This window comes from Suncus etruscus, chromosome 13 (assembly GCF_024139225.1).
Source record: "Suncus etruscus isolate mSunEtr1 chromosome 13, mSunEtr1.pri.cur, whole genome shotgun sequence".
NCBI classification, from domain to species: Eukaryota; Metazoa; Chordata; class Mammalia; order Eulipotyphla; family Soricidae; genus Suncus; species Suncus etruscus.
This window is the reverse complement of record NC_064860.1, coordinates 15335171-15442630: the sequence shown is the minus strand read 5'-3', so window position 1 is coordinate 15442630 and position 107460 is coordinate 15335171. Positions and strand designations below refer to the sequence as shown.

The 107460-nt window shown below is 47.0% G+C and overlaps 1 protein-coding gene, 1 non-coding gene and 1 pseudogene across 2 annotated transcripts; 1 reads left to right on the top strand and 2 right to left on the bottom strand.

The window, feature by feature from the left end:
* Nucleotides 1-26893: 26893 nt before the first annotated feature.
* On the bottom strand, nt 26894-90265 carry SPSB4 (splA/ryanodine receptor domain and SOCS box containing 4). Its single transcript, XM_049785361.1, has 3 exons — nt 89853-90265; nt 75465-76319; nt 26894-27044 (listed from the first exon to the last, which is right to left on the bottom strand). Exons 2-3 carry the CDS (start codon nt 76156-76158, stop codon nt 26917-26919), a joined length of 822 nt encoding a protein of 273 aa, XP_049641318.1. The 5' UTR covers nt 76159-76319; nt 89853-90265; the 3' UTR covers nt 26894-26916.
* LOC126026903 (U6 spliceosomal RNA) lies at nt 27318-27427 on the top strand. Its single transcript, XR_007502095.1, has one exon. It is a non-coding gene; the product is annotated as a U6 spliceosomal RNA (small nuclear RNA).
* A 412-nt stretch (nt 90266-90677) lies between the features above and the next one.
* LOC126026306 (tubulin alpha-1C chain-like) lies at nt 90678-104846 on the bottom strand (annotated as a pseudogene).
* Nucleotides 104847-107460: the final 2614 nt, after the last annotated feature.

The following is a 107460-nucleotide window of genomic DNA, read 5'->3' as shown; positions in this document are numbered from 1 at the left end:
GTCTGTAAAACAAAACAAAACAAAACCACACCACCTCCTTTTGTAAAATCTCTGCAAAGAAACTCCTTTGGTAAAATCAGCTTTATTTGAGCTAAAGTAAAGTAGCCCAAGGATCTCTGGATGACATGTTTCTGTTAACTGTGTAATGAAACTTATAAGGGAAGGAGAAATTTTGTGCATTATTCATCTCTGATAGCTTAACCTTTTGGGAAAGTCAATCAGCTTCACCCTTGTTCTGACTGTAGGTATTTCTTAGCTTGGTAGTGACAGAATTGCATCTCTAATTTCCAAATGGGAAGGCATGGAAGAGACTTATTTTACCCCATAGGGGGAAAAACCACAACTCAACAAGCTGGATATCACTGCAGAGAATTCTGAACTTGTACAAGTACAGAAAAGAGAAGAGATGAGCTAGTAAATTAGATCTGGTGGTGGCAGTAGGACTAGGGGCAGCATTATTGACAGTAACATTGGTGGCAGGGTTGTGTTGTGTAAGGGCCAGAGTTGACTGTGGCAGCAATGCTAGTGAAGGTGGCATCTAAGAGAGGCAAAAGAGATAATAAAGTGGTGAGGGACTTGCTCTGTACATGACCAACACGGGTTCTGTTCTTGGCAGCCCAAATGGTTCCCCAAGCACTGACTGGAGTAATTCCTGAGTGCAGAGCTAGGAGTAACCTCTGAGCATTGCTGGGTATGGCCCAATAGCACAGTGGTAGGGCATTTGCCTTGCATGTGGCCAACCTAGGTGGGACCCAGTTTGATTCCTGGCATCCCATATAGTCCTCCGAGCTTGCCAGAGGTAATTTCTGAGCACAGATCGAGGAGTAAACTTTGAGCACCACTAGTGTGGCCCAAAAACTCAATCAATCAATCAATCAATAGTAGCATCTGAGTGGTGTGCTGGAATTAAGGGTTGCAAATCATAATGAGCAAATATTATAATGACTTGTACTCAGCTGCCTCCTCCCCTCTCAATGCCAAGAAGCCCAATGAGCAAGGTTTTCTCCAACAACTCATCTTATGTGAATTTAGCCGAAAGCAAGCAAGTCTCCAGTTTTCCTCTTCCCAGCAACAGGTAATAGAGTGAGGACTACTAAGGAGAAAAATTTTTCTCTGAGTCACCCCACAGAATACAGCATATGCTCAGAACCTCTAGAAAAAGGAGAAAGACTTATTATTTCCCTCCAGGGATAGAGATTGGATGAAGAAGTTGACATTTGATCCTTTTAAATAGAAACACCCAAAAGAAAAGTGGAAATCTATAAGACTATCTTTTCTCATTTCTTTGCAGTGTGTGTTTTTAATCGCACGTATCCGAGCCTGTTTTTAGAACTCAAAACATCAGATACCTGAGCTGGTGAGAATACTATGATTGAATGTGTCTGGAGCTGAGGGGTGTGATTTTGATTTTTCTCACACATTTCCTGCAAGCTACAGACCATCTGGAGTGGGTGTTTATGTTCTCCCAGAATTCCCATCTTGGGGTTCTAATTCCTCATATGCCAGTAGGAGAAGATGTTTGGAGGAGGGTAAGTTATGAGGGTGATGACTTCATGAATAAAACTGATACCTGGGCCCGGAGAGATAGCACAGCGGCGTTTGCCTTGCAAGCAGCCGATCCAGGACCAAAGGTGGTTGGTTCGAATCCCGGTGTCCCATATGGTCCCCCGTGCCTGCCAGGAGCTATTTCTGAGCAGACAGCCAGGAGTAACCCCTGAGCACCGCCGGGTGTGGCCCAAAAGCAAAAAAAAAAAAAAAAAAAAAAAACTGATACCTGGGGTCAGGGACTTGGGGCCACAACCTGCAGTGCTAGGAAACTATTTCTGGCTCTGTGATCAGGAGGGGACTATATGTATGTGTCCGCAATCAAACCAGAGACAACTGTGGCCCAAGAAAGCACCTTAACCCCTGTGCTCTCTCCAGATTAGGATGGAAACTCTCCCAGCTGAAAACTGACACGGATTCAGACAACGCAAAGAATATTTCTGTCCCTAGGAACCCACTCCCCTACATGAGCACCATGATTGAGATGTGTAACCCCAGAAAGCACACAACTCAAAGAAAGGTGAGCCCTGCTGCCAGGAAGTGTAGTATCCCCAACTCCCCACCTCAGTGCCCTAAACAGTGAGTGAGACTCCTGGCTAGCATAACCACTGAAGGAGTGTGGGCCCATCTGCGCCCACAACCGAGTTTGTGTGCGATCCTGCTCATGAGTTACACACAGTAACAAATGCTGCAAAAAAGAGTGGCAAAGGAGTTGCAGAAACCGCCTAAAAGTATGAGAATAGTTAGGTCTTTCGGGATTCCTCATTCATCATCAAGAGGAGCCTTTCCAAATTTAAGTAAAAATTTTAAAGGAATGATTTTTCCAAATGATGCAAGTGGCATTAACTTTGGTTCAAAGACTCATACCGTTTCTCAAATCCTTTGCTGTCAACAAGAGGCACTTCTTTTCTCTTGAAGAACAACTGTAATTTTTCTGGCAACGCTATTTACTGTCTTTGGTTAAGATCAGATTTGGGGGCCGGGAAGGTGGCGCTAGAGGTAAGGTGTCTGCCTTACAAGCGCTAGCCAAGGAACGGACCGCGGTTCGATCCCCCGGCGTCCCATATGGTCCCCCCAAGCCAGGGGCGATTTCTGAGCACATAGCCAGGAGTAACCCCTGAGTATCAAACGGGTGTGGCCCAAAAACCAAAAAAAAAAAAAAAAGAAAAAAAGATCAGATTTGGGGGGGGCCGGAGAGATAGCACAGCGATAGCACATTTGTCTTGCAAGCGCTGACCCAGGACCAATGATGGTTCAAATCCCGCCATCCCATGTGGTCCCCGGTGCCTGCCAGGAGTGATTTCCGAGCAGAGAGCCAGGAGTAAACCCTGAGCATCGCCGGGTGTGGCGAAAAAACAAAAACAAAAAAATCAGATTTGGACAAAGGTGTCTGAAAACATACGGTCTGCCACCCACCTTGCTCCTAATATTTTCTGAATCCCTGGAAGATGGAATTCAGTTTTCTCACACTTTGCCTGTGTTCTCTCACAGGTGGGGTGGGCCTTTCCAATGATAGTTGGAAATGATCCCTTTGAACAGAACTGGATGCTGACAGGAGGTAAAGTGATATGCATGATACCAATATTGCAAACCATGGGGTCTAAAAGGAAAAGAGAAAGAGGAAAGAGAGAAGAAAAAGTCTGCCATACATTGCTTTTCTTTTGCATAGGCACATTAAAATGGGAAAATGATACATATGCAAACAAGTTCTTATCTAATAGAGATGGGAACACAAATTTGGTAATGTAATTAGGCCTTTTACCCTGAACATTGGCATAATGATTTGGCTTAGGCCTCAGAAGAATGGGCATCGCCCACACACACCTGAACAATCGATACCATCTATGAAAACATCCACAATGGTCTATAACATTACCAGGATCCAAGCCTCTACCTCTACCAATGCTTTGGCATTGACTTACTCCAAAGAGTAACACCCAGACAACTCAGCAACAGTCTGCATGCAGGGCAGATCACTCCGCATTTAATGGTATGCTGAAACTAGAGGATGCTCCACATCAGCCTGACATCGATGAAAGAAATGCACAGAATTCAGAGTCTTTAAATATAACAATCTGATACCAACAATAGCTAAAGTGCGAAAAAGTTTCACTAGGACCACGAAGAATGACTCGGGTTGGACAGACTGGTATGCCTGGATCCCAGAGTCGGTCTTATGCCAATAAACTTCTGGGGTGAGGCCTTTTTGTAATTTGGTCAAGAATTTTTCTTTCCATTTTCCCCATTTTTCTGGACCTATGCAAACAATGGTGATTGCCACTATCACACCTTTACTATATTTTTTTTACTCTTATCCTTTAAGGAAAAAAAATACAACCTACTGAACTTAAAAAAAATAACTGTAGTAGAATGCCTGTCTCGAATACAGGCAGGGGATGGTAAGGGGGGAGAGGATTATGTTACACTGGTGAAGGGGGGGGTTTCTATTTATGACTGTAACCCAACTATAAACATGTTACTTAAATAAAAAATATATTTAAAAAAAATGTCTGCCATAGAAGCAGACTGAGAGTGGGGAGAGAGTAGGAAGGAAACTAAGGACATTGGTGTCAGGAATTGTGCACTGGTGAAGGGATGGGTTTTGAACATTGTATACTGAAACCCAATCATGAACAACTTTGTAACTGTATAACTGATTCACAGTGTATCAATTAAAAATGTATTAATTTGGGGGACCTGAGTGAAAGCACAGTGGGTAGGACATCTGCCTTGCATGCGGCCAACCCAGGTTTATTCCCAGCATCCCACATGGTCCCTCTAGCCTGCCAGGAGTAATTTCTGAGTGCAGAGCAAGGAGTAATTCCTGAGCATTGCCAGGCATGACCCCAAAACCAAATAATAATAATAATAAATATAAATATAACTAAATAAAAATAAAATGTATTAATTTTTAAAGGGTGGGGTGAGAAAAGAATGCAAGAAGGTTCCATTCCAAGACCTCTCAGTCATGATGAGAGCTGGATAGAGGTGGCAGGGATTGTCACACAGCTCAGGGCTGATGTGGTTCCAGGCTTGGGGTGTGATGTATGTATGAACCTAACTTCTTTTCACAGCTTGGCAGATGGCACCTGACTTAGCAAAGTAGGGTTGAGGATGTTCAATGGGAAAGAGAACGATCCAAGCTCCCCCATGCCAGCATTCTCTGAGGCAATCTACAGCTCAATTCAATGATTTTAGAGAGTGACTCAGCCTGGCAGTGGATACAGTGACTCACACGTATGAGGCCCTGAATTCGATAGCCTGCATGGCAAAGGGAGACTTCCTAGGAGTTCAAGGGCCAGGAAGAATGTTAGTTGTCCACTCTGACTCGTGCAGGGTAGGACAAATTCCATAATCTAGTAACCAAAGAGGTTTAAAATGCTGCAGCATCTGGGGGGAAAAACACATGAAAGGCAATTTATTTTATTTAATTTTTATTTTGGAGGGCCAGGAGGACATACTTGACTGTGCTCAAGTCTCACTCCTGGCTCTATGCTCAGGGAACACTCTTGGTGGTGTCCAGAAAATATTATGTGGCAAAAGAGTTTGAAGCCAGGTGCAGTCACACGCCAAGGTAAGTGCTTTCTCTGTTGTAACTATCTTTCAGGCTGGAGAGTTATTTATTTTATTTATTTATCTAAATGTTGTTTGTTCATTTGTCTTGGACCACACTTAGTGATGCTTAGGCATTTACTCCTGGCTTTGAGTTTCAGGAATCACTCTTGATGGTTCTCAGGGGATGCTGGGAATTGAATCCAGGTCATCTGCGTGCACAGCAAGATAGGGCAGGGCACTATCTCTCTGGCTCAAGAGAGTTGCTTGTTTTACTACTTCTCTCCATTTGAGAAGCTTGTGATTGTGCATTGAGAATATCCTGTGAGTGAAACATGGTGTGCATTGTGTCAGGCCTTCATCATTTCGTGTGGTCGGGAATCTCAGCAGCAGACAGTTCTCAGCAGGACGCTTCGCGGACTTTGCAGAAATCACGAGCCTGATGTCTCCCTGGCGTCCAGGATCCTTTTGAATGTATGATTAGATGTCAGTTAATTTGCACCAAATTATTAATAAACTCCATCTTGCCAACAGGCCTGCGGCATGTCTTCCTGCCCTGAGATGGGGAAAGGGGCCAAGTCCCTGAGGGCATTGCCAAAACAAACTGGAGGACAATGGTGATCTCATACCAACGGGAGAGATACAGGACACCCCCAGATGGAAGGTGCCTCGAGCTGTTCTTTGCTTCGAAGTTGCAAAGTCTGGAAAGGAAGAATAGTAGAAATGTGGTTTGCTGAGATCTGTGTACAAACCTGCTCTCTGAATTCAGACAGTCCCAATAAACCTTGGCAAAAATAAATAAATAAATAAATGTTTGAGCTGGTAACTCAGAGGATAAACAGGCAATATTGTTTCTTCTGATTTAAATCTCATTGGAGAGATAATTGAGTCTAAACAAATACAAAAGTTGGCAATGCTTGGTAGGGCTTATAAAATATGTATAAGTAAAATGCATGGTAATCAAGCACGAAGCCTAGGATGGATGAAATTGTTTGTTCTACAATATAAATTGTGGCAAATATCTCTTGAAGATAGGGAGGAAGATGTATAAACCCTGAAGCAACCAACAAACAGGAAGGGCTTCTGAGCCAGGAAAAAAGAGAATAAAACCACAAATAATATTCAATTCATTCGAAAGAAGGAAGGGAAAAGATAGAAGACGGGACAAAAAAAACAGGAAATAATAAGGGCTGTTGCATAATGGGAATTAATCCTAAACACCAAGATATTTATAACATATTCCTAGGCTTAAAATAGATGGGGAAGGGAGATAGAAAGATAAAAAAAATAGAGAAACAAAAATCCCTCAAAATTATTATGAGCAGGGGCCTGAGCGGTGGCGCAAGGGCTAAGGTGTCTGCCTTGCCCATGCTAGCCTAGGACGGACCTAGGTTAGATCCTTCTGAGTCCCATATGATCCTCCCAGCCAGGATCGATTTCTGAGCGCATAGGCAGGAGTAACCCCTGAACGTCACTGGGTGTGACCCAAAAACCAAAAAAAAAATAAATTTATTATGAACAACTCTCTGTGATACATTTCACAAATTAGATGAGTTGGACAAATATGCTTAGAGACTCAAAATGTCAGAACTCACTGGAAAAAAAAAAAGAGGACGAACTACGTAATTCTTCATTCATTAAAGAAATGACCAATGTGGGGGCCAGAGTGATAGCACAGCGGTAAGGTATTTGCCTTGCATGCAGCCGACCTGGGATGGACCCGGGTTTGATCTCTGGCATCCCCACCCTCACACCCACCCCCACCCCAGGGCCTGCCAGGAGTGATTTCTGAGTGCCACTGGGTGTGATCCAAAAATAAACAGTGAGAGAGAGAGAGAGAGAGAGAGAGAGAGAGAGAGAGAGAGAGAGAGAGAGAGAGAAATAACCAATGTGATTAACAACCTTCCATGAAGAAAAATGTAGGCACAAATAACTTTACCAATGAATTCTATAAAACATTTAATGAAGATATTACATAAATAATTTCCCTTTCTTGTAGAAAATTGAAAAAGAACGAATTCTCCCAACTCATTCTGTGAGGCCAGACACCAAAACCAGACAAAAAATATTATGAGAAGAAAAATTGAGGGACTAATATCCATCAAAAGAGGGTACAAAAATTCCAAACCAAAATATTATCAAGCCAAATCTCACAATGTGGAGAAAAGAAATAATAAATTATGACCAAGGAAACTTTATACCATGGGAGTCAACTTTAAAAAAAAGGTAAACCTATTTTTCTGTCTCCATGAATAAATTAATGCCTACACTTAAATGTTTATCTACTTACAATTTCTGGGGAAAGAAAATCCAATGTCAGTTCTAGCAGATGTTGCATATAATTTGTTTGCAGGTAATGATCACAACTCAGATGATTAAGAATTTGTAAGAGAAAGCTCTGCTTTGTTTTAATTTTGATATATAATTATGATAATTAGCACACCACAAGACTATACCTTTGCTTTTAATAGTTTATTTTTACTATGTCTTTATCACGGTTTATCATATCATCATTGGTTTCATAATGTAAATACTATATATTGAACAAATTAAATGTCAATTTTTTTTATTACATAGTTCATGTTAATAGTGGGACTTTCAGGTGTTTGAAGATTTCTTTGGTTAGTTTATGTTGCAAAATACTAGATAGTGTATAACTCTAAAGTTGAATTTTAAGGGATTCCCTAATATGTATACTGTAGCAGGACAGCCCCTGAAGAGGTTGACTGATGGTGGGATGGAGAATGAGGCCCTTTTCTTCCAGCTCGGAGCACGCGTCTGCCACCCTGTCTAGCCCACGGTTCTGAGGTGAAACGGCGGGTAAACAGCTCGCAGACAATCAGGCTCGTGGAAATATTTGCTTTATTCGGATGGACAAAACTGAAGTCCAAAGACTCAGATTCAGTTCCAGCCAGCAAAAGGCCCCCGCCTTCCACAGACCCTTGTTCTTATACTCCAGAGTCAGGTCCCACCCCATGGTGGGATCAGATACCAACCAATGGTGGAAGCAGAATCAGGTCCTACCCTAGGGTGGGGGCAGAATGCCAGGTCACACCCTAGGGTAGGGCACAATCACCTAATCAGATTAGGGTGAGCAACATAGTAATCCCCCAAAATATTTACATACACAACAGTATACTATCTTTTTATCTGAAGTAATAAAATAAACTATGATCTTGATAGTGCTTGAAAAAAAAAAAGGTAAACTACATCACTATGTTTAAAACATCTTTAAGTATAGTGAAGATTTACTTAACAAGATACCAAAGTCATAAACTCTAAAGGAATAAATAAATAATTGAGATTTTTGTTATTTGTTTTGTTTTGAGGTACTATTTAGTTCTTACTCCTGGCTTTGTGCCAGAAATTACTCTGATGCTCAGGGGACCATAAGTGGTGCTGGGGATTGAACCAAGGTCTGTTATGTGATAGTTTGGAACTTTATTGAGGTTATCAACCACTACTCTCTAGAGAGACTGATAATAAAATGCTAGAGAATGGTCAAAAGATAGTACAACAGGGAGGGCATTTGTCTTGCAGGTGGCTGACCCATGTTTCATCTCTGGCACCCCAAAGTACAGCAGGAGTCATTTCTGAGTGCAAAGTTAGCAGTAACCCCTAGGCACCATTAGGCTTGGCCCAAAAAATAAAAAAGAGAAAGATAATACATGGGTGAATTATGCTTATATCTGATAAAGTTCTGCATACAAGGGCACAAAGCATAGAGCAGGGGTCTTCAAACTACGGCCTGCGGGCCACATATTGTATTTATTCCCATTATGTTTCTTCACTTCTAAATAAGATATATGCAGTGTGCATAGAAATTTGTTCATGGGCCTGGAGAGATAGCACAGCGGCGTTTGCCTTGCAAGCAGCCGACCCAGGACCAAAGGTGGTTGGTTCGAATCCTGGTGTCCCATATGGTCCCTCGTGCCTGCCAGGAGCTATTTCTGAGCAGACAGCCAGGAGTAACCCCTGAGCAATGCCGGGTATGGCCCCAAAACAAACAAACAAACAAAAAAAAGTAAAAAAAATTGTTCATAATTTTTGTTTTTACTATAATCTGGACCTCCAACAGTCTGAAGGACAGTGAACTGGCCCCCTGTTTAAAAAAATTTGAGGACCCCTGGCCCATAGAGCATATTCTGGGTGCCAGGGAAAAACTGTGAGGGTGAATCTCACAACCATTTTACTGAGCAAAAAAAAAAAAGACAGATATTGTTTGTTTGTTTTACTTGTTTTGGGGCTATACATGGTGGCATTCTGGGGTTACTCTTGGCTTTGTTTTGTTGTTGTTGTTGTTTTTGTTTTTTGTTTTTTGGGTCACACCCGGCAGTGCTCAGGGGTTACTCCTGGCTCTATGCTCAGAAATAGCTCCTGGCAGGCACGGGGGACCATACGGGACACCGGGATTCGAACCAACCACCTTTGGTCCTGGATCGGCTGCTTGCAAGGCAAGTGCCGCTGTGCTATCTCTCCGGGCCCTACTCTTGGCTTTGTTCTCAGGAATCACTCCTGGTGGTGCTCAGGAGACCATATGTGGTGCTGGGTCAATTGGGTCAATTGGTACTGTGGTCAAATCTGGGTCAATTGTATGCAAGGCAAGAGACCTACCTGCTGTATTATCCCTCCAGCCCAGAACTCAGGTTTTTAAAAGAGCAGGAAATAAAAAGTCCACTCATTGGCAATCCAAAACAAAAATATGTAGTTCAGTGGTAGAACACATGCCTTGCATGCCTGTGACTCTGAGTTTTCCCAGCACTGATACTACAATCGCTGAGCGACAAGGATAAAACTCATGGCACAGGATTTCTGGGTCTTTGACTGGTATGTTGGGGGCTCTGGGCAGGACAGCTAGCCATAGGCCCCCTGGGCTGACCACCTAGTCCAGGGGACCAAGATCTCCCCACACCTGGTGGGTCTTCAAGGCCACGCCTGGTTAATCGGGCCCTGGGGGGAGGGGGGGAGAAATTCCTCCCTATGCATCCAAAAACTACATATACTTCATGTATTAAGAGTATTCCTTATTCTTTTTTTTTTTTTTTTTTTTTTTTGTGGTTTTTGGGTCACACCCGGCAGTGCTCAGGGGTTACTCCTGGCTCCATGCTCAGAAATTGCTCCTGGCAGGCACGGGGGACCATATGGGACGCTGGGATTCGAACCGATGACCTCTTGCATAGAAAGGCAAACGCCTTACCTCCATGCTATCTCTCCAGCCCCAAGAGTATTCCTTATTCTTATGTTATGTTTTACGTATCCAGAATGTTCATTTTGTATTCTGCCCTTTCCCACATTCCTACAAAGCTCTTTTTTATTCCTTTACTCTCTAACCACCCCAAACATCTCTAATCTGCATTACTCTTTTTACCTTCAGTAGTGTACAATCCTAATCACAGACCAAAGCCGTGTATTGTGTGTAACAACCCCAAATTGTTTTAAGATACATAAAATGGACATGTATTTCTTTAGAATATTTTGTGTTTTTTCTCTGACAGCTATAATTCTTACTAAATGTTGTCTTATACAGTGACGATTCTAACCACTTTTTATCTTCTCTTTTTGAGCTGTTTAAGAAGGAATCTTAGAGAAAGAGTTCCCCAGATTAATGCTTATGATTGAACCATATCATGGGAATCGTTGGAATTGTTCTTATCACCCCCATATGCACCAATAACACCATGTGGCATTGCTCCTTTTTTGCATAGGCACATTAAAATGGGAAAATACTATACATACAAATAAGATCCTATCTAATAGAGATTGGAAGAGACAAATCTTATAGTGCAAAGGGACCTTACACCCTGAACATTGACATAACGACCTGGCACAGACCTCAGAAGAAAGGGCATTTCCCTGAACCAGGGAAGCCATCCACGAAACATCCAGGCTGGTCTATAGCATCACTGGAAGCAATCCTCTACCAAGGAAGACCCTACACTGCTCAGACATTGACCTGCTCAAAAGAGACTTCCATTAACACTGAGAAGACTTAACAACAACAACGACCTGCTTACAAGACAGGGCTCCCTGCATTGCCCTTTGATTATGAGGTGAAACCAGAGGACGCTCCACATCCTGACTTCAATGTAGGATATACAGATTCCAGGATCTTTAATACATAAGCATGATACCAACAACAGAGACTGTGTGAAAAATAAAAGTGTGTTGGCACTACAGACAATGTCTTGGATTGGACGATCTAGCTAGCCTGGAGACTAGAGTTGGTCTTGTGCCAGGAACCTGCAGGGGTCGGGTCTTTTTGTATTTAGGCCAAGGTTATTTCTTTCCATGTCCCTAATATTTTGGTGGGCCTATGCAAACAACAATTGCCACTCTAACACCATTTTTACTGTGCTCCTTTGACTCTAATCCTTAAAAAGAACCCACTTAAAATTTGAGGTTAACTTAAGCTAATATGCATGTATATGGAAATGTAAAAAAATACTATGCCTGTAATGTTTAAGGAGTTATGTAAGTTTTATGGCTTTAGATTGCCTTGTGTGCCGTTAAGAAATATTATAATGCGTTACAATCTGGGGACTTGAGGGACAAAGTAATTGTACATGGATTCTGTTTTATTTATCTTAATGTTCTTCGGATGAAATTGCAAAGTTAAGATATCAGCAAGGGGACTTCTGAGAATTATGTTGTGGATTGTCCTTCCACTGTAACTTTACCTTGTCCTCTTTCTTTGCATCCTTGTTCTCATAATTCAAAAAAAACCAAAAACTCATGGCACACTGTAACCAAGTGGCGGACACCACATGAACTGCGTACTCTGGACAATGCAACCATCCAACGGGAAGAGAAGGAGGAAAACATTATGGGCACCTTGCAAATGAGCAAATTAAGCAAACATCAGATTAGCATTTAAAAATGTAGGAAGAAAAGAAGGAAACATTTCAATTCCAAAATTAGACATCACTGAAGAACATGTTGTTGGCAGCATCTTATCCATAAACTGGAAATCAAATCAAATAATTTTCATATCCAAAGATTGATGAGTAATGGAGAGCTAATTTCAATAGTCAGAATATTCCTTACAAATATAGAAACATAGGGCCGGAGAGATAGCATGGAAGTAAGGCATTTGCCTTGCATGCAGAAGGTCAGTGGTTTGAATCCCGGCATCCCATATGGTCCCCTGAGCCTGCCATGAGAGATTTCTGACCATAGATGCGACCCCAGGGGACCCCGGCCTGCAGGGTGGATGAGGGTCACGAAGTTATTCGTGAGTCACGAAGAGAATTCCGACCTGGAAAATAAAAGAGGGGCTGGGAGGTAAAGAGACTCAAGGCAAAAGGTTCCGATCAAGAGTCCCAAGTTTATTGAAAAGGGGGCTAGTTTTTATAGAGCATGAGAAAGTTTTCAGACAAAAGAGGGGAAGGGATGGTTTAGTACTTTTCAATCATAACATTCCCATACATCACATATTTTCAGGGGGGTTATTAGTGAGTTATACATTTACTAGTAGTGATCCTACTTTTACTATACCTCTACTATAAGTGATCCTGTTATACATTAACTATAAGTGATCCTGGGATGCTCTGTTCTGTTAACAATGCTGCAGATCTAATCTCAACTTGTAGCCTTTACATAGCATGTTTGTTCTTTATCCAATTACCTCTGGTAAAAGCTTTCTCTATGGTCAGCTTTTTCTTTTTAGGTTCATGGGGGAAGCGCCACCAGTAACCTGTCATGTACACAGACTTTTTGTCTTCTCAGGCATCAGAGACTCCATATTGCTCTCTAGTTAAAGGGCTTCCAACACATAGAGCCAGGTATGACCCCTCCAAAAAAACCCCAAAAATATATTTAGAAACAGCTGGGCCAGAGGGTTGGCACAATGGTAGGGCATTTGCTTAGCATGTGGCTGACCTAGGACGGACTGAAGTCCGATCCCTGGTGTCCCATATGGTCCCCCAAGCCAGGAGCAATTTCTGAACGCGGAGCCAGGAGTAATCCTGAACATCACCAGATGTGCCCCCATTCAAATATATAGAAACAGGGCCAGAGAGATAGCACAGCAGGTAGGGTTTTGCCTCACACACAACCAACCTGGGTTTAATTTCTGGCGTTCCATAGTCTGCCAGGAGTAATTTCTGAGCACAGAACCAGGAGTAACCCCTGTTCACCATCCAGTGTACCCTCCCAAAACAACGAACCTCCCTGGTTATTATTTTATGTAATCATAAACCTTGCCCAGAATGAAATCCCCATACCTCTTCCCGCATTTTTTTTCTGTTGGGGGGCCACATCCAGCAATGTTCAGGGGTTGCTCCTGGCTCTACACTCAGAAATCACTCTTGGTGCTCAGGAAACCATAAAGGATGCCGGAGATCAAACCTGGATTGTCCACATCCAAGGCAAGAGCCTTACCAATTGTACTATCACTCCAGACATCATCATCATTTTTTTTTTTTTTGGTTTTTTGGGCCAAAAAACTTCATCAATCCCTTTTCTTTCTTCATCTTTCCTTCAGTGGAACTGCCTCACTTCTCAGATACAGGAGTGTGTCGCAACTGCCAAAAGAAAAACTGCCAGAATCCAAAGTATCGTATTTTCCGGCGTATAAGACGACACCCTAATTTTGCAGTTAAAACATAGGTGTAGGCCTATATTCGCTGTATCAGACAGAACGTTCCTGTGCTGCAACTGTATGTACCACAGTGAGCCAATCACAACAAACAAAGGTTCAAAGGTAATAGACTTCTTCTCTGACACTGGCGAATCTGAGCAGACTTTTGACAGTGTAGATTCAGGTCCAGAACATTGTCTAATTTGCATGCATCAAAAGCCTGCTTGGATTGGCTGTGTTAGAGAGGCGGTCCGAGCAGCCTGGCAGTGATTGGTGCAGAACATTGTCTCATTTGCATGCATCAAAAGCCTGCTTGGATTGGCTTAGTCAGAGAGGCGGTCCAAGCAGCCTTGCAGTGATTGGTGCAGAACATTGTCTCATGCATTGAACATTGTTGCATGCATCAAAAGCCTGCTTGGATTGGCTGAGTCAGAGAGGCGGTCCGAGCAGCCTGGCAGTGATTGGCCCCTTATCATAGTCACCTTTTCTGGCAATTCCCTGGTGGCATCAGTTAATCTCCCCCACTACATGAACCAAACATCACCCCATCCTCGGACCCTAGCACTGAACCACCAACACGGTTAGCTGGGTTTTGCCAGAAGTGGCCCCCAGATCTCCTGAGTACTGTTTGGGAGCCCCCAAGAAAGAGATTTGGAAACTCTGCAGCCTGATTTTTTTTGTTTCGTTTAGCGGCATATTGAAACATTTTTCGGGATATGCTCGGCGTATAAGACGACCCCTGCTTTTCAGTTGACTTTTTTTGGTTTCAAAAGTCGTCTTATACGCCAGAAAATATGGTATTTCTAGCAGAAAAGAAGCAGTTTTCTAGAAATAGCAATCTGGATGTCCTGCTCTGAAAGGAAGGAAGGAAGGAAGGAAGAAAGGAAGGAAGGAAGGAAGGAAGGAAGGAAGGAAGGAAGGAAGGAAGGAAGGAAGGAAGGAAGGAAGGAAAGGAGGGAGGGAGGGAGAAAAAAAGGATCAAAAAAGAGAGGAAGGAAAGAAAAAAGAAGAAAGGAAAGAAAGAAAGGAAAGAGAAAGAAAATAGAAAGAAAGGAAGGAAGGAAGGAAGGAAGGAAGGAAAGAAAGAAAGAAAGAAAGAAAGAAAGAAAGAAAGAAAGAAAGAAAGAAAGAAAGAAAGAAAGAAAGAAAGAAAGAAAGAAAGAAAGAAAGAAAGAAAGAAAATTTAGGTTTATTATATGTGAAAAAGTATACAAAGTCTGGGGCCGGAGCGGTGGCACTAGAGGTAAGGCGTCTGCCTTGCAAGCGCTAGCCTACGACGGGCTGCAGTTCAATCCTCCGGTGTTCCATATTGTCCTCCAAGCCAGTAGCGATTTCGGAGCGCATAGCCAGGAGTAACCCCTGAGTGTCAACAAGTGTGGCGCAAAACATAAACAAAAAAACAAAACAAAAGTATACAAAGTCTGAGTGTAAAGCTAGAATATTTTATATATTGTATATTCACCTCATTATTGCCTAGATAAAATGTGCATTTTTTCTCTTTTTATGTGTGTTTGTTTTTGCTTTAGGGCCACACCTGGCAGTGCTCAGGGTTTACTTGTGGCTCTGAGCTCAAGGATTACTCCTTTCAAGGTTTGGGAGACCTTGCAGGAAACTGAAGCCTGGTCTGTAGCATGCAAAGCAAGTACCCTACTCACCATACTATTGACTTGGCCCCCAACGTGCACTTTTTGTAAGGTACAAGCATGCTCTCCAAATCATTTAGCCCATGTCTCCTTTTCTTCAAAGTAACACTAGTCTGATTTCCACCAACACTCTTGGATTTTGCTTCTTCTTGGACTCATTCTAAATGGAATCATGTGGGTCTATGGCAATGGCTCGGTGAACTGAAGCACTTACTTTGCATGCAGGAGCCTGAATGGCTCTGAATGGACAACCCCTCTCTCTTAACTCCAGCAGCACCAGGAGATATCCCTTAGCCTCTCAAGTGCCATAAATCCAAAATAAATACATTAAGAAATTCATCAACTTCTTTTATGTCAATTTTTTAATTCTACATTATCAAGAGATTCATCCATATTTTATGTAGCAGCAGACTGTTTCTTTGAAATAATTGTCTATAGGGGCCAGAGGGTACAGCAGGTATGCTGCTTGCCTTGCAAGAATATCTGACCAGGATGACATGACTATGAAATGAGATTGGAAATAATGCAAATACACTTCAACAATAAAAGAAAAAAACTCTCTTGAGGTATCTACATGCAATGGAGTGCTACTTTTCAGATTAACTGGGTCCCATCCTGTTCAGTATATGCTTGTTACTCATTGGTCAGAAATACCTTTGGATGAAGCACCTTTTGGATTGATGCCTTCTTAGACCATTAATCTCTACCCCAGGTGTGGTCTGACGCTTCCTAGTAAAGAGTCCAGGTCTCAGGAAAAAGCTCTCTTGCATTTCTGGCTTTCTGAGATATCTGCTTCTTAGGAGCAGTAAGTAGGCTTGGGGCCAGAGAGATAGCATGGATGTAAGGCATTTGCCTTTCATGCAGGAGGTCATCGGTTCGAATCCCGGTGTCCCATATGGTCCCCCGTGCCTGCCAGGAGCAATTTCTGAGCCTGGAGCCAGGAATAACCCCTGAGCACTGCCGGGTGTGACCCAAAAACCACACACACACCAAAAAAGGTAGGCTTGCATGTTGAAGTTTCTGAACCTATTTTATCCCCTTAACCAAGTGTGGATTATTTCCTGAGTTGGCATTTGCTTCCAGACCTGTGTCTCCCCAATGTCTTGGACTTGGGGGATGAAGCTTCTGCTTCACCACTGACTTTATTAATTTTTTTTTGTTTTGGGGTTTGGCCCTCAGCATCCCATATCGTGTGCCCCAAGCATCTTTAGGAGTGATTCCTTTGTACAGAACCAGGACTAACCCCTCAGTTTTGCTGGATGTGACCAAAAAAAACCCCCCAAAAAACAAAACAACAACAACAACAACAAAAAGAAACCATCAAGAATAATTGAGAGGGGCCCGGAGAGATAGCACAGCGGCGTTTGCCTTGCAAGCAGCCGATCCAGGACCAAAGGTGGTTGGTTCGAATCCCAGTGTCCCATATGGTCCCCCGTGCCTGCCAGGAGCTATTTCTGAGCAGACAGCCAGGAGTAACCCCTGAGCATCGCCGGGTGTGGCCCAAAAAACAAACAAACAAACAAACAAACAAAAAAAGAATAATTGAGAGGGGGGCGGAGAGATAGCACGGAGGTAAGGTGTTTACCTTGCATGCAAAAGGATGGTGGTTAGAATCTCGGCATCCCATATTGTCCCCCGAGCCTGCCAGGAGCGATTTCTGAGCGTAGAGCCAGGAGTAATCCCTGAGTGCTGCCAGGTGTGACCCAAAAACCAAAGACAAAAAAAAAAAAAAAAATAATTGAAAGCACTCATTGATGCCTCAATTGAGTTTTCTATTTTATTGTCATAATATATTTGGATTGTTTTCAATCCTATTTTATAGTCATTCCATCCCCAGCCAATTTTGTGTATTGCAACTTTCCTCTTTACTCTCTTAATGTAACCTCCGAGGAAGGATTATTATTTTTGTTTTTGGCCATACCCGGCAGTGTTCAGGGATTATTCTTAGCTATGCACTCAGCAGACAGGGGAACCTTATGGAATACTGAAGATCAAACCTGGGTCAGCAGTATTCAAGGCAAATACCCTATCCATTTTACTATCTTTCTGGTCTTGGCTTATTCATTTTAGTAAGGTGCAATATGTGTGTCTTTTTCTTTATAGCTATTGCTTTTTGTGTCGTTTAAGAAAAACTTTCTTATCTGTATTTTCCCTCTGATGTCACTTAGCACAATGCTCTCTAGCTCCATCCATGTAGCAGCAAATTACATGATTTCTTCTTTTCTTACACCTTCATAGTATTCCATTGTGTATCTATACCACGATTTCATGAATCCTTCATTCTTTTTTTATTCTTTTTTAAAAAATATATTTATTTAAACACCCTGATTACAAATATGATTGTAGTTGGGTTTCAGTCATGTAAAGAACACCCCCCCCCCCCTTCACCAGTGCAACATTCCCATCACCAATGTTCCAAATCTTCCTCCTCCCCACCCACACCTGTACTCGAGACAGGCTTTCTACTTTCCTCGTTCATTCACATTGTTATGATAGTTCTCAGTGTAGTTATTTCTCTGTGTTCACCACTCTTTGTGGTGAGCTTCATATCGTGAGCTGGACCTTCCAGATCCCTTCATTCTTGTTGAACATATTTTTACATCCTAGCTACTGAACTAAGAGCTGTAATGGACATTTCATATTAACTATTTTGTGTTTTGAGGGTAGAAACCAAGTACTGGTATCTTGGATCTTCTGGAAATTAATTTTTGTTTTGTTTTGTTTTGGGGTCACACCCAGCTGTGCTCAGGGGCTACTCCTGGCTCTGCACTCAGAAATCACTCCTGGCAGGCTCAGGGGGGGGGGGGGGATATGGGATGCCGGGATTCGAACCAATGTCCATCCTGGATCGGCTGCTTGCAAGGCAAATATCCTACTGCTGTGCTATCTCTCCGGCCCTGGAAACTAATTTTTTTATAAAGGAGTTAACATATGTGTGCCAGCACTTATTTGGTTCCACTTTGCTGTAACAATACATTTGTCTTTGTCCTCTTTCATTTTGGCAATGACAAATCACATGATTTTTTTCATTGCTAAACTACTTCAAATTCATGAAACAGATTCATGTAGGTCTTGATCACCTCGTTGTATTTGGTTTGCATTTGCCTTTTTTTTTTTTTTGAAGACTGGGGTGGGATGTCGGGGAGTGGTGCTGAGAATGAGCCCAAGGTTCATCTTTCGCATTTCTTTCTTGCATCTCTGGTTTGTGAGGTGCAATGTCTCTGAAAATGTTGTGAGCATCACAGTGTCCAGAAATAGTCAGACTCTGTGGTCACTCATGAGACTGTCTTCCAACTGTGCTGTTCTCACTCCCATCTGCTCTCAGACAGCTGCCCTGTCTGGCTCTGCAAGGCCCATAGCTACAGAGGGAGCACCTTTGTTCAGGCTCAGCAAAGTGGACCCTGCCCACTGACATGCCCACGAAAGATGAGAACCGAACCAAGCGTGGTCCAATACAGAGGCGCTCTGCTATCCTGGAACTGTTCTGATAGATTGGGAATAGTAAATGATGAAAAATTCAGAATTTGGTGCTGGAAACATAGTTTGGGGGGGTTAAGACATTTGTCTTGCATACATCTGAGCTCAGTTTGGTCCCTGGCAGTGCAAACAGTCCCCTGAGTACCTCCAGGAATGACCCTGGAGCACAAAGCCAAGAGTAAGCAGTGAACACCACAGGGTATGGCCCCAACTCCACTTCTTCCCAAATTTTCAGAAATTGTGAAAGTTTCCTCTTTACTTTAGTAAAGAGTAATTAAAAAAATTAGACTGTGTTGGACTATAGTAACAGTACAGTAGTAGGGCATTTGCCTTGCATGCAGTTGAACAGTCCTGGCATCCCGTATGGTTCCCCCAAGCCAGGAGTGATTCCTGAGTAAAGAGCCAAGAGTAAGCCCTGAGCACCACTGTGTATGCCCCCCCCCCAAACATAATAAATAAGACCAAATGAACTGAAAATCATATTAAAAAGTAAGGTTATAAATACTCAAACCAGGGCCCAGAGAGATAGCACAGCGGTGTTTGCCTTGCAAGCAGCCGATCCAGGAACTAAGGTGGTTGGTTTGAATCCTGGTGTCCCATATGGTCCCCCGTGCCTGCCAGGAGCTATTTCTGAGCAGACAGCCAGGAGTAACCCCTGAGCACCGCCGGGTGTGGCCCAAAAACCAATAAATAAATAAATAAATAAATAAATAAATAAATAAATAAATAAATAAATACTCAAACCAATCACTCTTTTACTACTCCCCCTGTCATCTGTGCCCTTTAAGTAACTTACATTTATTCCACTTATTGGGGAGAAAGACTTCATCCAGATTGATTATTTTGTTTGTTTGTCTTTGTTTTGGGGTTATGCCCAGTGGCACTCAGGGGCTACTCTTGGCTCTGTGCTCAGAAATCACTCTTGGCAGCCTCGGGGGACCATATGGAATGCCGGGGATTGAACTCATGTCCTTCCTGGGTCAGCCACATGCAAGGTAAACGTCTTACTGCTGTGTTATCACTCTGGTCCCCAAGGTTGATTCTTTGTTTGTTTGTTTTGGGGCCACACTCTGTGGCACCCAGGTGTTACTCCTGGTTCTGCGCACAGAAATCGCTCCTTGTAGGCTCAGGGGACCATATGGGATGCCAGGAATTGAACCTGGGTCTGTCCCAGGTCGGTGGTATGCAAGATAAATGCCCTACCACTGAGCTATTGCTCTGGTCCCCCAGGTTGACTCTTACTCATCTTTTTCCAGCTGTGCATTTAGTGGCATCTTTTTTTTTTTAAAGTGATAAATTTTTAATTGTTTTTACTTTCCAGTATTTGATACATAGAGTCTTGCCTGAAATTATAAACTTTAGGATTAATGAGAAATGGATTTTTCTCTTGAGTTTTTAGAAATAATTTAGAACTTCGTAAGAAATTATGTTTCCTCCTTTATTATATCTTAAGATTTCAAGTCTGAGAAACCTACCACAAGAATTTTAAAAAGTGCATGAGTCAAACAAAGTACAGTTTAAATATGAATAAACACATGTTCCATAACCCCAAAAACATCTAACACAAATAATATTTCTTCCCTACAATACAGCCTTTAGAGAACAATGGTTCTCACCTGAGAGGCACTGGTGACAATGTAACTATGATGAAGAGGTACTACTAGTAGCCAGTGAGCAGAACCAGGGATCTGTTAAACATCCTATAATCTACAGGCTGAGTCCCACAACAAAGCATCCAGTCTGAATGTCAACAGTGCCAGCTTAAGATCCCATGTTTCAGAGTTAACTCAGATTTAGTGGCATCTTGCTGGCGCTGGAAATTAGATTTGGTGAAAGTATTTAAGCTACAGAAAGCAGCAAGTGCTGCAAACCAGGGATTTTCCTTTCTTCTTGAGAGCTAGTTGTTTACACACAGCACAGGGGGAACCCTGCCCCAACCTCCAGTGTCTGCTCCTTGCCTAGTGCCTTTCTAAAGGTCCCCTCCTGGTATACAAGTTTCACCATGGCAGAGACCTCTGCTTGCTCCTCTAAGTCTGCTTAGCAGCTCTCCAAAGTATAGCAGGAACACTGTTGAATGAATGAATGAGCCACTTTACACACTCTCCCTCTCTCGTCTGACTTTAGGACTTTCCTTTGACTTCTCCATCTCTACTCTTGTCTACTTGCTGATAAGCCTCTCCAAGAAGATGTCCCCCCAAATACAAACTGGACCTCACTCACATACCTTGACAACAGCATAATCATCGAGCTTCAGACTTGCCCTTCCGGTCACACAGGCTCACAGGCTGGGAAAAATGTAATTAATGGGTGCAGTTTCATCAGATTTGTAGGTGGCTCAGCATCTGATACTCATGTGGGGGAGGTAAGAGAATAGGGTTCATAGCATTCCTTGAGTGCTCACATTGGAACAAGTTCATTTTTGTTTGGGAGTCACACCAGGCGGTGCTCAGGGATCATTCCTGGCAGGTCTTGGGGGATCATATGGGATGCTGGGGACCAAATTTAGGTTGGTCAAGTGCAAAATAATTGCCCTACCCACTGTTCTATTTCTCTTGTCCCAAACAAGCTAGACTATATCTCTTTATATGGCTTCATAGAAAAAAAATGACCCTTTCTGTTGTTACTGTTGTCTTGTTTTGGGATCACACCTGGTTGTACTCAGGATTTACTCCAGGCTCTTGTGTTTAGGGGTCACCTGGTGGTACTTAGGGGACCATGTAGGGTACTGAGGATGGAAACTGGGTCAGCTGCATGCAAGAGTCTCCCCACTGTACTACTGCTGTACACCCCCCCCCCCCCAGTCTCACAGCCCAGTCATAGTTCCAGTTCTTCTGTTCAGTAAAATTCAGACTCTGAGCTCTGCACTTGCCTGTTTTTCTGTGTTAATAATGATCTCTGGAAAGTTCCCGCTCACAGAGGCCCCTGCACAGTAGGGGAAGGGTCAAGGTTTGTGTGGCAGCAAGGGAAGGGCATTCCTTCCTCCCAAGAGTGGAGCACCACCAGCTCAGCATGCCCCCAAGGAAGAAGGGGTAGGAGAACTCCAGAACTTTGGACATGCTTCTGTTTTTCCAAGACCCTGTCCTTCAGCATCGATCTAGGGATATGTGGGCACTGGCAGGGTCAGGCTTTCTCACAGAGGCCAACCACATATAGGCCAAGAGGCCCTAATGTAGCGCCAGTCCCGTGGGGCTCAGGCCTGGCTGCATGTTCGAGTCACTCACCTGGGAAGCCTTAAAAACTACCAGCCCAGACCGACACTCAGAGCCCCTGACTTAATAGATCTGGGCAAGAGTCTGGCACAGCGCTCCCGTGGGCTTTTGCATGCAGCCGTTGTCTCATTCATCATCCTGTTCTCTCAACAGGCCCCAGGAGTTCTGACTAGCCAGGACCCTCAATCTCTGGTGTCCTAGGAGAGCCCAGATCAGGACCTGCAGAGGCAACATAGGGAGAGGAAGCACTTGCCTGCATGCATTGAACCTGGGTTCGATATTTGGCACTGTGATGAGTGGCATTTGAGCACAGCACCAGGAGGAAGCCCTGATACAGCCTGTGTGACCCAAACTGACCCTCAGTTGGTGTGTTTGTGTGTGTGTGTGTGTGTGTGTGTGTGTTTGAAGGGATATTTGTATGAATGTGAGTATGCATATGTTTGCCATGAAATGTGTCTGCGTGAGTATATTCATGGGATTGTGTGGTATGTCTGTGAGTATATTCATGTGTCTATGTGAACATGACATGTGTATGTTACATGTATATTGTTGCCCCACTTGTTGGGTCCCGTTTACTCTTTTGTTGGTTGTTTGTGTATCTGCAAAGAGCCCCCAGAATGAGAAATTGTTTTTTTTGTTTTTGTTTTTTGGGCCACACCCAGCAGTGCTCAGGGGTTACTCCTGGCTGTCTGCTCAGAAATAGCTCCTGGCAGGCACAGGGGACCATATGGGACACCGGGATTTGAACCAACCACCTTAGGTCCTGGATTGGCTGCTTGCAAGGCAAACACCGCTGTGCTATCTCTCCAGGCCCCAGAATGAGAAATTGATTCCCATCCCCTTGTCCCCTTTTGGGGGGAAGATCTTGGTAATATTTATCCGCAGCAAATAATCCACACAGACAAAAGGGTTAAAGGGTAAAAGGTTGAGCGAAGAGAGTCCTTTGTCAGCCTGCTGCAAGCTCCAAAACAACAACAACAACAACAACAACAACAAAAAACAAACAAACAAAAAAAAAACACCTGGAGCTAGCCAGCAAACTCTCCAAAAGACCTTGAATAACTAGCTCCCAAATTATTTATTCAGCTCTCAACAGCGCCCCCACCTGGAAGGTCAAAGTATGACAACAGGCAAAGAATAATCTTATGGAAATATTTTCATATACAACATATATCTGTGTGCGAGGAGCATAATGTATCTGTGCATGTGTGAATGTGTGTAAGATATCAGTAGTGCATAGGGGCTGGTTTAGAAGCCCTGTCCAGGCAGTTCATTGAGTTGTTGGAATGGTGGTCCTTGGATGGGTTGCCCAGTACAGTGTTCTCTGCTGTCACAACTTGCTGTCTGTTGCCATGAAAGCCTGTATGTGGGTCTGTCCTCAAGAGAAGCCATTGCCTGGACTTTCTCTTCAATGACTTGATATCTCTGAATCACCCCACTCAATGCATCCATAGATACATCTGCAGGCTGGTGGGAACCAGTCTCAAGACTAGCAGATGGGGCCGGAGAGATAGCATAGTAGTGCGTTTGCCTTGCATGCAGAAGATTGGTGTTCAAATCCCGACATCCCAAGGTCCCCCAAGCCTGCCAGGAGTGATTTCTGAGCATAGAGCCAGGAGTAACCCCTGAGCGCTGCCAGGTATGACCTCAAAACCAAAAAAAAAAAAAAAAAAAAAAAGAGTAGCAGAACAGTTTGGGTTGGGACTCCATGTGCTCCGATTTCCCTGCTGAAGAGGCACCAGGAAGGGCTGCATAGGGGGAAGGGGTTGTCCACTCTCCGGGTGCAAATGTGCTGCTCTTAGGGGCACTGTGGGGGGAGCAAGCTTGGGTAGCAAGCAAGCACCCTGGCACAGAGGGAGCACTGAGCCACAAATGCTTGCTGTAACATCGTGAGCTGGCACAATGGTGCTTCTGCATGAAAGAGCTCCTGAAGGTCTGCTGCTGGCTGGAGAACAGTACAGGAAGGAAGGAAGAATAAGATATGTTTTTAATTCTAGGGGTCTCCCAACATGCCAGTTAAGTGTCCTGTGACTCAACCACCAGGCCAGCCCCCAAGGAGGTGGTGTGTATCCAGGCAGATGGATCTATTTGCTGAGGTAAAGCAGAAGCCAGTTCAGTGGAACTGGGATCTACAGGGAGCAATGGCCACCACATGCATTCTCTTTCTGTAGACAAGGAGAAAGCAAGCAGAGGACGGACACAGCACATGCTTCCATTGGAAATGGATCATAGAGCGAAAGTAGAAGGCATGAGGTGGGGGCTAAAATGTGAGGGGACCCAGAAGTCTGCCAGGGAAAGGCTTTCAAGGGCACATGCAAGGACATGAGCAGGTAGAGTGTGCATGCCTGGATAAAAGTTTCTGCATATGGATGTGACTATCCCTCATTCCCCTGACATTGTTGAGTTGCTCTGCTCCGCCTTAGGACGAGTTGCCCTATGTAGGCTAGAGGACCTCCGTGATCCCAGGCAGCAGTGGGCATGTACAGAGCCTAACAAACAGTGTAAGGAAAGGCATTTGCCTTGCATGCAGAAGGTCGGTAGTTTGAATCCCAGCATGCCATATGGTCTCCTTAGCCTGCCAGGGGCGATTTCTGAGTGTAGAGCCAGGAGGAATCCCTGAGCACTGCCAGGTGTGACCCAAAAATAAAAATTAAAAAAAAAAATGAAAAGAATAAGTTCATACCCTGAGAGTATGAACTGTGTAGGAACTCTGGGGTAAAAAGCATTGCATTAGGAAGACCAAGAAGCCAAGACAAGGGGCTGGAGAGATAGCATGGAGGTAAGGCGTTTGCCTTTCATGCAGAAGGTCATCAGTTCAAATCCTAGTGTCCCATATGGTCCCCCATGCCTGCCAGGAGCAATTCCTGAGCCTGGAGCCAGGAATAACCCCTGAGCACTGCCGGGTGTGACCCAAAAACCACCAAAAAAAAAAAAAAAGAAGCCAAGACAAGCTGGATGTATGGAAGCAGGAAAGCTGTCACATAGCACTCCTGTGAGTTAAGAGAGATGATTCTGAGTTGTTGGAAGATAGACCCAGCTCCACGATGCAGAGCACGAAGTCCCTGAACCAGGATCCCAGCTTGGAAGTGATCAAGGAGACCTGCCCTGCGAGCTCAAAAGACAGACCCTGCTGGGATATGCTGCAGTGTTTTTGTTTTTGTTTTTGGGTCACACCCGGCAGCGTTCAGGGGTTCCTCCTGGCTCTATGCTCAGAAATCGCTCCTGGCAGGCTCAGGGGACCATATGGGATGCCGGGATTCGAACCACTGACCTTCTGCATGTAAGCCAAATGCCTTACCTCCATGCTATCTCGATATGCTGCAGTTTTTCCACTCTGTCCTTCTTGTCTGCCCCCAACAGGAGTCGGAGAAGAGGCTGGGGAGCCTCCTCTTCTAGGAAACTTTCCCTGAGGCCATCCCCACCCCCACCCCTTTGTGTACAGCCTCCTCTAGTTTTGCCAGAACCTGCCAGGCAGAGCACTGCAGGGATCCAGGTGGTCCTGATAATCTCCAGGATGTAATAAGAACAAGCTCCCCCATCACCCTGCAGCAGCACTCACAATTCTGTAGAAGCTCATCCAGGGCCCCTTATGGCCTACATTGGTTCCATGTGTCCCATTTGCGAACAGTCAGGGTCTGAGTTCCTAGCAAAGCAGAGAGCCTTGAAGTGCCTCTTTGCTCCCCTTTCCCACCTTCTGAAGGTCTGGGAAACCCTTCTGGCCCTGCTCCAGAGAGACAATCAATAGCAGCAAGACTGAAGGGCAAACTTTATTAGAAACGATCCATTCATCAGTCCAGTTCACATTGACGTGGGGAAGGCTGCGGGGCCAGGGCCCCACTGACCACCAGGCGGGACAGAGCTGGAAAACATGAGGCACTGGGCCTGGTTCTCTGCAGCTGGCAGGTTCTTGCATGCCTAGTACGGGGATGCTGCCCTGCTATGACCGGCTGACACACAAGTGCACACGCACGCAAACACACACACACACACACACACACACACACACACACACACACACACACACACACACACCAGACTTCTCCATGGCTCTGCAAGTGAGAAAATAATTTGCTCCAGTAAAGCTTTGCAGGCTTTACCCTCAGGTGTCCAGACATCTAGGGGGATGTCCCTCCCCAAGGACAGCATCCCCCAAAAGTGCCACCTTGCCTCCAACTCCCTCATTAGCACCTTTGGATTCCATTCTGCCCGGACCACACTCCTCTTTGAAAATGCAATGCTATTGAAAACAAGAATCATAGAAGGGGGAACTCTGTTCTGGGGGTGGGGGAGAGTCAGACAGACTCGGGCTCTGAATTGAGGTGCCTAAGTTGCACCCAGCCAACACCGATCAGCTGTGGGGAAGGGCAGGAGGAAGGAAGGGCGCCAAAGGGCAGTGGACAGTTCTGCATCCTGGTCACAGTTTTTTAAGGGTGCACAAAGCCACGGCAGACTTGGGTGAGGGGTGGGTGCTGGGGAGGGGCACCTCATCAGCTGCTTTCACCATTCATTATTCAGAGGGCAATTTTCTCCCTGAGCTGGCCGGCAGGCGAACCGGCGCTGCCCTGGCTGTCTACACCGGGGCCACGCCAGCAAGTGTCCATGTTTTATTCATGTTTTGAGGAGACAGAAGCAGGCGCTCGGATCAAGACCAGGGTCCTCCGGGGCCTGGTCTGCGGGGCAGGGGCTGCACTGAGCTGGCTGCACCATGCAAAGGTTTCGGGCTCTTCTAGTGTCAGGGAACGAGGCAGAGCACAAGGCAGCAGAGCGTCCTAGGCCTAGGGGCTTCATGGGGAGACCAAGAGGCCGCTGGCCGATCCACCGTCCTGAAGCGCTTTCTGCTGGACACCCTGGGGTGGCTGCGAAGGACTTCCTCCTGGCTCCTGCGGGGCACCCGCCAGCAACCCTGGGCCAGTCACTGGTACTGCAGGTAGTTCTTGAGCGACTGTGGTAGAGGTAGGGCACTGATGTCGTGCAGGCGCTGGCGGCCCAGGGCCAGGCGAATGGATCTCCGGCACAGGTCCATGAGCGGGAGGGGTTCAGCTGCAAGAAGAGGTCAGCAGGTTAGAGCAGCAAGGACCTTCCCCCACTGGCACCTGCAAATGGGCCAGGTGAGTGGCCCTCAGGACCCCTCACCCTTCTGCTCTATGAAGGCACGTTGGCACCGTGTGATACAAACATGCGGTGTGACCTGGTAGACAATTTTAGGGTGCGGGTAAGGCCAACCAGGTTCCATCTCCAGCATCCCATATGGTCCCATATCATCAGGTATGGCCTCCCTCCAGACAGCAAAGCAAACAAAAATCTAAGACACTTGTGCTTGCTTTGGTAGCACATGTACTAAAATTGGAACGATACAGAGAAGAATAGGATGGCCCCTGCGCAAAAAGCTAAGACACTTTCAGGGACTGGTGACCAATAATTTAAAAAAAAAAAGGAGTGACCGAAAAGATGGGTACAGCTTTTAAGGCACTTGTTTTGCACAGAGCTGAGCCCATTTAATCCTGGCCACCATTTACAATTCCCAGAGCACTGCCAGGAGAAGGCCTTGAACACAGCCAGATGTGCTTCCAACTCCCTCCCAAATTAAAAAAAAAAAAAAAGAGAAAACAAAAAGAGTAAAAGGTCAGAGAGATATGAGGGTATGTTTTGTATGTAGGAGGCCCAAACTATCACTCTGACCTGGTATTTGTTGTATCTTGATGACAAAAAATACTTCTTGCTGTAGGTCTTGATCTGAATGCAGTCAACCAGGCCCAGTGAGTGCTTCCCTTAGACACAGATGACTTGGGGGAAGCCATTTCAGAAATCTTTAAGGCCTGTCATTTCCCTTCCCTCTCCAATCTCCTTAGTCTAGGATCAGCCAGGATGCACGCTCTTTCAATACTTAGCTCTGAAACATTCATAGCTTAAAATCCACAAGCCATAGCACTTCTGGAGGTGGGACAGAGTCTGTGGAGACTGTTGCAAACACAGTTCTCACACCTTTATTCTCCCAGTCTCTGATGGAACCAGACCATATAGGATCATTACATCAAGGCCAGAAGCAGCCTTTGAGAGCCCACAGAGGAAAGCTCATGCTCTAGGAGTTTAGACAAGTAATTGCCGCAGAGTATAATATATGCTATAATTGCTAAATGCACAGGTGCAAGAAACAGGCAGCTTCTCTTAGGAAAAGCTATTTGTAAGCTTTAAATGGAGGATATTGAAAGCAGGGTTGAAGGTGAATTGGAGTTTTCGTGACGTGAAGTTGAGGAAGGTATTCTAGGCAGAGAGAACTATCCAAGTCACAGAGGCATAAAACAGGGCAGGTTTGGGCCTCTGGAGAGAGAGGAATGATCAGGAATGAAATGGAGCTAAGAGACTGTCTCCTGCTGCCAGTACAGATCTAGTCCCTCCATGCCTGCAGTAACATGAACATGCTGCCTCTTAACCCTTTCCTGGGAACTGAATTACAATATTTCAAAGTTGTGTTGTGTGTGGGGCTGGAGTGATAGCACTGTGGTAGGACATTTGCCTTACACGCTGCTGGTCCGGGGCAGAACCAGGTTCAATCCCTGGCATCCCACATGGTCTCCTGAGCCTGCCAGGAGCAATTTCTCTTTTTGTTTTTAGGTCATATCTGGTGGTGCTCAGGGGTTACTCTGTGCTCAGAAATCACTTCTGGCATGCCAGGATTCGAACCACTGTCCGTCCTGAATCAGCTGCGTGCACAGCAAATGCCCTACCACTATGCTATCTCTCTAGCCCCAGCCAGGAGCGATTTCTGAGCGCAGAGCCAGGAGTTACCTGAGCGCCAGGTGTAGCCCCAAAACAAAACAAAAAGTTGTGTGTATATACACATAGATATAATGATATAATGTGCAATAAAACTTTAAGTGTCAAGTCCTAAGAGAGTTGTGTGATGGGAGTAACATGTCACAGAAAGACATGGTATTTTAATGTATTCTCATTGTATAGAGTTACAGCATGTGGGAAACCTTGAAAAGCAAAGCAGGCCTTGGCAGAGCTTTTAGCTCTGCTTCTCTGTGGGGTGTTGTCTCTGCACAGAGTGTTTAGACACTGACTTCCAGAAATTCTTTTGAGCCTTATACTTTTACAGGAGACTAACCAGGGGGGCTGACACTGTCTCTATTCCAGGTCCAGGGGGAGATCACAAATGGCAGTCAATGGCACAGTACCCATTCTTGTCACCCTTCAAGGCCTACCCATAGCCTCCCTAACTACACAGCTGCCTCTACCTCTCCTGCTTCTGGTTCTGTCAAAGCTCAGAACCGCCTCCCAAGTCTTGCCACGGGGAACTTCTTGCCCAGCAGCAAATCCTGAATCCTCCTCCCATTCTCTAAGTCTTGCTGAAAACTGATCATTGCAAGGCTGCATGTGCATGTTCTGCTTACAGCTCATGCAGCACTAAAACTCGCAGGACTCTAGGGAAAAAGAAAACCAACTGCTACTTCCTCCCCAAGGTGAGGGATATGATGTGACTGAGGCTGCTCTTTATAAAAGGAGTCAAATATCAGGCCATGCTCTGTAATTATACCACTAAGTTATGGATACATCATTTTCATATATATCACAACCTCTTGGGGGTAGAAACTACAGCTAATCTCCAGACTGGAAGATATCTGTTCTTTTTCCGCCTACCTGGAAGTGCTCTTTGAGGCTGCCCCCACTGGAAGTGTCTTCTTCCAGAAATAAAAAGCACCCTCTTCCACTCATTCGAAGGGACAAAGATTTTCAGTTTCATTGAGTTAATAATAAATCAATTACAAAGAGCTTAAATGTCCTAAAAGACATGTCCCCAGTCAGGGCCGGTCCTGGGGGATAATCTGGAAAGTCAAGTTAAATGAAAGAATTGACATGCTTCTGCCGTCATCTCACGACTGCTATTTTAAGTTATTGAAAACCATTGCTCTGACCTTGCAACTTCACTAACCTAGCTCCCTACTCTCTCAACAGCCCTCTGAGAACCAGCCTTAATTGACAGGTCTGGTGGTGAGGACTAAGTGAGTTAGCAATCAATGTCTTTGCTCAGGCAGGAGAGATGTCCAAGGCATTTTTGTGAGCCCAGTCCCACTCACTAGTCCCAACCTCTCTCCCTCCCCTGCAGAGGCAGAGTGATGCTGGGGTGAACATTAGCAGGAAAGATTTAGAGTAGTAGCACAACAATTCTTCCTCCTAGAAAGGGGAGATGGACTTACTTTGGGCCACATCATAATTTTGAGCTATAGAAGCTCGATGAATTGCAGAATCTAAGAGCTTTATCACTTTTTTTTTTTTTTTTTTTTTTTTTGGTTTTTGGGCCACACCCGGTAACACTCAGGGGTTACTCCTGGCTATGTGCTCAGAAGTTGCTCCTGGCTTGGGGGACCATATGGGACACCGGGGGATCGAACCGCGGTCCGTCCAAGGCTAGCGCAGGCAAGGCAGGCACCTTACCTTTAGCACCACCGCCCGGTCCCAGAGCTTTATCACTTTAATGCTTCAGGCACACACTAGGTTCTTGGTGTCGAAAATGTTGAGCATTGTCAGCAAACCCAACTCCCCAAGTGCTCCCTGCCTCCTCGGGAGCTGGAGTGAAGGAAAGAACTGCTTTTGTCTTCATTTCTCCGCACTCAATAAAGACATTCCAGAGCCCAGAATCCAAAAGAAGAACGAGAGGGAGTTGGAGTGAAATGGAGTGAGTGGATTTATATTTCATGCATGAGTGGAGCTCACAGCATAAAATACAAATCCTCTCCTAATTTCTGACAACTGCACAGCAATCCCAGAGTGCCTAGAGGGTACCCAGAAGTCTCTGCATGGGACTTTCAAAGCTCCCAAGATGCTGGTATGTGTGTGTTTGGGGGGCAAGGAGAGATGGTATTCCCCAACCACTCCTCCTCAACCCACTTTGCTCTGGAATTCTTTGCAGAAAACTCAAATATTGTGACCTCAGAGTGATCATCTAAAAAGTAGGGGGAAAAAAGCACTTTTCTATCAGAATTATTTCCCACAACAGATAACATTTAAAGGAATCACTGTTTGTAAACTAAGTGGTCAACAAATCACTGGGGGGAAAAAATCACTCAACTTTTTTTTGGGGGGTGGGGTGATGTTTGGCCACACCCGGTGGTGCTTAGGGTTACTCCTGGCTCTGCGCTCAAAAATCACTCCTGGCAGGCTCTGGGGACCATTTGGGAATAGAAAATCAAACCCAGGGCCCGGAGAGATAGCACAGTGGCCTTTGCCTTGCAAGCAGCCGATCCAGGACCAAAGGTGGTTGGTTCGAATCCCGATGTCCCATATGGTCCCTCGTGCCTGCCAGGAGCTATTTCTGAGCAGACAGCCAGGAGTAACCCCTGAGCATCGCCAGGTGTGGTCCAAAAACAAAAAACAAACAAACAAACAAACAAAACAGAAAATCAAACCCAGGTCTGTCCTGAATCGGCTGTGTGCAAGGCAAACACCCTACCGCTGTGCTATCTCTCCGGCTCCAAAATCACTCAATTTCATGAACAATTAGGGAAATGCAAATATATACCATAATGTGACTCCCTAGATGCCAGTCGAGCAGCTACAATGTAAAGAGACAATAGGCTCTGGAGAGGATTCCAAGCTGTCTGGCGGGTGCTAACACGGGCACTGCCATTTTGGAAGTTAGGTCATCTCATCTATTGCTGTTCTAAGTTACTGAAAATAACTTAGTTATGGGAGGGGAACCTAAGGTCTGATGGACACGTATTTGCCTAACAATGCACTCCAGGAGGGCTAAGTGAACCAGGATCAAGAATAGCACCAAAACTAGGCGGCTTCACAGTTGTTCTCTGCCAAGAGTGGAATGTTTAAATAAACCACGCTCTCCATGAGCTGATGATGAAGCAGTCACGAGAAGAAAGGAACCATAATTATAAGCCCTAAAAGGAAAGAATCATCCAAACCTAACAGTGTGATTTCATAGAACTCAAGAACACGGTGAAGAAGGTAGAGCAAGGGTAACATTGAGGAAACAGGGAATGGAGGGAGGCAAGGGGTTGAAATCAGCTATATTTCTTCTGCTCCTTGACTAATTATACCAGAATCCACCAGGCATTCGTTCAGCTTGCAAAAACCACCATGCAATGCACTAAAGATGAGGTGGTTTTCTACATAGATACTATTCTACAGTGGCCATTTTGCATTAACAAAATTTTTTTGTTTGCTTTGGTTTGGGGGCTACCCCTGGCAGCGCTCAGAGTTTCCTCCTGGCTCTGCACTCAGAAATTGCTCTTGGCAGGCTCGGGGGACCATATGGGATGCCAGGGATTGAACCTGGGTCCATCCCAGGTTGGCAGTGTGCAAAGCAAATGCCCTAGTGCTGTGCTATCACTCCGGCCCCTACATTCACAAATTATTAATAAAGCAAAGTGACCCCTTGGTAGGTGATTATACATCTGACAAAGGGCCAATCAGATGGCCAAAGGTCCATGAGAAAGTGCTCTCATCATATATCATCATTAACATGAACAATCACCTCCACCAGTGAGAAGGACCCATTTCCAAAGGGCCAGACACAACCAGTGCTGTTGGGGTATGGAGGAAAAGATCCCCAGTTTTCTGTTAGGGGGGAAGGAGAAGCGAACTGGTTCAGCCTTAGAAGTAGATGCCACAATTTCCTTTCTAAGAATCTGTGTGAAAAACAAACAAAAAAAGATGACTTCAAACTGTTCAATGCAGACTTGTGTTCTTAGCACTATTCACAATGGCCAAGAGCTGGGACAACCCACTCGGAGCATGAGTGGGTTAAAGGAACAATATCCTACAGGCGCAATGCTCAACTACAAGAAATTTTGTTCTGCTACAACATGGATGGCACTGTAGGGGGCTATGCTGAGTTAAATAAGTCAGAGGGAAGATGACAAATGCCAGATGAGCTCACTCATCTGTGGCATTTAAAGAAACAAAGAGGAAAGACCAGGGCCAATAAAAGCAAGCACTTAAACACTCTCAGCTAGAACCAAGATGAGCAAGGAAAAGGGTGTGAATTGAAAGGAGTTTTAAGCTGTGCGGACACACACACACACACACACACACATACACACACACACACACACACTCGGATGAACACACACACACTCTCATACTTTGAAGGTATTTGAACTTTAGTGGAGGGCGTGTTGTGGTTGCATTGCACCTCTAAATGTAAAACATGTTGTAAAACAACATGACTTCATTCAAAGGAAAAAATAGAAAAATGATGTGGCAAATAGCCATAAAATGTGGCTATATGGAATACTACTCAGTCAGGAAAAAGAAAAAGAAAAAGCTGTTGGTTGTGAGACATGAAAATAGTCTCAGGGGTCATTTGAAGAGAACTAAGTCAGAAAGAAAACAAATGAACAGTGAGTGAATAATTTACCTTTGTGTGCAATATACAAAAATAAGACTGATGATCAGAAAAATGAAATAAAGGATCAGAGCAACAGTACAGTGGAAGGGCATTTGTCTTGAACACGGCTAATCCCAGACATCCCACGTGATCAACCAAATACTTCCAGGACTAAATCCTGAGTACAGAGCCAGGAATAACCCATGAGCATCACTGGGTGTGGCCCAAACAAACAACAACAAAATACAAACAAAAAAAGCAGTATAACAAAGACAAAATAGGTGAAGGCGGAGAGATAGCCCAGCGCAGTGGCTAAGTAAGGCTCTACTATCCTCGTGCCCTTGTACGCGATCTGTTTTCAGTTCCCAACACTGCATATGATTCTTGGCACACCACGATCCCCAAGCATCAAATCACAAACAAACAACCCCCCCCCAAATAAAGAATAGGTAGAATGAAAAAAAGGTAAAGGTGAGAGTGAGGTTAATAAAAAATTAAAATATGAAATGAGTCCATGATCTGTGTGACTGTGGCTACAATTGTGCCCACTTGTATTTGTGGGGGGAAGGCCAGGGGCTCATGGGAGCTAATGGGGACCAAGGGAGAGCCAATGTGGAGATGCAGCTCTGGTTCCTACTGTAGCTGGTGTCCCTTCTTATAGCCTATAAATCTGCAGAGCCAATGGGGGAACACTCCATACCAACGTGGGGAGGATAGCTGGACACCAGAGCCTCTGACTTAAAGTCCTGCTTGCAAAAGTCTTCCTGAGAGCTTCCTTTAAAAATAGTCATAATTTACTTACCGTGGTTCTAAAAATGCCTCAGTCCATCATCCTAATTGACAACAATGCTCCGTTCTTGATGAAGATTTATCAGAGCCTGGCTGGATGTCTGGTTTTATGCTAAAAATACCACAAGGCAATGGCTTCCAAGGTTCTAGTGTGACCTGGATTTTCCATGATTCTCCTTCACCCACCTCCAGTACTCCCCGAGGAAGCCACAGGATTGCTCGGAGACTCTGTTTTGCTGTCAATAGAATGGGGGTATGATGGTGCTTGTCTTGGCCATGTGAGATTTGGCTTTCTTTTACGGTTTGGGAAAGTATTACATGCTTTAAGAGGTTCCCCTGACATTTGCTTGTTTATTTTTTGAGAGCAAAGCATGCCCCTTTATTATACTTTGTATTACTTATACTATTTATACTGACATCCTATATCATCCCTTAAGTACCACCAGGGGTAATTCCTGTTTGCAGAGTCAGGAGTAACCCTGAGCATCGATCGCCAGGGGTGGCCCAAAAGCCACAGAGAAATATAGTAAATAAGAGATTTGCTTTGCATGTGGCCACTGGATTCAATTCCAAGCACCACATATAGCCCCCGGTACTGAGTAAGACCTGAGTGACACCCCATGCCACGCCAAAACCAAAATCAACGAACTAAAATGCCTCGCAGGTAAGTTTATAGAAATACCACTGGAAAACCCCTCCTAGTGAACACTACGGCCTGGAGTATGAACCCAGAAAGCACAACATTAGCACAAGAAAAGCTTCAGCCAGAATGTGTGTAGCAGTACACACATGCTCACATATACACACACGCACACACATACGCTCACACATAGTACACACATATATTATACAAAGCAAAAACACACAGGCTTCTAGTTGAGGATTCACTTTGTTCCATTCGGCCTAGGATCCAAACCAGATCAGGTCATGCCAGCAGAAAGAACTGAGACCCAGCTAGTCTCAGCGGATCCTACTGCGCCACCTCACACTGAGTGACAGTTAAGGACTAGTGAGGGATGAAGGATGAGGGAATCCCCTTTTGGACTGAGGATCAGATGCTAGGGAAGTTGCCCCATGAAGGAGAGGCAGCGGCACCAGAGTGAGGTGGTGTCTTGGCTTTATGGCACCCGATGTCTACTGGGGACCTTTGCCAGGGAAGGGCGGGGACAGGCACCAGGCTTAGATGACAAGGCATGACAGCAACTCCTGCTCCACACTCAGCTGCCCATGTGGATGGTGCAAAATCCTCATGATTCGGCAGATATGACCCAACCCCGTGTATGTGTGTCTTCCATGCCCTACTTTATCATGGGGAATTAGCTAGTTTCTCCCAGTGAGCACCCTACAGAGCCCACCCAGAGTACCCAGGCCATGTCTTTCGTCCTTGTGGAAGGAGCCTAGGTGACATTTAGGGGTGGCTGAGACATTCCACTACATTGCAGATTGTTGGTTGATCTAATAAATGGAAAGTGGAAGAGGAGTCCATGCCAAGAGTATGTGGGTGCAATACTGGGGTACCCTTGGTTCCCTGTAGAAGCAGCCCCATTGCCAGCCAGTAGGATACATGGGAAAGTTGATCCCTGTTTGCGAGCTCGTTGCTGAGTCAGACAACTTCTTCCTCTAAGGAAATGTCATCACTTTAGCCCCTGGCTGGGCAGCTCCAGCACAGGGAGTCAATCCTTTCCAAATGTGAGCTCATTAGAGTGAGGTTTACAGAAGTTTGCTTTCCTTTTTCTTTTGGGACACACGAGGCTGAACTCAGGGCTTACTCCTGGCTCTATGCTCAGAAATCATTTCTGACAGTGGCCAGAGGACTGTCATAGGAGGTGTTTAGATTTGAACCTGGGTCAGCCCTGTGCAAGGCTAGGGCCTTACAAACTGTACTATCTCTCTGACTCCTGTTGATATTCTTGAAAATGAATTTTACCTCTTGATCCCTGGACTATCTGTCTGGACCCCAAGGCTCAGATTTCATTCAATTTATTTTCCTAGGCCACACCCAGCATTGCTCAGGGCTTACTACTGCCTCTGTGCTCAGGAATCACTCCTGGCAGTGCTTGGAAAACTAAAGGTGGTGCCAAGTATAAGGAAGTAAGTTCACTGCAACCTGCCACCACAAGAAGTGCTGCCTTAATAACACCAGTTTAGTGACCCTAAAAATTGAAATCTGGAATAAAGGTACCAATACCACCAAGCACTGTATGCTTACTCAGGAAGAAGCAGCTTAACTATTAAAGGAATTAGTGTGCATATGGGAATAACAGATTCCAATTACATGGGAGAGATAATAACTGTTACCACAGTTCCAACAGTATGGACATTTAAAAAAGGAGAGTGCATTGCCCAACTCTTGCTTCTTCCATTTCTTATTCCTGGCCACTTCGATCGCCCAAGGATTAGAAGATTTGGTAGCACCTCCTCCCCCCAGCAGCCTCTGCAGATCTTCTAATGGCTGTTACCTCTAATCTTACAAAAAGCATGTGCCCACTAATAATTCTAAAGATACATGGAGAAGAATTAAAAGAAATGATTGATACAGGTGCTGGTGTTTTTATCATCTCTTCCCAATTCTGGCCCCACAGTTGAGCCCTGAAGGAGATACCTATGGCTTTCAAAAAGTAGGTACTTTGCCTTCTTCCTGTTTGACAGAGTGCTAGACAGTTGAAAAGCATTCATTGGCTCTGAAGAGAATATAGCCACATTTTAGCCTCATGCAGCTCCCTGAATTTATGGGGTCAAGATCTACACAAACAATGGCGTGCTAAGTTCACAATTCCTCCTCTTGCCATTTCTCTACCCCATATGGGGATATTATCCCCATAATCCAGAAGACACGCATTTTTTAAATAGGGGCCAATGTGGCACAGCACCTGCCACCACTCCAAATTCAGTGGAGGTCTAACCATCCTGTGTGGACACCATAGCAGCCCCTTAATGAAATACAGCTAATGGCACTTAAAGACTTACAGGGGAACAACTTAAATTGGGGCATACTGAAACATCATTTTCAAAATGGAATTTTCCTGTCTTTGTATTACCAAAAAACCCCTGACAAATGGTGACTAATGACTTGCGAAATATAAATGACTTGCTATTAAGATTACAATAGGAACTCTCCAACCTGGCTTTCCTCTCCTGCAGCGATTCCTAAAGACTGGCCACTAGTTGTAATAGATTTTAAAGATAGTTTTTATAATATTCCTATTCATTCAGACAACTACAAATGCATTGCATTTTCCATTCCTTCTCTTTAATTAGAGACACCTATATTCAGGTTTCAGTGGACTGTTTTACCCCAGGGAATGACCAACTCACCTACTATGTGTCAATATTTTTTCAATATAGCTCTATGCCCTCCTTTTGCAAGATTTCCTCATTCTTACATTAGCCACTATATGAACAGTATCAAGATAGTATGTTCTAACCAGAGGGAGCTTCAAAGACTATATAAAATGTAATGGCATATTTATTGGCAGCTGGATTTCAAGTTGCAACAGAAGAAATTTAGATGCTGCCCTATATGAATATGTTATGTTCTCAAGTGCATTATAGTATGTTATTAGAAATTTTCTACTTGGGACTGGAGAGATAGCATGGAGGTAAGGCATTTGCCTTTCAAGCAGAAGTATAGTGGTTTGAATCCTGGCATCCCATATGGTCCCCTGTGCCTGCCAGGGGTGATTTTTTAGCATAGAGCCAGGAGTAACCCCTGAGCACTGCCTAGTGTGATCGCCCCCCCCCAAAATTTTTTTTTCTACCTACTGGAAAGACCTCAAAACACTCAATAATTTTCAGAAACTGCTGGGAGACATTAATTGGGTCCACCCCTCACTTGGTATTCCTAACTCAGAGCTTAGTAACTTGTCCTAGAAGGAACTCTAGGAGACTCTGCCTTGTATAGTCCAAGAAAATTAACTCCAGAGACTCAGAAGAAATTGGAGCTTTTTATGGAGTGCTTCCTGAAGTCCTATCTTTCTTGGTTTACTCCTGAAGAAAAAGTAGAGTTATTACTTTCTGTGACATCCCAGTTATCAACTGCTGTAATATCCAATTATCAGGTCTGTTAAAATAGATTCATTTATAACCTTGACTATTGCACCATCTTTGAAATTAATAGCTACTCTAGACTGTGAGTTCATGCTTCCCTGGGATATTATCCCCATAATATTGTGCTACCCACCCCTAAAAAGGAAATTGATTTGGGGCCAGAGAGATAGGAGGCAAGGCATTTGCCTTACAGGTAGAAGGATGGTGATTGGAATGCCAGCATCCCATATGGTCCCCCGAGCCTGCCAGGAGCGATTTCTGAGCATAGAACCAGGAGCAACCCCTAAGCACTGTCAGGTGTGACCCCAAAACAAACAAACAAACAAAAAAAGGAAATTGACTCAATATTACCTCTCAGTGATGTTCTTCAAAGAGCTTTGGCTGACTTCTCAGAATTTTCCTCCGACTACCTAGCAGGAAAAACTTGGAACTTTTCCAGAAGGACTCCCTTTATAATTTCTTTCATCATTTGCTCCTCTCCTATTCCCAATGTGCTAGTATTTTATATTGACGGCTCATCCTCAGGGAAAGGTGGGATTGTTGGCCCATCCCTGACAACAACAGTGTGTACTAATTATAATTCAGCCCAATAAGTGGGACTTGCAACTTTGATTTTACTCTCCCATATGTCAAGTCCATGTAAGCGACTAAATATATAGTCTGTCTGTCTGTCTGTCTGTCTAATACATATATATATATAGTAAGTGACTAAAACTATTTAGTTGTCCTTTTTTCCTGGAACTGTCACTTCCATAGACGCTCACAACCCTGTGGTTTGGAGCCGGAGAGATAGCATGGAGAAGGATGGTGGTTCGAATACCAGCATCCTATATGGTCCCCCCGAGCCTGCCAGGAGTGATTTCTGAGTGTAGAGTCAGGAGTAACCCCTGAGCGCTGCTGGGTGTGACCTCAAAACCATAAAATAAAGAATCAACTGTCACGTAGCAATGCCAGTATTTAAGTCACCTGTAGAAAAGCATAGTACTTTACACACAAATGCCCATCACCTTCATGTACACTATAGCATCCCCCTAAGACAAGTCAGACAGGTTGCCCATACTTGCTGTTTGTGCTTCTTTACATTGTACTCAAATAGCTGAAGCTAATCTCTGAGGCCTGCAGACAAATGAATTGTCCAATGGATACCACTCATGTTAACTTCTTCCCAAATAAACCATTTCTACATGTAGTTATTGATACTTATTCTCATTTTATATGGGCTGTCCCCGTGACTTCAGAAAAACTTAAAGCCACTTGTTCTTTTTTATTGCAAAGCTTTTCTGTTATGGATGTTCCCAATGTTAGCCGACATTAAGTGATGGTTGTATAAGTAATCCATGGTAAAACCCTTTAAGAAAGAGCAGCTCCAATTGCTATTGGCCACAGAGAACATAAAAAGCCCCTCCCCAAGGGGGCTGAGAGGTCTTGGAATAGTAGTTAGTTCCGGCAGTTGAAGGAGCTGTTTGATGGCGCAGGAGAGACAGACTGTTTCTGCTTCCGGCTGCTTCCGGCCACAGCTCTTCTCCCTGATTTCAGCTGTATCTATTGAACTGGTTACACTTTCTTTTGAACACTTTCCCACTTTATCTGGCCCTCAAATTGACCTTAGCTTGGTCCCAAACCCAGCGCTCTCTCTCTCTCCCTTTTTCTCTCTTTCCTGGCCTAGGGGTTTGTCATAGGTCCCTAGGCTTCTCTATTAAAAAGGCTTGAAGTATCTTGGGGCTGGAGTGGTGGTGCAAGTGGTAGGGCACCTGCTTTGCATGCAGCTGACCCAGGATGAACTGCGGTTCTATCCCCCTGCATCCCATATGGTCCCCCAAGCCAGGAGCGACTTCTGAGCGCAGAGCCAGCAGTAACTCCTGAGCGCCACCAGGTGTGATCCAAAATAAAAAATAAATAAAATAAATAAAAAAAAGAAAGAAAAAAGGAAACATATGAAGAATCCTCTTGTTTTCCAGCAGTTCAGCTGCATTTATACTTTAATACAGAAATTAGAATGTAGTTATTATCTTTTAGAACCAGTAAGAATCCAAATGATTTTGTTGCTTCACTTCCTAAAAGATCAGTTTTCACTTCTTGAAGGAAGAGAATTCTAAGTTTAGCTTTTTTTTTTTGGGGGGGGGGATATTTTGGGCCATACCTGGTGGCACTCAGGGGTTATTCCTGGGTATATGCTCATAAGTCGCTCTTGGCTTGGGGGACCATATGGGACGCCAGGGGATTGAACCATGGTCCATCCTGAGTCAGCCATATGCAAGGCAAACTCTCTACCATGGCGTCATCACTCCGGTCCCTAAGTTTAGCTTTTTTGTAAAAGTTTTAACAACCACTTGCAGTTGGGTAACCTTTAAAATAACAGTTTTTGTTCTAAGTAGTTCCTTGACAGTTCTAATTTTCTCTCTTTTAGGCTTTTTTTTTTTTTTTTTTTTTTAGGAACTCATTTATTTTCCATCAATTTGATTTCCGTTCCTGTTTCAGTCTAGAAAGAACAGCTTAAGACCACTCAGTGGTGGTTCCTACCCATTCAGTGGCCTGAGCAGTGGGTGCTGCACACTAGTCTTCTGTGGCAGACTGAGCTCATATCCCAGTCTTCGATAGGGAACTAACTGCTGAATTGGCAGGGATCTGCGCCTCTTCAGTCTGCAACCTCTGGTGGAGTAGCAGTGAGTTCAGGAGCTGGAGCAGTCCATTCGCCCTGAAATTCCGCCTTGATCACAGCCTTGTTAGTAGCAGCCTGCTCTCTTTTCTATTGCCTGAGGATCTCTGTAAAAGTAGAGATCAGACATGACCTCCCACAGGTGTGCATGGGAGATGGTGCCTCAAATTCGCAGAACTTCCCAGGCTAGTACAGGAGACCGACGGAGTGAGCTCCCTTGTTGGTGTGCAAAGGATGGAAATATCAACATAGGGCAGAGGAGAGTCTGTATGACACAGAGCAATGGTAGGCAAGTTAACATAAAATGCCCCTGTGAGGGGCTGGTGGTCGACCCTGGGATCAGCTTCCAGAAAGCTGCCTGGATTTGGGTAGCGAATGAAGTTCCAGGTGTGAAGTGGTCAGCGATCCGAGTGGCTCCGGTGGCAGCAGCAGACTTCAGCTCAGCTCTCTGGGCAGTATTCCTGGGTGAGATTACACTGACATCAGCTGGGTTTTCGACGGCAACAATGGCATGAGCTGCTACCAGAAGCTCCTCCTAGGTTCTCTTCAAATTTATGATGCAGATGCCATCACTTTTCCTCTTGTAGATGGATTGTTCCCTCTGGAAGTCCAGGTTAGCGCCATCTAAGTGGGTGCCTGCAGCAAGGAATCTGAGAACATCCTCCTCCCTCATTTGCAGGACATCGAGGGTTCTGGACACTGTGAAATTTCCCTTTAGATTACGACGGGAATTGAGAACAGCAGTGTAGATCCCTCGCTGGGTAGCAGGAAAAGGTAGGTTATTATCTTATTTTCTTTTTTTTTTTTTTTTGGTTTTTGGGCCACACCTGTTTGACGCTCAGGGGTTACTCCTGGCTATGCGCTCAGAAATCGCCCCTGGCTTGGGGGGACCATATGGGACGCTGGGGGATTGAACCGAGGTCCCTCCTACGCTAGCGCTTGCAAGGCAGACACCTTACCTCTAGCACCACCTTCCCGGCCCCTATCTTATTTTCTGATCCTATTTGTTTTGGTTGCCTCAATAGCTATTAAGTGGGGTGGTTTTTTTCCTGTTCTATGCCTCCTACAACATGTTGCTATTTTTACTGCTCCTAAACAAAGTTTCCTTTTCTTTTCAGGTCCTTTGGTAATGGAGCGCCAGCCCCCTTAGCCCCCCAATTAGTAGTAAAAATAACGGCTGCTTGCAACCAATCTGGGTGAATCGGCTGGGATCCTGGCTGGAGGACTGGCTCTTTGGACCTGCAGAGGACCACTGACTTCCTGACTGCCCTGCGCTAGATAGCTTCATCAGCTGCAATCCTCAGTATCTGACTGACCTACCTTGCAACTTGATAGGGAGTGCAAAACAATATTTGGATGCTGCTATTATTCCTACTCTCCCCCCAATGTTTTTTCCTACTGGAAAGAGAGGAGATACAAGAAAACAAAGACTCTAATGGCCCCTGGTAGCCATAAGTGGGTTCTGACCCTTTAAGACTGAAGAAGTAGAGTGTAGCCCCTTGTAACTGTTATTAAGGGTTGAAGTGCTAGGGAATCTTGGGGAATCTACCCCAGCCATCTTGCCTGCCGGATTTCTCCTACTGGGTGTGTTGCTGAATTGCTGGAGAAACTTGTTTACCAGATCCCTGGCTCCTGCTGCCTTTTTCTGTGACTCTCTTACTGGTCTGGATTGGGTTTGGAGCCACGCTTGGTGCTTTTCGGGGTCAGCTCCTGACGAGACAACTCCTGACCACTGTCACTTAGGGACCACACCTGGTGGTGCTGGGGATGGTACCTGGATTTAAACTTGGTCATAGCAAGGCAAGAACCTTACACTGCAAACTCCTTCTCCAGATTGCTGCCAGAGATCCAACTGGGGTCGGCCACATGTAAGAAGGCAAAGGCCTTTGAACATACCCTACAGCTGCCCCAGATAACCAATGTTCTCTTCCCAAGCCTTATCCTGGTCTGCTTATTTGTCCCAATAGACATGAGCCTAGGGTCTCATCTGGGGCATGACCCAATCCTGAGACAGGGCTGCTCTGGACCCTGTCCACACTGCTGACAGATCAGACACAGGTAATGCAAGGAATGTCCCTTCCAGACGTTTCCTTTGTCCTTTCACCTTCAGAAGAAACCAAGCCCCTGCTCTCACCCACCCTACTCTTCCCTCCACCTCCACCTCAGTGGAACTTAAAAGGTACCTGAGCAAAAAGACAATTAGGACATGACCTGCAGCAAGAATGAACAGTGGGGGCCAAAGAGATAGCATGGAGGTAAGGCATTTATTTGCCTTGCATGCAGAAGGACAGTGGTTCAAATCCCGGCATCCCATATGGTCCCCCGAGCCTGCCAGGAGCTATTTCTGAGCATAGGGCCAGGAGTAACCACTGAGCGCAGCTGGGTGTGACCCAAAAACCAAAAAAAAAAAAAAAAAAAAAAAAAAAAAAGCCCTTGGGGGCTGGAGAGATAGCATAGCAATAGGGCATTTGCCTTGCACGCAGCTGACCAGGACTGACGTGACGGTGGTTCGAATCCGACATCCTAATACGGTCCCCAGAGCCTGCCAGGGATGATTGCTGAGCGCAGAGCCAGGAGTTACCTCTGAGTGCCACCGAGTGTAACCCCAAACCTAAAATAGATAAACAAGAAAAACTCTTGCCCAGCAACACTTTGCCCACCAGTCCTAAATCCATTCACCCTCAAGTTCACACCACAGCAGAGGGACAAGAAAAAAGGAACTTGAGGAATCCCAGCACACGCAGGAGTTGCACATAGACTAGACAGCAAAAAAGAAAGAAAAAGAAAGAAAGAAAGAAAAGAAAAAAAGCAAAGAAAGAAAGAAGAAAGAAAGAAAGAAAGAAAGAAAGAAAGAAAGAAAGAAAGAAAGAAAAGAAAAAGAGAAGAAAAGAAAGAAAAAAGAGAAAGAGAAAGAAAGAAAGAAAGAAAGAAAGAGAAAGAAAGAAAGAAGAAAGAAAGAAAGAAAGAAAGAAAAAAGAAAGAAGAAAGAAAGAAAGAGAAAAAAAAAGAAAGAAAGAAAGAAAGAAAGAAAAAGAAAGAAAGAAGAAAGAAAGAAAGAAAGAAAGAAAGAAAGAAAGAAAGAAAGATCTCATTTCCAAGATTTCCTCGGGGGACCCCCAGATCCACACATAGAAAATGGGTTAAAGTTCTTTTAAACTCTCCGCCTGCTATGCAATATTTCTACCACCAGGTGGCGATGTGGAGTCACTGTCTGCAGCGTGGACTCCAGGTAGGTGGCCTGCAGGATTTGCTTTTAGGAAGATGAATCTTGGGGCCTGAGCAATATGGCAGCAGGTAGATGTTTGCCTTTCAATGGCCTGGGTTCAATCCCCGGCATCCCATATGATCCTGAGTCCACCATAAGTGATTCATGAATACAGAGCCAGAAGTAACCCCTGAGCACAACTGGGTGTGGCCAAAAACAAACAAAAATAAGATAATGAATCCTTATTCATCTCCAAAGAAAATGAGCACCTGAATTGATTTAAGTATAAATTAGAAGACAGGGGCTCCAGTGGTGCTAAGCAGTAGGGTGTTTGCCTTGTATGAGCTAACCTAGGACGGACCATGATTCGATCTCCCTGCGTCCCATATGGTCCCCCAAGCCAGTAGTGATTTCTGAGCGCATAGCAAGGAGTAACCCCTGATGATCACCGGGTGTGGTCCAAAAACAAACAAACAAACAAACAAAATAAATAAAAAGAAGACAAACCAAAGGATTCCAAGTAGGGTTACATACATCATCTCCTTTTTACTAATTACTCGCCTCTTCCTAACCCTGGTCGAGGAGTAAATGGAGGGAAGCCAGGTTTTGAAGCTGTGCCAAGCATTAGTTGAGGTCTTGGGCCGCCACTTCTGACAAGCTCAATTTCTCCATCTGTTATGGTTGGTTGGCTGCTGTGCTGTAGAGAGCTGCTGGGAAGGAGAATATCATCGCAGTGCCTCAAAGAAAGTCGCTCTGTACATCTCAGGTGAAGCAAAGAATGGGATCCTTGGGGAAGGGCTTGGCATTAAACACACGACACTTAATTCTAGGAGAAAAGGAGGGTCTTCCCATGGAACCAAAGGCCAGTATTGTAAGCAAGGAGCTTTGAAGGGCTGTGAGAATTCTCGGGAAGGCCAGAAATCACAGGGCATTGCTGAAAATGCAAAGGCTTTGTCCCCTCTCCAAAAGACACTCTCTTCCCACCACCCCGCTTGACTTGGAAATCCTTCTAGAACCCTCTTTGCCTTTCCAGGCTCAGACCTCATTTGCTCTACTGCAGCTGGCTGGGGTGGTGCCCATGCCCCTTCCAGAAGTGAGGTCCTAAGGGCAGACACCCCACCCTGGCAGGCAAGCTGGTCTTGGATTGGGGAGGGGGGAGAGCATAGAACTCTCTTCCTTTCAAACCACCTTGCTGCTGCTGGGCAAATTAAGTGACGCTTTTTTCCCCCCAGCTTGAATGGGGCAGGGTTAGCACCTCATAAAGTGACAGGGAAAATACTTGGCTGGTTTCATAAACCGGGACCACAAAGGCTCTCTTGTGAGGGCAGCCCTGCCCCATTCACAGACACCCCCACCCGCCTGACTTTGGCCACCTGTGCGCTGGCCATGAGGCCAGCAGCCTCTGGGTCCACCCCGCCCACAGGCTGCCAAGAACAACGAACAGCAGGCTTTCCAGGGGGACCTTCTGGGGCAGCATGGGAGGCCCCCGAAGAAGCGTCTAGGAGCTGGTCAGCAGCAGTCGTCTAGGAGACATCTGCAGTGTCCTTGGAGGTCAGTCTAATCCCACAGCCCCCCTTTAGGCATCTACCCACCTCCTTCCCTGAGGAAGATACAAGAGCATCTCTGAGTCCCCCTGCCAGCTGCAATACCACCAGCCCCCCTACCCCCCATCAGCTTCTGTGGCCCATCTCTAAAATTCGGCACCCCAGGCACCAGTGCCTTCCCAGGAGCTGACAGCTTGCATGCCTGCTCCCTTCCTAAGATCATTTATCACACCCTTCTGGGGTGCCTTTATTATTTAATGCAGGGATCCTCTTTTTCACTGACACCTCATTTACTTAAAATGGAGGAAATGTGCTTTTCAACATCACTGGATTTTCCTGGTAACTTCTCTTTCTGAGCCCTCAGCTACTTTGTTTGATCTCCGGGTGGGGCTGGTTGTTTTTATTTTTATTTTTATTTTGGGTTTTGGGCCACACCTGGCAGCACTCAGGGGGTTACTCCTGGCTCCATACTCAGAAATCACTCCTGGCAAGCTCAGGGGACCATATGGGATGCTGGGATTCAACCACATGAAAGGCAAACGTCCTACCTCCGTGCTACGGTTGTTATTTTTAAAATCAGGGTGTCCTTCTCTCATCTCTCATCGTTTCATTTGACTCACCCAGGGGACCGTAACATCAAGCACCAGGATTTAAGGTGCAGGGCACAGTGGTGTGAGTAAACCCGGACTCCAGAGCCTTAGGAAGGTGAGGAAGGACGCTAATTCCAAAGCTCCAACCTTGCTGAGTGGCCTCCAGGTCCTCCACGCCACGTAGATCTTCCACATGGGTCACTGGTGCTGAAGTGCTTCCCTCTGGTCTCACCCCTGCAGCTTCCCCTCCTTTGTTGTTTCTACTCTGCAGATGGCCACATCAGTGGGGTGTAAATAGGAGCAGGAGGCTGTGAATATGAGTGTTGGGAGATTCTTTGCTCCAGGCTTTCCCAGGCCTGAAAGAATTCCTCCACTCCTCAGCAGTGGGACACTGGGTACTTTAGCTTGGGGTGGATTGGGGCCGGAGAGATAGCATGGAGGTAGGGCGTGTTTGCCTTGCATGCAGAAGGTCAGTGGTTCGAATCCCTGTAACCCCAATTGTCCCCTGAGCCTGCCAGGAGCGATTTCTGAGCATAGAGCCAGGAGTGGCCCCTGAGCGTTGCCGGGTATGACCCAAAAACCAAAAAAAAAAAAAAAAAAAAGCTTGGGGTGGATGGTGGATGAGTGTGGCCCCACAGATGTGTGGCCCCATATGGCTCAGAAACAACCTAGAGGGTTTGCTGAAGGTATGATGTGAATGGCCTGGGGCCTACCTGGAACTCGGCCCATGTAGCTCTGTAATGTATTGTCCCATGGGGGACTGAAGCTGTGGCCCTCTGGAGCTACTGCTCCGAGCAGCTATACTGGGGAACAGATGGGAATTTCTCCAGCTCTGCTATAACATCAGCCCTGGATGTCTGGCTCCAGAAACAGAAAGAGGTGTCACCCATCTAGACCTGCGATGGGTGTCCTCTGTCTTATAATTTAGAGTAGGAGATGCAGCTACGGTAAATCTAAAGTACATCTGGGAACATGGCAAGGTGAAAGGGCCATTGAACTTCAGGGGCCCTGTGTCCTGGCATCACCTGGCCCTGCTGTATCTCAGAAGGACTGTTGACTTGACCTTGCTTGGAAGCCTGACCCCAACCCAGATGTCAGTGTAAGCACTGGGATGGAACCGGGGCTCAGCCATATCTTCACTTCTTTTTTATCTTTTGGGCTACACCCAGTAGTGCTCAGGATTCACTCCTGGCAAGGCTCGGGACACTATATGAGATGCTGGGGATGGAACCCAAGTCAGCTGCATGCAAGCCAAGCACCCTACTTATCCAGTCCTGGGTACATTTTTTTTTTTTAGTCTTAAAATGGGTTTATATCTTTCTTTTCAAGCTTTATATAATGACTACATCTCACTTTTTTGACAAAAAAAATTGGCATAAGATGTGTATGAAATGTGTGGTGGAATGTAGTATGCCACAGAAAGCACTAGTCAACAGGACAGACGGGGCCAGTAAGACAGACAAACCAGCAGCTGATGAGAACAGGATGTGAGGCCAAGAGAGGGTCTGTGCAGCTGTCTGGGCAGAACCTCATGGGGCATCAGGAAAGAGCCACAGGACACAGTAAGGCATGTGGGTGGTGGCAACTGGAAAGCCGAAGCCAGAGGTCATGCAGATGCTGGGTGGCTGACGTGGCCACTGCCACATCAGGAGCCTCTGAGGCTGGGCAAGACTTAACCCAAACTATCTATGCCGGTGATTGTGTCCTCAAAGAACCCTCCCACTGTCTTAGGAGAAGACAACCAGGATGGAAAAGAGAGACAAGTCCCAGCCCAGCCCAATGACACATCCAATGCTGCCTGAGTTCACAATAATATACCTAGAGGCAAGGCTAACTTCCAAACTGCTGCTAATCTTCCAAGAAAATAACCCCCGTCCTGACATTCTGGCAGCCACTAAAATCAAGAAAGGATGTTAACACACACCTGATAGAACCACAATACGCCAGTAGGGAGGGTGCTTGCCTTGCATATGGCCTACTGGAGTTTGATTCTCGACATACCATATGGTTCCCTGAGCCCACCAGGAGTGATTCCTGAGTATAGAGACACAAGACCCTTTACTTACTCTTTTTTTTTTTTTTTTTTTTTTTGGTTTTTGGGCCACACCCGGTAACGCTCAGGGGTTACTCCTGGCTATGCGCTCAGAAGTTGCTCCTGGCTTGGGGGACCATATGGGACACCGGGGGATCGAACCGCGGTCCGTCCAAGGCTAGTGCAGGCAAGGCAGGCACCTTACCTTTAGCACCACCGCCCGGCCCCCCTTTACTTACTCTTAACTCTTGCCCCGATGGCATAAATTTAAAGAATAGTCAGGCAAAAGCGTCTGTTGTTGTGATGTACCTTAAAGGGAAAAAATTAGAAACAGACTAAAGATCCAGAAGAGAGGATGGTTGATAAGAAAACAGGACAGTTCAGACAGTGGCCTCCTATATGGTCACTCAAACCTATATTCCAGGAGCCAGAGAGTTAACACAGCAGGTAGGACACTGGCTTATATATGGCAAATCCCAAGTTCCATCCCCAGCATCCTATATGCCAGGAGTGATTCCTGAGTGCAGAGTCAGGAGTAAGCCCTAAGCACTACCAGGTATGAATGAACCCATAACACACACACACACACACACACACACACACACACACACACACACACACACACACACACCCCAAATCTATCTTGGCACCACATATGATCCCCTGAGCCCCACCAGGAATGACCCCTGAGCACAGAGCCAGGAGTAAGTCCTGAGCATACCCAACCGTGGCCCATAATACAACCCACCCCCCAAAATAAAACAAACTCAACAACAACAAATTTGTATTCAATCATGACTTCCGTACCAGCCAAATGACAAGGCATAAGAAAAAAAGGCAAAATGAGCCTGGTCTGAAGACTACATGATTGTATTTGTGAAACAGCCAAAAGAATCCAAAGAAAATCTTCTAGAGAATGAAGAACTCAATGAGGCAGAGCATCACTGATAATGCAGAACCAATCACTTTCTCCTACACATGTAAGTTAGAAAATTTAAGCAGGAATAAAGATCCTTGCACAGTAACAGAAGATGAACTAAGGAGGCAGCCACTGCAGGAAATGTCAGATTTCTAAAACAAAGAAAGGCTCTGCGAGAGAGGAGAGAGATTTTCTGCATGGACTTGTGTCCACAGAACCCATACAAGCCACGGATTCCCTCAAAGTCCATAAAGGGAACATCATTCCTCAGCTACCAACTGGATTTGAGACCACCTTCCCCATACGAGAAACTGGAAGAGAAAACACACTCAAAGAGAGACAGGCAGAGAGGCTAAAAATAAAGATCCTGCGGGCAATGATCTCCGATCCCAGCATTACAGTAATTAAAACCACTTGCTACTGGGGACAGTCTAGACAGCCCCAGCCGTGGAATGCCGCTTTCCTCCAAGAATCAGCAAAGACCTGCTGGTGGGTGAGGAAATGGGCTGGTGGAGGAAGTGCAGGGATGGAGAAACAGACAGGCCTGGGCTCCCAGCCTGGGTGGCCTTGGACACTGCTGAGCTGGGCCCTGAGCTAGTTATTTCCCATAAAATTATGTTAGTGTCTATAATGTGTTCCGGAAAGAATCTGAAATGCAATGGCTGCTTGTGGAAAGGTCCCTGATTATCAACACGTTGAATTTAAAAATGACCTGATTGGGGCCATAGAAATAGCACAGCGGTGTTTGCCTTGCAAGAGGCCGACAAGAGTTCGATCCCCAGCATCCCATATAATCTCTTGAGCCCGACAGGAATAATTTCTGAGCACAAAGCCAGGAGTAACCCCTGAGTACCACTGGATGTGGTCCCTAAACAAAAACAAAACAAAATGAAAAAACAACAACAACCAAAAAAAACAAAGACTCGATTGTGGGACCAGGTAGATGCTCAGAGAACTAAAATGCATGTGCTACATAGGGAACCCTGGCTTCATCCCCAAAACTGCATGGGGGACCATATAGGGTGGGCTCCAAACAAATGTAAAGACCAAATCCAAGGAAAGAGGCCTGGATCAGACTAGGAAGAGCTGGGATGAATGGTAGCTGGTGGGAGCTGAAACATCCGAATCCTTCCTCTTCTTCCTTCCGAGCTCTTCTCTGTCTTCCTAGCTAATATCCTTTGTGCTCAATCAATATATAGAGTAAATGAGTTTCCTGAGCTCGATGAGCCACTGAGCAAATTAATTGCACCCGAGGATGTGCCTGGGGCCCCTCTGATTTGCGGCAGGACTAGTGGCTTGGAGCTGCAGTGAAGGTCAAGGCCATGGCATTAGCTGCTTTCTAGAATGCCTGCTGCTTCTGGTTGTGTGGGTGTCTGTGCACACAGCCAGGACTCGGCAGAGTCCCTGTGTCGCCCATCACTGCCCCCTCCTGAGAACATGCCCAAGAAAGGAGCAGAAGAGGGAAGAGCATCAGAAACAGTCTGGAACTTGAACCTGTTGTCCAGGAGCTGGATAAATAACACAGAAATTAAGACGAATGACTTGTCTATGGTCAATCCTGACCCCTTTAAATTCAGCACTGCGGAGACCCCTGAGAACCACCAAGAAAATTGCTAAGTACTGAACCCGGAGCAACCCTGATTACCATTGGGGGCATGTCAAATACCTGCCCTCACATACATAATTGAGGGGGCTAGCAATATAGTACCGCAAGTAAAGCACTTGCCTCGTACTTGGCAGACCCCAGGTCTGAACCCTAGCACCCCATATGCTGAGCACCACTAGAAATAATCTTTGAAAAACAGAGCCAAGAGTAAGCCCGGGGCACCACTGGGTTTAGACCAAAAAGAGCAAAATAAACATGCAAAGCCTTTGTCCAGGTCACCTCTTCTAAACTGGAGAATGCATGATTACATGTGGAGCTGGATTGGGGGCTCAGTGGGATGGGTACAGGAGACAATGAAGACCCCATTCCCCATACTGACCTCAAGGATTCAGGCAGAGGGATATGGAGACACTGGAAGCTGGTGATGAAACCTGTCATTCATACCAAGTTCCTTGGCCCAGTTCTGGTCACCAACACAATCAAAAAGAGATGGCAAACTTGACTGCACAACTTAAGAAACTGGAAAATTGTCAACAAAGGAGCATAAAGCAGGCCAGAGGAAGGAAATAATAAACCTAGAAACAGAGATTAATGAACTGGAATTCCAAAAAATGACCTAAAAGATCAATGAAACCAAGAGCTGGTTCTTTGAAAACATCAACAAGATCAATAAACCGCTAGAGACTAGAAGAGAAAAAAAACCTAATAAACTGATTCAGAAATGAAGGGGTGGGGGACATCACAACAGACAGCACAGAAATTCAAAGGCTCATCAGAGATTACTTTGAGAAACTTTATGTCATGCAATGAGAGAACTTAGTAGAAAATGGATATATTTTTGGACTCCTATGACATCTCAAGGCTGAACCAAGAAAATATAGAACAGCTGAATAGACTTATCACATTCTAAGAAATCATCATGGTAATCAAAAGCCTACCCCACGGGCTGGAGCAGTGGTATGAAGCAGTAAGGCATCTGCCTTGCTGGCGATAGCCTAGGACAGACCTCGGTTCGATCCCCTGGCATCCCATATGGTCCCCCAAGCCTGGAGCGATTTCTGAACTCATAGCCAGTAATAACCCCTGAGCATCACCCCCCAAAAAATAAAAAATAAAAAAATTCAAAAAAAAAAAAAAGCCTACCCCAAAACAAAAGCCAAGGTCACTAGTAAACTCATTTTCAACCTTTTAATCTTTCAAACCTTTAAAGATTTACTGCCAATTCTTTTCAAGCTCTTCCAGGAAATTGAAGAAACAGAAATACTCCCAAACATACCAAAGGCAGACAAAGAGCATGTGTGTGTGTGTGTGTGTGTGTGTGTGTGTGTGTGTGTGTGAGAGAGAGAGAGAGAGAGAGAGAGAGAATTACAGACCAATATCCTTGATGAACACAGATGCAAAACTCAAAAAAGTACTAGCAAATAGAATCCAACAATTCATCCAAAAGATCATACACCATAACTAAGTAGGATTCATCTTGAGTATGCAAGGATGGTTTAACATATACAAGTCAAGGGCCCGGAGAGATAGCACAGCGGCGTTTGCCTTGCAAGCAGCCGATCCAGGACCAAAGGTGGTTGGTTCAAATCCCGGTGTCCCATATGGTCTCCCGTGCCTGCCAGGAGCTATTTCTGAGCAAACAGCCAGGCGTAACCCCTGAGCACTGCCGGGTGTGACCCAAAAACAAAAAAAAAAAAACCAAACATATACAAGTCAATCACCATAATACACCATAGCAATAAGAGAAAATTAAAATCATATGATATTAATAGATGCAGAGAAAGAATTTGACAAAATTCAGCACCCATTCATGCAAAAAAAAAAAAAAAAAAAAAAGAAAAACTCAACAAAATGGAATTGAAGCAACTTTCTTCAAAATTGTCAAAGCTATTTACAAGTCCACAGCACATATTATACTCAATGGGGAAAACTGAAAGTCTTCCCTCTAAGATCAGGCACAAGAAAAGGTTACCTACTCTCACCACTTCGGAACAATATAATACTGGAAGTAATTGCCATAGCAATTAGACAAGAAAATTATATCAAGGACATCCAGACATAAAGAACTCAGATCTTCTAATGCCGTGCACAAGAGCCAAATCAAAGTTGATCAAAGGCCTTGACATCAGACTTGAAACTATAGGTTCATGGAGGAAAACACAGGAACAACTCTTTGTAACACTGAAACTAAAATATTTGTAAGGATGAAATACCACTGACCAAGAAGTGGAAGCAAATATAAACATAGAGACTGCAATTAAATTAAGAAGCTTCTGAAGACAGGAGCAATAGCAAGCAGGTAGGGTCTCTGCCTTGTAAGTGAACAACCCAAGTTTTTTCCTGAGCATCCCATTTGGTTCCCTGAGACTGCCAGGAGTAATTTCTGAGCACAGAGTTAGAAGTAACCTGAGCCAGGTGTGACCCAAAACCCAAAAAATATAATCAAGAAGCTTCTGCACCTCAAAGGAAATGATGGCCAGGACTGCTAACAGAATGAAAGAAATTATTTACCTACTACCTATCTGATAAGAGGTTTTATCTAAGATATATAAGGAACTGGTAGAGCTTAACAAGAAAAAAAGATCTGGGCTGATGAGATAGCACAGCGGTAGGGCATTTGCTTTGCATGCAGCTGACCCGGGAGGGACTCAGTTTGATTCCATAGCCTGCTAGGGGCGATTTCTGAGTGCAGAGCCAGGAGGGCCCTTGAGCACTGCTGGGTGTGGCCCAAAGACCAATTAATCAATAAAGTTAAAAAGTAATTTATATAAAAAAAAAAAAGAAAGAAAAAGATGGGGCCGGAGAGATAGCATGGAGGTAAGGCGTTTGCCTTGCATGCAGAAGGTCGGTGGTTCCAATCCTGGCATCCCATATGGTCCCCTGTGCCTGCCAGGAGTAACCCCTGAGCTGTCGGGTGTGATCCAAAAACAAACAAACAGAAAAAGATTGCTCTTTACAGGTTCCTAAAGTCCTACAAAATGTACCAACAACAACAACAACAACAACAAAAATGTACCAACAGTGGGCCAGAGATACAGCATAGGTATAGAACAGTGTTGCATGCTCTGACCCAACCTGGTTTGGATGCCCAGCATCCCATGGTTCCCTGAGCCTGCCAGGAGTGATTTCTGACCCAAAAACAAAAACAAACAAACACACAAAAAATCCAACTCCATCCAAAAATGGAGAGAAGAAATCAACAGTAACATCCTCAAAGAAAAACAGATGGGAGGTTGGAGAGATAGCATAGAGGTAGGGCATTAGTCTTTTATACAGAAGGATGGTGGTTTGAATCCCAGCATCCCATTTGGTCCTAGAGCCTGCCAAGAGTGATTTCTGAGTGTAGACCTGGGTGTGACCCCCCCAAAAAAAACCCAAAAAACAAACAAAAAAAGAATTTTACTGGCCTATAGAATGTTTTGGGCAGTATCTGAACATTTTGAAAATCTTTTTCCAGGTTTATATATATATATATTTTTTTTTTTTGGCCACACCCAGTAACGCTCAGGGGTTACTCCTGGCTATGTGCTCAGAAGTTGCTCCTGGCTTGGGGGACCATATGGGACACCGGAGGATCGAACCGCGGTCCGTCCAAGGCTAGCGCAGGCAAGAACCAGGTTTATATTTTTGTTGTTTTCATTTGTGAATGTCTTCTTCAGTTAACTAAAGGTTGGATTTGACTATATGATATTTTCCAATTTTCATTTGATCTAGAGAAATATTAAAGAAAATATTAAAAATTTAATATTAAAAAGAAGGGGCCAGAGTGGTGGCACTAGCAGTAAGGCTGCTGCCTTGCCCATGCTAGCCTAGGACGAACCGTGGTTCGATATCCCGGTGTCCCATATGGTCTCCCAAGCCAGAAGCTGATTTTTGAGCGCATAGCCAGGAGTAACTCCTGAGTGTCACCGGGTGTGGCCCAACTCCTCCCCTCCAAATAAATAAATAAAAATAGGCCGGAGAGATAGCACAGCAATAAGGTGTTTGCCTTGCATGCAGATGACCAGGGAGAGACCCGATTCGATTCCAGGTATCCCATATGATTCCCCAGCCTGACAGGGGTGATTTCAGAGTGCAGAGCCAGGAGTAACCCCTGGGAACCACTAGGTGTGGCCAAACACCAATAAATCAATCAATAAATAAAGTTTTAAAAAATGGGGCCGGGAAGGTGGCGCTAGAGGTAAGGTGTCTGCCTTGCAACTGCTAGTGTAGGACGGACTGCGGTTCAATCCCCCAGCGTCCCATAAGGTCCCCCCAAGCCAGGGGCCATTTTTTTTTGGTTTTTGGGCCACACCCGGCAACGCTCAGGGGTTACTCCTGGCTATGCGCTCAGAAGTTGCTCCTGGCTTGGGGGACCATATGGGACACCGGGGGATCGAACCGCGGTCCATCCAAGGCTAGCGCAGGCAAGGCAGGCACCTTACCTCTAGCACCACCGCCCGGCCTGAGTATTTTCTTTTTTTTTTTTTTTTGGGGGGGGGGGCCAGGGGCCATTTCTGAGTGCATAGCCAGGAGTAAGCCCTGAGCGTCAAACGGGTGTGGCCCAAAAACCAATATATATATATATAGGTTGGGGTCTCAGGAAGGGAAGTTAGGCAGGGACAGAGAGGTTCAGGTCACTGACATACCTTCTCAGCCATAGGACTCTAGGTCTAGGTCTGTAGGAGTCCAGGTGGTTTGGGCACAACTTGGCTTCTAACACCTCACTAATTCCTACATACATTTTTGAAACAAAGGTGAATTTTGTTCATAATGTTGGAATATTTCTTCGAAAACGTCTTGAGGGAGACAGAGAGATAGCACAGTGGAAAGGGCGCTAGCTTGCATGAGCCCATCCTGGGTTTAATTGTCAGTACCCTGAACACTACCAGTGATCCAGATGCAGAGTCAGAAGTAAGCTCTGAGCAAAGCTTTGGAGAGACCCAAAAGAAAGGGGGGAAAATGTACTTGAAAGAAAGGTTGAAGAGGAATGGAATGGATACCACTCAAATCTAAGAAAGAACAAAATAAGGATAAGAGAGAGAAATAGGGCCAAAACCTGTACAGTGGGCAGGGTGCTTGCCTTGCATGTGTTCAAACTGGGCTTGGTTTCTGGCATCCCATAAGATCCCTTAAACACTGCAGTGACTGAACCCTGAATGAAAAACCAGGAGTAACCACTAAAAACTACCAGGTATGCCCCTTCCCTCTTCCCCCCAAACCCAGAGAGATAGTATAACAATTAAAATACTTGCCTTGCATGCGACCAACCTGATTTATAACTCTGCCACCCTGAGTTACCGCCCAAGAAAACAAAACCAGTTGTAACATCCGAGCACTGATGGGTATGGCCCAAGAACCAAAAAAAGGAAGAAGAAGAAGAAGAAGAAGAAGAAGAAGAAGAAGAAGAAGAAGAAGAAGAAGAAGAAGAAGAAGAAGAAGAAGAAGAAGGAGGAGGAGGAGGAGGAGGAGGAGGAGGAGGAGGAGGAGGAGGAGGAGGAGGAGGAGGAGGAGGAGGAGGAGGAGGAGAGAAGGAAGGAAGGAAAGAAGGAAGGAAAGAAGGAAGGAAGGAAAAAGGAAAGAAAAAGAAAGAAGGAAGGACGAAGAAAGAAAGAAAAAGAACGAGAAAGAAAGAAAAAGATGAAATCCTACAACTTGTTACTACATCGTGAATATGAGTGAATGACTTATTGTATATATATGTATATATGTATGTATATATATGTATGTATATATGTATATGTATATATGTGTATATATGTATATGTATATATGTGTATATATGTGTATATATATGTATGTGTATGTATATATGTGTGTATGTGTATATATATGTATGTATATGCATGTATATATGTATATATATACACACATACACACATATTTATATATCAGACATAAAGAAACGTTGTAGGGATAGACAAATACCCAAAACCACAGGACCTGAGAATTGGTGGTGGTGGGGAAACGAGGGTGGCGTCTATGGGACACTGATGACGGGAAGCAGACACTGATAGAGGATGTGGTGCTAGAATGGTCATGCCTGAAACCTGACATTAACTATTTTGTTAACCACTGATACCTAAAATAAAATTTTAAGGGCCGGGCAGTGGTGCTAGAGGTAAGGTGCCTGCCTTGCCTTCGCTAGCCTTGGATGGACCGCGGTTCGATTCCCCGGTGTCCCATATGGTCCCCCAAGCCAGGAGCGACTTCTGAGTGCAATAGCCAGGAGTAACCCCTGAGCGTCACCGGGTGTGGCCCAAAAACCAAAAAAAAAAATAAATAAATAAATAAATAAATAAATAAAATAAAATAAAATAAAATTTTAAGAAACAAAGAAGAAGAAATAAAGTTTCTAGAAAAGAGAGATAGCACAGGAGTGCTTTGCACCACACCAGCCCCAGTTCAACCCCTAACACCACATATGGTCCCCCTAAGCACAACCAAGGATCACACCTGAGCACATAGGAATGTTTGCCTGAGCACTACTAAGTATGGTCCAACCTATGTGCCCCTGCAAAAATGAAAGGTACAAAAATTGAAATCGATTCCTGTTTCATTCAATATGGATCCTCCTTGCAAAGAGCTTCTGTCTAAATGCCAGCTACAACCCAACTCCTCTGAAATTATAAGCTCCTTCATGCTTAGAGTCAGATGTGTGTGTGTGCGCATGCGCATGTAAAACATATCAGTTACTATGTTACGAATCATGTAAGCAGTGCAAGCTGGAAAAGATAGATAATGCAGAGAAATGCAATTAGAAATCCAAAGGGTCTCCATGCTCGAGGAAATTTGGCAGAGCGTAATCTGATGGAACCTGCCAGGGCTCCTATAAAGTCCTGCTTTTCAGCCAGGGGACTCCATCCAGCTGGCAGGTTGGCCAGGGGAAGCAGGCCTAGCAGTGATGTGCTGGGAAAGAGCCGTGGTGTGTGAGCGGGCAGCTGAGTTAGCTGAAGCAATAGATGCATGGAGAGAAGTGTCAGGTCCAGGGGAGAGGGCCATGCTGAAGAGGCCCAACACGCTTCCATCTCTGGCTGTGTCACCTCTGATTTTGGAACCGGACTGTCTGGTCAACGTGATTTCACGGGGCCGGAGAGATAGCATGGAGGTAAGGCGTTTGCCTTGCATACAGAAGGACGGTTGTTCGAATTCCAGCATCCCATATGGTCCCCGGAGCCTGCCAGAAGCTATTTCTGAGCATAGAGCCAGGAGTAAGCCCTGAGTGGCACGTGGTGTGACCCAAAAAAACAAACAAAAACAACCTGATTTCACTGGCCAACCCAGGACTCTTATAGAAAGAAGAAGCTGGGGCCGGGAAGGTGGCGCTAGAGGTAAGGTGTCTACCTTGCAAGCGCTAGCGTAGGTCGGACCGTGGTTCGATCCCCCGGCGTCCCATATGGTCCCCCCAAGCCAGGGGCGATTTCTGAGCACATAGCCAGGAGTAACCCCTGAGCGTCAAACGGGTGTGGCCCAAAAACCAAAAAAAAAAAAAAAAAAAAAAAAAAAAGATAAATATTAAAACCTAAAAATATTGGGCCCGGAGAGATAGCACAGCGGCGTTTGCCTTGCAAGCAGCCGATCCAGGACCAAAGGTGGTTGGTTCGAATCCCGGTGTCCCATATGGTCCCCCGTGCCTGCCAGGAGCTATTTCTGAGCAGACAGCCAGGAGTAACCTCTGAGCACCACCGGGTGTGGCCCAAAAACAAAAAACAAACAAAAAAAAAAAAGAAAGAAGAAGCTAACTAAGAAGGATCCCAGCTGAAGCAAAGAGTGCTTCTTGTATCCTGGATCCTCATTTATTTATTTATTTATTTATTTATTTATTTATTTATTTATTTTTGCCAAACTGGCAATATTCTGGGCTTCTTCATGGCTCTGAAATCAGGGATCACGCCTGGCGTCCTCAGGGCACATACGGGAAAATGGGGATCGAACCCAAGATCAACCGCATGCAGGACAAACGCCCTCCCCACAGTATTATCGCTCCATTCTCCCCCGTTTTTTGGTCTTGAATATTTCTGTCTCCTCACATCTGCTCTGGTTCCTGAAATCCAGGCTTGGCCCCCACCCTGCCCAGCCCAAATTGCTCATGGGGCCCCTGGCTGCAGCCTGTTAGGTATCAGATGTCTGAGAATATGCTCTCCACTTCCCCTCATTTGGAAACTCAGCAGTATGATGATCCCTTTCAGTGTGCCAGGGAAATGGGGTGTGATCCCATTCAGTGGGCCCTAGCTCTGGGCTCATCCCCGAGCTCCAGGGCCCCAGCTGTTTCCCAGGATGCTTCCCACACACCCAGTCCTGGGGCTGGCATTGAAAACTGAACCTTCTTCTCTCCTCCCTCCTGCTGTCTGGGCCCTGGCGGACAACATGGCCACATGACACCGGGTTTATAGCGTTTTCTGACACGGAGTCCAGCCCGGAATCGGGGGAGCTGGGAGGAAGCAAGGAATGCAGCCAGGAACCGTTTGTGTTCCCGTAGCCATGGCGCTGCCGACCAGGACACAGCTGTGCAGGGCTCTCACATTTTCCGCCTCGGAAATCCTTCCTAAACCGTCCCTCGGGGACTAGGCAGGGGACAACTGCAGCCTCATTTCACCCCCAGGAACCTGCTTTTGCACCTCATAGAGGGCAGAACTGGGGAAGCTTCCTGCCTAGGGTCGGACAGGGTCGCCCTTGGCTAGCCAGGTCTTGACATGGGGATGGGGGTAGGGGAAAGTGGGGGTGACAGGGGACGAGAGATAACACAGGGCTTGAGAAGCTGTTTTGCATGTAGCTGACCCAGCTTGACCCTCAGCACTGTTGAGGGTCTTCCTGAACCCCACCAGGAGTGATTCCTGAGAGTCAGGATCAGACCTGGGCATGGTTGGTGTGACAAACAGTCCCCCAGCAAATGGTCCTACAAGCACCATGAGAAATGGGGATTGTGGCTCCAACATGGTCAAAGACATAGGCACCTTTCTCCTAAAATACTTGCCCGGAGATGCAGGGAACCCCCTTTTGAGATGGAAATGGGGAAAATGGGAGGGGCTCAGGATAAGGCGGAGGGAGGGAAGGAAGTAACCCTAAAAAGAATTTTGATGCTTCATGGACCAAAGAGGAATAGGACAGTGGAGAGGGCGCTTGTCTTGCAATGCAGCTAAACTGGATTCGATTACTGGCATCTCATATGGTTTCTGAGCACTGCCAGGAGTGAATCCAGAGTGCAGAACCAGGAGCTCTGCCAGGTGTGGCGGCCCAAAAATCAAAATAAGCAAATAAACATGAAGGAACGTTTGCCCTGGCTTAACCCAACACACCTTCCCAGTGCCACCCATCACCAATCCAGCTGGCAGCCTCCACTCTCCAGGAGAGCAAGTGGAGGCTCAGAAACTGGTGCCCGACTGGCCCTAACTGTGAGGAGTTGTGCAGCTGGGATTTGGAGGGTGGGGGGGTATAGGATTGCCATGGAGAAGGGGGGTGGGTGAGAAGGGAGAAGCAGGGCACAATGGGCCCTTGGCGGCTGGCACCCAGTCCAACTCTGGCAGGACACAGTGGTCAGTGGTGCCCAGATCCTAAAGCTTACACTGAGGTGGACTGGCCCCATAGGATTCAGGCCCAGCTTCACTTTGGTGGCCCCCCACTTGATCCCTAAACTAGGGTGTGCTAATGGCTTCAATGACACCCAGTCATTGTAGCAGTGAGACAAAGCCAAAGGGGAGCTTGGCTGGGCTACACATTTACTGAGTGACCTCAAACAGGTTAAGTGACCTCTCTGAGCCTCATTCATGGAGGAAAGGGCAGAACAGACCTCTGCTTGGAAGATTTGTTAGTTCTGACAGGCCTAGTGACTCCGACTAGCGACTGCGCTTTTTATGAGGTAAACTCACCTGGTGACTCGTCTCACCAGGAGGCCTCACCTTCCTGAGGGACTCTGCGCAGGCCAGCTTGGAAGGAGGGAAGGAGGGAAGGAGGGAGGGAGGGAAGGAGGGAGGGAGGGAAGGAGGGAAGGAGGGAAGGAGGGAGGGAGGGAGGGAGGGAAGGAAGGACGGAATGAAGGAGGAAGGGAGGAAAAGAGAAGGAAAGGAGAAAAGGGAGAAAAGAAAGAGGATGGAAAGAAGAGAAGAAAGGGAGGGAAGGAAGAGAAGGAAGGGAGGGAAGGAAGAGATGAGAAGGAAGGGAGGGAAGGAAGAGAAGAAAAGGAAGGGAGGGAGGGAAGGAAGAGAAGAAAAGGAAGGAAGGGAGGGAAGGGAGGAAAGGAAGGAAGAGAGGGAAGGAAGAGAAGAAAGGGAGGGAAGGAAGGAAAGGAAGGAAGAGAGGGAAGAAAGAGAAGGAAGGAAGGAAGGAAGGGAAGGAAGGAAGAAAGAAAGGGAGGAGGAAAGGAAGGAAGGAAGGGAGGGAGGAAAAGAGAAGGAAAGGAGAAAAGAAAGGGAAAAAAGGAAGAGGATGGAAGGAAGAGAAGAAAGGGAGGGAAGGAAGAGAAGAAAGGAAGGAAGAGAAGAAAGGGAGGGAAGGAAGAGAAGGAAGAGAAGAAAAGGAAGGGAGGGAAGGGAGGGAAGGGAGGAAAGGAAGGAAGGGAAGGGAGGGAAGGAGGGGAAGGGAGGAAAGGAAGAAAGAGAGGGAAGGAGGAAAGGAAGGAAGGGAGAAAAGGAAGGAAAAGAAGGAAGGGAAGGAAAAGAGAGGGAAGGGAGGAAAGAAAGTAAGGAAGAGAGGGAAAGAAGAGAAGGAAGTTAGGGAGGGAAGGAAGAGAAGGATGGGAAGGAAAGAAGGAAGGGAAGGAAGAGAGGTAAGGAAGGAAAGAAGGAAGGAAAGGGGAGAAACAGGGAGGGAGGGAAGGAAGGAAAGAGGCATAAATCACTGTGAGGTTGATTAACATACACAAGAGTCACACAGTCACCTGCAACACAGCATCATGGGAAGCCATGAGGCTGTACAAAAGTGCTGCACAGTGTCTATCTACTACTTTGGCCCTGCTTGATGTGACCCTACCAGGCAAGTCTTCTGAACCCCATTTCCATCCTAAAAAAAAAAAATGCAGAGGCAGGAAGTTCCGCCCAGAAACAAGGCATTTATTTTTCAGGTTGCAAAAATGTCTCCGCTCAAATATTCATTTAGCTCAAATGCCCTTACCTTTGTTTTATTGGTTTGTTTTGTGGGCTTTTGGGGACAAGCTTAGCTGTGCTCAGAGGCTGCTCCTGGCTCTGTGTTCAACAGTGGATTCTTAGCAAAACTCAGGGGACCATATAGGGGACTTGAACCCTAGTCACAGCTGACTCAGTTTCATACACAGCAAACGCCTTACCTCCAGCACTATTTCTCAGGCCCCACTTACTGCATTTTTAAGCTCTGAAAAGTCTCTCGGGCAGGATAGGGAGTGAATCTGCAGCAACCTAGGAGATCTCTTGCTTCCTTCAAGGCTCTACCACAAGACACAGAGACAAGGGGGCCTTGAGAAAGTCCGAAATGAAAGTAGAGGAGGCTAGACAGTCTCACCTAGAATTCAGCTCCCTGATAGTCTGGAGGAGGGCTGGCTGCCACTGCTCTGTTAGCAGAAACTGCAGCAAATACAGTGAGTGGGTAATCCCGCGGAGGGCTTGGCAAGTGGCCCAAAGGACAAGCAGGGGAGTGATCGATAGGACCTAGCCCAAAGCCAACTTCAGAATCACGAAAGAAGGCTGGAGAGATACTACAGTGGGGAAAGTTCTTGCCCTACACACATTGAACCTGGGTTTGATCCCTGGCATCCCATTGGGTCCCCTGAGAACCGCCAGGAGTGATTCCTGAGTGCAGAGGCAAGAGCAACTCCTAAACATCACTGGGTGTAAACAATTTCCTCCCCCCTTCTTCCCAAAATTAAGCCACTCAAATTAAGCCATGGGAGCTGGTTGTTCTCCCTCTGAGCCGAGATGAGACCAGGGTTCCTCACATCTATCGATCTTTCTCAGAGTCCCTCCAGCCAAGAGGCGCCAGCTAAAGATGCTTTGGCTGTAAAAAAGGATGCAGAGTTACACTTGTTTTGGGGTGCAGGGAGAGCACAGTATAAGGGCAATTGCCTTACACTTAGCAAAATAGGGTTTGATCGGGGCACTGCAGATGGTCTCCAGAGAAGGCGGCAGTAGTTGGGGGGGGGGGGGAGGAAGAAGAAGGAAGGAAGAAGAGAGATGAAGGAAGAAAAATGAGGAAGGAGGAGCTGGAGGACAAAAGGAGGCAGAAGGGAAGGGGGAACAAGGGGGAGAGAAGGAGGGAGGAAGTGGAGAAAGCAAAGGCAGTGGCAGGTACTAGTCCTGCCTCCCAGACCAGAATGCAGTCTGCAGCCTAGAGAACTCCAACAAACCCTTCAGAGACTTTCTAGGGCTAGGCGGAATGTCTCCAAGACAGTCTCTAAGTGAGAGGTCAGGTCCCCCTGATCCCAGCAAAGCAGCAGATTGGGCCTGACTGACAGGACAGCTGCCTACAAGCCAGCAGGGGGCCGGGTAGGGGGTTGGGACGGGAAACTCAGGGCACTGCAGGCTGCCATCTGGTTTGGGTCAGAGGTCTCCAGGGACAGGTTTGATTTATAGGCTGGGGCAGCTGCCCGGGTGGCATGGGGGGAGGACACAGAGAGGCCAGGAGGGAGTTTAGGGGGCAGGGAAGGGCTACATCACCAGTCTCCCCTGAACCTGCATAAACACCACTTGGTGAAAACAGGCAGAGACAGTTGGAAAAGTGCATGATCCTCACTCTGTACCCCCCCCCCAATCTCATAGCCCCTCTATCACCACAGGAATGGCCCTGTATAGACAGTGACACTGATGCAGAAGTGCAGGATGGGTTCCCCACCAGCCAGCACTGAATATAAGAGCCACTTTCAAGCCCAAGCTCTTGGCAAGGAGCTGAGAGGGCACCTCGGGAAAGGGAGACTAGGGGTATGACCTCCTCTGTTGGGATCTACAGCCCTGTTTGCCCTGCAGGCCTGCCCAGAGAAAGGGCTGCAGCCAGAACTCACCCAACCCCCATCCCAGGGTCCTCTTGATGGGGGCTGAGAACATGCACCCAAGACCCATGCTAGATAGAAAGGCACTCCAGGCTCTGCCTAGAAGAGGGTGAGATATGAGAGAAGCCAGCACCATCCTTACCTACCTGGGAAGTTACAGAGCGCAGGTCCCATAGTCCCCTCAAAACCAGTGAGGGTATGTCCCTGAACTTCCATCTCTCCAGATCCTGGCATAGGTGAGGGACCTCACTGTGAAGGCTAAAGGAAGTCCATGGCTGCCCAGGTCCTGCTGTCAAACAAAACCTGCCCATGATGGCTGGAACCGTAAGACAGGGATAAGGCACTTGCTTGCACGAAGCCAACCTAGGATTAATCTCCAACACCCCATATGGTCTTTGGAGTGTGCCTCCCCAGGAGTGATCCTTGAGGTCACTCAGATGGGGGTACAAAGCTAGGAGTAAGCCCTGAACACGGCAGGCTGTGGTCCCAAAACCCAAACCAAAAACCAAAAACACCGAAACCCTAGCCACAAGTGCCCACCCATAGCTGAAACAGGTCACGGTGAGACTGAACAAGGGACAGAGGGGCCTAAGAGCATAATGAGCACATGAGCACATGAGCAGAAGGCAGAAGCAGAGCATGAATCTCATGGGAGTAAGGCTCTGGGTTCGATCCCAGCACTGCCAAAGAGAAAATAAAATGGCGGCGGGGATGAGAGCAGCCCACTGAAGAGCCTGCAGACCCCCAGGAGATAGAGTGGCAGCAAGCATGCTCTCACTTTCCTACTCCCCAAACAAGCTCAACATTGGACCCTCACAGTACAGTAGAAGCTGGAGGGTAATTGTGCAGTCATTGTGCAGCAGGAGCCAGCAGGGTTCGAACTCTGCTCTCCTGGTCCTCACAGAGGCACAGTGAGGGTGACAGGAAGCACCAGAGCCCACCAGGGGAGCACTGACCCTCGGTTTGTGGACAAAAAGCCTTTGGAGGAGTGAGGGTGGATGAAGGGGCATTTGGGGCGAAACTGGACACCAGGCGTTTCCTGCCTGGGAGATGGGGGCACAGCCCAGCTCTGGCCTTTGACTTCTGCTCTGAATTTGTTTGCATACGTGGAGGAGGGGCTGGGGCCAGGGTCCCAAATGGGCCTGGGGAGTGGAGGGGATCAGCAGTCCCACAGGGTGCAGATGCCAGAGTTTGGGGGTTGGGTAGCTAGAAGAGTGCAGGGCAGGATGATTCAAGCAAGTCAGAAATCTAAGGTACTTAGGACTGAGAGGTGCAGAAAAACCTATCCCTAACCCCTTCTGCAAAGATCCTAAAACCCAAATAGACACAGAACAGGCACCCCAGAAATGTAAAAACCAACTTCTCTGATGGCAAGTCAAAGTGCCAAGTCAAAGGTGAGAAAGCACAAATGTTTCATCATTATGATCTAGTCTGCCCTTTCCAGGAGGGAAGAGGAATCCAGGCAAAGGCACAGCTCCCCAACACTGCCCCTCCCCCAGGCAGCCTTCAGCAGTGTCCCGGAACCCCTCAACCACACATTCCTGACATACCTCTAGTCCCCACCCTGCCCTGGACCTTTGCTGCTGGCTTAGGACCCTCTTCTGCAGGAAACCTTCTTTCTGCTCCCTGGTCCCAAGCTGACTGGGGCAGGGGGAATGGGGAACCAGGGGTTTTGGAGGGAAGAGAGGGTCCTTCTGGAAGAAGGTGGCCAAGTCCCCCTGACAGGCCAGGGATCCCTGGAAGTTTGCCCAATGGCGGAATGTGAGAAAGCTCTGGAATGTGGCTAGTGCCCCCACAGAGGGAGGTGAATTTGGGGTCACACTCAGCACTACTCAGGGGGTGCTTTGGGCTCTATGCTCTAGGATCACTCCTGGTTGTGCTTAGAAGACCATATGGGGGGTCGGAGAGATAGCACAGTGGCGTTTGCCTTGCAAGCAGCCGATCCAGGACCTAAGGTGGTTCGAACCCCGGCATCCCATATGGTCCCCTGTGCCTGTCAGGAGCTATTTCTGAGCAGATAGCCAGGAGTAACCCCTGAGCACTGCTGGGTGTGGCCCCAAAACCAAAAAAAAAAAAAAAAGAGAGAGAGAAAAGACCATATGGTACTCAGAACTCAGGTTTGAATCCCACCTCCTACATGCTCCCCAGCCTGTGTCCAGCTGTTCCTCTGGCCCTGACTTTGGGCTTCAAATTTGATTGTGGTAAATTTTAACTGAAGTGGGCCCGGAGAGATAGCACAGCGGCGTTTGCCTTGCAAGCAAACCGATCCAGGACCAAAGGTGGTTGGTTCGAATCCCGGTGTCCCATATGGTCTCCGTGCCTGCCAGGAGCTATTTCTGGGCAGACAGCCAGGAGTAACCCCTGAGCACCGCCGGGTGTGACCCAAAAACCAAAAAAAAAAAAAATTTTAACTGAAGTGGAAGTGAGGAGGTGTCCTGAGTAGGCAGAGTATAATATAGCAGGTAAGCTACTTGCCTGGCACACAACTGACATGGGCTCGAACCCTGGAATCCCATAGGTCTCTTGCAGCACCAGGAATGATCCCTGAGTGTAGAGTCAGGAGTAACCCCCTAAGCATCAAAACAACAACAAAGCAAACAAAAAGAGTGCAGTCTGTGGTGAAGCAGAACTGACAGATGTTGTGGAGGGGCCTGTCCTAGGTCCACTGATGGGGAAGAGAGTGGGCTCCAGGCCTGCTCATCAGTACTGGAAGAAAGACTGAGTCCCTGTTTGCAGTTGGCTGTATAACTCCCCTATGCCGGGCAGCCTAAGAGACAAAAGAGCAGGAGGGTCAAGCTGAGCTGGTGGCCCCAATGCCTTCATGGTCCTCCAAATGAAATTGAATCCACAATCCAAACTGGGATTGTGTTGCAGCCGGCAACAGACTGAGCACAAGCTTTGCTGCAGGAGGTTGAGCTCCATCCACAGCACCCCCATGGTGCTAGCCAGCACGCTGGACACCAGAGCAGCCCATCCTCACCTGGGCAACCTCAAGAAAGATCCGGAGGGCCCGGAGAGATAGCACAGCGGCGTTTGCCTTGCAAGCAGCCGATCCAGGACCAAAGGTGGTTGGTTCGAATCCCGGTGTCCCATATGGTCCCCTGTGCCTGCCAGGAGCTATTTCTGAGCAGACAGCCAGGAGTAACCCCTGAGCACCGCCGGGTGTGGCCCAAAATCCAAAAAAAAAAAAAAAAAAAATAGAAAGATCCGGAAATAGTCATCATTCAAAACACCCTCTTCCATGAGGCTAGGGGTTGGGAATGGGGAAGTAACTGAGAGCTACAAATGCCACCTGACAAGCCTGCAGTCGCAATTACGCAGCCCACATGCATTGGAGCTGGGGTCTTGATTTTTTGGTGTTTGGGTCACACCCGGCAGCGCTCAGGAGTTATTCCTGGCTCTACACTCAGAAATCGCTCCTGGCAGGCTTGGGGGATCCGGGATTCGAACCACGTCCTTCTGCATTAAAGGCAAACACCTTATCTCCATGCTATCTCTCCGGCCCCTGGAGCCTCAATTCTACTGCTCAAGACCCCCTCACCAAACCCAAGTGAACTCCTTCTGGAGTGGATGACAAAACCTTTCCCCAACACCAGCTGAGCATGTGCAGAAGGGGCCAATAAATAAAGAAAAGTCCCAAAGCAGAGAGAGACAAGGACCCTTTATTTTTTGGCTTTTGGTTTACAGGCCACACCCAGGGCTTACTTTGGCTCTAAGCTCAGACAGAACTCCTAGCAGGGCTCAAGGGGCCATATGGAATGTTGGAATCAAACCTGGGTTGGCTGCATTGAAGGCAACTGCCCTACCCACTGTACTAGCTTTCCGGCCCCATAATAGAAGGATGCTTTTGCTTTTCGGCCCCTTACTGACCCCACAGGGAAGAGGTGATGGGTACCTGGTATCCCACCAAGTGAGGCTTTGGGTAGGGTGGGGGGTGCGCTGAGCTCCCAGCAGATGAGTCATCAGGCAGGAGGAGCTTGCAGCACTATTTATAAAGGCCAACCCCAAAGTAGTTTCCAAGCTCCCTGCTGCCAGGGTTTCATTTCATCCCAAGCAAATAAATCATGAGTCCTGAAGATCTGATGGGGAGGCCATTAAGCGCACCGCCTGCGCCTGAGTTATGGAGGCCTCAGACTGGAGCCTTATTAGTGTCTGGGTTGGGCTGTAACTCATGCTAACTGCCCCAGGTCTGCAGTAGGGCCCGGAGGATAGGGGGTGGGTGGGATGCTTGCTCTCCATCTGCAGCCGCACCCCCTCATCCTGCCACACCCAATGCAGACTTTGGGGGTCACCAGGTGCTCCTGTCTGGTTTATGGAGGGTTTTTGGAGACAGTGGTCACAGGAGCTGCTAAGAACAGACATGTCATCCCTTCTCCTGAGCATAGAAAGCCTCATGGGGCTAGAAACTCATGGAGACCCCATGTGGGGTGTGTGTGTGTGTGTGTGTGTGTGTGTGTGTGTGTGTGTGTGAGAGAGAGAGAGAGAGAGAGAGAGACAGAGAGAGACAGAGAGAGACAGAGAGAGAGACAGAGACAGAGACACAGAGAGAGACACAGAGAGAGAGAGAATAAAGGGATGCATGACCTTGGGGTCAAATCTGAAGATTCAATTCCTCCCTCTCCTGCATCCTGCATCGTTCACATCTCAGATGCCAACTGCACACAATCTCTCCTCCCCTATGTGTCTGGCACAGCTACAATGCCCACAGGAGGTTTTCATTCTGCTTCTGCTGAGGAGCAATGACCTTGGGAAATCCTCCCAGCTCTCGGAGGGAGATTCCCCACCCGCATGATCTCCGGAGCCTACCTATACCCTTCCGCCAGCCCTGGAGATCTGGAAATGCATGCCAGGAGCCTCTTAACTTGCTCTCCCATGCAGCTCATCCCTGCAGGAGACACACGCTGGCAGAGCTAGTGAGGATGCCAAGTCCTTGGGGCAGTCTTGCAGAGCAAACTCTGCCCATGCCACATTGCCCAAACCCTCCCAGGAAGCCTTGAACAGCCATGTTCACTTGTGCCAAATTCAGACCTTGGAAACTCAGAGGCCTCATATCTAAAAACGTCTGTCTCGACCAGCCTATGTGGACCAATATTTCTTTTTTCTTTTTCCTTCGGCCACACTCGGCAGTGCTCAGGGGTTACTCCTGGCTATCTGCTCAGAAATAGCTTCTGGCAGGCACGGGGGACCAAATGGGACACGGGGATTCAAACCAACCACCTTAGGTTCTGGGTCGGCTGCTTGCAAGGCAAGCACCGCTGTGCTATCTCTCCAGCCCCAATATTTCTTAATAATTATTCTGCACTAAACAACAGCAAGTGACCATGGCTGTCCACTGGAGTTCTAATTCTCCTGCTTTCTGTAGTGTCAGGCTCTAGCCCCATTCTGCATTTCATTTGCCATCTTTTGTGTGTGTGTGTGTGTGTGTGTGTGTGTGTGTGTGTGTGTGTGTGTGTGGTTTTTGGGTCACACCTGGCAGTGCTCAGAGGTTATTCCTGGCTCCAGGCTCAGAAATTGCTCCTGGCAGGCACTGGGGACCATATGGGACGCCAGGATTCGAACAGATGATCTCTTGCACGAGAGGCAAACGCCTTACCTCCATGCTATCTCTCATTTGCCATCTTGAGGCAAAGGAAATGTGTTTATGTAGAGGGAGGAGTTGGGTGACAAGCAGTGGTGTTCAGGTGTTATCCTACTCTGTGTGCTCAGGAAATCACTCTGGGCAGTGCTTATGGTACCTGGGATCAAAGTGGGGTTGGATATGTGCAAGGCAATCACCTTAATTCCTGTTTTACCTCTTCAACCCAAAAGAAATTTCTATTGCTCTTACAGGTGAGGAAACTGAGGCTTAGGGTCACAGCTCAAAGACAGTCAGGTTTGGCACTTCCTCTCTTGAAGATCTGACCAGTCTGCATTTCAAAGTCCCCATCCTGAAGGAGGACTTCTTGGATTAAACCTCTTAAGCAGTGTTCTGGGGAGAGACCCTCAATGCAGGCAGTAATGGCAAGCAAAAGTCTTTCCTCAGCTCAAACTTGGTTCCTTTGGATGGAGATAAAGTGGGAGAGGCCACTTTCTGAATGTAAAAAGTCCCTGAACTGGGCACTCATGAATTGCAGGGAAAGGCATTGATGGTCACTCAGAACCAGGAGTGGTGGTGGGGTAAGGAAGGTAGGTTGCAGCTCAGAGCCAGCAGAATCCAGGGGCAGCAGGGAAAAGAGAGTGAGGCAGGTATAGAGAAGCTAGATATTCATGCGCATTTATTCTAGAAGGATCAGGAGATAAGTAAGGTGTTTACATTACATGTAGCACTCCCTGATTCAATTCCTGATATCCCATTAATCCCCTGAGCAACACCATGAATGATCTCTGAGATCCCTGAGAATGATCTCTGAGAGAACAGAGCCAGGAGTAAGCCCTGAGCACCACACCATGTGCCCCAAACTCACCCTCAATAAAGGGGAAAATAAGCAAATAGTTAAAGGTAATGCCACATAAGGCTAAAGAGTAGTACAGCCGGTGAGGAACTTGCATCACAAGCAGACAACCTAGATTCAATTCCAGGCATCATATATGTTTATCATCTTTTTTTTTTTTTTTTTTTTTTATTTTTATTTTTTTTTTTTTTATGTTTATCATCTTTAACATCACCAGGTTTGTTACAGAAAACAAAAAACTAGTTATAGAAGGGAAAGGAGCTTGGGAGAGTGTAGGGTCTGGGGGGATATCCCCAATTCCCTTTCCTTGAATCGCTACATACACAGTCCATTTTTTAAAAGCTAACATGGATCTACATTTAGGTAAATATCCTGCCTTCCTAGGTTCCCAATTTGACTTGGGTAGCCATAGGCTAAAAATGAGTATGAGGACTGACAGAGAGGTGTGTGTATGGTGAGTGTCTGTCTGTCTGATGAGAAGCATAGTCTAAACTATGAGTACTGGTACAGAGCCCTGGGCTGGAGACCATGCAGGGAGGAGAGCTAAGAGTTGGTCAGGTAGGACCAGGACCAAGGAGATAAGAGACCCTGAATCCAGCTGTCTGGCAGGGAAGGAGAGCTAAGAGTTGGTCAGGTAGGACCAGGACCAAGGAGATAAGAGACCCTGAATCCAGCTGTCTGGCAGGGAAGGAGAGCTAAGAGTTGGTCAGGTAGGACCAGGACCAAGGAGATAAGAGACCCTGAATCCAGCTGTCTGGCAGGGTAGGAGGATCGCTGACCCCTGAAAGACATAGGGGAGGTTTGCACTAAGGTCATGACTGCTGGGCGACCTTGCAAGGGAAGAGCATCTTTGCCATCACCCCGCTAGAAAACTCTCTCTGGCCTTCATCAATACCAGAAGCCTTGGCTGCCTGCCAACCTCCTGCTGAGCTGTTATGCCAATAAATACTTGTTGGCAGATCAATTAGACCATCTAGGAACAGTGTCTGGGAAGAGAACGTCCCTCCCACTCAGCTCCAGGAGAGTGGTGTGTCTGCTCTGCCCTGGACCCATGTGCCCTCACAGCAAGCCCCTGTGGGCCCAGCCTGGTGGTGGTCAGCCCTATTGGGAGAGCAGGGGGGAGGTTCAGGCCCAGGAGGCCTGAGCAAATAAACTCTGCTTAGCACTTCCTTGCGGTGTGAACTCAAACAAAACCTTGCTCTACCTCAGACTCAATTTCCCCAATGGTAAAATGGGCACAATGATGAGAAAGTTCACTCAAGCCAGACTATGTGGCTTTCCCCAGAATAAAATAAAAGTCCTAGCTCGAGGTACAGACCTGGGTGGTATCCACAATAAAGATGATAATTGGGGGCCCGGAGAGATAGCACAGCGTCGTTTGCCTTGCAAGCAGCCAATCCAGGACCAAAGGTGGTTGGTTCAAATCCCAGTGTCCCATATGGTCCCCCGTGCCTGCCAGGAGCTATTTCTGAGCAGACAGCCAGGAGTAACTCCTGAGCACCGCCAGGTGTGACCCAAAAACCAAAAAAAAAAAAAAAAAAAAAAAAAAAGATGATAATTGGGCTTAAGAGATAGTACATGGGCCCCCACAAATAAAAAAGATTATCATTATCTGCCCACCTCCTACCCCCAAAGCTGTAGGACACTCAGGTCCCTTTTATCTGGGGCTCCCATCCCCTCCTCCAGTCATGCCCAATTCAGCACCCAAGAACAGACAAGGCTGATATCTCTGTCCACCTGGCTAACAGGATGGGCAGAAGAGCTGGCAGCTGGAGGAGGAATTCTATAGGTCAGTCTAAAGGGGAGCAGATTACAGAACCTTCCCACCCGGACACACCTCACAGCTGTCTTCCAGGCGCCCCCAAGTAGGCCTGTGGCCTGTTTATAAAGAGTTCTTGAAATGCCCCCTACAGAGCTAAATGGCAAGCTGGGAGAGGGAGGGGAGGACTGGAGAAGAGTGGCCAGAACAGGGAAAAGACAGGGCTGCCCCAAACCCGCTACTGAAGGCCAGGAGTCACAGTGGGATGAACAGTCTCACTGTCCCCAGTTCCATTTCCTGCTGTTGCTACAGTCCTCTCTGATAAGGTAAAGCTGCATGATCCCCCCCTGAAGGGAGGCTCTGAGCCAACCCTCTAGTAATGCTGTATTCCTTGTAAAATGAAGCATTGGTTCAAAGTTTTTTAAGATGAGGGGCCAAAGAGACAGCATGGAGGTAAGGCATTTGCCTTGCATGCAGAAGGACTGTGGTTTGAATCCCTGCATTTCATATGGTCCCCCGAGCCTGCCAGGAGCGATTTCTGAGCGTAGAGCCAGGAATAATTTCTGGGCGCTGCTGGGTGTGACCCCCCACCCCAAAAAAACCAAAAACAAACAAAAAGATAAGGGGCCAGAGAGATAGCACGGAGATAAGGCATTTGCCTTTCATGTAGAAGGACAGTGGTTCGAATCTCAAATCCCGGCATCCCATATGGTCCCCCGTGCCTGCCAGGGGCAATTTTCTGAGCATAGAGCCAGAAGTGGCCCCTGAGCGCTGCTGGCTGTGACTCAAAAAACAAAAATAAAAACAAACAAAAAGATAAGATGAGCTAAAACTGTCAGGGAGAGATCAGATACTTCAGAGACATTTGTTTTCACTGTGGCTGAGGAGGCCACACCCTGGTTCCAATCCCCCACAACACACAAAATTCCTTGAGCCCTACCAGAGGTTGCTCTGAGCACAGAGCAAGGAGTAGCTGGTGTGTGACAGGCCCCCAAACAGGGGGCAAGGACCAGGTTAGGAAATAGCCCAAAGGGCTAGAGCACAAGCTGTTTCATTCACAAATACCCCTATGGCATGTGCAAGGCCCCAAAACTGCCCTGTTAGGTTTTGCCTTTGCTACTAAGTGATGCCCAGTACCAGCTCAGTATCAGCTTGCTCTGGTAACCACCCGGTAGACCCCCCAAGTCCAGAGTTGAACCCAAACAGGGGGCAAGGACCAGGTTAGGAAATAGCCCAAAGGGCTAGAGCACAAGCTGTTTCATTCGCAAATACCCCTATGGCATGTGCAAGGCCCCAAAACTGCCCTGTTAGGTTTTGCCTTTGCTACTAAGTGATGCCCAGTACCAGCTCAGTATCAGCTTGCTCTGGTAACCACCCGGTAGACCCCCCAAGTCCAGAGTTGAACCTCTAGGCCCTCATACCCGGGGACAGTATCAAACTCTAACCCCAAGAAGAGGCGCCACCTAAAAGTATTAAGGACAAAACTGGCTTGTGTGGATAAACTGCTAGACAGGCCTTTGGGTGCAACAAAACCTGAGTGCCAGTCCCACTTTCCAGGCCTGATGGGTCCAGATCTTCAAAACCCCAAATGCACCCCTCCCACCACCTCCTTATATCCATTCTCCCAGTTTCACACCATCAGATCCTTCCATCTACAAGAGGCTCATTCAGCCTTCTCTGCCAACAGAGAAGCAGACCCAGCCTGAGCATAAATCAGTGCCCCAGAATCCTGGATAATAGGTCTCGCCTAGGCTACTGCACATGGGGTGTCTGCTGGCCTTTGATTCTGGCTCTCTAAGCACTAGGATTTGTCCTATGAAGTCCTCCTGTACCACTAACACAGGGATGTAGAGATGGACCCATTTTATAGGTGAGTAGAACAAGGCCTTAGAGCAACTCATTGGAGGCATGGACCATAGATCATGGAGATGGTGGTCAAGAATATGGCATGAGAGATGCCAGAACCCAGAACAGCCATCCATCAGGGCAAAGACTGGGAACACATCCACCTAAGTTGGGAAGCAAGAAAATGACATCTGTGGGTATTGGGGAATGTTCGGTCACCTAGTCTGAAGTGAAGACCTGTCTACAAGGTCCAGGGCTGATTTACCCAGCTGACATTGAGATAGGCTCCTCAGCTCCTAAGGTGATATAAGGACAAAATCAGGCGTCAGAGTGATAGCGAAGCAGTAAGGAGTTTGCCTTGCATGTGGCCAACCTGGGATTGACCTAGGTTAGATTCCTGGCATCCCATATGATCCTCAGTCCCTAAGGTGACTTAAGGACAAAATCAGGGGTCAAAGTGATAGCAAAGCAGTAAGGCATTTGCCTTGCATGCAGCCCACCTGTGACGGATCTGGGTTAGGTTCCTGGCATCCCATATGATCTCCCGAGCTTGCCAGGAGAGATTTCTGAGCGCAGAGCCAGGAATAACCTGTGAGCTCTGGGTGTAGGCCAAAAATCTAAATAAATAAATAAACAAATGTTTAAAAAAAAAAGGTCAAAATCAGTGGCCACTTGACTCCACCTTCATCCTGCACTTTGGGCTGGAGTCAAGACTAGGGTCACAGTAACTCACCTACTCTAAATAGAAGACAGCCCTCACTCCGGAAACCACCTATTCCACTGGTGCTGGTGCAGAAGAGTGTATGAGGCCACCAGACATGACAGCAGAAAAGGGTCATTCAGATTGTCCTGACAGCTGCCTCCCCAGGTCATTACCATTTCAGGGATTCTAGGTGGGGAGTTCTCACACAGGGCAGCTTGGTGAGAGAAGCAAATGGTTTGTCTGCTATCTACACTTGCCCATATCACATATCTTTTGCAGCTGCCGTCTGCTTCAAACCTTGGGCCAGGAGGGCCTGAGAGCACCAAGATACAAGCCCACCCCAGCCAGGTTTGACACCCCCTTGTTTGACAGTGCAAATGAGTCAAAACAACCACATGGACTTACAAACTTCCTGTTTGCAGGAAAAAGAGAAAAGTACTCACACAAAATACAAGCATAAAAACTGCACATAAAATAAATTTAAAAAGAAAAGAAAGAAAGAAATCCTGCACATAAAAGCCTGATCTAGATGTCTGGATCCCCCTGGAAAAGTCAGAGATTCCCCCATGCTTGGTCTTTGAGGCCCAGGAGATGATGGGCAATGGGAAATGACAAGCAGTTCCCCACACTTAACTGACAGTTCTGAGCAAGGTAGATTTTAGATGCAGGTAGCTGGTGCAGCAATAACAACAGGCAAAGAGGACAGTGTGGTACTCCAGGTTCTTGGAAACTCTCCACAACACTGTCCCCTATGCGGAGTTTGGAGCTCAGGAAAAAGAAGAAAGACTCCCAGCAGACATTCCTCCCTAACCCACAATATCAACACAGAAAGTCTCCTTAGGTGCCAGCCACTGAGCCAGGCATTCTGTCTCCACAGCCTGAGTTCAGCAGCCACTTGCTCAAGGGAAAACTGAGCCACAGTTCAAGATCAACAGTCACATATTGGAGATTCAAACCCCAGGCAGCCATCGCTAAGCCAGAATCTCCAAGCAGTACCCCAAGGTCAGAGGGAGGGCTCCCCACCCCACCCTTCCTTCCCCTTCCTCATCGTGCCCCACTTACGGTCAAGGCCGTTGATGTAGCGCATGGTGACTTCACAATGGCCCCACACGGCGCTCACCACTGGGTAAAGCTTTTTGCCCTTGAGGCCACGGAAGGCCACACCTAGATATTGGCCATCCACCACGAAGCTGAGTGTGCCCTCATCCATGTCCAGTACCACCAGGAGCGAGTCGGGCAGCGAGAAGGCCTCTTCGGGCCCCAGGAAGGCGGGGTAGGCCACCCCTGGCCGGTTCTTGCCATCGTGGTAGAGTCGACTCCGGCCCAGGTCCCAGCCCCAAGACTCACAGTCGCTGCCCACCAGGGCTGTGTAGCCGACCGAGTGCAGCGGAGCGCGAGCTGTGGCCACACCGACCACGGCATGGGTGCCCCTCTGCCGGGCCGGCCAGTGGATCTGCCAGGCGTGCAGGCCGCGGGCATGGCCCACCTTGCCCCGAATGCCATCGGTGCTTTGGGCAACTGGGTGGCGGTGAAAGGTCAGGCGGTCGTCCTCCTTGACAAAGACGTTGAGAGACCGGTCTTCTGGGTTCCAAGCATGTCGCAGTTGCACTGCATGACCAGCAGCTGGCATGTCCAGTAACTGGTCCAGCCGAGTGGGACGACCGGCTTCTGCTCCCCGAAGCTCCCTCTTGGCAGGTCGCAGTGCCGGTTCCCGCACCTCCACCGACTTGAGGCTCCCCGACAGCTTCTGGCCCATGGCTCAGGGCCGCCAGAGGTCTCCGGGGTCACTGCTACCTGGTGGTAGCGTGTTCTCGTGGTGGGTGGACACTAGGGACCAGGTTCTGGGTGGGCACACCCCCACCGCCTGCCTCCCCCGGGGCGGCGCTGGGGCCCAAGCTCCTGCAAACAAGCAAAGGGCTGTCGTTAGAATAGTCAGCCAGAGTCTCTAGGCCAAGAAGACACTATGGGGCGGGAGGAGAGCACAGCTCTAGGGCGTTTACCTAGCATGTGGCCGATCAAGGAGGGATTCCCAACATCCATCTGGTCCCCCAGCCTGCCAGGGGCGATTTCTGAACCAGAGTCAGAAGTAAGCCCCTGAGCACTACTGGGTGGGACCCAACAATCAACCAACGAACTAATCAATCAATTAATCAATCAATCAATAAAAAAGAAGACACTAGCACTTTATTTCAGACTTGCCACTGCTAAATATAGATTCCCCTTATCTGCTCACTTAATCCTTTAGCCTCTCCCCTAAAGGCATGTATGATTATTCCATTTTCTTTTTTTTTTTTTTTTTGGTTTTTGGTTTTTGGGCCACACCCAGTGGTGCTCAGGGGTTACTCCTGGCTGTCTGCTCAGAAATAGCTCCTGGCAGGCACGGGGGACCATATGGGACACCGGGATTCGAACCAACCACCTTAGGTCCTGGATCGGCTGCTTGCAAGGCAAACACCGCTGTGCTATCTCTCCGGGCCCGATTATTCCATTTTCAAGAGGAGAGAATAAAAAGCAAAGATTGGTCCTAAGATAGAGAGGCAGGCACATTTCTCTATCTTAGAAATATTCATCTGCAAATATGTTTTCCCCTCCCTCGCTCCCTCCCTATTTTTCTAAACAAAATTACTTTATTTCACTAAAGATATAAATGAATACATAAATATGGGAAGGATAAGGTCGACTTGGTTTCAGAATTCACATCCAGTAATTCTTTGAGGGGAGAGGGCGTTTAAAGCCACACCTGGTGATACTTGAGGCTTGCTCCTGGCTCTGCACTCAGGAGACCACTCTTGGCAGGCTCAGAGGACCATATGTTATGCTGGGAATCGAGAAGTGGTTGACCCAGACCCACTGTACTGTGGGTCCGGCCCAGTAAGTTCTTGTAATTGGTTTGGTGTCATTGGCATTTTCAAATTTTGTTATTGCTTATTTTATTTTATTACTTTGTTGTTGTTGTTGTTTTGGTTTGGTTTTGGGTCACACCCTGCAGCGCTCAGGGGTTCCTCCTGGCACTAAGGCTCAGAAATCTCTCCTGGCAGGCTGGGGGGACCCTATGGGATGCCGAGATTTGAACCACCGTCCTTCTGCATCTAAGGCAAATGCCCTACCGCTGTGCTATCTCGATGATCCCCTTTATTTTATTACTTTTAAAATCCTTTCATGGGTTTTGGGCCACACCTGGCAGTGCTCAGGGTTTAATCCTGGCTCTGCATTCTGGGATCATTTCTGGAAGATGTCAGGGATTGAACCTGGATCAGCCAGGTGCAAGGTAAGCACACTCAGCACTGTACTATCGCTCTGGACCATGGCTATTTTATTATATAAATAAGGGATGGGCTCAGCAGTGTAACTCAGTAGTAGAACACATGATTCCTTTGTAAACAGCTTGGGTTTGATCCCCCTAACCCCTCCCAATAAACAAATTTAAGAAAGAAATAAGATCTAAGTCCAGAGGCATTAGTAACCTTAAACTCACAAAACCTGAAGAACCTAGATGCTTGGGTACATTCAATTGCTGAGGCTGACAGATCACAGTGCCCAGATCTCCACAGCCCACAGAAGTGCCCTGTATGGGCCTGGGATGACTTCTTATTCTTGGTAGCCCTGAGAGCTTAAATTGCATCCACAGTGCAATTAGGCTGGAGAGGCAAGACTCTTAGTAAGAATTCCCCATACAAGGATGTAGAAGACAAAATGCCTCTAAAGTGGGGACAAAATATTTAATTTGGTGACACTGACCCACAACAATAGAAGAAACCAGGCCTGAGGTGCCAGCCTATTTACAATCTGCAAGAACCTTTTAGGTACAAATCCCCTCCGTGGACACACGCAATATAAACCTCCTCATCGCAGGGCCAGGATCTACATCAGTGCTAGATGTCTAGCCAGACCCCAGGGTGCAGGGACTACTTGTAGACCCTGACTGTGGGGAAAGCTGAAATACTGATCTGTAGCCACTCAGAGCAGAGGCAAAGGCCTACCCCTTCCTTCCTGGGTTCAGAACAACTTCTTCAGAGACAAGACAGGTAAATTCTGGTTTGTTTCATTTTGTTTGGGTGGTATCCAGTGTTCCAGGGACTAGAGGCCACTCCCAGCAATGCTCTGGAGACCACCAGGATTAAGCTTGAGGGGTGCTTGGAGGAACCCATGTGACTCAAGGGATGAAGCATGAGACTCAAGCATGTGCTCTAGCCTTTCACCCATCCACGGCCATAGTTTGGCCTTTCTGTTTGCTTTTGATTTGGTACTGGCAGTCAAACCCAGGGCCTCTACAAAGCATGCACTCAACCATGGCCTTAATCTGGAGGAGACAGGCACTTTTTCATGCCTGGCAGAGCATGTCAAAAAACAGTGGCACACTCGGTCTTGGGGCCAGAGGAGGAGTGAAGAACCCACTGCTGTCTGGCACAGACTGTATGTGTCTCGAACCCTCCTTTTCTTTCTTTTTCCATTTTTGTTTTTGTTTTGGGGTCATACCAGCAGTGCTCAGGAGTCACTTCAGGTTCTGAGCTCAGGAATCTCTCCTTAGAGGGGATTAGGAAAGCATATGGAATTCTAGGGATCGAACCCAAGTAAGCTGCGTGCAAGGCAAGTGCTTTCCCCCTGTTGTGCTCTCGCCCCTCAAACTCTCCTTTTCTGTCCTTAAGTCCCACTCTCTGGCCTGTCTGCTGTCACACTCAGGTTTCAGCTCATGTTCACTCCCATCGTGAGAGCTAGGGCCAATGTTTCAGCAGGTGGAAAACCAGGACACACAGAACAATATGCAAAGCATCAGAGACAGTTCTAAGGCCGGGGAATAAAGTTGTTTATTCTCGTAGCTCAAATCACCCAGAAGAAAAGAAAGAAAAAAAATTTCTAGTTTATTGTTGGCAAAACTAGAAGGCATTTATAACTTGAACCCCAAAGTATAAGGAAAGGATGCCAAACCAGAGAAGGATTGCCAGACCAGCAGGGAGCAAAGGGGTGCCAGAAAGCATCTCGAGGGGCCCAAGAGACAAGTAAAAAGGGTCAAGTTGTGCAGGTTCCATTCCCAACATCATAAGAGTCTCCTGAACCCTGCCAAGGGTAACACCTGAACAGTCTGTCCACCGCAATCTCTACCACACAAGTGGACCTCTAAAAGACACCATAGGGAACAAAGCTAAATGGGAGCAGACAGAACTTGCATGTATAAGGTCTAAGCTTCTATCCCTGGCACTAAGAGACCTTGGGCACCCTGGGTAGCTCTCAAATCACAGGTGTGGTCTCTGAGCATTATAACAAAAGCCAGTTGTTGCCCATGGCTCTAGAGCTTGGATAAAGGCAGTAGAGCCAGCCAGGGGAACAAACCAGGAACTCCAAACCAGGATCCATGTGCACAAATGTGAGTCTAAGAGCAATGCAAGCCTAAACCAGAATGCCAGGCCTACCTTCCTAGCAGAAAGCCAGAGCTCCATGTCCTGAGCAGAAATAAGGTGGAACGATGCAGGGCATAGACCTCGAACCCAGATCTGGAGCCAGATCCCAGGGTACAATCTCTCAGTACTTTATCCTCAGGGACCCAGACAAAACACAGGCCCCCACCCCCACCCCCCCAGATGCTCCCTTCATTGAAAGAAGAATCAGCACACAGTATTATTGAACAATTCACTTGGGAGGCCAGAGATAATACAGCAGGGAAGGTGCTTGCTTTGCACAAGGCCAACGCAGGTTTGATTTCCCAGCACTATAAATGATCTCTTGAGCACTGCCAGGAATGATCCCTAAATAATGCCGGGTGTGGCCAAATAACAACAAAAAGCAAGGAAGATAATTCAAGGGCCTGGGCGATGGTATAGTGGGTAGAGCATTTGTCTTGCATGCTGCTGATGTGAGTTCAAACCCTGGTACTTTACATGGTCCCCCAAACCTACCTGGAGTAATTTCTGAGTGCAGAACCAGGAGTTATCCCTGAGCATCATCAGGAGTGGCTCCAAAACAAAACAAAAAAGATAATTCGGGGCCGGAGCCGTGGCACAAGAGGTAAGGCGTCTGCCTTGCCTGCACTAGCCTAGGATGAACCGTGGTTCGATCCCCTGGCATCCCATCCAAGCCAGGAGCGATTTCTGAGTGCATAGCCAGGAGCAGCCCCTAAGTGTCATCGGGTGGCCCAAAAGAAAATACAAAAAAAAAGATAATTCAAGAAAAATGAAAGACATTCTTGCAATAATAATTTTCAGACACAAAAGAGAAAAGAGCTGGAAGTTCCAGCTCACCTCAGGAAGCTCACCACAAAGAGTGATGAGTTTAGTTAGAGAAATAACTACGTTTTGAACTATCCTAATAATGAGAATGTACGAGGGAAATAGAAAGCCTATCTATAGGCGGGGGTCGGGTGGGGAGGAGGGAGATTTGGGACATTGGTGATGGGAATGTTGCACTGGTGATGGGTGGTGTTCCTTTTATGACTGAAACCCAAACACAATCATGTATGTAATCAAGGTGTTCAAATAAAAAAAAAAAAGATAATTCATTTTTCATTTCAAAGTATGTGCTTCCATACTAATAAGCAGGAGGAAAGAAAGGCTCTAACAGGGGTGGCAGCCCCCCCCCCCCAGTCAGGCCTAAAAGATGGAAGAGCTGGTCAAAAATGGACTCAGCTGTACAGCTCCTAATTTGCCTATGACAAACCTTAATTTCACTCCCTGGCATCATTTTCATCATCACCATCACAATAATAATAGTATACCCCAGGCTGAATAGCCCTACATGCCACCACCTGCCCCGTTCTCCATGCTTTTTAATCTTTCTTCTAGGGGACTCCACACCTGCTCAGGGATTATTCCTGGCTCTACACTCAGGAAATCAGTCCTAGAGGTACTCCGGGGCCATATGAGATGCCAGGGGTTGAACCCAGGTGAGATACATGCAAGGCAAATGCCTTGCCCCACTGTACTATCGCTCCCAGTTCCTCCTGCTTTCATCACTTGCCCTAAAACCACGGGTCTTCCAAGGCATGAATCCCTTTTGGCTAAAGTGGATACTGCCTGCAAAAGGATCCCAAGGATCACACTGAAGGATGGGTCTGGCCCTCTGCTTCCCTGACCTTTTCCACCCTGCTCACAAGCAGCCTCTCCATAGGGAAACTGCTTAACACTGGCCTGAGCAGAGCCTTGTCTACCTGCCAGGAGCTGCAGCAGAGCCATAGCCCAGCAGGGCAGCAGTGCCAGCCCCGTGATGCTCTCTGAGGGCAAGAGGTGCCCTCTCTTAGCTGCAGAGCTGGGGGTGTCCCCTAGACTGTGCATAGCTTCCTTTGCAGCTCCCCACAAAATCAGGGCTTGCTCTACTGAGGAACACCGGCAACAGAGCAATCAACCCAGGGCAGGACCCAAATCCCTTCTGGGCAGACAGTTCAGAAAAGCTGCAAACTCACTAGCCTGGGCCATGCTCAGGAGAGACCAGGAGAGACAGCTGTGAGATCTGAGACAGGGCCCCTGCACATATAAAATCTCCTTTAACCATGTGGCCCCACAGGGATGGCCTGCTCCATGCTGGGTACATCTTCAGATGCAACCACACGCAAGCAGTTCTGCTAGAAAGTCAAAGGCAAGTGCAGCCCAGGACAAAGATGGAAGCGAAGGCTAAATAGGGCACCATGCCCTATTTAGGGTCCCCCACCCTCTGCTCCCTGTGGGGGCTGGGCAATCGCTCAGCACTCCCTTTCTCACCCCTGCACCCACCCTGTCCTGATTAGTAGCCACATCCTTCAGCCTCCGGTGACTGAATAAATGTTTGGCTCACGGTGCAACTAAGTGGCTTGGCTTTGGGCCACAGAGGCTGTCAAGGGCAATGGTCAAACTTGGATGGAGGGACAGATCGGCCAGCTGGAGATGGGCACCAAGGCCAGAGCTGGGACACAGGGCAGTCCTGATGCTAGTCCACATCTCTGTCCAGCTGGCTGGAATCCCAGTCCTTCCTTCTTTACCTCCTCAATCCTGAGAGATCATCCCCTATAAGAAGCCTGCCCTGATCACCCAGGACTCAGTAGTCCACGCTAAACTTTTATTTTTTGTCTTTTTGTTTTTTGGTCGCACTTGGTGGTGCTCAGACTTTACTCCTGGCTTTGCGCTCAGAAGTCACTCCTGGCAGGCCTGGGGACCATATGGGATGCCAGGATTCGAACCGAGGTCCATCATGTGTTGGCCATGTGCAAGGCAAATAAACATCTTACCTCTGTGCTATCTGGCCCCTGTGCTAAACATCTGACCATCTTGAGACAGCGAGACTTTCTTGTCTTGCCAATCTTCTTTCTTTTACTTTGTTTGTTTTGGGGCCAAACCCATAAATGCTCAGGAGTTACTCATGGCTCTGCACTTAGGAATTACTCCAGGAGACTTGGGTAACCATATAGGATGCCAGAGATCCAACTCCGGTCAGCCACATGCAAGGCAAACACCCTACCCACTGTACTATCACTCTGGCTCCAACATGGATCATGTTAGCTTTGTCACTAACATGATCACTGCCTCTGAGCTGTTGATCCTAAGCATCACCCACATACTGTCACCTGTGAGCCTCTGTGGACTGGTCCCCCAAGTCCTTAGTTAACCAGTCAGCCAGCAGTTCATGGAGATCACTGAATGCTAGGGGTACAGCAGCCAAGTGGGGCCTAGCCCCTCCTTCCCTTCTCTAGGCACTGGCCACATTTCTCTTCCATTCCTACAGACAAAAGACCTGAAACTGTCACCTCCTAATCACAACCACTCCATTGACTCTCACCCCATACTGGAAGGCCAGTCAGAGTCAAAAAGGCCAGTTAGCACCCCACCCTGTCCTTCCCCCAACTTCATTTCTGAGACCATGCTTGCAATGGGAACATTTAATGACATTATCCAGAAGTAACCACCCAGACTGGCGATGACGCTGAGTAAGAAAACAAAGACGAAACTGCCAAGGGCCCTTCCCAGGCCCCTGGCAGGCAAAAGAAGAGACTCCGAGATGATGTCATGGCACTGGAGGTGACCTACAGCACGGTTGTCCAGGCCCTGAAACCCATTCTCAGGGTCTGCCAAGGCGGTGGAGGAATTGGTGCTCGCTATGTTGGGGCTCACAGTTCTCTCTGGGTGTGTGTGGAGGCGAATGGCGTGTCTGCTCAAACTTCCGGGAGCTGAGAGGGCAGGAGGGTGGAGGCCATCATTCTGCTCCAGGGGGAGCTCACCTCGGAGGGGTCAGCCCAGGAATGTCAGTGAGCTCAGAGCAGTGAGATCACCCCACAAACTGCAGGATACTCAGCTTGTCTCCAACAGAAACAGCCCATTGGGTTCTGACCTGTGTCCTCCATAGGCTGCCCCCAGCCTTCAGACTCTGGCCCCAAACACTCCCTAAACCATCTTCCGCCCAAGTCCCTGTTCTGCCACCCCGCAAGAAGCCCAGCTTCCCCACTACCACCACTTACACATACATCCAGGTAATTCATTTTCACCTCTGGAGAGATCCCTGGTCCCCTTCATTATAGAATCCTGAATCAATGTCCTCCACCCATTGTGACTCACACCCAAGGTGACCCCTTTGCTGCCTCCCTCTCACAAGACACAATGGAAGCAGCGCTGGGTGCACCTGAGATGGGAAAGCAGGGGATGGTGCTATTGACCATGCAGTTGACCTCGGTTTGATTCTGGGAACCACATATAATCCCCTCAAGCACTGTCAGGAGTGATCCCTTATCACATAGCTGGGTGTGGTCCCAAAAGCAACCCTCCCTCCAAAATAAGAGAGAAAAAAAAAACACAAACCAACAATGGCAGGGGGGTTCCTCTGCCCAACTCCTTCAAAGTGAAAGGGATGGGGATATCACACAATGCACAATACCCTTTCAGTGGCCCCATGGGTGCATGCCCTGGGAGTGGGATGGTCCAGAGAGGACGACTCTGGGGTCATCTTCCTCTCTTAATCTCACCTCAGTCCAGCTCTGCCAGTGATGTCCACCTCGGCTTTCTGCACGTGAGTGGAGGCGCCATTTAGATAACAGCAGCTCATTCAGAGAGAGCTGGCTGGTGCAGAGTGAACCCCAGCAGCTCCTAGGCTGGCGCTCCAGGCACCCACTGGCAAGTCCATTTCTCCCCCAGGCTCACAAAGACCCATCTGTCTGGCTCCAGGTGGAAGTGACTCCCACCTACCCTCCAGGAATCACATCCAGGCGGTCCTGCACCCCTCCCTCAGGTAGGTTTCCATGGGGATCCTCCTACGCAGGAGTGAGGGAGCCCCCAGGACACAGGGCTGGGCAGGAGCCAGGTAGCCAGCAGGGGCTGCGCTGGGTGGGTCATTTTAAGAGGTACATGGAGGAGGCAGAGGGCTGAGCAACGCCCCCACTGCGGGCAGGCCTGGTCACTATAGCAATGGGGCCCAGAAGACAGAGGCTTCTATGAAGGGAGCCTTGTGGGGGACAGCAGCATGGGACCCTCTAGGAAAATGCCAAGGAATAAAAGGCAGAAACGCTGCATTGTGTGTTCACAGCACAATCAAGCCCAACCCAGCCCCATAGTCTCCTAAATGCAACTTCTCTCCCTCGACCTAACTGGTGATTTGCAAGCTCAGGAGGCCTGAAATTAAAGTGAACCTAGACAGACACCTGGGACTAGATCCAGGAGTTCCCTCCTTATAGGAACCCAAGGAATCCTGGAAGGTCCTATGCTCTGTTAAACCTAAGGTGTTTGGGGAGAACTTTTTTTTTTTGGGGGGGGGGGGGATACACCTGAAAGTGCTCAAGGTTACTTCTGGCTCTTTGCTCAGAAATCGCTCCTGGCAGGCTCAAGGCACCATAAGGGATGCTGGGTATCAAACCCGAGAGAATCCAGGGTTGGCTGCTTGCAAGGCAAAGGCCCTACCACTGTGCTATTTCACTCCAGCCCCTGAGGGGGACTTTAGAGGTGAGGGAAGGGGAGCATAAGAAACGGGATGACAATTAAAGAGAGAGAGAAATGTTTGCCATAGAGGCAGTCTTGGGAGGATGGGGGGAATGAACTGGAGGATGTTGGTGGTGGGAAATGTTCACAGGTGAAGAGATGGGTGTTGGAATTGTAGGACCAAAACTCAACCATGAGCTTTGGAACTGTGTATCTCACGTTGATTCAACTAAACTTTAAAAAACAAACAAACAAACAAACAAACAAAAAACATGGGCCTGGAGAGATAGCACAGCGGCATTTGCCTTGCAAACAGCCGATCCAGGACCAAAGGTGGTTGGTTCAAATCCCGGTGTCCCATATGGTCCCCCGTGCCTGCCAGGAGCTATTTCTGAGCAGACAGCCAGGAGTAACCCCTGAGCACTGCCAGGTGTGGCCCAAAAACCAAAAAAAAAAAAACAAACACAAAAGGGAGGAGGAGTGATAGCACAGTTAGTAGGACGTTCATTTGCCTTGTACACGGTCGACCCAGGTTTGATTCCCAGCAACCCATATGGTTCCTGAGCCTGCCAAGAGTGATTTCTGAGTACAGAGCCAGGAATAACCCCTGAGTGCTGCCAGGTGTAGCACAAAAAAAAAAAAAAAAAGGAGAGGGCTGGAGTAATAGGACAGTGGTTAAAGTGCTTGCCTTGCACCCTGGGTTCAATTCCCCAGCACCTCATATGTCACCCCCTTACTCCCCACCCCCTGAAACCATCAGGAATAATTTCCTGAGTGCAGAGCCAGGAGTAAAGTCAGGTGTGGTTCCAAAACTAAAACAAAAAACTGGGCTGGAGTGAAAGTATAGCTAGCAGTGCATTTGCCTTGCATACAATGAACCTGGGTTCAATCCCAGCATCCCATATGGCCCCTGAGCACCATCAGGAATAATTCCTTAGTACAGAGCCTCGTGTGACCCCTGGGCATTGCCAGGTGTGACAAAAAAGGGGAGGAAAGTACTAAGAAAGTGGGGAGATGAGGTGGTTTAGAAAGAGACAAGCCAGGTCAGGCCAGGTGGGAGGATCCAAGTCTCTCAGAAGGGGCCAGCAGGTCACACAAGCTGGCTGAGACCCTTACTCCTTCCTGGTGGAGAAAGAATTCAGGGTCCCCATATATGACAAGTCCTGGTATGGAAAGCACACGTGGGGTCTAGTATGTGCTGGCAGGGCCCGAAGCCCTAGGCCTGCCATGTCCTCATTCGATCCCTTGTCATCAACTTCCAAAGCTGTCTCTGCCCTATCTGTTGCTTTGAAGAGTCAACTACCCAGCCCCAATAGTCTTCCTGTGCCTGCACAGTCATGTATTTCTGTCTGCATCGAGGTTCTAGCCATGGTGCAGAAAACCTGTGGTCCCATCATTAAAATACATAGCAAATTTTGCCATGTGTGGCCCCCTATTATACAAATTTAAATGCGGATTAAGTTCTACACTCAACATAGGGGGGCAAAAAAAAAAAAAAAAAAAAAAAAAAAGAAAGGAAAAGCATGTATTTGCCCTGGGAAGAACTTCTGCAAGTAGGTCCCCAGTATCCAGTTGGCTGATTAAGCTGATTCCACTTTCTCAGGGGCTCAGCACAGAGTTTATATACAAAACTGGCCTTGAGAAAGAAACTGGTTGACTTCTTTAGGGCTCAGGATTTATTAACAATGTGTTTTATGTATCTATTGTATCTAGTGTTTATAGTTAAGGCCCACCCTAGTTTATGGGCTACACCTGGCAGTGCTCAGAAGCTTACTCCTGTTTCTGTGCTCCGAAACCACTATTATTATTATTATTTTTTTTTTTTTAGTTTTTGGATCACACCCGGCAGCGCTCAGTGGTTCCTCCTGGCTGTCTGCTCAGAAATAGCCCCTGGCAGGCACGGGGGACCATATGGGACACCGGGATTCGAACCAACCACCTTTGGTCCTGGATTGGCTGCTTGCAAGGCAAACGCCGCTGCGCTATCTCTCCGGGCCCCGAAACCACTATTGGCAGGCTCAGAAAACAGTATGTAATGCTGGGGATCAAACTAGGGTCAGCCTCACTCAAGACAAATATCCTACCCACTGCGTTCTTTCCAGCCCCTTGTTGATTTTAGGGGGGTCTGGTATCTAAGTGAAGTCACTGATAGGCAAACAATAACATGCCAATGTGTGTGTGTTTGCTTGTTTGTTTTGCCATGCAGGAGATTGGATCTAGAATTTCCACATGCAAGAATCCTACAGCTGAACCAAGTCTCTAGACAACATGCTTCCCTCTAACCCGGTGTTTACTGTGTGAAATTTAGAGAGGGGGGCACACCAGTTCAGCGCTGGGGGACCATGCAGTGCTAACGGAACAGTGACTCCTGTGTTCAAAACATGTTCCAAACTTTTGAGCACTCATCTAGACCCTATGCTTTAATTGTTTAATAACTGGAGACAGTGACTTCTAATAAGTACTTAAAATTACCCCTTTCCCCATTTTTCCATAGTAATTGGCCTGTTTTACCTTTGGTGATGCAGTAGACCCCTCTCTCTGTTCCTATGCCAACAGAAGAGGGACCAGTCTCAGATGGGAAGTAAAATAGCTGAAATGGAGGAGTGATAAAATGAATGAAGTCGTTAATATGTTGGCGCTGTGGTGGAGGGCATGTGAAGAAATGGTCCAGAAGGGTAGATGTTTGATCACTGTGTTAGTTCCCAAGCCCTCTTCACAGTTTACAAAGACGACTCTGATAAATAGCTATTCATCTTGATTTGCAAATCTGGTCCATCAGGACTTGGATTCAACCATGGTGTTCACTTGCGTTTTCCTAATGGAGAGAGAGGGAGGATCTCTTGTCATCCGTAACATCTTGGTTTCATTTGGGGTGTGTAAATTGTTTATGGTGTTTGTCCAGTTTTGAATACCACTCCTCAAAAAGAAAAAACAAAACAAGGAGAAGCCAGAGCAACAGTACAAGGGTACAAAACCAACCAACCAACCACTAACAACAACAAAAACCCTCTACCCCCAATTTGTATCAGTCTTCTAAAGTGAAACAGAATTATAAAATCAGCAGGTGATTTGAAGTAAATGGCTAGGAAATTGGAGATGGGCACTTGCCAAAGGGAACTAGGACTGGTGTTATTCCTGGTATGAATTCTTTAAAAACAAATGTTCAAACGCCGGGAACTGCCCATTTATGTGCACATGGGGGTATCTCTAAGGAATGTAAGTCCATGAGTAAAGCATGTTGATATCCTGCTTAAACCTGATGCGTCTCAAAAACCCCCAATGCAGAAGCACTTCAAAAACGACCATTTGTGGAGATGGGGGGGGGGGGCGGGGAGGTGAACGAATAAAACTACAGGATTAGGTTGGAGGGAAACCGAGAGAAGCTCAGACCTCATTCCAACTGCACCATCGGGCAGTGAGTGCCGGAGCAGGTAGATCCTCCCTGCTCCTTTTAGAAGGCATAAACTTTTCGTCTTTTCCTGATTTCATTAAATTGCAGGAGGAGAGGGGGACAGATGGTTGGTGGATGAATGGAGGCAGAGAAGAAATTCCTCTGCTCCAAACCTTTCAGAAGATCAAAGGGCCAAGACCCGAGCTGGGGAAAGGCAATACTTATCCAAGGTCACCCCAGTGGCTGCTGGAGGAGCAGAAACTGGAACCCAAGCCTGACTCCAGCCAAGGCCGTGCGCCTCACCTCGCCTGGACAGCAGGCTCCACAACCCAGGCTTGTCCATCCTGGGCAGGGGAATACCAGTCCTTTCCTTCCCTCTCACCTCTTCTCTGGCCTGAATGTCTGCATCCCCAAGGATCAGAACGGGTGTCCCTCGGTTCCACCCAACTTCACCCACCCTTCTCTCCCAAGCTGAAGAGGCTGGGGTTGCCCAGCCCGCATAGTCAACTTTTGTCTCCAAGCGAGACCAAGAACAGCGCAGTGGGCAACTGAAAGAAAGAAAACAAGAACCTTCACTTCACCAGCAACGACAGGGGCGGGGGTGGGAGTGGGGGAACACGCTTGACTCCCACGCAAAAATCAGCACCCCACTCCCACACTGCACCCCCCAAGAATCCTCCGCCTGACGCAGATCAGGACGCTGCAGAGGCTGGAGAAAGTTGACTGGCACGTCTAATAAATCGAGCTAGCTCGCCTCTCTCTGCTGGAGGCGAGTATCTGCAAACGTTTGGAGCAAACGCAGGCACCGCGGAGCCTACCTACCCTACCCAAACGAAAACCATCTTCATCCCATTCCCCGGAGGAGGAAACCGAGGCCGGGCATCTGAGCCAAGGCCAGTGCATGACGGATCTCGGACCCAAAGCAAAGGTTGGGCGTTACGCACGAGAGGCAGCGCTTCCAGGGGGTCTCCATGACGCAGAGAACCGAGCAGCGCGCGGGCTCCGAAACCCCCCTGACAGCCAAAGCCGGCTCTCGGCGCCCCCTCCACCCACCCGGGAGCTGCGTGCCAACCACGATCCGCAGAGGGATCTCCGAGAACCCACGCAGGAGCGCGGAGCGTCGTGAGCGCCGGCCCGCACGAGGTCCGCCAAGCCCGGCGCGCGCCCCTCTCCAAGCGCCCGGAGCGACTCACCATACACCAGGCTCCGGGAGAGCGAGGACCGCGGGCTTGGAGAGGTCCTGGGCTCCGGGAGGGAAGGACAAACGTCTGCGGCGCCCACAGCCCGCTCCGGGGCGCCCGAGCTGCCGAGCAGATAGATAGATGCAAGCTCGCACCCCTGGACCAGGGCGCGTCCTCGAGGCGGGTGCCCCAAAAGCAGCGCCTCTTTGGCGAGGCGGGAGTTGGAGGCCCGGAGTTGGAGCGTTCTTGGGGAAGTTGGCGCTCGGGCGGCGCGCACGGAGGGCGCCCGGAGGTCGGGCCCGACGGCGGGGGGCTGGCTTTCTGCGCCCAGGCCGCGGGGAGCTCCGCGCACCACCCCGACCGAGAGCGGTGGCGAGTCCCGAGCTCAGGGCGCACGGGCCGCGCCCTGCCTCTCCACCCGCGCCCAGGGCGCACGCCGCGGCGGCTGGAGCTGGAGCCTGGGCCGGGGCTGCGGGGCGCTCATCGCCCTCCCCAGGGACGCCCGGGGCCCCCGCCTTTGTGCACGGGGCGCGCCGGCCGCCGCGGCCAGCTTCGGATGCTGCTGCCGCCGCCCGCTCCCCGCCTTCGCGGCCGGCCGGGAGGCTGCAGTTGAAAGCCGATCCCGCTGAGCTCATCCCCGAAGGCCACTAATCCAATAGCCGCGGAAAGCGCGGCCGCCGGGAACGCCCCTTCCCCCGCCGTCCCGCGCCCGGCCCGTCCCAACTCGGCCGCCACCTTCCGAGGCCAGCCGGCGCCCGCGCCCCTGCGCGAGTCCCCGCGCCGTCGCCATCGCCATCGCCATTCACCCCGCCGCGCGGGGATCCCCGCGCGCCCTGCCTCCGCTTCATTCATGCGCGGGGCCTCCCCCATTCACGGGAGGGAATGCGCCGGCAAGGAGCTCCGGGGGAGGAGAGATCCGCGCCCCAGCACGTGCCTGAGCGCTGCCCCGCTCCGAGAGCCACGCTGGTGGCATGAGATAAGGGCCGCGCGTCCCCTCTCCTCCACGTCCCTCTCCCTGCGAGCTCCAACTGGTCTCTGGGCAAGTCGGGTTGCCTTCCGCACCTGCTTGGCGCAGCCCGGGGGGCCCCCCGGCGCGGTTCAGGGCCAGCGGGAGCCCCCGGTTTTGGAAAGAGCATGCATGGCCAGAGCGCAGGCCCTGAGGGTGCTGGCAGCCTCTGCCTCTATCTCTTCCTCTGGGGAAATGGCACGTTCCTGCCCTGCTGCTGCAGAACCTGATGCCCCTTCTGGTCTTAGGACCCCCCCCCCCCACCCCAACCCCAGCCCTAGGAATGCCAGTCACCAAAGCCCAGGCATAGGGCACCCATTTCTTCAGGCAGGTCAAGGCTCATAAGGCAAAAGACGTGGATGGAAACCCCAAAAATCTAGCAGGAAAGGACCCTCCAGTAATACTTTCTGTGGCTATCCAAACCAGCGTTGGAGGCTGGAGGACAGGATGGTCATTGGGATGGTCGCCTTCCATATGCAGAGGGTAGAAATTGAAACAGGGCGTTTAAGTGACCACGGCAGCATTCAAACGAAACGATGGGACAGTTCAGCTTGAGTTCTAAAAGGATCTCTCCCTCCGCCTTTCAGGATGGATGTAAGAAGGAAGCAAGGTGAAAGCTACTGAAATAATTCCAGCAAAAGCAAACGAACCCAGGGTTTGCTAGGAAGAGAGATTGAGGGTGTGTTGGCCAAGTCTTTAGTGAGCAAATCCTACTATTCTGTCCTTGCTTGTCCACCTCCAAAGACCATGACCTCCGGAAGCAATAGATCTATCTCTGTTCATCAGTGTTCTTCAATCTTTCACACCTGTGGGTTGGTGTCACTTGTGCCATACACATCGGCCCACAGAGGTACTTCTAACCAAGATGGCAGACCATTGCTTGTTAACCTTTCTGTACCTGTGCGCCGACATCATCTCTGAACTGGCAGTTGAAGACAAACAACTGCTGAGAATCGAAAACTGTAGAGAGTTACAACCAAGGAGAAGGGTAGGGATTAGTGAATGAAATATTACCAAGAGCAAATCTCAGGAATAAGGAGTCAACGAGTTTGATTTCTCTGGGGTGTTGGTAAAGGCAAATTGGGTGAAGAAGAAGGAACTGAGTCATAGGTTGTTACATAGCTATAGTAAAAATTTTCCCCAAAACGAACAGTTATATTCAGGCTCAAATTTAGCAGGATTTCAGAAGGGAAGCCAGAAGTCAGGTCAAAGGCTGGTGCGGGTAGAGCGTTTGCCTTGCATGTAGTTGGCTGTGGTTCAATCCCTAGCACCCTATATAGTCCTGAGTCCTACCAGGACTGATCCTTGAGCACGGCTGTGTGTGACCCCAAAACAAAAACAAACAAAAATAGGGGACAGCGTGGTGGCGCTAGAGGTAAGGTGTCTGCCTTGCCAGCGCTAGCCTAGGATGGAACACGGTTCGATCCCCCGGCGTCCCATATGGCCCCCCAAGCCAGGAGTGACTTCTGAGCGCATAGCCAGGAGTAACTCCTGAGCGTTACCAGGTGTGGCCCAAAAACCAAATAAAATAAAATAAAATAAAATCTGGCCCAGTGATGTACTGGGACCTGATTAAAGTTTGGCTAAGGGCCGGAGCTATAGCACAGCAGGTAGGGCATTTTTCCTATATGCAACTGACCCATTGGATCCCTGGCACCTTATATTACACCCCAAACATCACCAGGAGTAATTCTTGAGTGTAGAGTCAATAATGACCCCTTAGTGTTGTCAGGTATGGTCTGTAAAAAAAGAAAGTTATTTTTTTTAAAAGAAGTCTGCCCAAAGGAAACATTATCAGCATTGACTATCTCCTGTACAGGGCCAGTAGGGTAAATTCTAGTTTGAAGCAATCTGGTTCTGCTATGTACTGCTATGAACATTCTAGATCAGGTTCCCCTAGTGTGGTGTTCTTCAATCGCCTGTCCATGGATCTGTGCCTACCCACAGGTATAGAAAACTACTGATCTACCTGCTGGATTATAGCTGCAGCTCTGTGGACAGTGTGTAGCTGTTGGTTGATATGCAGAACAGAGGTGAGTCTACTAGTGTAGAAAGGCAGTGGACACTACCCTGCTGAAAATGGTCTGATGTGTTTTTGGGAATTGAATTTTGGTTTCGCTGCCTAGCAGGGATGGGGGTGTCAGCCCATGAAATAAGATTGTTTGACCCCTTGCGGGAAATAAAAATAAAGAGATAGTATTATTTAACTATTATGATGGCCAAAAGTCAGAACAAGTGACAACATCAAAGACTGACCAGAATGTTAAGCAATGGGAACCTTTCATTCATTACTGATGAGGTCATAAATGAGTAGAGTCAGTGGTAACACATATGCACACATGAGGCCCTGAGTTTGATCCTTGGCAAATCCAAAATAAGTTAATGAATGGTGTGGGACCTTTGGAAGCATGGCAGTTTTATATCAAATTAAAATGCTCTTTTTCCCTATGACTCAGCAATCTCGTTTCAGGGTATTCCCAGGAACAGCTGAAAACTCAGGTTCACACAAAAACCTACACATGGGTGTGAATTTTGTCATTATTGCTGAAACTAAGAGTATCTTTGTAGAGAGAGTCCAGGGGGTCAGATACTTAGCTTGCATGGAGCCACTTTTGCTGACCCCATCTCAGTGTCCAGCACACAAAGGAGCTCCTGAGCACGGCCAGATGTGATTCCTGAGCACAGAGCCCAGAACAGTCCCTGAACACTATAAGGTGTAGCTAAAAAAAAATTTAAGGGGCATGTGCTGGAGAAATAGAACAGTGAGTAAGGAGCTTACATTACACATGGCAGACATGGGTTCAATCCCTGGTGCTACATATGGAAGAGCCTTCCATGAATATCACTAAGGTATAAAAGACTTCTGAAGCAAAACTATGGAAACAGGGTGGAGAGAGAGTTGAGCCTATAAGGATCTTGCAAGTGGTTGACTTGGTTTCAATCTCTGAAATGGCATGGTCCCCTGAAGCCTCATCCCCCACCTATTCTTCCTAGGTAACTTGACCTTACCTACAAGACCCCGCCCATTTCCTGGGAGGGGTCTTGGAAAGGGTAGATAAGGTTTTGATCAGAGGGGATGAGGGCGCTTTTTGGCCCTTTTTGGTCTTTTGCCAGCATGGAGGTCAAAGGGAAGATGGCTGAAAGGAATTAAGATGCAGGGCTAGGGGCCGGGCGGTGGCGCTGGAGGTAAGGTGCCTGCCTTGCCTGCGCTAGCCTAGGACGGACCGCGGTTCGATCCCCCGGCGTCCCATATGGTCCCCCAAGAAGCCAGGAGCAACTTCTGAGCGCATAGCCAGGAGTAACCCCTGAGCGTCACAGGGTGTGGCCCAAAAACCAAAAAAAAAAATAAAAATAAAAAAATGCAGGACTAGCTAAGAATGAATAAATACTTAAAAGGTTATGGTATAGGCCACACATGTGGTGGATAGGGCATGAATAAAGTTGATGCTTCCTGAAGCCTGCCTGTGAGTGAGTTCAATACCCGTTGCTTTCCTGGACCCCAGACCCGCAGGTTGATGGAGGATGAAGCCACGTGGCCGGGGTCTAAGGACAAAGGCCTCCATCTCCACCATCCAAGCCCATCCTAAGGGCGAATTCCTGCATCTCATATGATCCCCTGAGCCTGCCAGGAGTGATTTCTGAGCGTAGAGCCAGGAGTGACCCCTGAGCACTGTTGGGTATGACCCAAAAACCAATTAAAAAAAAAAAAAAAAAAGAAGAAGAAGTAGAAGAAGTAAGTCCTGAGCACAGAGCCGGGAGTAAACCCTGAGTACCTCCAGGAGCGTCCCAACTTCCATTCAAGAAGAAAACCATCTATGGGACAAGGTTGAAGAGACCCCGATAAAGACTGAAACATACTTGCATCTGGGTGCCGTGGATTCAGCACCATATGGTGCCATAACATAGGAGAGATCCCCAAGCACCAGGCAAGAGTATACTCCTACAATGTCTAATGCGACGCCCCCCAAAAAAGCTGACACTAAAATTATGAGCAGGGACTGGAGATATAGAATAGGGGTAGGGCACTTTTCTTGCAAACAGCTGATTCAAATTCACCCAAAAAACAACAGGCGTGATTCCTGAACATAGAGTTAGGAGTCGCCCCTCAGCACCACTAGGTGTGTCTCAAATATCCCTCCTGGCCCCAATGAGTGGTTTCTTGGGATTCACAGGGAGATGATCCAGCAGAACACAGGAAAACTACTCTAAATAATATTCTAATCGTGGATACAAGGCATTAGTGCTACAATGTCAAAGCCCACAAAATTTACAACCCCAAGAGTGAAAGTTGTCCAGAGCAATAGCACAGCAGTTAGAACACTTGACTTTCACATAGCTGACCCAGGTTCAGTCCTGAGCCCCCTACATTGACTCCAAAGTCCACCAAAAGTGATCTCTGAGCAGAGCCAGGAGTGAGCCCTGAGCACTGTTGTGTGTGACCCCCACCCACCCAAAAGGGGGAAACTTACAGTGAACAATAGACTTAGCGTGATACTAAAAAAACAAATCTAGGACTCACTCAGGCTAAGCACTATGTCTCCCAGCACCGACTAATCTGAACCTGACTAGATTAGATCAGAACTAGTTAAGGAATCTACTTTATGAACTTGATCAAACCTAGAAGAGAGTAATTTTGACATGTAAAATCTGCTCTTTTATGGAGTAATGATTCCATCCTTTCTCTCTTCTCCGTTCTGCCTCCTTCTATCCCTTCTATTCAACTCTCCCAGCTATTTTCTCACTGCTATAGTGGATGCCAGTCTACGTGGATTCATTTTTGCTTCAGCTTGTCTTGTACATTGGGACTTTGTAAGGAGAAACCACTTCTTCCTTGAGGCATGTTCATGGGGGAGGTAGGCGGTGAGGAAAGGCAAGGGACTCAAAAAATTTCTGTGGTTAGAGTTTTGGTTGTTTGGTTGTTTGTTTTGCCACACCCGGAGGTGTTCAGGGATTATTCTCCTGGCTTTGTGCTCAGGGATCATTCCTGGTGGGCTCAAGAAACCATATAGGGGGCCGGGTAGGTGGCGCTGGAGGTAAGGTGTCTGCCTTGCAAGCGCTAGCCAAGGAAGGACCTCGGTTCGATCCCCCGGCGTCCCATATGGTCCACCCAAGCCAGGGGCGATTTCTGAGCACATAGCCAGGAGTAACCCCTGAGCGTCAAACGGGTGTGGCCCAAAAACCAAAAAAAAAAAAAAAAAAAAAAAAAAAAAAAAAAAAGAAACCATATAGGATGCCAGGAATTAAACCTGGGTCAGCCGCATGCAAGGGAAATGCACTACCCCCTGTTATATATCTTGTTGTGCTTCTACCTTCACACACAAGACATTTCTGTTCCTTTTGCTCAATTTCTCTGGCTCTCCAGAAAAATTGTGCTCTAAAACACAAGTATAGAGAGGGAACTTTGGCAGGAGGAGATGTACTGATATTGGTGGAAGGTCCAGCATTCTTTGGTGATTTGGGGGATATAGTCTTTTTCTATATCAATGCCCTAAGCTTTGATACTATTGTAATTTCCTAAACTATCTTTTTTGTTTGTTTGTTTTTTGGCCACACCCGGTTACACTCAGGATTTACTTCCTGGCTATGAGCTCAGAAATTACTCCTGTCTTGGGGGACCATATGGGATGCCAGGGGATCGAACCTCTGTCTGTCCTAGGCTAGCGTGTGCAAGGCAGATGCCTTACCCCTTGCGCTACCACTCCGGCCCCTAAACTATCTTTTCTTTTTTTTTTTAAATCGTTTTCGTTTGTTTTTTTGTTTTGTTTTTGTTTTTGTTTTTTGTTTTTTTGGGTTACACCCAGCAGCGCTCAGGGGTTATTCCTGACTCTACACTCAGAAATCTCTCCTCGCGGGCTCGGGGAACCATATGGAATGCCGGGATTCGAAGCACCATCCCTCTGCATGAAAGGCGAAAACTCTACCTCCATGCTATCTCTCCAGTCCCATTTTTTGTTTGTTTTTCGATCACACTGGCAATACTCAAGGCTAACTCGGAGTTTAGCCTGCTGGCAGGCTCTGAGGACCATATGGGCGTGATAGGGTTCAAACCCGAATTGACTGTGTGCAAGGCAAACACCCTTCTGCTGGAGTAGGTCTCCAGCCCCTTATTAGCCTCTTAATGTAGAATCTCTACAGGAGTGAGAAATCACAGGAGTGATTTCTGAGGGTAGAGCCAGGAGTAACACCTGAGTGCTGAGAGCCAGGAGTAACCCCCCCCCCCCAAAAAAAAAAAGAAAAAAGAAATAGCACTGGCAGGATCGGAGGACCATATGGGATGCCAGGATTCGAACCACTGTCCTTCTGCATGCAAGGCAAATGCCCTACCTCCATGATATCTTTCTGGCTTCAAGGATCCTATTTTTATCTCATTTATTTTCTCTCTCTCTCTTTTCTTTTTTTGCTTTTTGGTTCATTGATTTTTGTCTTGATCTTTATTATTTGTGGCATTTCATTTTCATCCAGTTCAAAATTCTTATGACTTAGAGGCCTTCTTCTTTGACTCACAGGTTATTTAAAATTGTGTTATTTTGTTTTCAAATAGTTGGAGATGGTCCCGACTTCATCCTGGTATTGATTTCTCATTTAATCATATTGTAGCCAGAGAATATTCCTTATTTGGGGGGGGGGGGGTATTGGGCCACACCTGGCAGCGCTCTGGGTTACTCCTGGCTCTGTGTTCAGAAATCAGACATTGCTTCTGGTGGGCTTGGTGGACCATATGAGATGCTGGATATTGAACCGGGGTCCATCCTGGGTTGGCAGTATGCAAAGCAAATACCCAACCACTGTGTTATCTCTCCGGCCCCTAGAGAATATTCTTGGTGTGACTTGAATAGCTTTAACTTTACTAAAACTCACTTTATGCATGGCTCAAAATATAGTTGATATTTATATGTTTGAATGCACTAGAAAAGAATCATCATTCTATTATTATTGGGTGGGGGTGTTTTGATAGCTATGAGGTCGAGTTGGTTGTGTTATTGAAATTATTTGTTGTTGTTAATTTCCTATCTACCTCTTCTGTCAATGACAAAAAGTAAGTGAAAATCTGCTCTGATACTTGGGAATTTGCTTCTTCTTCATGTCTGTTTTGTTCAAAATATTATGAAGCTTTGTTTGAAAACATATCCCTGTGGGCAGTTGTGTTCCTTGATTAAATGACTGTTTAGTTTCTCTGACCAATAATTCAGTTTTGGTGCTGGAGTAGTAATACAGTGGATAAAACACTTGCCTTGCACACTGCTGATCCAGGTTTGGGTCCTGGTATCCCATATGAATGCAGAGCCATGAATAACCTCTGAGAATTTCTGTTGTGGTCCCCTCACACCAGATTTGGGGACCTGAAAGATACTTCATTTAAAAGCACTTGCCTGGGGCCAGAGAGATAGCATGGAGGTAAGGCATTTACCTTTCATGCAGAAGGTCATTGGTTCGAATCCTGGCGTCTCATATGGTCCCCCGTGCCTGCCAGGAGCAATTTCTGAGCACAGAGCCAGAAAAAAACCCTGAGCACTGCCAGGTGTGACCCAAAAACCACACACACACACACAAAGGCACTTGCCTTCCACACAATTAACTTGGGTTGAATCCTGGCACCATGTATGCCAAAAGTGATCCCTGAGAGCAGATCCACTTATGGCTCAAAAATTTTTTTTAGTTTTAAAAATGAATGAAAAATAATCTATTTTGTAGACTGATCCAAACTTTTTGGGAAACAATATAGATGTTTTTGAAAAACAACAACAACAACAACAACAACAACTTAGAAATTGAGCTTCAATATGACCCAACAATACCACTCGTAGGGATATACCCTAGGAACTCCAAAATACCATGCATAAAAGCCCTCTGCATTCCTATGTTCATTGCAGCACTACTTACAATAGCCAGAATCTCAAAATAACCCAAGTGCCCAAGAACAGATGAGTGGCTAAAGAAATTATGAAACATCTACATAGCTACACTATGCAGCTATTAGGAAAAGTGAAATCATAAAATTTACTTATAAGTGGATGAATATGAAGATTATTATGCTGAGTGAAAATAGTCACACAGAGAGGAATAGACATAGAATAATCTCACTCATTTGTAAAATATAAGAAAAGAAATACTATGGTAATAATATCCAGAGGCAATAGAGATGAGGACCACGAAGACCAGTGTTGTGTATGTAAATATTTTAGGGGATTATTATGTTACTGACCCTACCCTGATCGGTGATTGTGCTCTACCCTACGGTGTGACCTGGCATTCTGCCCCCACCCTAGGGTGGTACCTGATTCTGCTTCCACCATTGGGTGGTACCTGATCCCACCATTGGATGATACCTGATTCTGGGGGATAAAAACAAGGGTCTGTGGAAGGCGAGAGGCTTTTTGCTGGAACTTAAGCTGAGTCTTTGGACTTCAGTCTTGTCCACCGAATAAAGCAAATATTTCCACAAGCCTGACTGTCTGCGAGCTGTTTACCTGCTGTTTCACCTCAGAACCGTTGGCTGGACAGGGTGGCAGACGCGTGCTCCGAGCTGGAGGGGAAAGACCTCATCCTCCATCCCTCCATCAGTCAACCTCTTCAGGGGCTGACTTGCAACAGACCAGTTCACAGTAGGAAGCTTGCCCACACAGAGTGGTAAATGCAGTTAGATTAGTGAACACTCTATTATGACAATAATAGTTGGAACTGATCATGCTGGACAAGAACTGGGTGCTAAAAGGGGACAAAGTGCTAGACATGGTATCTCTTCATTAGCAATAGTGCAAACCACAGTTATCAAAAAAAAAAAAAGAACTAGAAAGAGAGAAGTAAAATGTCTGCCCCAGAAGCAGGTGTGTGAGGGTGGTGGGAGGGAAACTGGGGACACTGGAGACAGGGAATGTGCACCGGTGAAGGGTAGTGTATATTCTATGACTAACTCAACCATGAACAATTTTGTAACTGCAGTGCTTAAATAAAGTAGTTATATATAAATATAATATCTCTGAGCACAGAGACAAGAGTAAGCCCTGTACATCACCAGGTGCAAACCAATAACATATATATGCATACATATATATATATATATATATGCACATGTAATTTATTATAGTTAAGGTAGCATGTTTACAATAGTATTCATATTTATATCTTTAATGTGATTAATATGGCTGGATTTATATCTGCAGTTTACTGATATAAATATAAACATTATATATTATATATTATATAGTTCTATATAACATATGTAATGCATTGTATATTATAATGTAATAAATTTACATAGCTATATTATATATTAAAATATATAGTACTGTATTATATAGTTATATATCTACACACACACACACACACACACATATATATATATATATATATATATAGTTTTATATAGATAGTTCCACCCACTCCACTATATTCAATCCAACTTCTTTTTTTTTTGTTGTTTTTGGGCTACACCCAGTGATGCTCAGGAGTTACTCAGAAATCGCTCCTGGCTGAGGTGACCATATGGGACTTCTGGGAATAGAACCCAGGTTCATCCTGGGTAGGCCGAGTGCAAGGCAAAAGCCCTACCACTGAGCTATCACTCTGCCCCCCCAACTTCTTTTTAAAATTAGTGTTCTCTTGTTTATTTTCTTTTTCTCTCCTCCCTCTCCTCCTTGCTCCTCCTGTTGGTTTCTGACTTTTTTACTTTTAATCTTTGTATCTCTAATAAAATTATTCTTAGAGGCCAGAGAAATAGTACAGGAGTTAAGATGCTTGCCTTGCACGTGGTCTACTCAGGTTCAGTCCCTGGCATGGCATATCATCTCCCAAGCATCACCAGGAGTGATTTCCTATCACAGGGGTTACTCCTGGCTATGTGTTCAGAAATCGTTCCTGGCTTGGGGGACCATCTGGGACTTGGGTTCGAACCCAGGTCTGTCCTTGGTTAGCCGCGTGCAACTGGGCCAACTGCTGTGCTATAGCTTCAGCCCCCCTTTTTGAGATTTTTTTTTTTTTTTTTTTTTTTTTTTTTTTTGGTTTTTGGGCCATACCCGGCGATGCTCAGGGGTTACTCCTGGCTGTCTGCTCAGAAATAGATCCTGGCAGGCACGGGGGACCATATGGGACACCGGGATTCGAACCAACCACCTTTGGTCCTGGATCGGCTGCTTGCAAGGCAAACACCGCTGTGCTATCTCTCTGGGCCTGAGATTATTTTTATAGTGCTATTTCTTTCCTTTGTGGATTTGTTGTCTAGAAGTCATTTGTGTGTGTGTATTGTGTGTTAAGTGTTTTAAGGTTGAACTCATCACAATCTACCTTCCATTACTATAGTGCCACTCCATGTTGCAGGAAAAGATCTTTCCCACAGACTATTTCCTTGATTTGCCTCTTGCTTTTGTGAATTGTTATCATATACTTTATACATCTGTTACAAAAACTGTGCTATTTTTACTCTCAACCGTTGGTTATCTTTTAAAGGAATTTGATCATTTAAAAGACATTATATTTACCCATACAGAAACCATTGTGAATACTCTTCCTTCCTTTGTACATATTTTCATCTGATATAATTATTTTTCTGCCTGAAGGGTGTCTTTGTTCCACTTCTTTTAGTACAATTTTAATGCTGATGAGTTCTTTCCATTTTTGTCTAGCTTCAAAAGTCTCATTTACCTGTTTTTTAAAGAGACACTTTCTCTGTGTACAGATTTCTATTTGGAGAGACTTTTGTTTTCTTTCAGAAATGTAAAGATGTTTTGTTTTCTGTTTTGTGGGGGAAACCTCCCAAGTGGTACTCAGGGGGATCAGGGACCCCCCCCCATTAATTCTTTGCCCACCAAGCTAGCAGCACCTGAGGATTTAGTGCTGCTCTGCCCTGTGGTGCCAGGGAATTTGGGGGCCACACTAAGATGTAGAGGGCCTTCAGAGCTGTACCCTGTGATGCTTGGGGACCATGTGGTGCTGAGAATTGACCTGGAATCAGCTGTAGGCAATCATGTGCTATGTCTCCAGTACTTTGTCTCTAGTCTTTGCTTCCTTATCTTTAGCTAAAATAATTTCTCATCAAGAGAAGTACAATGGAGCAGGAGCAATAGCAAAGTTGTTATGTATTTGCCTGGCATCAATATGGTCCCCCCTTGCCTGCCAGTTGCTATTTCTGAGCACAGTGCCAGGAGTAATCCCTGAATGCTGTCTGGTGTGACCTCAAAACAAAACAAAAAGAAGTAAAATATTCACCTGGTTCCATTCTCTTAAGTTTTCTTTTCTTTTTTTTTTTTTTTTTTTTTGTATTTGGGTCATACCCAGCAGCACTCAGGGGTTACTTCTGGCTCTATGCTCAGAAATTGCTCCTGGTAGACTCGGGGGGACCACATGGGATGCCTGGGTTTGAATCACCATCCTTCTGCATGCAAGACAAATGCCCTACCTCCATGCTATCTCTTCGGCCCTCAAGCTATTATTTTTATTTATTTATTTTTGGGTTTTGGGCTACACCCAGTGATGCTCAGTGGTTACTCCTGGCTATGTGCTCATAAATCGCTCTTGGCTTGGGGGACCATATGGGATGCCAGGGATTGAACCCAGGTCCACCCTGCATCAGCCACATGCAAGGCAAATGCTCTACTGCTGTGCTATCATTCCACCCCTCAAGCTATTATTTTGACTTATAGACCAATAGTCAGCCATGCTCAAAGAGCACATGTGATACTGGGGTTTAAATCTTGGGGCTCTTGTGTACAGACATGAATTCAGTCCTTTCCTCTCCCTAGCTTATTAACTTTTTTATTTTTATTTATTTTTTAACTCTTAAAAATATACTTTTATTAACAGGTTAGAATTAGTGGACAGGGGCCGGGTAGGTGGCGCTGGAGGTAAGGTGTCTGCCTTGCAAGCGCTAGCCAAGGAAGGACCGAGGTTCGATCCCCCGGCGTCCCATTTGGTCCCCCCAAGCCAGGGGCGATTTCTGAGCACATAGCCAGGAGTAACCCCTGAGCGTCAAACGGGTGTGGCCCCCCCAAAAAAATAAATAAAAAAACAAAAAAAAAATAGAATTAGTGGACAACAAAAGACAATTCCAAGACAACAAGAATGTAAAAGTGGGGCCGGGAGGTGGCGCAAGAGGTAAGGTGCCTGCCTTGCCTGCGCTAGCCTTGGACGGACTGCGGTTCGATCCCCCGGTGTCCCATATGGTCCCCCAAGCCAGGAGCGACTTCTGAGCGCATAGCCAGGAGTAACCCCTGAGCGTTACTGGATGTGGCCCAAAAACCAAAAAAAAAAAAAAAAAAAAAAAAGAATGTAAAAGTGGAAGACAGATTAATATTTTTCTTTATTTTTTTGTTTTTGTTTTTAGGGCCACACCCATTTGATGCTCTGGGGTTACTCCTGGCTAAGCGCTCAGAAATTGCCCCTGGCTTGGGGGGACCATATGGGACACAGGAGGATCGAACTGTGGTCTCAATCTTTCCTTGGCTAGCGCTTGCAAGGCAGACACCTTACCTCTAGTGCCACGTCACCGGCCCCCAGATTAATATTTTTCATCCTCTTCCCTCCATCAGTACTATCTGCTCCAACCTCTTTATAATCCTCCTCAAGGGCAGCCATGTACTCACGAGTCTCAGAAAACTCTCCCGCTTCCATGCTCTCACCCACATACCAATGAACAAAGGCATGCTTGGCATACATCAGATCAAACTTGTGGTTCAGATGAACCCAGGGAATGGTTGTGGTATTGTTCAGCAAGCACACAGCTGGCTGTACTTTGGCCAGGTCTCCACCAGGAACCACAGTGGGAGGCTGATAATGAATACCAACTTTGAAGCCAGTGGGTACCAATCCACAAACTGAATGCTACGCATGGTCTTCATGGTGGTAATGGCAGTATTGACAGCTTTGGGGACCACATCACCACAGTACAACAGGCAACAAGCCATGTATGGTGAGGGTTGCACTTCACCATCTATCTGGTTGGTTGGCTCACAGCATGCATTGGTGATCTCTGCAACAGAAAGATATTTATGGTAGGCTTTCTCAGCAGAGATGACAGGCATATGTGGCCAGAAGAAAATGAATTTGGGGATTGGGCACCAGGTTGGTCTGGAATTCTGTCAGATCGACATTCAGGGCCTCATCAAATCGGTGAGAAGCAGTGATGAAGGACACAATCTGGCTTATAAGGCGATTCAGATGAGTATAGGTCAGGCTTTCAATATCAAGGTTTCTACTATGGCCTCATTGTCCACCATGAAGGCGCAATCAGAATGCTCCAGAGTGGTGTGGTGGTGAGAATGGAGTTGTAGGGCTCAACCACAGCAGTGGAAACTTGGGGGCTGGGTATATGGAGAACTCGAGCTTGGACCTCTTTATTTTGTTTTTGTTTTGGGGCCACACCTGATGACGCTCAGGGGTTACTCCTGGCTATATGCTCAGAAATCACTCCTGGCTTGGGGGACCACATGAGACACTGGGGAATCGAACTGCAGCCTGTCCTAGGCTAGCATGGGCAAGGCAGATGCCTTATGGCTGGCGCCACTGCTCCGGCCCCGAGCTTGAACTTCTTGCCATAATCAACAGAGAGACATTCCATCAGCAGGGAGGTAAACCCAGTATCGGTTCCCCCACCAAAGCTATGGAACACCAAGAAGCCCTGAAGCCCTGTGCACTGGTCAGTTAGCTTATGAATTCGGTCCAAGACACAATCAATGATCTCCTTGCCTATAGTGTAATGCCCACGAACATAATTATTGGCAGCATCTTCCTTGCCTGTGATGAGCTGTTCTGCATGGAAGAGCTGGTGGTAGGCGCCATTGTGAATTCATCAATGATTATGGGTTCCAGGTTTACAAACACAGCCCTCGGCACATGTTTGCCAGCTCCCATTTTACTGAAGAAGGTATTGAAGGAGTCGTCTCCTCTCACGATGGTCTTGTCATTAAGCATCTAGCCATCAGGCTGGATGCCAAGTTCTAAGCAGTAGAGCAACCAGCAGGCATTGCCAATCTGGACACCAGCCTGGCCAAGGTGAATGAAGATGCACTCACGCATGATTAGGAGTTGTTGGGTTTTGTGGGATGGGAGATTTTATTATGATGGATCATAGTGTATTATTTTATGCCCTCCTCAAATGCTGGAGATCAAGCTCAGGGACTTACGACACGACAGATGCATTCTACCACTGAATCACATTTCAAAGTCCCAGTAGAGTTTTCTTTCTGTTTTTGTTTTTGTTTTTGAGCCACTCCCGGTGACACTCAGGGGTTACTCCTGGTTATGTGCTCAGAAATTGCTCCTGGCTTGGGGGCCATATAGAGGCCGGGGATCAAACTGCATGCAGTTCATCATAGGTTAGCGTGTGCAAGGCAAACACCCTACCTGCTTGTGCCACCGCTCTGGCCCCTAGTTTTCTTTTTTAATATTTCTTGTAGTATTTAGATTCAATTTTTTGGTTTGTTTGGGAATAACACCTAGATATGTTCAAAATTATTCCTGGCTTTATGCTTAGGGATCAGTCCTGGGAGTGTTCAGTAGACCATATAAAATGCCAGGTATTGGGGCCGGAGACATAGCATAGAGGTAAGGCATGCCTTGCATGCAGAAAGACAGTGGTTTGAATCCCGGCATCCCATATGATCTCCTGAGTCTGCCAGGAGCAATTCTTGAGCGTAGAGCCAGGAGTAATCCTTGAGCTCTTCTGGGTGTGACCCAAACCCCGCCCCCCCAAAAAAATGCCAGGTTTCACACTGGGTTGACTGTATGCAAGGCAAGCACCTTACCTGCAGTACTATTCTTCCAGCCCATCAGTGAGATTTTCCAACCTCTGTGTTTAGCCTCCATTATACTGTAATACCATTGGGCTATTATTTCCTCAAATACTTTTCTACCTCCATCTTTTTCTTCAAGAACACCAGGTTTTTTTTTTGTTGTTTTTTTTTTTTTTGGTTTTTGGGCCACACCCGGTGATGCTCAGGGGTTACTCCTGGCTATGCGCTCAGAAGTCGCTCCTGGCTTGGGGGACCATATGGGACACCGGGGGATTGAACTGCGGTCTGTCCAAGGCTAGCGCAGGCAAGGCAGGCACCTTACCTCTAGCGCCACCGCCCGGCCCCAAGAACACCAGGTTTATAAAGTGTAAGAAGCCCCAAAGCTCATTGTTATTCTGTTTCATTTTTTTCCCTTCTGTTTTCTCTGTGCTTCACTTTCAACAGTTTCTATTTTTATATCTTCATGTTCATTAATCCTTCCTTCAACCATGTCTAATCTGCTATATATCTCCTTTAGTATCTTTTCATTTCAGACTCTGCGGTTTTAGTATTCTAGTGCCAGAGACATGCACTCGCCCTTTGCATATTTTCATGTCTTCAGTACCTGGATCACATGAAAAGCAATTAAAACATCTTTTAACATGTCCTCATCTTTTAATTGTGTCATTGTCATTATCTGTGTCATTTGAAATGCACTTTGATGGATTGATTTTAACTCTTACTGAGTATTTGGTCTCCTTTCTTCTTTGCCTGTCTAGTTACTGTTCCCAAGACAGAGCAAGGCCCTCAGAGATTTATTCCTAATGTTTATGCAGGCTGATACAAGTAGGCAGTTTCTAGTCCAATGTGAGTTCCAAGGATGGGTTCCTGTAAAAGCTCCCTAGACTAGCTTAATACATCTGAAACCTAGAGATGTACATCTTTCTGCTCTTTGCTTTCATCACTTTCTCCTTTCTGGCATCTGCCCTACACTTTGACTAGTTGGTTCCTATTACTCCCAAGTCTAGGAGGTTTCCTCAAATTGCCTGCTTCCCCAGAAACCCTGCCCAGGCAGTAAACTGGATTCATCATAGAGTTCAACCTATTTGTTGCCCATCTCTCCAATGCCCATTATTGAAGAACTACTGTTTCATGCTCTCTGGCTTTCTGGTTCTTTCCAATGAGAGAGCACATCAGGTTGAGTAGTTTTATCTTGGCCAAAAGTTGGAGTGGAGTCTTCCTTTCTCATTTCCTTTTGGCCATATTTCTGCTCTTTATGATGGAAAACCCTGGCTGGAACTCTCTGTGCATGATTTATGAGAGAACTAAGTGAGAGAACATATGCAAATGCTCAGGACAGGCTCAACATATATTTGATGACTGGGTTTTGCTTACCACAAGCATCGACCTCTCTATGGCTTTTGCAAACATTGTCAGCACCTGAGTCTGGTGGCCTATGGCCTGCTAGAATCTAGGGCTCAGTTCACCTTGCTTGGTTTGGGACTCAATCTAAAACCAGAGAAACTAGTGGGGGGGTCATGGGCACTGGTGACATGCATGAATGTTTCTGCTTTGCTGTGTGACTTGTCACAAGATCTCCTAGGCACTGGCCCAAACAGGTGCTGTGGCCTTGCTGGACACAAATGGGACATTGCTCTATCCCAGGGTCCCAGCAGACAGGGCATCAGTCGCAGTTTCATGTGTGCTTTTATTTAAAGCAAGACTCTAGTAGGACTTCTGGGATGAACACATCTCTGTTCCTTTGCATTTCCTTTACTTTTAGACCACTTCTTGTGGTGCTCTAAGTTTACTTCTGGCTCTATTCGTAGGGACTGCTCTTGGCAGTGCTCAGAAATCCATGTGGAGTGACTGGGATCAAACTTAGGTCTGCTGCATTCAAGGCAAGTGCTTTACCCTTT

Bases quoted from the DNA above. Each gene is read 5' to 3' on its own strand.
- SPSB4 (XM_049785361.1), bottom strand. From the start codon at position 76,158: ATGGGCCAGAAGCTGTCGGGGAGCCTCAAGTCGGTGGAGGTGCGGGAA. The intron at 27,045-75,464 runs GTAAGTGGGGCA...CTCTTCTTGCAG, and splicing joins CTACATCAACGGCCTTGACC to CTGAACCCCTCCCGCTCATG.